This window comes from Rutidosis leptorrhynchoides, chromosome 4 (genome assembly GCF_046630445.1).
Source record: "Rutidosis leptorrhynchoides isolate AG116_Rl617_1_P2 chromosome 4, CSIRO_AGI_Rlap_v1, whole genome shotgun sequence".
Classification (NCBI taxonomy): domain Eukaryota; kingdom Viridiplantae; phylum Streptophyta; class Magnoliopsida; order Asterales; family Asteraceae; genus Rutidosis; species Rutidosis leptorrhynchoides.
In genome coordinates this window covers 247,368,154-247,512,332 of record NC_092336.1, presented here as the reverse complement: position 1 = coordinate 247,512,332, position 144,179 = coordinate 247,368,154, and positions in this window count along the sequence as shown.

The window sequence follows — 144,179 nt, the reverse complement described above, 5'->3', positions numbered from 1 at the left end:
ACTTCCACCCCTGTTCCCGCTATTCCTATTAGTTCTATCCCAGCATCCAGTTCTTCGGCTCCTCAGCCAAAACATAGGGAGACAGCCAGGATAAGCTTTAAGCGATTTCTTTGAACACAAATATTTTGGGTTAAATGATGCGCTGTTGTTTTAAACCATGGGATTGTATAACGTTTTGTATAATATTACTAGTGTGGTTTGCTTAATGTTTGATGTAAGATAAGCATATGTAAAATAGTGAAGTGTGAAATGCAATAATTTTCCATGGTGGAGTATTATTTGGATGGTAGTAATTGATTTCCGCACTAAGCTATTAAGTATGAACTTTAACGGGTAGGTACTACCCTAGATATAATTATAAAACGCTAATAAGAAGAAAAGGCTTTTATAATAATAACTGGTTCATATTATTAATAAGCTACGATGTACTGTAAATACACACTACATCTATAATATTCCATGTGAATAATTATTTTTTCATTCTTATTGAAGAATATGGCGCGAATGAACCGAATGACGGAACAAGAAATCGAGGAACTCATCAATCAGCGAGTAAACGACAGAATGTTATGGATCGAGGCTGCAAGAGGTGCTGCAGTTAACCCAAATCCTCGTGTGGGATGCACCTACAAAACTTTTCAAGGTTGCAAGCCCTCATCATTCAGTGGAACAGAAGGACCGATCGGTTTAACCCAGTGGATCGAAAAGATTGAGTCTGTGTTTAAAATCAGTGGTTGTATTGAGAAGGACATGACCAAGTATGCATCGTGCACCTTACAAGATAGTGCGCTCACATGGTGGAAAAACTATGTGAAGGCAGTAGGAGGAGATGTAGCTTATGATACTCCATGGGAAGAATTCAAAACAATGCTAATCAACGAGTATTGTCCAAGGAACGAGGTTAGGAAGTTGGAAGCTGAATTACGAAGCCTGAAAGTTGTTGGTACTGAACTCACCAACTACAATCAGTGATTCATGGAATTAGTTTTGCTATGTCCCGAATTGGTACCAACCGAAGAACGGAAGATAGAACTGTACAAAGATGGTTTGCCTAAAAATGTCAAGGCAAATGTTACAGCATCGAAACCCAAGACTATTCATGAAGCCATCACTATAGCAAACGAGTTGATGGACCAGATTATTCTGGATAAGAACACCGATGTCAAGACATCGGAAAACAAAAGAAAGTGGGAAGGTAATCAACAATCCAACAAGAAACAAGAAACCATGCAAGGTGTGGGTAGTGGTTCAAGCTCAGGTTACAAAGGAAGAAATCCTTTATGTAACAGATGCCACAAACATCACTCTGGTTATTGTAATGTGGTGTGCGATAATTGTAATCGAAGGGGTCATCTTGCTGAAGATTGTAGGATTCCTGTTATAAATACCAATGGCACCAAGACTCCTGCCACCAATGCAAATAGAACTGCCTTGGCCACTGTTACTTGTTATGGGTGTGGGAAACAGGGTCATTATAAGAGCCAGTGCCCAAATCCAGAGAAGAATAACGGATCTGCACGTGGAAGAGCATTTATTATTAATACTAGAGAGGCGTGTGAAGACCCGGAGCTTGTTACAGGTACGTTTACCATTAATAACTTATCAGCATCTATTATATTTGATACTGGTGCCGATAGAAGTTACGTGTGTAGAGACTTTTACGCTAAATTGAATTGCTCATCATTACCTCTAGATGCTAAGTACATGATTGAGTTAGCTAATGGTAAACTAATTAAAGCCGATAAAATTTGCCGTGATTGTAAAATAAATTTAGCCGGAGAAATGTTTAAAATTGATTTGATACCCGTAGAATTAGGAAGTTTTGATGTAATAGTCGGCATGGACTGGATGTCCAAAATAGGAGCTGAAGTTGTGTGTGCCAAGAAGGAAATTCGCATTCCTCGTACGGATAAAACGCCAGTAATGATTTATGAAGAGAAGGGTAACTCAAAGCTAAAACTCATTAGCTGTTCGAAAGCCTAAAAGTGCTTGAAGAAAGGGTGCTATGCTATCATAGCACATGTTAATAAAGCCGAAATGAAGGAAAAATAGAAGAGCATCAACGACGTTCCTGTAGAAAAAGATTTTCCTGATGTATTTCCGGAAGAGTTGTCGGGATTACCTCCATTTAGATCTGTAGAATTTCAAAGAGATCTAGTACCAAGGGCGGCACCAGTGGCTCGTGCTCCATACAGACTTGCACCATCTGAGATGAAAGAGTTACAAAGCCAGTTACAAGAATTACTGGACCGTGGTTTCATTCGACCGAGCACTTCACCGTGGGGAGCTCCAATTTTATTCGTCAAGAAGAAAGATGGATCCTTCCGAATGTGTATAGATTACCGTGAATTAAATAAGTTAACAATCAAGAATCGGTATCCACTACCGAGAATTGACGACTTATTTGATCAACTGCAAGGATCATGTGTTTATTCGAAAATCGACCTAAGATCGGGCTATCATCAACTACGTGTCAAAGAAGAAGATATTTCAAAAACAGCTTTCCGGACACGCTACGGTCATTACGAATTTTTGGTCATTCCGTTTGGATTGACGAATGCACCAGCTGTATTCATGGACCTCATGTAGTGACCCGAACTTTTCCATGTTTATATATATTAATTGAGATTGATATTTACATGATTAAATTGTTCCAACATGTTAAGCAATCAAACTTGTTAAGACTTGATTAATTGAAATATGTTTCATATAGACAATTGACCACCCAAGTTGACCGGCGATTCACGAACGTTAAAACTTGTAAAAATGACATGACGATATATATATGGATATACATATGATTAACATGAGATTATGATAAGTAATTATCTCCATAAGTATATTAACAATGAGTTATATACATATAAACAAGACTACTAACTTAAGGATTTCGAAACGAGACATATATGTAACGATTATCGTTGTAACGACATTTAAATGTATATATATCATATTAAGATATATTAATATATCATAATATCATGATAATATAATAATTTAACATCTCATTAGATATAATAAACAATGGGTTAACAACATTAATTGAGATCGTTAACTTAAAAGTTTCAAAACAACACTTACATGTAACGACTAACGATGACTTAACGACTCAGTTAAAATGTATATACATGTAGTGTATTTAGATGTATTAAAATACTTTTGGAAGACTTCAAGACATATATCAAAACACTCATACTTAACGAAAATGGTTACAGTTACTTTCCCATTCTTTTCTTTCATCAAGAATTCTAGTCGTATTCTTACCCGTATTATACACAGCTTCAAAACGTACTTACTATGGGTATATACCAATAGGAACTAGCATGGGATTGCACTCTTGATTATGTCATGTATGACTAATCAATTATAACTTCTACCATGAGCTAGTCAACTAACTAGAACTCCTTTTAACCCCACTCACCACTCACCAATTACCACTCATCATTCACTCCATTTCACTTCCAATTCTCTTTCTAATTCTCTCTCAACACACACACACACACTATTATGAATGTATTTTTCCAGTAGTTAATCATCATCTTCATCAAAAATTACTTCAAGAATCAAGCTATAATCATCATAGGAAGAACACTTCAAGAACACTTCAAAAATCCCTTCAAGTTTACTAATTTAATTCCAAGCTTTCTAATCCATTCCAAGTAATCATCTAAGATCAAGAAACCTTTGTTATATACAGTAGGTTATCTTTCTTATTCAAGGTAATATTCATATTCAAACTTTGATTCAATTTCTATAACTATAAACTATCTTAATTCGAGTAAAAATCTTACTTGAACTTGTTTTTGTGTCATGATCCTACTTCAAGAACTTTCAAGCCATCCAAGATCCTTTGAAGCTAGATCATTTCTTGTCACTTCCAGTAGGTTTACCTACTAAACTTGAGGTAGTAATGATGTTCATAACATTATTCGATTCATATATATAAGACTATCTTATTCGAAGGTTTAAACTCGTAATCACTAGAACATAGTTTAGTTAATTCTAAACTTGTTCGCAAACAAAAGTTAATCCTTCTAACTTGACTTTTAAAATTAACTAAACACATGTTCTATATCTATATGATATGCTAACTTAATGATTTAAAACCTGGAAACACGAAAAACACCGTAAAACCGGATTTACGCCGTCGTAGTAACACCGCGGGCTGTTTTGGGTTAGTTAATTAAAAACTATGATAAACTTTGATTTAAAAGTTGTTATTCTGAGAAAATGATTTTTATTATGAACATGAAACTATATCCAAAAATTATGGTTAAACTCAAAGTGGAAGTATGTTTTCTAAAATGGTCATCTAGACGTCGTTCTTTCGACTGAAATGACTACCTTTACAAAAATGACTTGTAACTTATTTTTCCGACTATAAACCTATACTTTTTCTGTTTAGATTCATAAAATAGAGTTCAATATGAAACCATAGCAATTTGATTCACTCAAAAAGGATTTAAAATGAAGAAGTTATGGGTAAAATAAGATTGGATAATTTTTCTCATTTTAGCTACGTGAAAATTGGTAACAAATCTATTCCAACCATAACTTAATCAACTTGTATTGTATATTATGTAATCTTGAGATACCATAGACACGTATACAATGTTTCGACCTATCATGTCGACACATCTATATATATTTTGGAACAACCATAGACACTCTATATGTGAATGTTGGAGTTAGCTATACAGGGTTGAGGTTGATTCCAAAATATGTATAGTTTGAGTTGTGATCAATACTGAGATACGTATACACTGGGTCGTGGATTGATTCAAGATAATATTTATCGATTTATTTCTGTATATCTAACTGTGGACAACTAGTTGTAGGTTACTAACGAGGACAACTGACTTAATAAACTTAAAACATCAAAATATATTAAAAGTGTTGTAAATATATTTTGAACATACTTTGATATATATGTATATATTGTTATAGGTTCGTAAATCAACCAGTGGCCAAGTCTTACTTCCCGACGAAGTAAAAATCTGTGAAAGTGAGTTATAGTCCCACTTTTAAAATCTAATATTTTTGGGATGAGAATACATGCAGGTTTTATAAATGATTTACAAAATAGACACAAGTACGTGAAACTATATTCTATGGTTGAATTATCGAAATCGAATATGCCCCTTTTTATTAAGTCTGGTAATATAAGAATTAGGGAACAGACACCCTAATTGACGTGAATCCTAAAGATAGATCTATTGGGCCTAACAAACCCCATCCAAAGTACCGGATGCTTTAGTACTTCGAAATTTATATCATATCCGAAGGGTGTCCCGGAATGATGGGGATATTCTTATATATGCATCTTGTTAATGTCGGTTACCAGGTGTTCACCATATGAATGATTTTTATCTCTATGTATGGGATGTGTATTGAAATATGAAATCTTGTGGTCTATTGTTACGATTTGATATATATAGGTTAAACCTATAACTCACCAACATTTTTGTTGACGTTTAAAGCATGTTTATTCTCAGGTGAATATTAAGAGCTTCTGCTGTTGCATACTAAAATAAGGACAAGATTTGGAGTCCATGTTTGTATGATATTGTGTAAAAACTGCATTCAAGAAACTGATTTCGATGTAACATATTTGTATTGTAAACCATTATGTAATGGTCATGTGTAAACAGGATATTTTAGATTATCATTATTTGATAATCTACGTAAAGCTTTTTAAACCTTTATTTATGAAATAAAGGTTATGGTTTGTTTTAAAAATGAATGCAGTCTTTGAAAAACGTCTCATATAGAGGTCAAAACCTCGCAACGAAATCAATTAATATGGAACGTTTTTAATCAATAAGAACGGGACATTTCAGTTGGTATCAGAGTGTTGGTCTTAGAGAACCAGAATTTTGCATTAGTGTGTCTTATCGAGTTTGTTAGGATGCATTAGTGAGTCTGAACTTCGACCGTGTTTACTTGAAAAATGATTGCTTAACAAATTTTGTTGGAAATTATATATTTTTAACATGTGAATATTATGTGATATATTAATCTCTTAACGCGTTTGATATTATGTGATAGATGTCTACCTCTAGAACAAGTCCCATTGACTCACCTAATAATAATGAAGAGTCAAATGTAAATTGGAATGATTCGTGGACTGATTCACAAGTTTCCGAAGAGGAACCGGAAGAAGAGTCGGAACCGGAAGAAGAATCGGAACCGGAAGAAGAATCGGAACCGGATGAAGAAATAGAACCGGTGGGGGAAATAATAAAACAGTTAAGTAAAAGAAAATTCTCAACCAACCGACCAAGGTTAATTATGGTCAATGGTGTTTCTGCTAAGGAAGCAAAATATTGGGAGGATTACCAATTCTCCGATGAATCGGATTCTGACGAGAATTTCGATGATGTTATAGAAATTACCCCAACTGAATTTAAAAAGGCAAAAGAAAATAATAAGGGAAAGGGCATAAAAATAGAGAAATCTAATTCCAACCCCGATGAACTTTATATGTATCGTCAACCCCCGAAGTCCTTAAGTTGTAACAATGACCCGGGAACCTCTAAACCACCAGGTTTTTCTAAACCAATGTGGAAAACGACGGCTCGTATTAGGGGAACATCATATATCCCTAGAAACTTGGCAAAACGAACCAAAACCGAAGAAGAAGAAACAAGCGAGTCGGAATAAGATAGTTGTATTCATGTGGTGTAATATATGTAATATAGTGTGCTTATGCTTTATGATATATGTAAAAATTGCTTGTATTAATAAGTATTTTTTTTATGAATCTAACTCTTGTCTATTTTACAGTATAAAAACACAAAATGGATAGACAACCCAATATTTTAAGAGACCTACCCGGAGACATGATTGATGAAATCTTGTCTAGAGTCGGTCAGAATTCTTCGGCACAACTATTTAAGGCGAGATCAGTTTGTAAGACATTCGAAGAACGTTCCAAGAATGCCTTGGTTTATAAAAGGCTTTCGTTCGAAAGATGGGGATATCACATTGGGAAATCCATAAGTTACGATGTGTTTACTTTGACGCATATATTGCGGGGAACCCAAATGCTATTTTACGCAATGGGTTAAGAAATTATTTTGACTCAATATATCCGAATATTGGACTTCGTGATTTAGAAAAAGTGGCTAACATGCAACATAAAGAAGCATGTTATGCTTATGGATTAGTAATGTTCGCTTCTCACCAAAGTGAGAACAAGAACATCGGCCTACAACTATTAAACAAAACGTTCCCACAAGTGACGGAGTCGGTAATTGGGGTAAGAAATGAGGTTTTTAGATTTTTATGGGACTGTTGGACATTACGTAACCCTCGTCCCTTTGACGACGTTACAACACACTGTCTTATCAACGGCCATAACGGTTATGTTCCACAAGACCAAGGATGGGAAGTAGTCCTAGTAAAAGCAGAATGCATGACTTGTTTCTGGACGTATGAATTACGTGTCTTTATTGCCTTTGCTGAACGACTTGTGTACTAGCTAGAATTATCTTCACAACTATCTTGTATCAAAGTTATTGTGTGCTATATTTCAGGCTTTATGTAAAATAAGCGGTATTGTAAGTTTGTAAAATATTGTATAAAAGTTTGAACGCGAAATATTATTATAATCAGTTTTTCATATAGAATTGTAGTAGTTGAATTGTATATTAGCTACTAAGTATGAACTTAACGGGTAGGTACTACCCGAATTCAAACTTATAAAATGCTAATATGAAGAAAAAGCTTTTATAAATGAGTTCATATTATGCTACGAAATACTATTAACTACTCTTAATATTCTGTATGATTAACTTGTTCCATTTGACTATTTTGAAGGAAATGGCACCGACTACTCGACACACCGTGAATATGAATGAAGAGGAATTCCGTACTTTTCTAGCTTCAAACATAGCCGCAGTACAGGCTGCGCTACATACCAACAATAACCTTGGATCTAGCAGTACAGGAAATTGTGTAGGATGCACCTACAAAGAATTCACTGCCTACAAACCTTTGGAATTTGATGGAACTGAAGGACCGATCGAATTGAAACGGTGGACCGAGAAGGTCGAATCGGTGTTTGCCATAAGTAAGTGTACTGAAGAGGACAAAGTAAAGTACGCTACGCATACCTTCACAGGTTCTGCGTTAACATGGTGGAATACCTATCTAGAGCAAGTGGGACAAGACGATGCGTACGCACTACCGTGGTCAGCATTCAAGCACTTGATGAACGAGAAGTACCGTCCCAGAACCGAGGTCAATAAGCTCAAGACAGAACTTAGAGGGTTACGAACCCAAGGATTTGATATTACCACGTACGAAAGACGATTCACAGAATTGTGCCTATTGTGTCCGGGAGCATTCGAAGATGTGGAAGAGAAGATCGACGTGTTTGTGAAAGGATTACCGGAAAGAATCCAAGAAGATATAAGTTCACACGAGCCTGCCTCCATACAACAGGCATGTAGAATGGCTCACAAACTAGTGAACCAAATTGAAGAAAGAATTAAAGAACAGACTGCTGAAGAGGCCAATGTGAAGCAAGTCAAAAGAAAGTGGGAGGAAAACGGTGATAAGAATCACCAATACAACAACAATAGCAATTACAACAATAATCACAACAATTATCCCAACAATCACAATATCAATCGCAACTACAACAAACGACCCAACAACAACAACAACAACAACAACAACAACAACAGCAGCAACTATAACAATTATTCCAACAACAATAATAACCACAACAACAACAACAATCAGAAGCAGCTATGCCAAAGGTGTGAAAAGTATCACTCGGGGTTCTGCACCAAATTTTGCAACAAGTGTAAAAGAAATGGTCATAGCGCGGCGAAGTGTGAGGTCTACGGACCAGGGGTTAATAGAACGAAAGGAACAAATGGTGTCGGAACGAGTAATGGCGGAGCAAGTAGTGTCGGAGCAAGTTATGCCAATGTAGTTTGTTATAAATGTGGTTAACTGGGCCACATTATTAGAAATTGCCCGAACCAGGAGAACACGAATGGACAAGGCCGCGGAAGAGTTTTCAATATTAATGCGGCAGAGGCACAGGAAGACCCAGAGCTTGTTACGGGTACGTTTCTTATTGACAATAAATCTTCTTACGTTTTATTTGATTCAGGTGCGGATAGAAGCTATATGAGTAGAGATTTTTGTGCTAAATTAAGTTTTCCATTGACGCCTTTGGATAGTAAATTTTTACTCGAATTAGCAAATGGTAAATTAATTTCAGCAGATAATATATGTCGGAATCGAGAAATTAAACTGGTTAGCGAAACATTTAAGATTGATTTGATACCAGTAGAGTTAGGGAGTTTTGATGTGATAATCGGTATGGACTGGTTGAAAGAAGTGAAAGCAGAGATCGTTTGTTACAAAAATGCAATTCGCATTATACGAGAAAAAGGAAAACCCTTAATGGTGTACGGAGAAAAGGGCAACACGAAGCTACATCTTATTAGTAATTTGAAGGCACAAAAATTAATAAGAAAAGGTTGCTATGCTGTTCTAGCACACGTCGAGAAAGTACAAACTAAAGAAAAGAGCATCAATGATGTTCCCGTCGCAAAAGAATTTCCCGATGTATTTCCGAAAGAATTACCGGGATTACCCCCACATCGATCCGTTGAATTTCAAATAGATCTTGTACCAGGAGCTGCACCAATAGCTCGTGCTCCTTACAGACTCGCACCCAGCGAGATGAAAGAACTGCAAAGCCAATTACAAGAACTTTTAGAGCGTGGTTTTATTCAACCAAGCACATCACCGTGGGGAGCTCCTATTTTGTTTGTCAAGAAGAAAGATGGTACATTTAGGTTGTGTATCGACTACCGAGAGTTGAACAAATTTACCATCAAGAACCGCTACCCACTACCGAGAATCGACGACTTATTTGATCAACTACAAGACTCGTCTGTTTATTCAAAGATTGACTTACGTTCCGGGTATCATCAAATGCGGGTGAAAGAAGATGATATTCCAAAGACTGCTTTCAGAACACGTTACGGTCATTACGAGTTTATGGTCATGCCGTTTGGTTTAACTAATGCACCAGCTGTGTTCATGGACCTTATGAACCGAGTGTGTGGACCATACCTTGACAAGTTTGTCATTGTTTTCATTGATGACATACTTATTTACTCAAAGAATGACCAAGAACACGGTGAACATTTGAGAAAGGTGTTAGAAGTATTGAGGAAGGAAGAATTGTACGCTAAGTTTTCAAAGTGTGCATTTTGGTTGGAAGAAGTTCAATTCCTCGGTCACATAGTGAACAAAGAAGGTATTAAGGTGGATCCGGCAAAGATAGAAACTGTTGAAAAGTGGGAAACCCCGAAAACTCCGAAACACATACGCCAGTTTTTAGGACTAGCTGGTTACTACAGAAGGTTCATCCAAGACTTTTCCAGAATAGCAAAACCCTTGACTGCATTAACGCATAAAGGGAAGAAATTTGAATGGAATGATGAACAAGAGAAAGCGTTTCAGTTATTGAAGAAAAAGCTAACTACGGCACCTATATTGTCATTCCCCGAAGGGAATGATGATTTTGTGATTTATTGTGATGCATCAAAGCAAGGTATCGGTTGTATATTAATGCAACGAACGAAGGTGATTGCTTATGCGTCTAGACAATTGAAGATTCACGAACAAAATTATACGACGCATGATTTAGAATTAGGCGCGGTTGTTTTTGCATTAAAGACTTGGAGGCACTACTTATATGGGGTCAAAAGTATTATATATACTGACCACAAAAGTCTTCAACACATATTTAATCAGAAACAACTGAATATGAGGCAGCGTAGGTGGATTGAATTATTGAATGATTACGACTTTGAGATTCGTTACCACTCGGGGAAGGCAAATGTGGTAGCCGATGCCTTGAGCAGGAAGGACAGAGAACCCATTCGAGTAAAATCTATGAATATAATGATTCATAATAACCTTACTACTCAAATAAAGGAGGCGCAACAAGGAGTTTTAAAAGAGGGAAATTTAAAGGATGAAATACCCAAGGGATCGGAGAAGCATCTTAATATTCGGGAAGACGGAACCCCGTATAGGGCTGAAAGGATTTGGGTACCAAAATTTGGAGATATGAGAGAAATGGTACTTAGAGAAGCTCATAAAACCAGATACTCAATACATCCTGGAACGGGGAAGATGTACAAGGATCTCAAGAAACATTTTTGGTGGCCGGGTATGAAAGCCGATGTTGCTAAATACGTAGGAGAATGTTTGACGTGTTCTAAGGTCAAAGCTGAGCATCAGAAACCATCAGGTCTACTTCAATAACCCGAAATCCCAGAATGGAAATGGGAAAACATTACCAAGGATTTCATCACTAAATTGCCAAGGACTGCAAGTGGTTTTGATACTATTTGGGTAATAGTTGATCGTCTCACCAAATCAGCACACTTCCTGCCAATAAGAGAAGATGACAAGATGGAGAAGTTAGCACGACTGTATTTGAAAGAAGTCGTCTCCAGACATGGAATACCAATCTCTATTATCTCTGATAGGGATGGCAGATTTATTTCAAGATTATGGCAGACATTACAGCAAGCATTAGGAACTCGTCTAGACATGAGTACTGCCTATCATCCACAAACTGATGGGCAGAGCGAAAGGACGATACAAACGCTTGAAGACATGCTACGAGCATGTGTTATTGATTTCAGAAATAGTTGGGATCGACATCTACCGTTAGCAGAATTTTCCTACAACAACAGCTACCATTCAAGCATTGAGATGGCGCCGTTTGAAGCACTTTATGGTAGAAAGTGCAGGTCTCCGATTTTTTGGAGTGAAGTGGGGGATAGACAGATTACGGGTCCGGAGATTATACAAGAAACTACCGAGAAGATTATCCAAATTCAACAACGGTTGAAAACCGCCCAAAGTCGACAAAAGAGCTACGCTGACATTAAAAGAAAAGATATAGAATTTGAAATTGGAGAGATGGTCATGCTTAAAGTTGCACCTTGGAAAGGCGTTGTTCGATTTGGTAAACGAGGGAAATTAAATCCAAAGTATATTGGACCATTCAAGATTATTGATCGTGTCGGACCAGTAGCTTACCGACTTGAGTTACCTCAACAACTCGCGGCTGTACATAACACTTTCCACGTCTCGAATTTGAAGAAATGTTTTGCTAAAGAAGATCTCACTATTCTGTTAGATGAAATCCAAATCAACGAAAAACTTCAATTCATCGAAGAACCCGTCGAAATAATGGATCGTAAGGTTAAAAGATTTAAGCAAAACAAGATACCAATTGTTAAGGTTCGATGGAATGCTCGTAGAGGACCCGAGTTCACCTGGGAGCGTGAAGATCAGATGAAGAAGAAATACCCGCATCTATTTCCAGAAGATTCGTCAACACCTTCAACAGCTTAAAATTTCGGGACGCAATTTATTTAACGGGTAGGTACTGTAGTGACCCGAACTTTTCCATGTTTATATATATTAATTGAGATTGATATTTACATGATTAAATGTTTCCAACATGTTAAGCAATCAAACTTGTTAAGACTTGATTAATTGAAATATGTTTCATATAGACAATTGACCACCCAAGTTGACCGGCGATTCACGAACGTTAAAACTTGTAAAAACGACATGATGATATATACATGGATATACATATGGTTAACATGAGATTATGATAAGTAAGTATCTCCATAAGTATATTAACAATGAGTTATATACATATAAACAAGACTACTAACTTAAGGATTTCGAAACGAGACATATATGTAACGATTATCGTTGTAATGACATTTAAATGTATATATATATATATATCATATTAAGATATATTAATATATCATAATATCATGATAATATAATAATTTAACATCTCATTAGATATAATATACAATGGGTTAACAACATTAATTGAGATCGTTAACTTAAAAGTTTCAAAACAACACTTACATGTAACGACTAACGATAACTTAACGACTCATTTAAAATGTATATACATGTAGTGTATTTAGATGTATTAAAATACTTTTGGAAGACTTCAAGACATATATCAAAACACTCATACTTAACAAAAATGGTTACAGTTACTTTGCCATTCTTTTCTTTCATCAAGAATTCTAGTCGTATTCTTACCCGTATTATACACAGCTTCAAAACGTACTTACTATGGGTATATACCAATAGGAACTAGCATGGGATTCCCCTCTTGATTATGTCATGTATGACTAATCAATTTTAACTTCTACCATGAGCTAGTCAACTAACTAGAACTCCTTTTAACCCCACTCACCACTCACCAATTACCACTCATCATTCGCTCCATTTCACTTCCAATTCTCTTTCTAATTCTCTCTCAACACACACACACTATTATGAACGTATTTTTCCAGTAGTTAATCATCATCTTCATCAAAAATCACTTCAAGAATCAAGCTATAATCATCATAGGAAGAACACTTCAAGAACACTTCAAAAATCCCTTCAAGTTTACTAATTTACTTCCAAGCTTTCTAATCCATTCCAAGTAATCATCTAAGATCAAGAAACCTTTGTTATATACAGTAGGTTATCTTTCTTATTCAAGGTAATATTCATATTCAAACTTTGATTCAATTTCTATAACTATAAACTATCTTAATTCGAGTAAAAATCTTACTTGAACTTGTTTTTGTGTCATGATCCTACTTCAAGAACTTTCAAGCCATCCAAGATCCTTTGAAGCTAGATCATTTCTTGTCACTTCCAGTAGGTTTACCTACTAAACTTGAGGTATTAATGATGTTCATAACATCATTCGATTCATATATATAAAACTATCTTATTCGAAGGTTTAAACTCGTAATCACTAGAACATAGTTTAGTTAATTCTAAACTTGTTCGCAAACAAAAGTTAATCCTTCTAACTTGACTTTTAAAATTAACTAAACACATGTTCTATATCTATATGATATGCTAACTTAATGATTTAAAACCTGGAAACACGAAAAACACCGTAAAACCGGATTTACGCCGTCGTAGTAACACCGCGAGCTGTTTTGGGTTAGTTAATTAAAAACTATGATAAACTTTAATTTAAAAGTTGTTATTCTGAGAAAATGATTTTTATTATGAACATGAAACTATATCCAAAAATTATGGTTAAACTCAAAGTGGAAGTATGTTTTCTAAAATGGTCATCTAGACGTCGTTCTTTCGACTGAAATGACTACCTTTACAAAAACGACTTGTAACTTATTTTTCCGACTATAAACATATACTTTTTCTATTTAGATTCATAAAATATAGCAATATGAAACCATAGCAATTTGATTCACTCAAAAAGGATTTAAAATGAAGAAGTTATGGGTAAAATAAGATTGGATAATTTTTCTCATTTTAGCTACGTGAAAATTGGTAACAAATCTATTCCAACCATAACTTAATCAACTTGTATTGTATATTATGTAATCTTGAGATACCATAGACACGTATACAATGTTTCGACCTATCATGTCGACACATCTATATATATTTCGGAACAACCATAGACACTCTATATGTGAATGTTGGAGTTAGCTATACAGGGTTGAGGTTGATTCCAAAATATGTATAGTTTGAGTTATGATCAATACTGAGATACGTATACACTGGGTCGTGGATTGATTCAAGATAATATTTATCGATTTATTTCTGTATATCTAACTGTGGACAACTAGTTGTAGGTTACTAACGAGGACAGCTGACTTAATAAACTTAAAACATCAAAATATATTAAAAGTGTTGTAAATATATTTTGAACATACTTTGATATATATGTATATATTGTTATAGGTTCATGAATCAACCAGTGGCCAAGTCTTACTTTCCGACGAAGTAAAAATCTGTGAAAGTGAGTTATAGTCCCACTTTTAAAATCTAATATTTTTGGGATGAGAATACATGCAGGTTTTATAAATGATTTACAAAATAGACACAAGTACGTGAAACTACATTCTATGGTTGAATTATCGAAATCGAATATGCCTCTTTTTATTAAGTCTGGTAATCTAAGAATTAGGGAACAGACACCCTAATTGACGCGAATCCTAAAGATAGATCTATTGGGCCTAACAAACCCCATCCAAAGTACCGGATGCTTTAGTACTTCGAAATTTATATCATATCCGAAGGGTGTCCCGGAATGATGGGGATATTCTTATATATGCATCTTGTTAATTTCGGTTACCAGGTGTTCACCATATGAATGATTTTTATCTCTATGTATGGGATGTGTATTGAAATATGAAATCTTGTGGTCTATTTTTACAATTTGATATATATAGGTTAAACCTATAACTCACCAACATTTTTGTTGACGTTTAAAGCATGTTTATTCTCAGGTGAATATTAAGAGCTTCCGCTGTTGCATACTAAAATAAGGACAAGATTTGGAGTCCATGTTTGTATGATATTGTGTAAAAACTGCATTCAAGAAACTGATTTCGATGTAACATATTTGTATTGTAAACCATTATGTAATGGTCATGTGTAAACAGGATATTTTAGATTATCATTATTTGATAATCTACGTAAAGCTTTTTAAACCTTTATTTATGAAATAAAGGTTATGGTTTGTTTTAAAAATGAATGCAGTCTTTGAAAAACGTCTCATATAGAGGTCAAAACCTCGCAACGAAATCAATTAATATGGAACGTTTTTAATCAATAAGAACGGGACATTTCACCTCATGAATCGAGTTTGTAGTCCGTATTTAGATAAGTTTGTTATCATTTTCATTGACGATATTCTCATCTATTCCAAAAATGAGCAAGAGCATGAGCAGCATTTAAGGTTGGTATTAGAATTGTTAAGAAAAGAACAGTTATACGCCAAATTTTCTAAGTGTGCATTTTGGTTGAAAGAAGTGCAATTTCTTGGTCACGTTGTTAGTAGCAAAGGAATTCAGGTTGATCCAGCTAAAATTGAGGCCATTGAAAAGTGGGAGACTCCTAGGACACCAACACAAATACGTCAATTTTTGGGTTTAGCCGATTATTATAGAAGATTTATTCAAGATTTTTCCCGAATAGCTAAACCATTAACAGCGTTAACGCAAAAAGGGAAGAAGTACGAATGGACTTCTGAGCAGGAGAGTGCATTTCAATTAATGAAGAAGAAGTTGACTACGACGCCTATTTTATCGTTACCTGAAGGGAACGATGATTTTGAGATATATTGTGATGCTTCGCGACAAGGTTTTGGTTGCGTCCTTTTGCAACGAAAGAAAGTTATTGCGTACGCATCCTGACAATTGAAGATTCACGAGCAAAATTTTACGACGCATGATCTAGAACTGAGAGCAGTAGTGTTTGCATTGAAGATATGGAGACACTACTTATATGGGTTAAATGCACTGTGTTTACCGATCATAAAAGCCTTCAACATATTTTCGATCAAAAATAGCTGAACATGAGGCAACGTAGGTGGGTCGAGCTGATAAACGACTATGATTGTGAGATTCGCTATCATCCCAGGAAAGCGAATGTAGTGGCCGACGCTCTAAGCAGAAAGGAACGAGAGCCAATTCGAGTACGAGCGATGAACATAAAAATTCGCATGAATCTCAACTCACAAATCAAAGAGGCTCAACGAGAAGCTCTTACTAAAGAAAACATAGTAAATGAAACAATGAAGAAGTATGAGAAGCAACTCATTATATGGGGAGATGGAATTCGATATTTTGCAAAACGTATATGGGTACCAAAGTTGGGTGGATTAAGGAAGTTGATATTGAACGAGGCACATAAGACAAGATACTCGATACATCCTGGAGTTGGAAAGATGTATCAAGATCTTAAGACGCATTATTGGTGGCCTAATTTAAAGACAGACGTTGCAACATATGTCGGTGAATGTTTAACTTGTTCCAAAGTCAAAGCAGAACACCAGAAGCCGTCAGGGTTACTTCAACAACTAGAAATCGCAGAATGGAAGTGGGACGGTATTACCATGGATTTTATCACGAAGTTACCCAAGACTGCATGGGGTTATGACACCATTTGGGTAATAGTTGATCGTCTCACCAAATTTGCACATTTCTTGCCTATAAAAGAAACGGATAGAATGGAGAAACTATTACGATTATACATAAAGGAAATTGTTTCAAGGCATGGAATACCTATTTCCATTATATCCGATCGTGGTAGTAGATTTACATCAAAGTTCTGGCAATCACTATAAGAGGCCCTGGGAACTCGTTTGGATATGAGCACAGCATATCAACCTCAAACTGACGGGCAGAGTGAAAGAACAATTCAGACTCTTGAAGACATGATCAGGGCATGTGTGATCGATTTTGGAAACGGATGGGATAAATATCTACCATTAGCAGAATTCTCGTATAATAATAGTTATCATGCGAGCATTAAAGCTGCACCATTTGAAGCACTGTATGGAAGGAAGTGTAGATCCCCTATCTGTTGGAATGAAGTAGGAGATCGACGATTAACTGGTCCCGAGATCATACACGAAACTACTGAGAAGATAGTACAAATCAAGGAGAGTTTGAAAACAGCCCGTAGTCGCCAAAAGAGCTATGCCGATGTCCGAAGGAAACCATTATAATTTTAGATTGGTGACATGGTTATGCTAAAGGTGTCACCTTGGAAAGGTGTAATACGTTTTGGCAAAAGGGGTAAACTGAACCCAAGGTATGTAGGCCCGTTCAAGATCATCGAACGCATTGGACCGGTAGCTTATCGACTCGAGTTATCACAACAACTCGCTGGAGTACATAATACGTTTCACATTTCAAACCTTAAGAAGTGTCTTGCAAAGGAAGACCTCACCATTCCCCTTGAAGAAATCCAAGTCGACGAGAAACTACAATTCATAGAAGAACCAGTCGAAATCATGGACCGTGAAGTTAAACAGCTCAAGTAGAGCAACATACCAATCGTTAAGGTTCGTTGGAATGCTCTAAGGGGTCCCGACTTTACTTAGGAATGAGAGGATCAGATGAAACAAAAGTACCCACATTTGTTTCCCGAGAACGCAAAATTGGTACAACTTTAAAATTTCGGGACGAAATTTTGTTTAATGGGTAGGTGCTGTAACGACCCGGATTTTTCCGATCGTTTTATACATATAAGATTAATATTTACATAAATTAAACATTACCAACATGATAAGTAATCCAAATTGTTGAGTCTTATGTTTTTGAAAAGAGTTTTACACAACGTTTGACCGTCCAATTTGACCGATGATATCACGAACTATATAATATACGATAATTATACGATTGTGTACATATACATATTTATACATATTTAACATGATCTAAGGATGGTTTAACATATCATTGTGTACTAATAACAATGAGTTATAAGTATACTTTGAGACTACTAACTTAAGTTTTCAAAACGGTAACTATACGTAACGTTCTTTGACATATATACCTATAATCTATAATGCTTATACAAGTATCGTATAAATACGTATTTAATCACTTTTAAAGGGCTTAAATACATAAAATAACATAAGTATATTCACAAAAGATAGTTATATTTGAATTCTCGTTCCATTTCCTCAAGATTTCTACACGTATACTTAGGGTATATGTACCCGTATTATACGCAGCTTCTAGATGTATTTACTATTGATAAATACCAATTATTAGACCTCAATTATCTGCTCTTAGCAGCCATTATTAGTCAACAACATGTGGGATCAATTAGGAAGACTTATGAGCTAAAAAACAAACTTAACGATATTTTTCTATATAACAAGTAAATTCGTTTTTATGATTTCACCCCATTTTTCCATTCCATTTTCTCATATTTACACTCCAAATTCTCTCTCAAAATACTCCTAACATCATACTTGATCATCTCCAAGCATTTTCACCATCTTTTAGCTTCATAATCAAGGTAAAACTATGTTTAAACTTTGATTCAATTCATGTAAGTTATTTATCTTAAATCAAGATATAAACTTACTTACAACCTTTGTTTCTTTTCATGATTTCACTTCTTAATCTTCCAAGTCATCAAGAACAAGTTCATATCTTGTTTATTCAGTAACTTTCTTCATCATACTTGAGGTATAACCTTTGTTCATCATCTTGTTCAATTATAACTATCTTATTAAGAATATACAAATCATAACAACAAGAACATAGTTTGAATGATTTCAAACTTGTTCGCAAACTAAATAGATCCTTCTAACTTGACTTTTAAAACACTTCAAGACCTGTAATATATCATAATGATATGCTAACTTAACAAGATACAACTTGATTTTATAAAGAACACCTTAAAACTGAATCTACATCGTTGGAGTGCAACCGGGGGCTGTTTTGGGTTGGATAATTAAAAACCATCTTAAACTTTGAATTGGAAGTTTATATTCTGGAAAAATGATATTTCTTATGAATATGTTAATATATAAAAATCTCATGGTGTAACTCAAAGTGTAAGTATTTTTGCAAAAATGATCATCTAGGTGTTGTTTTTACAACGGAAATGATCACTTTCATAAGATTCACCAAAGTTTGACCTATAACCTGTAATTTCGAATGAAAACTAAGATATTTACAGTTCATATTCATAAATAATGGCTCGATCCAAGGAAGTGGCAAGTTGAACCAACAAAAACGGAGTTGTATTGAAGAAACTGCGGCTAAAACAATATTGGGTATCCGAAGCTAGTTTAGCTACAAAATTAATTGGAGTAAAACTAAACTAATCATGTCTTTGTTAATTAATATGATATTTTATATATATTTACTTATGATTTGATTTTATATATTTCAGGACCACCCGTAAACAACACGAGAGGATTAATTATAAGACCTCATGATTGTACGCAACACGTCATTTGACAACACGGTACTTTATGTACGCAACACGTCATTTGACAACATGGTACCATGGGTCGAGATTAATTCCGATCAATACGAATACGATGGGGTCTTTATTTATTTTATTGAGCAACTAATTGTGGACCACTAACATCGGACTGCTAACTACGGACTAATAGATATTAAAAGTATTATAAGTATATATGAAACAATTATTTGAAAAGAAAATATGTTGATATATTATATATATGGTTAGGTTCGTGATATCTATCGGAGACCAAGTTGTGTTAAATATCTTCAAGGCAAAAGTGAGTATATAGTCCCACTTTTAAACTCTAAATATTTCGGGATGAGAATACATGCATTTTATGATTTACATTATGGACACAAGTGATAAAAAATATATATTCTACGTTGAGTTGTACCACTGGCATACTTCCCTGTAACTTGGTAACTACTATTTACATGCGGTATTGTAAACGTGAATCCTGTTGATAGATCTATCAGGCCTGACAACCCTAACCGGACTGGACGACCCGTATTCAACGGTTGCACAGTACTTCATTTCTGTAACTATACTTGGTACGGTGTAGTGAGATTTTATAATAAAGGGAATATGCGACGTTGATTAAATGTTAAGTATGGTTATCAAATGCTCAACCACTTAGAATATTTTTATTAAAACGTTTGTGTATATGAAATCTTGTGGTCTATATTTATAACGCTGCTAGCATTAAACCTATATCTCACCAACTTTATGTTGACGTTTTAAGCATGTTTATTCCAGGTGATAATTAAAAGCTTCCGCTGCATTATGCCGAATTTAAGCAAGATTTGGAGTATGCATATTTGTGTCAAAAATAAAACTGCATATCGGAAGATTTGTAATGTGAAATATGTTGGAAATCGTACTGTTATTATCAAATGTAAAGTTTGTAAGACTAAGATTATCTCTAAACGATAATCATTATTATGTTGTTTAAGTCTTTGGTTATAATAAAGTTTATGGTTTGTATCATAAAAACGTATGCAATTTTTTTTTAAAAAAATGTCACATATAGAGGTCAATACCTCGCAATGACACCAATGAATACATGACGTTTATATTCGATATGAACGGGACGTCTCAATTTGGTACCAATTTCATAGCTTGGGGTAAACTTTTCAAAAATCTCTAATTTTCATAAATTAGACCTTTAAACTTAAAGTGTGTTAGTTAGTGTCTATGGCTTAAGTCTAACATGAATATATTATTTATTTGCTCGATCTTGTTATTTTGCATAAACTAGCATGAACTTGAAAAAGGGTTTGTTTAATCTCGAGTTTTGGGTGATTTAACGTTGTTAAATTATAAAGCTTATGTGTTAAATGTGTTACTAACATCATTAGCTTCGTTTTGGTATGTAGGTTGATTTAGAAAAACTTCATTAACAAAATTGTTGAATTCATGATTTTTGATTACGGTTTAGTAACATTGAATATGAATTTTGATGTATTGAATGCTATGAAATGTTGTTAGTAAGTGTTTAGTTGCAATGTATGTTTAATTACCTTGAAAACGGCATATTATGTTTGTGTGTTAAGTTCCCGAATCATGAAATGCATTCTATGAACTTGAAACTTTAATAATGAACTTTTAACGATCATTCGACTAGAATTTTGTTGATGTAAATGATGAATTTTATTGATGAAATATGTCTAGTTGTTTTCCTAATCAAAATACCTTTCCAACGATATAAGATACGTGTTTTGAGTGTTCTCGGTTCATAGATTGTGTTTAAAAGTGTTTTGGTTCGAGACTTGTCAAATTTTAGCATTTTAGCATTTCAGTTGTTTTGGACGCCATCCCAATATTGGACGCCGTCTAGTCCTTCATTGCTGGACACCATTCAGCCATTCTGGATGCCGTCCAGATGAACTAAAAAGGGCTGTCCAAATTTGCGTTTTCACGTTTAATTCTAACTATGCTACGCACCTCCGATTAACATGAAACTTGGCCAACATGCTCATATATGATTATATAACATAGAAAAATAGTCGGATACTCGACCCAACCCCGATGACTTTGACTTTGACGTTGACCAAAGTGGACTTTTGTTTAAACTTAACCAAATACTTATGAAATCGTTCCAACTTGTTTATACGCTTGTATTTTGCATGAAACTTGACAACTTGACTCACATGCTATATAATCGAGTCTTAACGAGCCATAGGACTAAATGAACACATTTCGACCGACCTTGTGTCTTACCCGGTATTGATATAACTTACTTGTTTAGGTCAAGACTAAACAACTTTCATTGCATACGTTTAAAATGAAGTACTTTTGCGTGCAACTACGGTGAGATCATAGTCCCACCTTTTCAACAACTTTTACGCTTTAAAATATGGGATGAGAAACATATACATACCATACTTTTATGCTTTGAACACAAGTACGAAAACAAACAATCCACGTGGAGTTAGAACAAAAAGCCTCAATTCAATTATCATTAGTTACACTTGCAGGGTGTAAACGTGAACTTATGTTGTGTGATCACATGGACTTGACGAGCCCTCATTCGAATGGTTCGCTATCGTTAGCGGATGAAATATATTTTCGAGTATAGTGTATGTAACGACAAGTTAAAATCGCTATTGACTCGGTACGTTAATCATTGATTCCACAGTGAGGTTTTGACCTCTATATGATAATTTTTGATAAAATATTGCATTCATTAAAATAAGTGACTTTCTAAACATATAACGTTATAAACATGTGGGCGAGTGATTAAGTATAAGAAAATTCCAAAAATACATAAGTCTTTATTTTACAGGTTGACATCACAGTCAAATTATTTATTACACAACGTAGTTTTATTTCGAATGCAATAAACTTTATACGAAGCATGAGAGACTCCATACAGGCAACAAGCACATCACAGCGGAAGCAGTCTAAGAACTTGAGAATAAAACATGCTAAAAAGGTCAACACGAATGTTGGTGAGTTATAGTTTTAATTGATCGAGTCATAAGTATATAAAGATGGACCACAAGATTTCTTCAAAAGTTTATTAATAGATTCTACATAACCGAGCACCATGGTAACTAAACTTAATGCTATAATAACAATTACCCTATTCAAACCAATGTGTCGTAAAATCAAATAACATACGTCCGTTAAAAGGCTAGCGCTATTAGCTCGGACGGGGATGTCAAGCCCTATGGATCCATATACAATTTGTAGTGACCCGAACTTTTCCATGTTTATATATATTAATTGAGATTGATATTTACATGATTAAATGTTTCCAACATGTTAATCAATCAAACTTGTTAAGACTTGATTAATTGAAATATGTTTCATATAGACAATTGACCACCCAAGTTGATCGGTGATTCACGAACGTTAAAACTTGTAAAAACTATATGATGACATATATATGGTTATATATATAGTTAACATGTTTTTATTATAAGTATGTATCTCATTAGGTATTTTAACAATGAGTTATATACATAAAAATGAGACTATTAATTTAAGAAACTCGAAAACGATATATATAACGATTATCGTTATAACAACGTCTTACTAGGTACATATGAATCATATTAAGATATTGATACACTTGGTTAATTATGTTAAATGATAAGTAAATATATTATTAAGTGTATTAACAATGAAATACATATGTAAAAATAAGACTACTAACTTAATGATTTCGAAACGAGACATATATGTAACGATTATCGTTGTAACGACATTTAACTGTATATACATCATACTGAGATATATTATATATCATAATATCATGATAATATAAAACAACATTCAACAAGATCGTTAACCTAAAGGTTTCAAAACAACATTTACATGTAACGACTAACGATGACTTAACGACTCAGTTAAAATGTATATACATGTAGTGTTTTAATATGTATTCATACACTTTTGAAAGACTTCAAGACACTTATCAAAATACTTCTACTTAACAAAAATGCTTACAATTACATCCTCGTTCAGTTTCATCAACAATTCTACTCGTATGCACCCGTATTCGTACTCGTACAATACACAGCTTTTAGATGTATGTACTATTGGTATATACACTCCAATGATCAGCTCTTAGCAGCCCATGTGAGTCACCTAACACATGTGGGAACCATCATTTGGCAACTAGCATGAAATATCTCATAAAATTACAAAAATATGAGTAATCATTCATGACTTATTTACATGAAAATAAAATTACATATCCTTTATATCTAATCCATACACCAACGACCAAAAACACCTACAAACACTTTCATTCTTCAATTTTCTTCATCTAATTGATCTCTCTCAAGTTCTATCTTCAAGTTCTAAGTGTTCTTCATAAATTCCAAAAGTTCTAGTTTCATAAAATCAAGAATACTTTCAAGTTTGCTAGCTCACTTCCAATCTTGTAAGGTGATCATCCAACCTCAAGAAATCTTTGTTTCTTACAGTAGGTTATCATTATAATACAAGGTAATAATCATATTCAAACTTTGGTTCAATTTCTATAACTATAACAATCTTATTTCAAGTGATGATCTTACTTGAACTTGTTTTCGTGTCATGATTCTACTTCAAGAACTTTCAAGCCATCCAAGATCCTTTGAAGCTAGATCATTTCTTGTCACTTCCAGTAGGTTTACCTACTAAACTTGAGGTAGTAATGATGTTCATAACATCATTCGATTCATATATATAAAACTATCTTATTCGAAGATTTAAACTCGTAATCACTAGAACATAGTTTAGTTAATTCTAAACTTGTTCGCAAACAAAAGTTAATCCTTCTAACTTGACTTTTAAAATTAACTACACACATGTTCTATATCTATATGATATGCTAACTTAATGATTTAAAACCTGGAAACACGAAAAACACCATAAAACCGGATTTACGCCGTCGTAGTAACACCGCGGGCTGTTTTGGGTTAGTTAATTAAAAACTATGATAAACTTTGATTTAAAAGTTGTTATTCTGAGAAAATGATTTTTATTATGAACATGAAACTATATCCAAAAATTATGGTTAAACTCAAAGTGGAAGTATGTTTTCTAAAATGGTCATCTAGACGTCGTTCTTTCGACTGAAATGACTACCTTTACAAAAACGACTTGTAACTTATTTTTTCCAACTATAAACCTATACTTTTCTGTTTAGATTCATAAAATAGAGTTCAATATGAAACCATAGCAATTTGATTCACTCAAAACGGATTTAAAATGAAGAAGTTATGGGTAAAACAAGATTGGATAATTTTTCTCATTTTAGCTACGTGAAAATTGGTAACAAATCTATTCCAACCATAACTTAATCAACTTGTATTGTATATTATGTAATCTTGAGATACCATAGACACGTATACAATGTTTCGACCTATCATGTCGACACATCTATATATATTTCGGAACAACCATAGACACTCTATATGTGAATGTTGGAGTTAGCTATACAGGGTTGAGGTTGATTCCAAAATATATATAGTTTGAGTTGTGATCAATACTGAGATACGTATACACTGGGTCGTGGATTGATTCAAGATAATATTTATCGATTTATTTCTGTACATCTAACTGTGGACAACTAGTTATAGGTTACTAACGAGGACAACTGACTTAATAAACTTAAAACATCAAAATATATTAAAAGTGTTGTAAATATATTTTGAACATACTTTAATATATATGTATATATTGTTATAGGTTCGTGAATCAACAGTGGCCAAGTCTTACTTCCCGATGAAGTAAAAATCTGTGAAAGTGAGTTATAGTCCCACTTTTAAAATCTAATATTTTTGGGATGAGAATACATGCAGGTTTTATAAATGATTTACAAAATAGACACAAGTACGTGAAACTACATTCTATGGTTGAATTATCGAAATCGAATATGCCCCTTTTTATTAAGTCTGGTAATCTAAGAATTAGGGAACAGACACCCTAATTGACGCGAATCCTAAAGATAGATCTATTGGGCCTAACAAACCCCATCCAAAGTACCGGATGCTTTAGTACTTCGAAATTTATATCATATCCGAAGGGTGTCCCGGAATGATGGGGATATTCTTATATATGCATCTTGTTATTGTCGATTACCAGGTGTTCACCATATGAATGATTTTTATCTCTATGTATGGGATGTGTATTGAAATATGAAATCTTGTGGTCTATTGTTACGATTTGATATATATAGGTTAAACCTATAACTCACCAACATTTTTGTTGACGTTTAAAGCATGTTTATTCTCAGGTGAATATTAAGAGCTTCCGCTGTTGCATACTAAAATAAGGACAAGATTTGGAGTCCATGTTTGTATGATATTGTGTAAAAACTGCATTCAAGAAACTGATTTCGATGTAACATATTTGTATTGTAAACCATTATGTAATGGTCGTGTGTAAACAGGATATTTTAGATTATCATTATTTGATAATCTACGTAAAGCTTTTTAAACCTTTATTTATGAAATAAAGGTTATGGTTTGTTTTAAAAAGGAATGCAGTCTTTGAAAAACGTCTCATATAGAGGTCAAAACCTCGCAACGAAATCAATTAATATGGAACGTTTTTAATCAATAAGAACGGGACATTTCAGTTGGTATCCGAGCGTTGGTCTTAGAGAACCAGAATTTTGCATTAGTGTGTCTTATCGAGTTTGTTAGGATGCATTAGTGAGTCTGGACTTTGACCGTGTTTACTTGAAAAATGATTGCTTAACAAATTTTGTTGGAAACTATATATTTTTAACATGTGAATATTATGTGATATATTAATCTCTTAACGCGTTTGATATTATGTGATAGATGTCTACCTCTAGAACAAGTCCCATTGACTCACCTAATAATAATGAAGAGTCAAATGTAAATTGGAATGATTTGTGGACTGATTCACAAGTTCCCGAAGAGGAACCGGAAGAAGAGTCGGAACCGGAAGAAGAATCGGAACCGGAAGAAGAATCGGAACCGGAAGAAGAATCGGAACCGGTGGGGGAAATAATAAAACGGTTAAGTAAAAGAGAATCCTCAACCAACCGACCAAGGTTAATTATGGTCAATGGTGTTTCCGCCAAGGAAGCAAAATATTGGGAGGATTACCAATTCTCCGATGAATCGGATTCCCACGAGAATTCCGATGATGTTATAGAAATTACCCCAACTGAATTTAAAAAGGCAAAAGAAAATAATAAGGGAAAGGGCATAAAAATAGAGAAATCTAATTCCAACCCCGATGAACTTTATATGTATCGTCAACCCCCGAAGTCCTTAAGTTGTAACAATGACCCGGGAACCTCTAAACCACCAGGTTTTTCTAAACCAATGTGGATCACGACGGCTCGTATTAGGGGAACATCATATATCCCTAGAAACTTGGCAAAACGAACCAAAACCGAAGAAGAAGAAACGAGCGAGTCGGAATAAGATAGTTGTATTCGTGTGGTGTAATATATGTAATATAGTGTTCGTATGCTTTATGATATATGTAAAAATTGCTTGTATTAATAAGTATTTTTTTATGAATCTAACTCTTGTCTATTTTACAGTTTAAAAACACAAAATGGATAGACAACCCAATATTTTAAGAGACCTACCCGGAGACATGATTGATGAAATCTTGTCTAGAGTCGGCCAGAATTCCTCGGCACAACTATTTAAGGCGAGATCAGTTTGTAAGACATTCGAAGAACGTTCCAAGAATGTCTTGGCTTATAAGAGACTTTCATTTGAAAGATGGGGGATATCACATTGGGAAACCCATAAGTTACGATGTGTTTACTTTGACGCATATATTGCGGGGAACCCAAATGCTATTTTACACAACGGGTTAAGAAATTATTTTGACTCAATATATCCGAATATTGGACTTCGTGATTTAGAAAAAGCGGCTAACATGCAACATAAAGAAGCATGTTATGCTTACGGATTAGTAATGTTCGCTTCTCACCAAAGTGAGAACAAGAACATCGGGCTACAACTATTAAACAAAATGTTTCCAGAAGTGACGGAGTCGGTAATTGGGGTAAGAAATGAGGTTTTTAGATTATTACGGGACTGTTGGACATTACGTAACCCTCGTCCCTTTGACGACGCTACAACATGCTGTCTTATCAACGGCCATAACGGTTATGTTGCACAAGACCAAGGATGGGAAGTAGTCCTAGTAAAACCAGAATGCATGACTTGTTTCTGGACGTATGAATTACGTGTCTTTATTGCCTTTGCTGAACGACTTGTGTACTAGCTAGAATTATCTTCACAACTATCTTGTATCAAAGTTATTGTGTGCTATATTTCATGCTTTATGTAAAATAAGCGGTATTGTAAGTTTGTAAAATATTGTATAAAAGTTTGAACGCGAAATATTATTATAATCAGTTTTTCATATAGAATTGTAGTAGTTGAATTGTATATTAGCTACTAAGTATGAACTTAACGGGTAGGTACTACCCGAATTTAAACTTATAAAACGCTAATATGAAGAAAAAGCTTTTATAAATGAGTTCATATTATGCTATGAAATACTATTAACTACTCTTAATATTCTGTATGATTAACTTGTTCCATTTAACTATTTTGAAGGAAATGGCACCGACTACTCGACACACCGTGAATATGAATGAAGAGGAATTCCGTACTTTTCTAGCTTCAAACATAGCCGCAGTACAGGCTGCGCTACATACCAACAATAACCTTGGATCTAGCAGTACAGGAAATCGTGTAGGATGCACCTACAAAGAATTCACTGCCTGCAAACCTTTGGAATTTGATGGAACCGAAGGACCGATCGGATCGAAACGGTGGACCGAGAAGGTCGAATCGGTGTTTGCCATAAGTAAGTGTACTGAAGAGGACAAAGTAAAGTACGCTAAGCATACCTTCACAGGTTCTGCGTTAACATGGTGGAATACCTATCTAGAGCAAGTGGGACAAGATGATGCGTACGCACTACCGTGGTCAGCATTCAAGCACTTGATGAACGAGAAGTACCGTCCCAGAACCGAGGTCAATAAGCTCAAGACAGAACTTAGAGGGTTACGAACCCAAGGATTTGATATTACCACGTACGAAAGACGATTCACAGAATTGTGCCTATTGTGTCCGGGAGCGTTCGAAGATGAGGAAGAGAAGATCGACGCGTTTGTGAAAGGATTACCGGAAAGAATCCAAGAAGATATAAGTTCACACGAGCCCGCCTCCATACAACAGGCATGTAGAATGGCTCACAAACTCGTGAACCAAATTGAAGAAAGAATTAAAGAACAGACTGCTGAAGAGGCCAATGTGAAGCAAGTCAAAAGAAAGTGGGAGGAAAACGGTGATAAGAATCACCAATACAACAACAACAGCAATTCCAACAATAATCGCAACAATTATCCCAACAATCGCAACATCAATCGCAACTACAACAAACGGCCCAACAACAACAACAACAACAACAACAACAACAACAACAGCAACTACAACAATCATCCCAACAACAATAATAACCGCAACAACAACAACAATCAGAAGCAGCTATGCCAAAGGTGTGAAAAGTATCACTCGGGGTTCTGCACCAAATTTTGCAACAAGTGTAAAAGAAATGGTCATAGCGCGGCGAAGTGTGAAGTTTACGGACCAGGGGTTAATAGAACGAAAGGAACAAATGGTGTTGGAACGAGTAATGGCGGAGCAAGTAGTGTCGGAGCAAGTTATGCCAATGTAGTTTGTTATAAATGTGGAAAACCGGGCCACATTATTAGAAATTGCCCGAACCAGGAGAACACGAATGGACAAGGCCGCGGAAGAGTTTTCAATATTAATGCGGCAGAGGCACAGGAAGACCCGGAGCTTGTTACGGGTACGTTTCTTATTGACAATAAATCTGCTTACGTTTTATTTGATTCGGGTGCGGATAGAAGCTATATGAGTAGAGATTTTTGTGCTAAATTAAGTTGTCCATTGACGCCTTTGGATAGTAAATTTTTACTCGAATTAGCAAATGGTAAATTAATTTCAGCAGATAATATATGTCGGAATCGAGAAATTAAACTGGTTAGCGAAACATTTAAGATTGATTTGATACCAGTAGAGTTAGGGAGTTTTGATGTGATAATCGGTATGGACTGGTTGAAAGAAGTGAAAGCAGAGATCGTTTGTTACAAAAATGCAATTCGCATTATACGAGAAAAAGGAAAACCCTTAATGGTGTACGGAGAAAAGGGCAACACGAAGCTACATCTTATTAGTAATTTGAAAGCACAAAAACTAATAAGAAAAGGTTGCTATGCTGTTCTAGCACACGTCGAGAAAGTACAAACTGAAGAAAAGAGCATCAATGATGTTCCCGTCGCAAAAGAATTTCCTGATGTATTTCCGAAAGAATTACCGGGATTACCCCCACATCGATCCGTTGAATTTCAAATAGATCTTGTACCAGGAGCTGCACCAATAGCTCGTGCTCCTTACAGACTCGCACCCAGTGAGATGAAAGAACTGCAAAGCCAATTACAAGAACTTTTAGAGCGTGGTTTCATTCGACCAAGCACATCACCGTGGGGAGCTCCTGTTTTGTTTGTCAAGAAGAAAGATGGTACATTCAGGTTGTGTATCGACTACCGAGAGTTGAACAAACTTACCATCAAGAACCGCTACCCACTACCGAGAATCGACGACTTATTTGATCAACTACAAGGCTCGTCTGTTTATTCAAAGATTGACTTACGTTCCGGGTATCATCAAATGCGGGTGAAAGAAGATGATATTCCAAAGACTGCTTTCAGAACACGTTACGGTCATTACGAGTTTATGGTCATGCCGTTTGGTTTAACTAATGCACCAGCTGTGTTCATGGACCTTATGAACCGAGTGTGTGGACCATACCTTGACAAGTTTGTCATTGTTTTCATTGATGACATACTTATTTACTCAAAGAATGACCAAGAACACGGTGAACATTTGAGAAAGGTGTTAGAAGTATTGAGGAAGGAAGAATTGTACGCTAAGTTTTCAAAGTGTGCATTTTGGTTGGAAGAAGTTCAATTCCTCGGTCACATAGTGAACAAAGAAGGTATTAAGGTGGATCCGGCAAAGATAGAAACTGTTGAAAAGTGGGAAACCCCGAAAACTCCGAAACACATACGCCAGTTTTTAGGACTAGCTGGTTACTACAGAAGGTTCATCCAAGACTTTTCCAGAATAGCAAAACCCTTGACTGCATTAACGCATAAAGGGAAGAAATTTGAATGGAATGATGAACAAGAGAAAGCGTTTCAGTTATTGAAGAAAAAGTTAACTACGGCACCTATATTGTCATTGCCTGAAGGGAATGATGATTTTGTGATTTATTGTGACGCATCAAAGCAAGGTCTCGGTTGTGTATTAATGCAACGAACGAAGGTGATTGCTTATGCGTCTAGACAATTGAAGATTCACGAACAAAATTATACGACGCATGATTTGGAATTAGGCGCGGTTGTTTTTGCATTAAAGACTTGGAGGCACTACTTATATGGGGTCAAAAGTATTATATATACCGACCACAAAAGTCTTCAACACATATTTAATCAGAAACAACTGAATATGAGGCAGCGTAGGTGGATTGAATTATTGAATGATTACGATTTTGAGATTCGTTACCACCCGGGGAAGGCAAATGTGGTAGCCGATGCCTTGAGCAGGAAGGATAGAGAACCCATTCGAGTAAAATCTATGAATATAATGATTCATAATAACATTACTACTCAAATAAAGGAGGCGCAACAAGGAGTTTTAAAAGAGGGAAATTTAAAGGATGAAATACCCAAAGGATCGGAGAAGCATCTTAATATTCGGGAAGACGGAACCCGGTATAGGGCTGAAAGGATTTGGGTACCAAAATTTGGAGATATGAGAGAAATGGTACTTAGAGAAGCTCATAAAACCAGATACTCAATACATCCTGGAACGGGGAAGATGTACAAGGATCTCAAGAAACATTTTTGGTGGATAGGTATGAAAGCCGATGTTGCTAAATACGTAGGAGAATGTTTGACGTGTTCTAAGGTCAAAGCTGAGCATCAGAAACCATCAGGTCTACTTCAACAACCCGAAATCCCGGAATGGAAATGGGAAAACATTACCATGGATTTCATCACTAAATTGCCAAGGACTACAAGTGGTTTTGATACTATTTGGGTAATAGTTGATCGTGTCACCAAATCAGCACACTTCCTACCAATAAGAGAAGATGACAAGATGGAGAAGTTAGCACGACTGTATTTGAAGGAAGTCGTCTCCAGACATGGAATACCAATCTCTATTATCTCTGATAGGGATGGCAGATTTATTTCAAGATTCTGGCAGACATTACAGCAAGCATTAGGAAATCGTCTAGACATGAGTACTGCCTATCATCCACAAACTGATGGGCAGAGCGAAAGGACGATACAAACGCTTGAAGACATGCTACGAGCATGTGTTATTGATTTCGGAAACAGTTGGGATCGACATCTACCGTTAGCAGAATTTTCCTACAACAACAGCTACCATTCAAGCATTGAGATGGCGCCGTTTGAAGCACTTTATGGTAGAAAGTGCAGGTCTCCGATTTGTTGGAGTGAAGTGGGGGATAGACAGATTACGGGTCCGGAGATTATACAAGAAACTACCGAGAAGATCATCCAAATTCAACAACGGTTGAAAACCGCCCAAAGTCGACAAAAGAGCTACGCTGACATTAAAAGAAAAGATATAGAATTTGAAATTGGAGAGATGGTCATGCTTAAAGTTGCACCTTGGAAAGGCGTTGTTCGATTTGGTAAACGAGGGAAATTAAATCCAAGGTATATTGGACCATTCAAGATTATTGATCGTGTCGGACCAGTAGCTTACAGACTTGAGTTACCTCAACAACTCGCGGCTGTACATAACACTTTCCACGTCTCGAATTTGAAGAAATGTTTTGCTAAAGAAGATCTCACTATTCCGTTAGATGAAATCCAAATCAACGAAAAACTTCAATTCATCGAAGAACCCGTCGAAATAATGGATCGTGAGGTTAAAAGACTTAAGCAAAACAAGATACCAATTGTTAAGGTTCGATGGAATGCTCGTAGAGGACCCGAGTTCACCTGGGAGCGTGAAGATCAGATGAAGAAGAAATACCCGCATCTATTTCCAGAAGATTCGTCAACACCTTCAACAGCTTAAAATTTCGGGACGAAATTTATTTAACGGGTAGGTACTGTAGTGACCCGAACTTTTCCATGTTTATATATATTAATTGAGATTGATATTTACATGATTAAATGTTTCCAACATGTTAATCAATCAAACTTGTTAAGACTTGATTAATTGAAATATGTTTCATATAGACAATTGACCACCCAAGTTGATCGGTGATTCACGAACGTTAAAACTTGTAAAAACTATATGATGACATATATATGGTTATATATATAGTTAACATGTTTTTATTATAAGTATGTATCTCATTAGGTATTTTAACAATGAGTTATATACATAAAAATGAGACTATTAATTTAAGAAACTCGAAAACGATATATATAACGATTATCGTTATAACAACGTCTTACTAGGTACATATGAATCATATTAAGATATTGATACACTTGGTTAATTATGTTAAATGATAAGTAAATATATTATTAAGTGTATTAACAATGAAATACATATGTAAAAATAAGACTACTAACTTAATGATTTCGAAACGAGACATATATGTAACGATTATCGTTGTAACGACATTTAACTGTATATACATCATACTGAGATATATTATATATCATAATATCATGATAATATAAAACAACATTCAACAAGATCGTTAACCTAAAGGTTTCAAAACAACATTTACATGTAACGACTAACGATGACTTAACGACTCAGTTAAAATGTATATACATGTAGTGTTTTAATATGTATTCATACACTTTTGAAAGACTTCAAGACACTTATCAAAATACTTCTACTTAACAAAAATGCTTACAATTACATCCTCGTTCAGTTTCATCAACAATTCTACTCGTATGCACCCGTATTCGTACTCGTACAATACACAGCTTTTAGATGTATGTACTATTGGTATATACACTCCAATGATCAGCTCTTAGCAGCCCATGTGAGTCACCTAACACATGTGGGAACCATCATTTGGCAACTAGCATGAAATATCTCATAAAATTACAAAAATATGAGTAATCATTCATGACTTATTTACATGAAAATAAAATTACATATCCTTTATATCTAATCCATACACCAACGACCAAAAACACCTACAAACACTTTCATTCTTCAATTTTCTTCATCTAATTGATCTCTCTCAAGTTCTATCTTCAAGTTCTAAGTGTTCTTCATAAATTCCAAAAGTTCTAGTTTCATAAAATCAAGAATACTTTCAAGTTTGCTAGCTCACTTCCAATCTTGTAAGGTGATCATCCAACCTCAAGAAATCTTTGTTTCTTACAGTAGGTTATCATTATAATACAAGGTAATAATCATATTCAAACTTTGGTTCAATTTCTATAACTATAACAATCTTATTTCAAGTGATGATCTTACTTGAACTTGTTTTCGTGTCATGATTCTACTTCAAGAACTTTCAAGCCATCCAAGATCCTTTGAAGCTAGATCATTTCTTGTCACTTCCAGTAGGTTTACCTACTAAACTTGAGGTAGTAATGATGTTCATAACATCATTCGATTCATATATATAAAACTATCTTATTCGAAGATTTAAACTCGTAATCACTAGAACATAGTTTAGTTAATTCTAAACTTGTTCGCAAACAAAAGTTAATCCTTCTAACTTGACTTTTAAAATTAACTACACACATGTTCTATATCTATATGATATGCTAACTTAATGATTTAAAACCTGGAAACACGAAAAACACCGTAAAACCGGATTTACGCCGTCGTAGTAACACCGCGGGCTGTTTTGGGTTAGTTAATTAAAAACTATGATAAACTTTGATTTAAAAGTTGTTATTCTGAGAAAATGATTTTTATTATGAACATGAAACTATATCCAAAAATTATGGTTAAACTCAAAGTGAAAGTATGTTTTCTAAAATGGTCATCTAGACGTCGTTCTTTCGACTGAAATGACTACCTTTACAAAAACGACTTGTAACTTATTTTTTCCAACTATAAACCTATACTTTTCTGTTTAGATTCATAAAATAGAGTTCAATATGAAACCATAGCAATTTGATTCACTCAAAACGGATTTAAAATGAAGAAGTTATGGGTAAAACAAGATTGGATAATTTTTCTCATTTTAGCTACGTGAAAATTGGTAACAAATCTATTCCAACCATAACTTAATCAACTTGTATTGTATATTATGTAATCTTGAGATACCATAGACACGTATACAATGTTTCGACCTATCATGTCGACACATCTATATATATTTCGGAACAACCATAGACACTCTATATGTGAATGTTGGAGTTAGCTATACAGGGTTGAGGTTGATTCCAAAATATATATAGTTTGAGTTGTGATCAATACTGAGATACGTATACACTGGGTCGTGGATTGATTCAAGATAATATTTATCGATTTATTTCTGTACATCTAACTGTGGACAACTAGTTATAGGTTACTAACGAGGACAACTGACTTAATAAACTTAAAACATCAAAATATATTAAAAGTGTTGTAAATATATTTTGAACATACTTTAATATATATGTATATATTGTTATAGGTTCGTGAATCAACAGTGGCCAAGTCTTACTTCCCGATGAAGTAAAAATCTGTGAAAGTGAGTTATAGTCCCACTTTTAAAATCTAATATTTTTGGGATGAGAATACATGCAGGTTTTATAAATGATTTACAAAATAGACACAAGTACGTGAAACTACATTCTATGGTTGAATTATCGAAATCGAATATGCCCCTTTTTATTAAGTCTGGTAATCTAAGAATTAGGGAACAGACACCCTAATTGACGCGAATCCTAAAGATAGATCTATTGGGCCTAACAAACCCCATCCAAAGTACCGGATGCTTTAGTACTTCGAAATTTATATCATATCCGAAGGGTGTCCCGGAATGATGGGGATATTCTTATATATGCATCTTGTTATTGTCGATTACCAGGTGTTCACCATATGAATGATTTTTATCTCTATGTATGGGATGTGTATTGAAATATGAAATCTTGTGGTCTATTGTTACGATTTGATATATATAGGTTAAACCTATAACTCACCAACATTTTTGTTGACGTTTAAAGCATGTTTATTCTCAGGTGAATATTAAGAGCTTCCGCTGTTGCATACTAAAATAAGGACAAGATTTGGAGTCCATGTTTGTATGATATTGTGTAAAAACTGCATTCAAGAAACTGATTTCGATGTAACATATTTGTATTGTAAACCATTATGTAATGGTCGTGTGTAAACAGGATATTTTAGATTATCATTATTTGATAATCTACGTAAAGCTTTTTAAACCTTTATTTATGAAATAAAGGTTATGGTTTGTTTTAAAAAGGAATGCAGTCTTTGAAAAACGTCTCATATAGAGGTCAAAACCTCGCAACGAAATCAATTAATATGGAACGTTTTTAATCAATAAGAACGGGACATTTCACAATTATTCACGCCCACCAGTCCACATCTAATATACTGGCAGCTACTAGTTACCAAAGTTAATTGATTTTCGGTTTAACTCAGTGTAGAATTATGTATGTACTTATGACCATTGCGTTTAAAATAAATTGCATTTATTCTCAGCCCAAAAATATTTAAAGCATTTAAAAAAAGAGTCTATAAACTTACTGTTCAATATTGAGATTCAATATTGTAGGTAAAATGTTTAGACGTAACGATAGTGGATGATTGCATGGTTGGTCTTGGATTCACGAACAATACCCAATATTTTGATTAGTTTAAAATAGTTTGAAACATACAGCAAGGTGGTTATATGGGTTCTTGATTACTATATGATGAGGGTGTTGGATTATTTATATGCACCATATGTAAATATATATATATAGAGAAATGTGTCTAGTTTATTAAGTTCGTGATTCAAAAGTAATATGATGTGCATGTATGTGTAATATATGTGGGATCCAAAATAATTCCCATTTATGACTATGATGAAGTTTATTAAGTCCGTGATTCAAAAGTAATATGATGTGCATGCATGTGTAAAAGTAATATATGTGAGTTTGGTGTTGATTATAATATCACATAAATCTATCTATTATCTCTGTATATAAATAATTGTGCAATAATTGTGCAGATGCACTAAGAAATGTACAAAAGCAAATAGTACTCAATCAATTCAATCACAAATCACGAGTTCTTTAAGTTAATGCATATAGTTTATATTTTTATTTATTCATGTATATAGTTTAAGTTTATAATAATGTGTTCTTAATCAAATGATAGCAACACTTGGTTAACTGTCTACACACGAGACCCTAATCGTAAATAATAGGACAAAGTAAATGTTTTAAAAAAAATGTGACTGTTAGGTAATTTGGTACATAATATACTTGGTCCAAGTTGCACCAATTATTACTAATTCAATAAAAGTGAGTGGGTCAGTGAAGAAGTTAAATTGAATTTGTTGAGCAATTAGACAAAATAATTAGACTCCACTTTGCTTCCTTCTTCTCGTGAGAAGACAAATGGGATCCCGTTATTTTTATTTGACAATTTATTCTCTTATGTGTACTATGTTTATTTTACTATTGAGTCTCAACCCTCAATTGCGTATATCTCTATGTCTCATAAAATAATAGGTTAGTATATCTTTTATATAGAGGAACAATAGAGGGGAAATGTTAAAAAAAAAAATAAAGTTACTAATTAGATTTTAATGTCAATCGAGTATTACTAATTTCATAAGTTATAAAATGAGTAGGTTCGTTATAATAATAAAATGCCACTTAATAATCGTATAAGCAACTTGAAAATAAATAGCCACACTTAATTGTAACAAATGACACATTTCCAAGTGTTAGTCAACTTCATTCAAAATCCATTATATTTAATATAATATATATAAATACATTTTAGTAACAAGTATTATTATATCAAAATTTATTTTACATAATAACTAAATCATATAATAGTTTATTAACTTTTCAATTTATTATATATATATATATATATATATATATATATATATATATATATATATATATATATATATATATATATATATATATATATATATATATATATATATATATATATATATATATATATATATATATATATATATACACATATTTATTCACAAATAAATGTTCGTGAATCGTCGGGAATAGTCGAGGGTAAATGAATTAACGAAAACAGTTCAAAAATTTTTGAGACTTAATATATTAGGTTCGCTTATCGTGTCGAAAACATTTTATCCTGTAATTAATTTATTAATGCCATTTTTCTGGGTCATCACAGTGTAGGTTCTAACACTATGATAACGGGGTTCGTATACAGTTAAGTCTTGATAATTGGGTGCTCCACAAACATACAACATCTTTGGAATGCAAACGATTTGGATAATCAACTATACAAAATCTTGTGGTTTAAAAACAATGTTTATTAATACACCTATGGTTTCACCAATGTTTTTCGTTGACAGTTTTCTATATGTTTCTAAGGTTCATACTTGGCTACTTCATACATGTTTCCGCACACTTTGATTACTTGCTTGGGGTCAAGCATGCATGCATACGCTAGTTATAGCACCTTTGGATTCAAACTTAAAGCATATATACTTACGCTATTTATAGAAATCGTGATTTTCAACTTATATTATGTCGCAAGTTATTTCATTTATATTTCATAACTTTTGTAAACTTAAACTTATTGTCGAACCGTTTGGTAAACTAAACTTTGCAAGTCATACCCGTTTCAAATGAATGCGACATATTTTTGGTCAAACGCTTCTCATTTAGGGACTATGACCACGTAACGGGACCTAAGTTAACGGCGCCGTCAATGACGATTTTGGCGGATCGTTACAAAATTAATCATCTAATCCTCTGCCTCTTATATACGTACAAAATACAATGACATAACTTTGTTACTATTAGTATTTAGTATTTAGTATATTTAGTATTAGTATTAGTATCTGTATTAGTATATATAATTATAAAAAAAGATTTAAGATATTGTGAACATTGAAATCACTCACAGGTGACTATTGGCCAATTTTATCAACTGACCCGTTTGTAAAGTTGGAGAACATTTCAGTTAATTGGGAAAGAGGCATTTAGAGCCACATGATCCGTGCATCATATCATAAAAATCTTTTATAGTGAAGTAACAATGAAGGGGTTAAGTATTATACTAATTAAATACACCGTCATCAAACAATAAATATAGGAGCGCCTAAACATATGAATTAAACTAGGTGCATTGCCCGTGCGTTGCACGAACATGGTAAGCTTTGTTGCATCGCACTTGTAATGTTGGAACGTGAACCGATTTATGTCGACGGTTAACAATACGAATCTGGAATATTTGAATATAAACATACGTAAATCAATTTGTGTCATCTATTGTGAATATATATATATATATATATATATATATATATATATATATATATATATATATATATATATATATATATATATATATATATATATATATATATATATCACAACCAAATACTATATAGAAGATCAAACATCTTAAAAAATAATGATAAAAACGTGTATTTATATAACTCTATCAATTGTTTCATTTGAAAAGTGTCATTATTTCATTTGAAAAGTGTAGTGAGGTGAAAAATGAAAAATAGTATTTGAAGACCACAATGACTATCAATTTAATTAGGTACTATATATAAGGTATGTGAAAAGGTTAAAATTATTGTTATTACTTTTGACATAACATAAAGTTATTATGAATGTTTAGGAAAAATGAAAAGTTTAAAACTATTGTTATTATGCATAACATGCATCAATTTTAGTTATGATTAAAAATATTTAGGATCAAATGTATGATAATAACTTAATATCAATAATCAAACAGAAAGACTTTATACGCAACATTTTATTATTAATTTTTTAGTTCTAAATTGTCTTATACTAATTAATTAATCAACTATTTTTACCATCTATATATTTTTATTTTCTTAAACACATCTATTATGAGTAATAATTAAATAATTATACTTACATAAAAACTCAAATATTTGATACGTAGTAAGTATTCACTTAATATTTAATAATAAGCTGGTTAATATTAAACTTGATGTAGTAAAAGTAACAATTATATGCTAATTAAACTACTCCGTAATAGCTACTCGATCAAACATAACATATAATATGGTTGACTTATTCAATACATGTTAAATTATCTTTGTTATTCAAGAATCAATTTTTTTTTACCATCGTTAATTACATTAATAATCATTTTACTATAATTTTTCATAATAATAATGTTATATTGTTATTCATCATCATATGAAGTAAGTATTATTCATGTATAGAAGGCATGATTTTTTTATATCATATTATCTATCAAAGAAATCTATGATGTAAATGATTGCTAAAAGATTACGTTTAATAATAAAACATAAAAAATATTAAGAATCAAGATAAAAGTCAAATTAAACAAAACGTACATACAATTCAATAGAATAGTAAAAAAAATTTTCATTCTTTAATATTTGTAACCTACATCCATAACAAATATGATACAAAAAGAGTGCATAATTTCTTTATCCATTATCAAAGAACTATATGATGCAAATAATTGCTAAAGAAAATATTTAATAATACAATGTTAAAAGGAAATATTGAACATCAAGAGAAAAGCTAAATTAAATAAATCATACTTACAATCCAATACAAAAATGAAACAATTTGTGTTCTCTAATATATGTACATATTCGCAATAGGAAATACTCCGCAATGCTTTGTCCCTTAATGTTGTAACATCTGAAACTTGTCCGAGTAAGATGTTGACATCACTACATATTAACAATAAAAGAAACCTAAACAATAATAATAATAATAATAATAATAATAATAATAATAATAATAATAATAATAATAATAATAATAATAATAATAAATAATAAATAATAAAAAACACAACAAATACATTATTGACGAAGATCTATAATCGACGTAAAAGTAAAACCAAAGATAGTGTACAACAATAATATAAATCACATACAAATCTAATATATATATATATATATATATATATATATATATATATATATATATATATATATATATATATATATATATATATATATATATGAACTCTAAACAACTATCAAAAGGGATAAATTTCACATGATAATAGAAAAATACTCATGTTCACCAATAACTTGTTAATAAAGTCATACCGTAGCATAAGTCTAACGTTCGTGTGATAGATGAATATACAACATTACATGAGGAAATAATCTTACTAAATTGATGATGATGATGATTAAGAACTAACATATTGTAATGACCCAGATTTTTTGATCGTTTTATACTTATGAGATTAATATTTACATAAATTAAACCTTACCAACATGATAAGCAATCTAAATTGTTGAGATTTATGTTTTTGAAAAGAGTTTTACACAACGTTTGACGGTCCAATTTGACCGATGATATCATGAACTATATAACATACGATAATTATATGTTTGTGTATATATATGTATTTATATATATTTAACATGATCTAAGGATGTTTAACATCTCATTGTGTACTAATAACAATGAGTTGTAGGTATATTTTGAAACTACTAACTTAAGTTTTCAAAACGATAACTATACGTAACGTTCTTTGACATAAATACTTATAACCTATAATACTTATACATGCATCGTATAGATATGTATTTTATCACTTTTAAAGGGCTTATATACATAAAACAATATAAGTATATTTACAAAAGATAGCTATATTTGAATCCTCATTTCGTTTTCTCAAAGATTTCTATACGTACACCTAGGGTATAGGTACCCGTATCATACCCATCTTCTAGATGTATTTACTATTGGTATATACACATCAAATCAACCTTTTAATCAGCCATGTTATTGCCCTAAGTATAAGGTAATTAGAATTTGGAAGTTTGTTGACTAATTACATAAAATTACAACTTAAAAATCTTGTCTTTGTCCCCCTTGAAACACGTTTTTAAAGGAGTGTTAGGATCAACATTTTGATTCAAATTTTACTTCCATTTCTTAGCTAAAAACACACATCCTTATGAGCCTTAAACACCTTAACCATCTCAACCCACAACCATGAAGATCTAGCTTCAAAAACAACACTTAAACATCATAAGAAAACCTTTCCAAGAACACTTCAAAAATCCTTCCAAATTTACAGGTTTACTTCCAACCTTTGATCCAACTCCACCACTCTTTTGGTTCTAGGATTTTACTCATCTTTTACAGCAATCTTGTCCAAGTAACTTGAGGTAGTAACTTTGTTCATAATATTTTTCGATTCATATTTATATAGCTATCTTATTTTGTGATATAAAATATTAACAACAAGAACATAGTTTGAATGATTTCAAATTTGTTCGCAAACTAAATAGATCCTTCTAACTTAACTTTTAAAATACTTCAAGACTTGTAATATATCATAATGATATGCTAATTTAACAAGATACAACTTGTTTTTACAAAGAACACCTTAAAACTGAATCTATGTCGTCGGAGTGTAACCGGGGGCTGTTTTGGGTTGGATAATTAAAAACCATCTTGGACTTTGAATTAGAAGTTCATGTTCTGGAAAAATGATATTTCTTATGAATATGTTAACACATAAAAATTTCATGGTTTAATTCAAAGTATAAGTATTTTTAGAAAAATGACCATTAAATGTTGTTTTTATGACAAAAATGATTACTTTCATAAGATTCACCTGGAGTTTGGACTATAACCTGTGATTCCGAATGTAAACCAAGGTATTTACAGTTCATATTCTTAAAATTTGACTCGATCCAAGGAAGTGGCAAGTTGAATCAACAAAAACGGAGTTGTAACGAAGAAACTACGACTAAAATAAGATCGGGTATCCAAAGCTTGTTTAACAACGAAAATAATTGGAGAAAAATTAAATAAATCATATCTTTCCTAATTAATATGATATTTCATATATATTTACTCATGATTTAATTTTATATATTTCAGGACCACCCGTAAACAACACGAGAAGATTAATCATAAGACCTCATGTACGTACGCAACACGTCATTTGACAACACGGTACTTTATGTACGCAACACGTCATTTGACAACACGGTACCGTGGGTCAAGATTAATTCCGATCAACATGAATACGATGGGGTCTTTATTTTTTTTTTAAGCAACTAATTGTGGACCACTAACATCAGACTGCTAACTACGGACTAAGAAAATATTAAAAGTATTAAAAGTATATATATATGTAATGATTACTTAAAAAGAATATATGTTGATATATCATATATGGTTAGGTTCGTGATATCAATCGGAGACCAAGTCGTGTTATTATCTTCAAGACAAAAGTGAGTATATAGTCCCACTTTTAAACTCTAAATATTTCGGGATGAGAATACACGCATTTTATGATTTACGTTATGGACACAAGTGATTAAAAATATATATTCTACATTGAGTTGTACCACTGGTATACTTCCCTGTAACTTGGTAACTATTATTTACATGAGGTATTGTAAATGCGAATCCTATTGATAGATCTATCGGGCCTGACAACCCCAACCGGACTGGACGACCAGTATTCAACGGTTGCACAGTACTTCGTTTCGGTGACTACACTTGGTACGGTGTAGTAAGATTTCATAATAAAGGGAATATGCGACGTTGATTAAATGTTAAGTATGGTTATCAAGTGCTCAACAACTTAGAATATTTTTATTAAAACGTTTATATATGAAATCTTGTGGTCTATATTTATAACGCTGCCGGCATTAAACCTATATCTCACCAACTTTATGTTGACGTTTTAAGCATGTTTATTCTCAGGTGATAACTAAAAGCTTCCGCTGCAACATGTTGAATTTAAGCAAGATCTTGAGTATGCATATTTGTGTCAAAAATAAAACTGCATATCAGAGGATTTGTAATGTAAAATATGTTGGAGGTCGTATTGTTATTATCACATGTAAAGTTTGTAAGTCTAAGATTATTGCTAAACGATAATCATTATTAAGTTGTTTAAACCTTGTATTTGTAATAAAAGCTATAGTTTGTATTGTAAAAACGAATGCAGTTTTTGAAGAATGTCGCATATAGAGGTCAATACCTCGTGATGAAATCATATGGTATTGTATTCGTCCTTATGGTTAAGGTCGGGTTATGACATGTGATATCAGAGCGTTGGTCTTAGAGAACCAGAAAATTTGCATTAGTGTGTCTTATCGAGTTTGTTAGGATGCATTAGTGAGTCTGGACTTTGACCGTGTTTGATTTCGAAAACTATTGCTTATCCTTGTTTGTCATAACCCGTCCTTAACCATAAGAACGTGTTAGATAACGTATGATTTCATTGCGAGGTATTGACCTCTATATGCGACATTTTAAAAAAAAAGAAAACTGCATATATTATACATTACAAACCAAACCATTATTTTGTTACAAGCTTTAGACAATAAAAAGATGATTATCGTTTAGCGATAATCTTCGACTTACAAACTTTACAAATGATAATAACAACACGATTTCTAGCATATTTTACAACACACGTCCTCGGATATGCAGTTTTATTTTTGACACAAATATGAGTACGCATGATCCTGCTTAGATTCAACATAATGCAGCGGAAGCTTTAATTATCACCTGAGAATAAACATGTTTAAAAACGTCAACATAAAGTTGGTGAGATATAGGTTTAGTGCGCAGCAATATATATATATAGACCACAAGATTTCGTATATAAACATTTCAATAAAAATATTCTAAGTGGTTGAGCACTTGGTAACCATACTTAACATTTAATCACGTCGCATATTCCCTTTAATATGAAATCTTACTACACCGTACCAAGTGTAGTCACAAAACGAAGTACTGTGCAACCGTTGAATACTGGTCGTCCAGTCCGGTTGGGGTTGTCAGGCCCGATAGATCTATCAACAGGATTCGCGTTTACAATACCGCTGTAAATATTAGTTACCAAGCTACAGGGAAGTATGCCAGTGGTACAACTCAACGTAGAATATATTTTTCAGTTACTTGTGTCCATAGCGTAAAACATAAAATACATGTATTCTCATCCCGAAATATTTAGAGTTTAAAAGTGGGACTATATACTCACTCTTGTCTTGATGATATATATATTTTGACTCGGTCTTCCGGTTGATATCACGAACCTATCCATATATAATATATCAATATGTTTTCATTTTTTTAAACAAACGTTATAAATATATACTTGTTATACTTTTAATACTTTGAATAATTCCTTAGTCCGTAGTTAGCAGTTCGTTGTTAGTAATTCAATTTTAATGGTTCATTTTTAGATGTTTAATATACCCGCAATAAACAAAACCCCCAACGAAATAAATAAAACCCCATCGTATATGTATTGGTCGAGATTAATCTTGACCCATGGTACCGGTGTTGTCAAATGACGTGTTGCGTACATAAAGTACCGGTGTTGTCAAATGACGTGTTGCGTACAATCACGGGATCTTATGATTAATCTTCTCGTATTGTTTACGGGTGATCCTGAACCATATAAAATTGAATTATAAGTACATATATTTAAAATATCATGTTATCTTAGAAATATGTGATTTATATCATTTTTTTCCAATTGATCCCGTAGTTGAAATGATCTAGGATAACCAATTTTGTTTCGGTCATAGTTTCTTCGTTACAAATCCGTTTTCGTTGATTCAAATTGCCATCTTCTTGGATCGAGTTCTTCTTTAAGACTATGAACTGTAAATACCTTGGTTTGTATTCAAAATCATACGGCATAAGTGAAACATTAGTGAAACATATGAAGTTAAACATTTTTGTTACAACAAAATCATTTAATGACCATTTTTCTAAAAATACTTATACTTTGAAAAACCAAGTTTTACCTTGTTAAATTAGCATATACATAAGTTATATTACAGGTCTTGAAGTATTTTAAAAGTTAAGTTAGAAGGATCTATTTAGTTTGCAAACAAGTTTGAAAACATTCAAACTATGTTCTTGTTGTTAAACTTTTGTACCACAAAATAAGATAGCTATATATATATGAATCGAATAAGGTTATGAACATAGATTCTACCTCAAGTTCCTTGGATAAGTTTGCTGTAAAAGAGGAGTAAGAAGCTAGAATCAAAAGGGTGATAGAAGTGGATGAAAGATTGGAAGTAAGTTGGTGTTCTTGGAAGGTTTTCTTGAAGTGTTTTTGTATGGTTTTCTTATAGTGTTTTAGTATGGTTTTTGAAGCTAGATCTTTATGGAACTTTGCTGGATTGTTATGGAGTTTAGAGAGTAAGAAAGAGTGTGTGTTTTTAGTTAAGAGATTGAAGTAAAAATGAATCAAAAATGATGATACATATATACTCCTAAAAATGTGATCTTTAAGGATAACATGACAAAATTCTAGTTTGTATTTTTGTAATTAGTCTTGCAATGATTCAAAAGTAATTACCTAGCTCTAAGGGCATGAATAATGGCTGGTTAGGTGGTGATTTTGATGTGTATTTACTATTAGTAAATACGTATAGAAGCTTAGTATGATACGAGTACAAATACTCTAGGTATACGTATGGAAATTTTGTGAAAAATGGAATGAGGATTCAAATATAGCTATCTTTTGTGAATACACTTATATGATTTTATGTATTTAAGTTCTTAAAAGTGATTAAATACATTACTTATACAATATATGTATAAACATTATAGTCTTAAGTATTTAAGTCAAATAACGTTACGTATTGTTATCGTTTTGAAAACTTAAGTTAGTAGTTTCAAAATACACATATAACTTGTTGTTATTAATACAAAATGAGATATTAAAACATTCATTAATCATGTTAAATATGTATATATACATATATATACACAAACGTATAATTATCATATATTGTATAGTTCGTGATATCATCGGTCAAACTAGACGGTCAAACGTTGTGTAAAACTCTTTTCGGAAATATAAGTCTCGACAATTTGGATTGCTTATCATGTTGGCAAGGTTTAATTTATGTAAATATTAATCTTATAAGTATAGAATGATCGAAAAAGTGCGGGTCGTTACATTACCTCCCCGTTAAATAAATTTCGTCCCGAAATTTTAAAATTGTACCTATTTTGCGTCATCGAGAAACAAATGCGGATACTTTCGTTTCATCTGATCCTCTCGTTCCCAAGTAAACTCGGGACCTCTTCTAGCATTCCAACGAACCTTAACAATCGGTATATTGCTCTGTTTGAGCTGTTTAACTTCACGGTCCATGATTTCAATTGGTTCTTCGACGAATTGTAGTTTCTCGTCGACATGGATTTCTTCAAGAGGAATGGTAAGGTCTTCCTTTGCAAGACACTTCTTAAGGTTTGAGACGTGAAAGGTATTATGTACTCCGGCGAGTTGTTGCGGTAACTCGAGTCGATAAGCTACCGGTCCAATGCGTTCGATGATCTTGAACGGGCCTACGTACCTTGGGTTCAGTTTACCCCTTTTGCCGAAACGTATTACACCTTTCCAAGGTGACACCTTTAGCATAACCATGTCCCCGACCTGAAACTCTAATGGTTTCCTTCGGACATCGGCGTAGCTCTTTTGGCGACTACGGGCTGTTTTCAATCTCTCCTTGATTTGTACTATCTTCTCGGTCGTTTCGTGTATGATCTCGGGACCAGTTAAATGTCGATCTCCTACTTCATTCCAACAGATAGGAGATCTACACTTCCTTCCGTACAATGCTTCGAATGGCGCAGCTCCAATGCTCGCATGATAACTATTATTATACGAGAATTCTGCTAACGGTAGATATTTATCCCATCCGTTTCCAAAATCGATCACACATGCCCTGAGCATGTCTTCGAGAGTCTGAATCGTTCTCTCACTCTGTCCATCGGTTTGTGGATGATATGCGGTACTCATATCCAACCGAGTTGCTAGTGCCTCCTGTAGTGATTGCCAGAATTTTGAGGTAAATCTACTATCACGATCGGATATAATGGAAATAGGTATTCCATGCCTTGAAACTATTTCCTTTATATATAATCGTAATAATTTCTCCATTCTATCTGTTTCCTTTATAGGCAAGAAATGTGCAGATTTGGTAAGACGATCAACAATTACCCAAATGGTGTCGTATCCCCAGGCAGTCTTTGGTAACTTCGTGATGAAATCCATGGTAATACCATCCCATTTCCATTCTGGGATTTCTGGTTGTTGAAGTAACCCTGACGGCTTTTGGTGTTCTGCTTTGACTTTGGAACAAGTTAAACATTCCCCAACATATGTTGCAACGTCTGTCTTCAAATTAGGCCACCAATAATGCGTCTTAAGATCTTGGTACATCTTTCCAACTCCAGGATGTATCGAATATCTTGTCTTATGTGCCTCGTTCAATATCAACTTCCTTAATCCACCCAACTTCGGTACCCAAATACGATTTGCAAAATATCGAATTCCATCTTCCCGCATAACGAGTTGCTTCTCATACTTCTTCATTATTTCATTTCCTATATTTTCTTTAGTAAGTGCTTCTCGTTGAACTTCTTTGATTTGTGAGTTGAGATTCATGCGAATTTTTATGTTCATCGCTCGTACTCGAATTGGTTCTCGTTCCTTTCTGCTTAGAGCGTCGGCCACCACGTTCGCTTTCCCGGGATGATAACGAATTTCACAATCATAGTCATTTATTAACTCAACCCACCTACGTTGCCTCATGTTCAGCTGTTTTTGATCGAAAATATGTTGAAGGCTTTTATGATCAGTAAACACAGTGAATTTAACCCCATACAAGTAATGTCTCCACATCTTCAATGCAAACACGACTGCTCCCAGTTCTAGATCATGCGTCGTATAATTCCGCTCGTGAATCTTCAACTGTCGGGATGCAAATGCAATTACTTTCTTTCGTTGCATAAGAACACAACCAAAACCTTGTCGCGAAGCGTCACAATATATTTCAAAATCATCGTTCCCTTCTGGTAACGATAAAATAGGCGCCGTAGTTAACTTCTTCTTCAGTAATTGAAATGCGTTCTCCTGCTTCGAGGTCCATTCATATTTCTTCCCTTTTTGCGTTAACGCTGTCAACGGTTTAGCTATTCGGGAAAAATCTTGAATAAACCTTCTATAATAACCGGCTAAACCCAAAAATTGACGTATCTGCGTTGGTGTCTTAGGAGTCTCCCATTTTTCAATAGCTTCAGTTTTTGCTGGATCAACCTGAATTCCTTCGCTATTAACAACGTGACCAAGAAATTGCACTTCTTTCAACCAGAAAGCACACTTAGAAAATTTAGCATACAGTTGTTCTTTTCTCAACAACTCCAGTATCAACCTTAAATGCTCTTCATGCTCTTGCTCACTCTTGGAATAGATAAGAATATCATCAATGAAAACGATAACAAACTTATCTAAATACGGACTACAAACTCGATTCATGAGGTCCATGAATACAGCTGGCGCATTTGTCAATCCAAACGGCATAACCAAAAATTCGTAATGACCATAACGTGTCCGAAAAGCAGTTTTCGGAATGTCCTCTTCTTTGACGCGTAGTTGATGATAGCCCGATCTTAAGTCAATTTTCGAATAAACACATGATCCTTGCAATTGATCAAATAAGTCATCAATTCTCGGTAGTGGATACCGATTCTTGATAGTTAACTTATTTAATTCACGATAGTCTATACACATCCTAAAAGATCCATCTTTCTTCTTAACAAACAAAATTGGAGCTCCCCACGGTGAAGTACTCGGTCGTATGAATCCACGGTCCAGTAATTCTTTTAACTGACTTTGAAGTTCTTTTAACTCGGACGGTGCAAGTCTATATGGAGCACGAGCCACTGGTGCAGCTCCTGGTACTAAATCTATTTGAAATTCTACCGATCTAAATGGAGGTAATCCCGGCAATTCTTTCGGAAAAACTTCGGGAAAATCTCTTGCCACAGGCACGTCATTGATGCACTTCTCTTCCTTTTCGACTTTATTAACATGTGCTAAAATAGCGTAACATCCCTTTTCTAAACACTTTTTGGCTTTCAAACAGCTAATGAGTTTTAGCTTTGAATCACCCTTCTCTCCGTAAATCATCACCGGCATTTTATCCTTACCAGGAATACGAATTGCCTTCTTAGCACAAACAACTTCCGCTCCTATTTTGGACATCCAGTCCATGCCGACTATTACATCAAAACCTCCTAATTCTACGGGTATTAAGTCGATTTTAAACGTTTCTCCGGCTAGATTTATTTCACAATCACGACAAATTTTATCGGCTTTAATTAGTTTACCATTAGCTAACTCAATCAAGTACTTAGCATCTAGAGGTAATGATGAACAATTCAATTTAGTGTAAAAATTTCTACACACGTAACTTCTATCGGCGCCAGTATCAAATAAAATAGATGCTGATAAGTTATTAATGGTAAACGTACCCGTAACAAGTTCCGGGTCTTCACGTGCCTCTCTAGCATTAATAACAAACGCTCTTCCACGTGCAGGTTCGCCATTCTGATTCGGGCACTGGCTCTTATAGTGACCTTGTTTTCCACACCCAAAACAAGTAATGTTAGCCAAAGCAGTTCTATTTGCGTTGGTGGCAGGAGTCTTGTTGCCATTTGTAACGAGAGCCTTACAATCTTCCGCAAGATGACCTTGTCGATTACACTTGGTGCATAACACACTACAGTAACCAAAGTGATGTTTGTGGCAACGGTTGCATAAAGGATTTTGTCCTTTATAACCAAAGCTTAAACCACTACCCGCACCTTGCGTGTTTTCTTGTTTCTTAAAAGATTGTTGTTGGTTACCTCGATCATAATTTCCATTCCACTTTCTTTTGTTACCTGATACCTTCACATCAGTATTGGATACTTTCTTATCCATGATGACCTGATCCATTAGCTCGTTTGCCATGGTTATAGCTTCATGAATTGTCTTAGGTTTCGACGCCGTAACGTTTGCCTTGACCTTTTTGGGCAAACCACCTTTGTACATTTCAATCTTCCGTGCTTCGGTTGGAACCAATTCAGGACATAGCAAAACTAATTCCATGAATCGCTGGTTGTAGTTGGTGATTTCAGTACCAACCACCTTCAAACTTCGTAACTCATCTTCTAACTTAATAACCTCATTCCTTGGACAATACTCGGTGATTATCATTGCTTTGAATTCTTCCCATGGAGTATCATAAGCTACATCTCCTCCTACCGCCTTCACATAATTCTTCCACCATGTGAGTGCACTATCTTGTAAAGTGCACGATGCAAACTTGGTCATGTCTTTTTCATCACAACCGCTGATTTTGAACACCGTCTCCATCTTTTCTATCCATCGGGTTAAACCGATAGGTCCTTCCGTTCCACTGAATGATGATGGCTTGCAAGCTTGGAACGTCTTGTAGGAGCATCCTACACGAGGATTTGGATTAACTGCAGCAGCTCTTGCAGCCTCAACCCATAACATTCTGTCGTTCACTCGCTGGTTGATGAGTTCCTCGAGTTCTTGTTCCGTCATTCGATTCAATCGCGCCATTTCCTAATGAAAGAAAATAATTATTCACATGGATTATTATAGATGTAGTGTGTATTTATAGTACATTATAGCTTATTAATAATATGAACTAGGTATTATTATAAAAGCCTTTTCTTCTTATTAGCGTTTTATAATTATATCTTGGGTAGTACCTACCCGTTAATGTTCATACTTAATAGCTTAGTACAGAATCAATTACTACAATCTAAATAATACTTAACCATGGAAAATTATTGCATTTCATACTTCAATATTTTACATATGCTTATCTTACATCGAACATTAAGCAAACCACACTATTAATATTATACAAAACATTATTCGGTTCCATGGTTTGACACAGCAGCGCATCGTTTGATCTATTTTCTAGGACGTTTAGACACAAAGATTTGCTTAACGCTTATCCTAACTGTCTGCCTATATTTTGGCTGTGGGACTGAAGAACTGGATGCCGGGACAGAACGAATAGGAATAGCGGGGATAGGGGTGGTAGTGTTGAGTGGAATTGGTGCCACATCATTCTCATTAAACTCGGGATTTGGATTTTCTAATTCATTAGCCTTTCGTTTCTTTCCTAGTTCGAACTCGTCTTTTGTAATTTCCTGTATTTCTTCCTCGAGTTCACTTTCCTCCTCGGGTTCACTTTCCTCCTCGGGTTCACTTTCCTCCTCGGGTTCACTTTCCGGAATTTGTGAGTCTTCCCCAAGGATATCATTTTCGTCATCGGACAGGTTAATGACTGGAACGCCATCTGAAGATTCTGATTCGGAGTCGTTGATTGTGATAACAATTTTTGAGCTCGACATCTATCACACAACAACTAACCCATTAGTACTTATATAATATTTACATATAAATTTTAACCAACAGTGATAAGCAATGGTTTTTTTTTTTTTTTTTTAAATCAGACCCGGTCAAAGTCCAGACTTACTAATGTATCCTAACGGCTTCTCGGTTAGACACACTAATGCAGACCTGGTTCGCTAAGACCAACGCTCTGATACCACATGTCATAACCCGTCCTTAACCATAAGAACGTGTTAGATAACGTATGATTTCATTGCGAGGTATTGACCTCTATATGCGACATTTTAAAAAAAAAGAAAACTGCATATATTATACATTACAAACCAAACCATTATTTTGTTACAAGCTTTAGACAATAAAAAGATGATTATCGTTTAGCGATAATCTTCGACTTACAAACTTTACAAATGATAATAACAACACGATTTCTAGCATATTTTACAACACACGTCCTCGGATATGCAGTTTTATTTTTGACACAAATATGAGTACGCATGATCCTGCTTAGATTCAACATAATGCAGCGGAAGCTTTAATTATCACCTGAGAATAAACATGTTTAAAAACGTCAACATAAAGTTGGTGAGATATAGGTTTAGTGCGCAGCAATATATATATATAGACCACAAGATTTCGTATATAAACATTTCAATAAAAATATTCTAAGTGGTTGAGCACTTGGTAACCATACTTAACATTTAATCACGTCGCATATTCCCTTTAATATGAAATCTTACTACACCGTACCAAGTGTAGTCACAAAACGAAGTACTGTGCAACCGTTGAATACTGGTCGTCCAGTCCGGTTGGGGTTGTCAGGCCCGATAGATCTATCAACAGGATTCGCGTTTACAATACCGCTGTAAATATTAGTTACCAAGCTACAGGGAAGTATGCCAGTGGTACAACTCAACGTAGAATATATTTTTCAGTTACTTGTGTCCATAGCGTAAAACATAAAATACATGTATTCTCATCCCGAAATATTTAGAGTTTAAAAGTGGGACTATATACTCACTCTTGTCTTGATGATATATATATTTTGACTCGGTCTTCCGGTTGATATCACGAACCTATCCATATATAATATATCAATATGTTTTCATTTTTTTAAACAAACGTTATAAATATATACTTGTTATACTTTTAATACTTTGAATAATTCCTTAGTCCGTAGTTAGCAGTTCGTTGTTAGTAATTCAATTTTAATGGTTCATTTTTAGATGTTTAATATACCCGCAATAAACAAAACCCCCAACGAAATAAATAAAACCCCATCGTATATGTATTGGTCGAGATTAATCTTGACCCATGGTACCGGTGTTGTCAAATGACGTGTTGCGTACATAAAGTACCGGTGTTGTCAAATGACGTGTTGCGTACAATCACGGGATCTTATGATTAATCTTCTCGTATTGTTTACGGGTGATCCTGAACCATATAAAATTGAATTATAAGTACATATATTTAAAATATCATGTTATCTTAGAAATATGTGATTTATATCATTTTTTTCCAATTGATCCCGTAGTTGAAATGATCTAGGATAACCAATTTTGTTTCGGTCATAGTTTCTTCGTTACAAATCCGTTTTCGTTGATTCAAATTGCCATCTTCTTGGATCGAGTTCTTCTTTAAGACTATGAACTGTAAATACCTTGGTTTGTATTCAAAATCATACGGCATAAGTGAAACATTAGTGAAACATATGAAGTTAAACATTTTTGTTACAACAAAATCATTTAATGACCATTTTTCTAAAAATACTTATACTTTGAAAAACCAAGTTTTACCTTGTTAAATTAGCATATACATAAGTTATATTACAGGTCTTGAAGTATTTTAAAAGTTAAGTTAGAAGGATCTATTTAGTTTGCAAACAAGTTTGAAAACATTCAAACTATGTTCTTGTTGTTAAACTTTTGTACCACAAAATAAGATAGCTATATATATATGAATCGAATAAGGTTATGAACATAGATTCTACCTCAAGTTCCTTGGATAAGTTTGCTGTAAAAGAGGAGTAAGAAGCTAGAATCAAAAGGGTGATAGAAGTGGATGAAAGATTGGAAGTAAGTTGGTGTTCTTGGAAGGTTTTCTTGAAGTGTTTTTGTATGGTTTTCTTATAGTGTTTTAGTATGGTTTTTGAAGCTAGATCTTTATGGAACTTTGCTGGATTGTTATGGAGTTTAGAGAGTAAGAAAGAGTGTGTGTTTTTAGTTAAGAGATTGAAGTAAAAATGAATCAAAAATGATGATACATATATACTCCTAAAAATGTGATCTTTAAGGATAACATGACAAAATTCTAGTTTGTATTTTTGTAATTAGTCTTGCAATGATTCAAAAGTAATTACCTAGCTCTAAGGGCATGAATAATGGCTGGTTAGGTGGTGATTTTGATGTGTATTTACTATTAGTAAATACGTATAGAAGCTTAGTATGATACGAGTACAAATACTCTAGGTATACGTATGGAAATTTTGTGAAAAATGGAATGAGGATTCAAATATAGCTATCTTTTGTGAATACACTTATATGATTTTATGTATTTAAGTTCTTAAAAGTGATTAAATACATTACTTATACAATATATGTATAAACATTATAGTCTTAAGTATTTAAGTCAAATAACGTTACGTATTGTTATCGTTTTGAAAACTTAAGTTAGTAGTTTCAAAATACACATATAACTTGTTGTTATTAATACAAAATGAGATATTAAAACATTCATTAATCATGTTAAATATGTATATATACATATATATACACAAACGTATAATTATCATATATTGTATAGTTCGTGATATCATCGGTCAAACTAGACGGTCAAACGTTGTGTAAAACTCTTTTCGGAAATATAAGTCTCGACAATTTGGATTGCTTATCATGTTGGCAAGGTTTAATTTATGTAAATATTAATCTTATAAGTATAGAATGATCGAAAAAGTGCGGGTCGTTACATTGTTGGTTAAAAATTAATATGTAAATATTATGTGGTATTAACGTGCTAGTTGTTATGTGATAGATGTCTGGCTTAGAACTTATTATCACATTCAGTGACTCCGAACCAGAATCTTCAGATGGTGTTCCAGTCATTAACATATCCGATGATAAAAACGACACCTTTGGGGAAGACTCACAAGTTCCGGATGAATCAATTGAAGAGGAACCAGAAAGTGATCCTGAGGAGGAAGAAATACAGGAAATTATGAAAGACAAGTTCGAACGAGGAAAGAAACGAAAGGCTACTGAAATGGAAAATCCAAATCCCGAGTCTAGAGAGAATGTTGTCACACCAACTCCACCAGATACTTCCACACCTATTCCCGCTATTCCTATTAGTTCTATCCCGACATCCAGTTCTTCGGTTCCTCAGCCAAAACGCAGGGAGACAACCAGGATAACCTTTAAGTGATTTCTTTGAACACAAATGCTTTGGGTTAAATGATGCGCTGTTGTTTTAAACCATGGGATCATATAATGTTTTGTATAATATTACTAGTGTGGTTTGCTTAATGTTTGATGTAAGATAAGCATATGTAAAATAGTGAAGTGTGAAATGCAATAATTTTCCATGGTTAAGTATTATTTGGGTGGTAGTAATTGATTTTCGTACTAAGCTGTTAAGTATGAACTTTAACGGGTAGGTACTACCCTAGATATAATTATAAAACGCTAATAAGAAGAAAAGGCTTTTATAATAATAACTGGTTCATATTATTAATAAGCTACGATGTACTGTAAATACATACTACATCTATAATATTCCACGTGAATAATTATTTTATTTTTTCATTCTTGTTGAAGATTATGGTGCGATTGAACCGAATGACGGAACAAGAAATCCAGGAACTCATCAATCAGCGAGTGAATGACAGAATGTTATGGGTCGAGGCTGCAAGAGGTGCTGCAGTTAACCCAAATCCTCGTGTGGGGTGCACTTACAAAACTTTTCAAGGTTGCAAGCCCTCATCATTCAGTGGAACAGAAGGACCGGTTGGTGTAACGACCCGGCTTTTTCGACTTGCTTTTGTGCCTTGTGTTTTTGCGAAACTGCGTATTTGTGCGTACTGTGTTACTTTATACTCTGAAAACTTGATTTACATGGTTTACTTCCATTTATATGTTAAAACGTGCCTTAGAGTACGTAGGATACATAACTTGATCATTGGAAGCCTTTATAACCGTTAGTGTTATTTGACGTTTCGAATAAACCGCGAACTTGCGCGCACGTTTAACTTTTGTCATAATCGGAATATTATGACTGCGAAATATTAATTATTATTTTATAATAATAATTACCTGGGTTTTTGGATGCTTAATTACGCGTAGTAATTTAATTATGCACAATAGTTAGTCTTGTTGGACTTTCTACCTTGTTGGGCTCAAGCCCACCCTACTCTAGCTAGTGACCCAATTAATTAGCCCTTGTCCATGTCATCCATCCTTGTCAAATTCCTTACTTATAAATACTAGCCCTTGTCCATGTCATCAATCCTTGTCAAATTCCTTGCTTATAAATACTAGCCCTTGTCCATGTCATCAATCCTTGTCAAATTCCTTGCTTATAAATACTAGCCCTTGTCCATGTCATCAATCCTTATCAAATTCCTTGCTTATAAATACTAGCCATTTACCTCTCATTCAAATCACTTGCTCATTTGGTTTTCACACATACTTGTTCTTTCTTTCTTCCCTTTCTAGTATTGCTTGTTGACGACCTTTCGGACCGACTTACTACTTGCGTACTTTCATTACCGACTTTACCGCTTTTATCACTGTGAGTTATAGCATTCCCTTTTTACTTTAACTTATTTTGGGAACTGAGAATACATGCGGATTTTATGTTTTACATACTAGGCACGAGTACTTAAACTTATATATGTGTGGGTTATACAATGGCATAAATATTCCCTTTAGCTCGGTAACGTTTAATCATTAGTTTTTGAACCATGAATGTGAATCTTAGATATGGATCCAGAGGGTTTGACATCCCCACTCGGGCTAGTCGCGCTAGCATTTAACGAGTGTTTAATACTTTGTAGACATACGCACTTGGCAAGTGTACTTTCAGGGGGTATAAACGTTAAGTTAGTTACCGAGTGCCCACGGTTATACATATACTTTATCATACTGATTTGAATTACTGATTTGAAATGCTTGTTTGAAGCACTGAAATCTCGTGGCCTACATTACATTACTGAATACAAACAAACTATAGCTCACCAACATTCGTGTTGACTTTTTAAGCATGTATTTCTCAGGTGTTTAGACGTTGTTGCTTCTGCTGTTAGCCTTGCTGTTCTAGTCTCGGTGTATAGACTTGCTGTTACAGACTTGCTGTGTTAGACTTCCGCTGCATTACTTAGAGATGTCTCAAGCATGAAACTTTTACTTTGCATTCCCAACTTATGTTATTTTCAAAACAATAGCTTTGTAATGACCTTAGTATCATGTACTCATGTTAATGTTTCCTATTCATCTTTTGTAAAACGTTATCTGTTCATGAATGCAAAACTGGTTTTCAAACAGCATATAGTGTTTGACCTTGTAATGATCCTGTTGTTGATGTACCGTACATGATGATTTTGTAGGGGGCGTCACAGTTGGTATCAGAGCATTAGTTGTAGGGAATTAGGTTGCATTAGTGAGTCTAGGACCGACCCAAGTAGGATTCACTAATAGGACTAATCTACAACTTGCTAGTTTACTTGTTTTTACGGAACCTGCTGCATGCTACTGTGTTATATTACTACATGTTACTGCTTACTACTACTGCATGCCACTGCTTACTTTTACTACCGTATGAACTTACTGCATGCTACCGTTTCCTTTTACTGCTATGTAAACTCGCTGCATGCTTTTGCTTATTCTAGCTACTGCATGCTACTATCTGCTTTCGATTGCATGTTACTTCTGTTTAGTACTGTTAATATTGCCATGCTATATACTGCTGTAAACGAGCTAGGTTGCTGTAGTGCCTGATTACGTGCTTGCTTCATTCCTGCTATTCGCTGCACCGACTTGAAAAAACTTACCTTTCCTAGTTCAGATGTTCTTCTGAACCCATTTCCCACACGTCTAACCCTAAGGATTAGTATTGTAATCCACCTGTTACTACTGTTCCACCGTTCTAGAGATCGAAATGATTCTTCACGCAATCTAGGAGGAGTACCCCTCGGATTACACGCCCACTAAAGTCGATCCTGGGAGGAGGAGATATTGGAGGATTTGTCGGAGTAACCACACCCCGAGCTCACTCTAAATAGCCACGTACGACGTGTGAACATTCGAAGGTTGTTCAGTTCCTGCAAGATGGCTCGTATCTCGTACGCTTTCATGACCGTCACTTATATCTTTCGTTCTTCACCACTGCTCGACGATCTGGCGACATTTCTGGATTTAGTACCCTAACACTCTTAGGCATTAGGGAAGTCAGGAGGACATCTCCTTTCACAAGGTCAGAGTGCCTTCTACTAATGCTCAACCATACCCAAAGACTTGGGAGTCACCTCAAGACATATCATACTACTACTTGCTACACATACAACTCGAAGCGAGACCCAGATTGAATTTCTAGAAAGGAACCTAACGATGTTACCTGAACCTGAACATTTTGAAGAAATTTCAGGACATTTAGGCATTGGTGCATGACCTACGGAACTTACGCACCCACACCGAGAAACCGTGAGATTAATTATGTAGATTTTGTTTTGAGATAGCATAGATAAAGCACCGTTAGATGAAATTGAGTAGAACTGAAAGTGATCACGTTACATTGACCATATGGAGTGATATTGGAATGAACGTACGATTTAGTACAATATAATGACGCCAGGCCAGCGTAATTATATTGAAGTGAATTATGCAGAAGTCCCAATGTTACTACATAAGGAATATGAAGCGATTCAAAGGAAATTTTGGTAGGAACCACTTGAGTATACGCATTATGGTCTGATAAAGGCAGGAATAACCACTTAGTCTAGATACTGTACGAGAAGGGCCTGGACTGCAGAATTGATAACCCGAAAATTTGTTATAGATATAGACACCCTGGATACTTAAGGAAAAAGTTCTCAAATAGGAAAAAAAAAAAAAACTTTGGACTCACATACGATAGAGCAATCGTTATCTCAGCTATGGAGACTCGCATGGATCCTGATTTTAGTTAGGGTACGTTTCTTCACAACGATTTATCGTCTCGGAATTTTTTAATACTAGAGTGATAGAAACCTTATATCTAAGAATCCTAGTGTGATGACTAATAAGCCATTAATAATCATGAGAGTTAAGTATTCTATAGGACAAGCTAATGGTAAGTTGGCAGAGATAGAGGAGTAATTTAAGATAGTACCTTAAAAATTAACAGGTGGGTCATTTGGAGATGACCTCATGCCAACAAAACTTGGAAGTTTTATAGTAGTAGTTGGAAAGGATTAGTTACCTGCGCACAAGCAGATGTTATTTGAGAAGGTTGATAAAAATTTTTACGGCAGTATAATAAGATTTGGTTGGAATGGACCTTAAAATTAACCTAATACTCATCGAGTTAGAAAGCTTTGAGGAAATAGTTGGAAAGGACTGACTTTCAAGGACGAAAGCGAAAGTTATTTATAGTAAGAAGATTATTCGTATACCTCGCGAGAATGGTGAGCCAAAAGCCATCCGGATTACTTCAACAACCCGAGATCCCACAATGGAAATGGGAAGGGATGACGATGGATTTCATTCTGAAACTACCGAAAACAGTCGGCAGTTATGACACTATCGGGGTTATCGTTGATCACCTCACCAAATCTGCTCACTTTCTAGCCATGAAAGAAACCGATACAATGGACAACGATACATAAAGGAAATTATATCCCGTCACTTCAGCAATTCAAATACTATACTACCCAAGAATCGTATTTGATACTCATTCTTATGCGACACTGAATCCTAACTTATTCCGAGAGAATTCTTAATAAATGATAATCACACCATCACCCTTCTTACTTCGATATTAGTCATACCAGTTCGGAATTTCCAAAATCAATGGGTAGTTAATCCCCGTCCTCATACTCTCCCTTTCGTTTCTCACTTATAAGCAACAACTTTATACTTAAGCATTTTTGGTCGAAGGACTTATGCCCTACTAATAGTCATCAACCACATTAAAATTCAACAGTTTTCATTACCTCGTAACATTTTTGCTCAAATATCACCCAAGATTTTCAAAAGTCTTTTACTCGATTCTCATCAATCCTTTTTCAACTTGTAACTTCCGAAATATGAAAATTTTGTTTGCCAAAATTTTACTTGCACTATTTTACTGTGCGATCCTCTCAAAACTTAATAAAAATAAATTTATTTTATTTGCCATTCGTGCAAATTTTTGAAATCGTATACGTTATATAAAATAAAGTAAATAATTACTTCTTTTTGACAAATACATATGAAATTTTACTTTCACTTTTTCAAATCAAATCTTTTATTCAAAGGATATTTTACCTTGAATGGTACGTGTTGTACATAACCCTAGTTTGCTAAGAACTTAATTTCTTTTCTTACATCGTCACCTTAAATGAATTCTATAAAATTTTCGTTGCTTGTCAATATAAAATTTTTCGTTGCTTATTCGTATCCAAGTCATCATGAAGACAGACAGCTGTCGAAACTAAGAGATTCATGTGTGTGTATGTGATGAAGGCACTTACTACCACGTCATGCAGAGCCTTCGGGCATCCACAAACACTTAAACCATTCCAAATTACTGTGTTACCTCAGGGATCTTATTCTTCACATCTGTCGGAGCGATGCTCTATCTTACATAACTCAAAGTCCTGACCTATTCCAAGGAAATTCTCATCTAGCGATATTAACATCATTAGTATTCCGACTTTAATATTAGCCATAACCTGTGTGGCATTCTGCAAAGTCAAGAAGAGATTAACTTCTCATCCTCATGCTCTATCCTTCATACCTCACTTTTTAGCAACGGCTTCGGACGTAAACATTTTTGGGCCAAAGACTTAAGTTCGGATAATCATCAAAACTACATTTAATTCATTAGTTTTCATTACCTAGTAACATGTCAACCGATGATTCAAAGATTTTTCACTCGACCTTTTTCAACTCGTAACCTCTGAAATACGAAAAACTATGTTTATCAAAATTTTTACACGTTGATTTACACGTTGCTTATTTGTGCGGTCCTCACGAGATTTATGGACAAATGAAAGTACTAAAAACTTTTCTATCACTTACGCGATTTATAAAATCATATATGTATAAATTTACCCTTACTTATTTTGGGTTAGTACATACTAAGTTATACCTTCAAGATGATTAAAAATCGCTCCTTTATTGAGTTGTTTTAAGTCAAATAATTTTGTGCAAATGGTACTCGTTATACATACTTCTAAATTTACCAAGAACTTCGTTCCATTTATGTTGTCGCATCAAACGTTTAAAGGTTTTTCAAAACTTCCTCGGTTGATTTTATTAAAGGTTTCCGTATTAGACTACACCATGTAGGGATCACACTTCTTCTCTCCCTCCGTTAGGGATGAAGCTTACTATTAAAATCCTTGTTAAAAATGCTTGAGCCACTTTGGGTGGCAGATTTATAAAAAAAATTTGTTAGGAAGTCTTTGTACTCGAAAAATATTCCTTTTAAGGTTAAACATGGCAAAATTGCGGGCCGATAAATCAGTTTTCTGAGGTACACTCAATGGTCACCCCATTGTAGGAAGGGCACTAGGTGGGTTTCTATTCTCAATATTTCACGGCTAATCGCAACATCCTCGTAAAAATCATCTCTATGAATTAGTAGGTTGAGGTACAAGGAATCGTTTTGAGATTCTTTTCACTTAGAGTAAACCGTTCTTTACGACCAAGGGTCCATGTATCTTCTTGTCCGCGCATCTCCTTAAGTATAAGGATAAATTCAGAACAAACTGCTTGAAGAGTTCACCCTGGTTCAAATATCACACCTTTCGCGCGATTCTCTTTCAGAAATGTAAAGTAACATACTTTAGGAATCTATGAATCTTGTTATCCTCTTGGAAGGGACTGCTTAAAACATCTGTAATACGGATATGGTTACTCTACACATTCCTTTCTTCGTTGGTTGCAACTATATGTTGTTCTAGTTAATGTTAACCCTAACTTCAACATGTAACTGAAAGGATAAAGTTACATTATGGAACTGTTCTTTCATTCCATCTAAGGATAAGTTCACCTGCAGTATGGTAAACTGGGTGATATCCTTCATTGTTCGTTCAGACCGTCCTAAAGGCACTATAGATAATTATGGCTTGCATTGCATATAAGTCTGATTATTCACTTTCAGCAAAAGTTTCAATTCATATAGTTAAATGAAACGTTCTTAAATATTGAGTTCTTTATGCCTATGGTCTCTTTCCGAAATCAAGGGGTTAGTAAAATCCGTGGCTAACACTATCTAGACATCAAATCGCATGGTTATGATCACCATGTTTTCCATCCTACCTGTCAGCTTTGTATTGCGACATAAGCGCTCAATGTTTTAGATGAGTTTAGTAACATTCATGATGTATTTCATGCATCCAGCTTACTAAAGATGCCTGTAAGGCTAAAAACATCATCTTTTCTTTTGTGGATATATTCAGACAACATACTATTGTTAACCAGAAACGAAATCAATTTGTTGATCTCCTAAGAGACTTAATTAATAGCATATACCTATTCTTACTTTTATACGCCAGAGTACCTTTCAAGGTAAATAGCTCACTTTTTAGCCCACGAATCTTTCGGAACTTTGATACGCTACTTCTTATTTAAATACGGTACCATTTTTTTTGTCACTCCTCAAATTTCGGGACAAAATTTCCATTAACAGGTGGGTAATGTAACGACCCGGCTTTTTCGACTTGCTTTTGTGCCTTGTGTTTTTGCGAAACTGCGTATTTGTGCGTACTGTGTTACTTTATACTCTGGAAACTTGATTTACGTGGTTTACTTCCATTTATATGTTAAAACGTGCCTTAGAGTACGTAGGATACATAACTTGATCATTGGAAGCCTTTATAACCGTTAGTGTTATTTGACGTTTCGAATAAACCGCGAACTTGCGCGCACGTTTAACTTTTGTCATAATCGGAATATTATGACTGCGAAATATTAATTATTATTTTATAATAATAATTACCTGGGTTTTTGGATGCTTAATTACGCGTAGTAATTTAATTATGCACAATAGTTAGTCTTGTTGGACTTTCTACCTTGTTGGGCTCAAGCCCACCCTACTCTAGCTAGTGACCCAATTAATTAGCCCTTGTCCATGTCATCCATCCTTGTCAAATTCCTTACTTATAAATACTAGCCCTTTTCCATGTCATCAATCCTTGTCAAATTCCTTGCTTATAAATACTAGCCCTTGTTCATGTCATCAATCCTTGTCAAATTCCTTGCTTATAAATACTAGCCCTTGTCCATGTCATCAATCCTTATCAAATTCCTTGCTTATAAATACTAGCCATTTACCTCTCATTCAAATCACTTACTCATTTGGTTTTCACACATACTTGTTCTTTCTTTCTTCCCTTTCTAGTATTGCTTGTTGACTACCTTTCGGACCGACTTACTACTTGCGTACTTTCATTACCGACTTTACCGCTTTTATCACTGTGAGTTATAGCATTCCCTTTTTACTTTAACTTATTTTGGGAACTGAGAATACATGCGGATTTTATGTTTTACATACTAGGCACGAGTACTTAAACTTATATATGTGTGGGTTATACAATGGCATAAACATTCCCTTTAGCTCGGTAACGTTTAATCATTGGTTTTTGAACCATGAACGCGAATCTTAGATATGGATCCATAGGGTTTGACATCCCCACTCGGGCTAGTCGCGCTAGCATTTAACGAGTGTTTAATACTTCGTAGACATACGCACTTGCCAAGTGTACTTTCAGGGGGTATAAACGTTAAGTTAGTTACCGAGTGCCCACAGTTATACATATACTTTATCATACTGATTTGAATTACTGATTTGAAATGCTTGTTTGAAGCACTAAAATCTCGTGGCCTACATTACATTACTGAATACAAACAAACTATAGCTCACCAACATTCGTGTTGACTTTTTAAGCATGTATTTCTCAGGTGTTTAGACGTTGTTGCTTCTGCTGTTAGCCTTGCTGTTCTAGTCTCGGTGTATAGACTTGCTGTTACAGACTTGCTGTGTTAGACTTCCGCTGCATTACTTAGAGATGTCTCAAGCATGAAACTTTTACTTTGCATTCCTAACTTATGTTATTTTCAAAACAATAGCTTTGTAATGACCTTAGTATCATGTACTCATGTTAATGTTTCCTATTCATCTTTTGTAAAACGTTATCTGTTCATGAATGCAAAACAGGTTTTTAAACAGCATATAGTGTTTGACCTTGTAATGATCCTGTTGTTGATGTACCGTACACGATGATTTTGTACGGGGCGTCACAGTTGGTTTAACCCGGTGGATCGAAAAGATTGAGTCTGTGTTTAAAATCAGTGGTTGTATTGAGAAGGACATGACCAAGTATGCATCGTGCACCCTACAAGATAGTGCACTCACGTGGTGGAAAAACTATGTGAAGGCCGTAGGAGGAGATGTAGCTTATGATACTCCTTGGGAAGAATTCAAAACAATGCTAATCAACGAATATTGTCCAAGGAACGAGGTTAGGAAGTTGGAAGCTGAATTACGAAGCCTGAAAGTTGTTGGTACTGAACTCACCAACTACAATCAGCGATTCATGGAATTAGCTTTGCTATGTCCCGAATTGGTACCAACCGAAGAACGGAAGATTGAACTGTACAAAGACGGTTTGCCTAAAAAGGTCAAGGCAAATGTTACAGCATCCAAACCCAAGACTATTCATGAAGCTATCACCATGGCGAACGAGTTGATGGACCAGATTATTCTGGATAAGAACACCGATGTCAAGACATCGGGAAATAAAAGAAAGTGGGAAGGTAATCATCAACAATCCAACAAGAAACAAGAAACCATGCAAGGTGCGGGAAGCGGTTCAAACTCAGGTTACAAAGGACGAAATCCTTTATGTAACAGATGCCACAAACATCACTCTGGTTATTGTAATGTGGTGTGCAACAATTGTAATCGAAAAGGTCATCTTGCTGAAGATTGTAGGGTTCCCGCTACAAATACAAACGGTACCAAGACTCCTGCCACCAATGCAAATAGAACTGCCTTGGCCACTGTTACTTGTTATGGGTGTGGGAAACAGGGTCATTATAAGAGTCAGTGCCCGAATCCAGAGAATAATAACGGATATGCACGTGGAAGAGCATTTGTTATTAATGCTAGAGAGGCAACCCGGAGCTTGTTACGGGTACGTTTACCATTAATAACTTATCTGCATCTATTATAATTGATACTGGTGCCGATAAAAGTTACGTGTGTAGAGACTTTCATGCTAAATTGAATTGTTCATCATTACCTCTAGATGCTAAGTACATGATTGAGTTAGCTAATGGTAAACTAATTAAAGCCGATAAAATTTGCCGTGATTGTAAAATAAATTTAGCCGGAGAAACATTTAAGATTGATTTGATACCCGTAGAATTAGGAAGTTTTGATGTAATAGTCGGCATGGACTGGATGTCCAAAATAGGAGCTGAAGTTGTGTGTGCCAAGAAGGCAATTCGCATTCCTCGTAAGGATAGAACGCCATTAATGATTTATGGAGAGAAGGGTAACTCAAAGCTAAAACTCATTAGTTGTTTGAAAGCTCAAAAGTGCTTGAAGAAAGGGTGCTATGCTATCCTAGCACATGTTAATAAAGTCGAAACGAAGGAAAAAGTGAAGAGCATCAACGACGTGCCTGTGGCAAGAGATTTTCCTGAAGTATTTCCGGAAGAGTTGCCGGGATTACCTCCATTTAGATCTGTAGAATTTCAAATAGATCTAGCACCAGGAGCTGCACCAGTGGCTCGTGCTCCATATAGACTTGCACCATCTGAGATGAAAGAGTTACAAAGCCAGTTACAAGAATTACTAGACCGTGGTTTCATTCGACCGAGCACTTCACCGTGGGGAGCTCCGATTTTATTCGTCAAAAAGAAAGATGGATCTTTCCGAATGTGTATAGATTATCGTGAATTAAATAAGTTAACTATCAAGAATCGGTATCCACTACCGAGAATTGATGACTTATTTGATCAATTGCAAGGATCATGTGTTTACTCGAAAATCGACCTAAGGTCGGGCTATCATCAACTACGCGTCAAAGAAGAAGATATTCTGAAAATTGCTTTTTGGACACGCTACGGTCATTATGAATTTTTGGTCATGCCGTTTGGGTTGACTAATGCGCCAGCTGTATTCATGGACCTCATGAATCGAGTTTGTAGTCCGTATTTAGATAAGTTTGTTATCGTTTTCATTGACGATATTCTTATCTATTCCAAGAGTGAGCAAGAGCATGAGCAGCATTTAAGGTTGGTATTAGAATTGTTAAGAAAAGAACAGTTATACGCCAAATTTTCTAAGTGTGCATTTTGGTTGAAAGAAGTGCAATTTCTTGGCCACGTTGTTAGTAGCAAAGGAATTCAGGTTTATCCAGCTAAAATTGAGGCCATTGAAAAATGGGAGACTCCTAAGACACCAACGCAGATACGCCAATTTTTGGGTTTAGCTGGTTATTATATAAGGTTTATTTAAGATTTTTCCCGAATAGCTAAACCATTAACAGTGTTAATGCAAAAAGGGAAGAAGTACGAATGGACTTCTGAGCAAGAGAGTGCATTTCAATTACTGAAGAAGAAGTTGACTACAGCACGTATTTTATCGTTACCTGAAGGGAACGATGATTTTGAGATATATTGTGACGCTTTGCGACAAGGTTTTGGTTGCGTCCTTATGCAACGGAAGAAAGTTATAGCATACACATCCCGACAATTGAAGATTCACGAGCGGAATTATACGACGCATGATTTAGAATTGGGAGCAGTAGTGTTTGCATTGAAGATATGAAGACACTATTTATATGGGGTTAAATGCACTGTGTTTACTGATCATAAAAGCCTTCAACATATTTTTGATCAGAAACAGCTGAACATGAGGCAACATAGGTGGGTTGAACTGATAAACGACTATGATTGTGAAATTCGCTATCATCCCGGGAAGGCGAACGTGGTGGCCGACGCTTTAAGCAGAAAGGAACGGGAACCAATTCGAGTACGAGCGATGAACATAAAAATTCGCATGAATCTCAACTCACAAATCAAAGAGGCTCAACGAGAAGCTCTTACTAAAGAAAACATAGGAAATGAAATAATGAAGAAGTATGAGAAGCAACTCGTTATACGGGAAGACGGAATTCGATATTTCGCAAACCGTATTTTGGTACCGAAGTTGGGTGGATTAAGAAAGTTGATATTGAACGAGGCACATAAGACAAGATACTCGATACATCCTGGAGTTGGAAAGATGTATCAAGATCTTAAGACGCATTATTGGTGGCCTAATTTAAAGACAGATGTTGCAACATATGTTGGGGAATGTTTAACTTGTTCCAAAGTCAAAGCAGAACACCAGAAGCCGTCAGGGTTACTTCAACAACCAGAAATCCCAGAATGGAAATGGGATGGTATTACCATGGATTTCATCACAAAGTTACCTAAGACTGCCTGGGGTTATGACACCATTTGGGTAATAGTTGATCGTCTCACCAAATCTGCACATTTCTTACCTATAAAGGAAACGGATAGAATGGAGAAACTATTACGATTATACATAAAGGAAATTGTTTCAATGCATGGAATACCTATTTCCATTATATCCGATCGTGATAGTAGATTTACATCAAAGTTTTGGCAATCACTACAGGAGGCCCTGGGAACCTGTTTGGATATGAGCACCGCATATCATCCGCAAACTGACGGGCAGAGTGAAAGAACAATTCAGACTCTTGAAGATATGCTCAGGGCATGTGTGATCGATTTTGGAAACGGATGGGATAAATATCTACCATTAGCAGAATTCTCGTATAATAATAGTTATCATGCAAGCATTAAAGCTGCACCATTCAAAGCACTGTATGGAAGGAAGTGTAGATCCCCTATCTGTTGGAATGAAGTAGGAGATCGACAATTAACTGGTCCCGAGATCATCCATGAAACTACTGAGAAGATAGTGCAAATCAAGGAGAGATTGAAAACAGCCCGTAGTCGCCAAAAGAGCTACGCCGATGTCCGAAGGAAACCATTAGAGTTTCAGATCAGTGACATGGTTATGCTAAAGGTGTCACCTTGGAAAGGTGTAATACGTTTTGGAAAAAGGGGTAAACTGAACCCAAGGTATGTAGGCCCGTTCAAGATCATCGAACGCATCGGACCGGTAGCTTATCGACTCGAGTTACCACAACAACTCGCCGGGGTACATAATTCATTTCACATCTCAAACCTCAAGAAATGTCTTGCAAAGGAAGATCTCACCATTCCTCTTGAAGAAATCCAAGTCGACGAGAAACTACAATTCATAGAAGAACCAATCGAAATCATGGACCGTGAAGTTAAACAACTCAAGCAGAGCAACATACCAATCGTCAAGGTTCGTTGGAATGCTCGAAGGGGTCCCGAGTTTACTTGGGAACGAGAGGATCAGATGAAACAAAAGTATCCACATTTGTTTCCCGACAACGCAAAATAGGTACAACTTTAAAATTTCGGGACGAAATTTATTTAACGGGTAGGTATTGTAACGACCCGGATTTTTCGATCGTTTTATACTTATGAGATTAATATTTACATAAATTAAACCTTACCAACATGATAAGAAATCTAAATTGTTGAGATTTATGTTTTTGAAAAGAGTTTTACACAACGTTTGACGGTCCAATTTGACCGATGATATCATGAACTATATAACATACGATAATTATATGTTTGTGTATATATATGTATTTATATATATTTAACATGATCTAAGGATGTTTAACATCTCATTGTGTACTAATAACAATGAGTTGTAGGTATATTTTGAAACTACTAACTTAAGTTTTCAAAACGATAACTATACGTAACGTTCTTTGACATAAATACTTATAACCTATAATACTTATACATGCATCGTATAGATATGTATTTTATCACTTTTAAAGGGCTTACATACATAAAACAATATAAGTATATTTACAAAAGATAGCTATATTTGAATCCTCGTTTCGTTTTCTCAAAGATTTCTATACGTACACCTAGGGTATAGGTACCCGTATCATACCCATCTTCTAGATGTATTTACTATTGGTATATACACATCAAATCAACCTTTTAATCAGCCATGTTATTGCCCTAAGTATAAGGTAATTAGAATTTGGAAGTTTGTTGACTAATTACATAAAATTACAACTTAAAAATCTTGTCTTTGTCCCCCTTGAAACACGTTTTTAAAGGAGTGTTAGGATCATCATTTTGATTCAAATTTTACTTCCATTTCTTAGCTAAAAACACACATCCTTATGAGCCTTAAACACCTTAACCATCTCAGCCCACAACCATGAAGATCTAGCTTCAAAAACAACACTTAAACATCATAAGAAAACCTTTCCAAGAACACTTCAAAAATCCTTCCAAATTTACAAGTTTACTTCCAACATTTGATCCAACTCCACCACTCTTTTGGTTCTAGGATTTTACTCATCTTTTACAGCAATCTTGTCCAAGTAACTTGAGGTAGTAACTTTGTTTATAATCTTTTTCGATTCATATTTATATAGCTATCTTATTTTGTGATATAAAATTTTAACAACAAGAACATAGTTTGAATGATTTCAAATTTGTTCGCAAACTAAATAGATCCTTCTAAATTAACTTTTAAAATACTTCAAGACTTGTAATATATCATAATGATATTCTAATTTAACAAGATACAACTTGTTTTTACAAAGAACACCTTAAAACTGAATCTATGTCGTCGGAGTGTAACCGGGGACTGTTTTGGGTTGGATAATTAAAAACCATCTTGAACTTTGAATTAGAAGTTCATGTTCTGGAAAAATGATATTTCTTATGAATATATTAACACATAAAAATTTCATGGTTTAATTCAAAGTATAAGTATTTTTAGAAAAATGACCATTAAATGTTGTTTTTATGACAGAAATGATTACTTTCATAAGATTCACCTAGAGTTTGGACTATAACCTGTGATTCCGAATGTAAACCAAGGTATTTACAGTTCATATTCTTAAAATTTGACTCGATCCAAGAAAGTGGCAAGTTGAATCAACAAAAACGGAGTTGTAACGAAGAAACTACGACTAAAATAAGATCGGGTATCCAAAGCTTGTTTAACAACGAAAATAATTGGAGAAAAATTAAATAAATCATATCTTTCCTAATTAATATGATATTTCATATATATTTACTCATGATTTAATTTTATATATTTCAGGACCACCCGTAAACAACACGAGAAGATTAATCATAAGACCTCATGTACGTACGCAACACGTCATTTGACAACACGGTACTTTATGTACGCAACACGTCATTTGACAACACGGTACCGTGGGTCAAGATTAATTCCGATCAACATGAATACGATGGGGTCTTTATTTTTTTTTTAAGCAACTAATTGTGGACCACTAACATCAGACTGCTAACTACGGACTAAGAAAATATTAAAAGTATTAAAAGTATATATATATATGTAATGATTACTTAAAAAGAAAATATGTTGATATATCATATATATGGTTAGGTTCGTGATATCACTCGAAGACCAAGTTGTGTTATTATCTTCAAGACAAAAGTGAGTATATAGTCCCACTTTTAAACTCTAAATATTTTGGGATGAGAATACACGCATTTTATGATTTACGTTATGGACACAAGTGATATAAAAATATATATTCTACGTTGAGTTGTACCACTGGCATACTTCCCTGTAACTTGGTAACTATTATTTACATGAGGTATTGTAAACGCGAATCCTGTTGATAGATCTATCGGGCCTGACAACCCCAACCAGACTGGACGACCAGTATTCAACGGTTGCACAGTACTTCGTTTCGGTGACTACACTTGGTACGGTGTAGTAAGATTTCATAATAAAGGGAATATGCGACGTTGATTAAATGATAAGTATGGTTATCAAGTGCTCAACAACTTAGAATATTTTTATTAAAACGTTTATATATGAAATCTTGTGGTCTATATTTATAACGCTGCCGGCATTAAACCTATATCTCACCAACTTTATGTTGACGTTTTAAGCATGTTTATTCTCAGGTGATAACTAAAAGCTTCCGCTGCAACATGTTGAATTTAAGCAAGATCTTGAGTATGCATATTTGTGTCAAAAATAAAACTGCATATCGGAGGATTTGTAATGTAAAATATGTTGGAGGTCGTATTGTTATTATCACATGTAAAGTTTGTAAGTCTAAGATTATCGCTAAACGATAATCATTATTAAGTTGTTTAAACCTTGTATTTGTAATAAAAGCTATGGTTTGTATTGTAAAAATGAATACAGTTTTTGAAGAATGTCGCATATAGAGGTCAATACCTCGCGATGAAATCATATGTTATTGTATTCGTCCTTCTGGTTAAGGTCGGGTTATGACACATATTTAAAACTCTATCAATTATTAGTTAGTATTTGTAATGTATGTGGTGAAATGAAAAATGTGTATTGTGAAAATGAATAATGAGTATTTATAGGCAACATTATAATAACTTATTTAATATAAGGAAAATGAAAAGGTTAAAACTTATTTATTTATTATAAGAATAATGAAAGGATTGATATTAATCAATTTAATACATGGAAAATGAAAGGATTAAAACTTAGATATTATTATTAATGAATTTTCTAATTCTTTTATTTTTTAATTATTACCTTATTATAAAATTAAGTAGGAAATAAGGAAAAATGTTTTTTTTACTTGTAAATGATTAAATTAAGAGGTTTTAGTGCCCTCATTTATGACTCAAGGAGTCACTTTTATATTATATATAGATACGCTCACTTGATCTTAATAATCATTCAGACATAAAGTAACAACGCTTTTTAATCCCACCAAAAATATTCACAATTTCATTTACAGCCAGCACTAAAAGCAAATTATTAGCATACTTATGCACAATAGCATAACTTTCATATGCTAAGATCACTTGTATCAGTGTTAGGAAATGCCACTTTGTGGTGAGGTGGAAAAAAGAAATGCCTGAGTTTATCCGTATTGAGGTGTTTCTTTGAGGCGTTTATGTGGCGTCAGTTGCAATTCAACACCAAAAGAAACACACGTTTTTTTTTTAAATATTATTTCCATCCCCTTTTAATACTTAACCCAATTATATTTTAACACATCATCACATTACTACTAACCAACACCAAAAACCAACACCACCACTACTCCACCCAAAAAACAAACATGTACTAGTCACCAAAAAAGTACAAAAAGCAAGAAACACGAGTAAGAAACGCCACTCACCACTACAAGTGGTCTAATAATAAATGGTATCATACTTAACCACTTTGTTGTTCTTTTGATAACTAAACTATAAGACCACTCTCAACAATGACATACTTCCTCACTGCCACCTATTCGTCACATTAGCTTTCTCTCTCCACTTCCTCACCACTTTCTCCCATGACATTCATATAACACATCATTAACAACCATGACATAATTCCTCATATTTTATTATTTATTATTATTATTATTATTATTATTATTATTATTATTATTATTATTATTATTATTATTATTAATATTATTATTATTATTATTATTATTATTATTATTAATTAGTATTATTATCATTATTATTGTTATTATTAATTATTAGTATTATTATCATTATTATTATTATTATTATTATTATTATTATTATTTGATTAATATTAAATTAAATTATTAATAATATTAGATACTACTCTGTACTACTTTACAATGAATAAAAAGAAAATTCTCTTCTTTTGTAACACCCCGTCAGAACACACTAACGGAATATTAACTCTTGGTCCCACAGTTAACGGTCACGCCCTCTATATGAGACGTTTTACGAAAAGCAATCGCAATTTTTTCAAAAGCATTGTCATTAAAGTAAAATAATTAAAAAGATTTAACGTAATGACAATAGTAATCAATCCACAAGTTATTAAAAGAAACAGTTTTAAATGCGGTCGTAAATATTCTTGACATAAAACCCATGCTGGACTCCAATCTAATGTATGCACCACGTAAGCACATAAACATCAAAGCATGCGGAAGCAAAATACCTTTAAGAACATGAGATAAAACATGAAAACCGTCAACAAAATTGTTGAGTGAATCTACAGGTTTAATAAATCAGTTATCATTTGTTAGACTACGAGATTTAGTTCAAAGCAGTAAAATTTATACATCTGTTAGTATACGCTGATCAAGCATATGGTTACGAAGTAATAAGAACCCGTTCGTTGAGTGAGGTTTGTCAAACCTACGGATCCGTTCTTATAGTTCGAGCCTTACGTATGTAATAAATAGCATGGGATCGTAGACTCACCTTGAGTACACTTGATAATTCACAAGCAAAGTGTAGTCGAATTACTACGACCAAGTAATGTAACCTAAATGTACCAATATATAGTTACATACGTTTGTTTCAAGTGTAAAAGTTTGATCCCTTTGGATCCTTGTCTATGATGGCTTTTTGATTAATAGAACTGGAAGAGCAGTAAAAGAAATAGCTATTGATGACCATCTATTTTAGGTGATCATTACGTAGAATCTAATTCTTTTTTTTTTCTTTTTGGCATTGAAAGGCCTTAAAATATGAAGTTTTACATTATCAAGTTTAACTACAATTAACAAGAACAAAATCTAGCTAAACCTAAATAGGTTTATAATATCGTAATAACTTGGATGCGTGTGTGTAGGTTGTCTGAAAACTAAAGCAAAGTGGTTCCATTTAAAAGAGTCTAAGATCCAAATTGTAGTTGTATTATTTATCTGATAAAACCAAAATTGTATTTGATGAAGTAGACTTAGATTTGAGTGTTTGATTTGTAGAAAAGGATGAATCGAATGTTTTATCTCCAATAACTGGGCAAATCTCGATTTAAAATCAGGATTTTAAGGGCGTAAAACAAACGATGGTAGTAATCTTACTCAATTGAAATTGAATAAATTAATATCTTTAGAGCAAAAGTTAACTCCAATATCGACTGGAATCTCTATCGGAGTTGTATTTTGTAACGACCCAACCCGTTATCCAACCGAAAACACTTAAAACATTTTTTTTAAGTAAAAAAACATTCCAGTTCAGCTATTGGAGCGGCGCGCCCCAGGGTGGCGCGCGCGCTCCAAAGTGGCCTGCCCACTTCTTCCTTTTTTTGGCAAAAAGATCTCCCACTTCCCGACACTTTTAGACGAAACAGTTTTCATAACACATTACAATAAGTAAAACTAAGAGATTCCCAAAATAAAATGAGTTTTACAACACCGGGCCCACATCGTCCTGAATTACGAGTTTCGTACAAAATACAAGTTTCGATCACAAAATTTTAATTTCTAAACGACACTTCGAGCATGGTGTTTGGGGCTTAAACTACCCAAATATTGGTCAAACTTCAAAAGCTATTAACCACAAATGACGTTAGGGAAAACCTCTAGTCCCCTAGCTTACCCTTGCCCTTCTCCGCACCTGAAACTAAAAAGATAAACAATGAGAGGGTAAGCAAAACGCTTAGTGAATGCAATAATTATACATAAACATATATAATCTACTTACTTGCAAAACTTACACAACTACCGAATACATGCTAGCAATCTAATTAGCATAGCATCGCAAAGTATAAAGCTAAAAGTCTCCATTACCGCAAGCTAGCCCGATCAATAGCATATAACTAATACAATAAAATATGCTAATAATAATACAACACATAACCATGGTTAACCATTATCACATACATGAGAACGGTACTCGCACAATGAGCGTTGGTACTCGCACATTGACCGTTAGTATAAACTAACCCCCAAAGTGGACGTCCGCACTTACCGAACCACCCTTCACGCACATGATTAACCATCGACAGACACACAAGGGAACGGTACTCGCACAATGACCGCTGGTACTCGCATAATGACCGTTAGTGAACACTAACCCCCTAGGTGGACGTTCGCACTTACCGAACCACCCTTCACGTTCATGTGGTCTCCATCGCATAAAAGAGTAGTGAATCCACACGCCTGGATAACACTATAGTGAATCCACACGCCCGGATAACACTAACTGCAATCCCGCAAGCAAATAAACTATATACGCATATATATAATTATTCCACTCACCTCGATTACTTGAAGAGCCAATCTCGCTTGAGCTCCTAATCGTCCAAAAGTAAATCACCTAAGAGATTCACAATAAATAAGCTTTACACCTAAGCTTATACTCAAATCACCATAAGTGCAATTTCGATCATTTACACATGCACTAACTTTGACTAAGTCAAAACTCACCCGAACTTCTCATAATCACAATCAACTTATGATTATATTCCAATAACATATTTTACAAAAGGTTTGATCAACCAATCCCTCATTTGGACGCACGACCCGCTGAAATTGCCATAAAGTGCAATTTACACCTTTTTGCACTTTTAACGATATCCGAAGGTACAAAAATAACGAGACCAATTTCCGCATTCTTGAAATACCTAAATATACCCATTTTAGCTTTTAAACGCATACTAGCACGAATTTTGCACAAAAATTCATTTTGACCTAAAATCAAGTCAAAACACCAAAATTGCAAGCTTACACTTCTAATCACTCTTAACACAAGTTAACTAGTGATTTAAACACTTGAACATGGTTATTAACTAACCAATTTCATCATCCAACCCAAAACCCACCAATAATGGTCTTCCATACCATTTACTAGTTTAATCATCCATTTAACAACTAGTGGGGTTTACTCAAGAACACACAAATCAAAACCCCAATCATGAACAATAATCATAACAATGAATTTCAGAGTTAGAACTTACCAATACAACCACAACGTAGCCATGAACGAGATGAACAACTTTCATACTTGTGACTTGACCCAAATCACCCTTCTTCTTCCTCAAATCTCCAATTCTCTCTCTAGAAACCCTCCCTCTCTCTCTAGGGTTTGATAAGTGTGAGTGTGAAGGAGAAGGAAGAAAATGAGTTAGGATAAGGTTTTGGATCAGTTTTGAGGTCCCCAAACCGTCCATATGCGAAAGGACTATAATACTCCTCATTTAAACCCTTTAAAAATGCTAAAAATGCATCAGAAGCCATCGGAGCACAGCTCCAAAGGGTGGAGTGCTGCACCAACCTACCAGAATGAGTGGCAGAGCAAAACAGGTTTCAACAACTTGTTTTGGCCATAACTTTTCGACCGTAACTTCGTTTTTGATGAATCTAATATTGTTGGAAACGTAATAAGATATTTTTTTTCCAATGGTAAGGCTTTGAAACATCAACTCAAACTTTATTCAGGGTTGAAAAATTTCGTTACACACCTTGTAACTCAAACAACATCAAGAATAACGTGTAACAGAAAAATGGGGTGTTACATATTTTCAGCTGGAGAATGCTACAGTAAGAAATTTGGGCAGAGTAACATTAATGCATCCAGTGGTGTGTAATGAATTACCTCGTACGTGTGTTTATAGGTGTTATAAGGGAATGGTGACGTGTGACATGTCCCTTTCATGGTTATAACAAACTTCACCAGATTTGAGGGTTGACGTGGTACTTGTCCCTTTCATTGGTATAACAAACAGATTCTAACAAACTTTCCTAGATATGCGGGATGATGCGGCGTACACCATATTTGTGTGTTTGTTCCAGGACTGTAATGACCCGACTTTTTTGACTTGCTTTTGTGCTTTGTGTTTTCACGAAACTGCGTTTTTGTGCGTACAATGCTTTATATTATACTCTGGGATCTTACTACATGTTGATTACTTTTGTTTATATGTTAAAAAGTGCCTTTAAGTACGTAGGTTACTTAAATTGATCCCCGAAAGCCTTTATGACCGTTAGTGTCACTTGACATTTGGAACAAACTGCGTACTGTGTACACGTTTAACTTTTGTCGTAATCGGAATATTATGACTACGAAATACTAATTGTTATTTTATAATAACAATTACTTGGGTTTTTGGGTGCTTAATTACGCTTAGTAATTTACTAGAGCACACTAGTTAGTCTTGTTGGACTTTCTACCTTGTTGGACTTTAGCCCACCCTACACTAGCTAGTGGACTATTTAATTAGCCCAATTATTAATGACTAGTGACCCAATAATAAGTAAGACAAATGCCCATTTATTAGAGGGAACATACTAGCAATTTTGTTTACCATTATCCTTAATGTTGCATGGGATCTTAATATAAGCACCAACTTTAGACAACCAATAACCAAAAAGTAAAAAGGTATCCCCCTTGTCCCCCACCAAAACCCAAGGCCACCACCACCCTCCCATCACCTCACCACCTATAAATACAAGCCTTATTTCACCCATTTTACACTTGATCTCATTTGCAATTTGCACACACACTTGCTCTCTTATCTTCTCTCTAGTCTTTCTCACTCTAAAAAGTGTAAGTTTTTTATTTTTCTTCTTCTTTTCCCTTCATCATTCATGACTTCATCATCATCATCATCATCATCAAGGGTCTAGCTTTTTAGCTTTTGATCTTGATTACATCTTGTAGATTCAAACATAGATTTGAATCCTTCAAGAACATGGAAGATTCAAGCTTTCTAACTTTGAATCTTCACTTATTTTGTAGATCTAAATCTTTTTAGTTTTAATCTTGTTATTTTGTTGTAAAGATTCAAATTTGTGTTTGTAATCTTCATGTAACTTAAAGATCCAAGCTTTATGCTTCAAGATCTTTAAGAACAACCAAGATTCAAGCTTTCTAGCTTTGAATCTTCATTTCTTATGTTGGATCTAAGTTTTCTAACTTATGATCTCATTATTTTGTTATAAAGATCAAAACTTGTGTTTATGATCTTCATGTAACTTGAAGATCTAAGCTTTATGCTTCAAGGTCTTCAAGGACACCAAAGATTCAAGCTTTCTAGCTTTGCAATCTCATAACTTGTGTAAAAAGGATCCAAGCTCTCTAGCTTAGGATTCTATTTCTTTATTTGATCAAGATTATGTTCATACTTGTTTGATTGAATGAAAGTTTGTAGCTTTAGTTGTAAATAGAACTTGTATTTGTGTTAAGAGTAAGTTTATGATGTAACATTGGTTCATCATCCTTCTAAAACTCTTAAGTGAGTTGTATTCTTACTTGGTCTTAACATATTGTGTGTTGATGGTTGAATCTTGGTCAAAGTGATGCTAACACATCAATGAGTTGTACACTTGAAGCTTACAAGCATCAAGGATGAGAACCGTGATGAGCGTCAAGCACCAAGAACCCCACCGGAGCACTTGTTTACTGTTTTCAGGATCTGATCAGATTCCTGGACTTCTGGAAAATTGATTTTCAGTTAGTTCGTTTTGAGTAGATGACTTTTTGTTTAGCCTTCCTAAAGTCACTACGTCTTTGTAACGTTGTGCTGAAATTTTTGACCTACTCGCACTTAAACCATCGTCACGGTCAAACAAAGACGAGTTAGGTTCTAAAAATTGGTCAGCGGTTAGAGGACTCATATACGGATGCATAGCCACTGACTACGCGTCTTTTCGTTTCGTATAGAGGTCGTAGCAGCTGACCGAAGTCAGCCTATTGTTTCGAACTCTACTTTTGTCAAACATACTTTATCTTTTACGAACGATGATGATGACGATGATGACACTTAAACGTAATTTATGCACTTTTAAACCTTTTGGGACAACATACTAACTTAGTGACCTTTGAATTAGGTTGACGACCTTTCGGACCGACTTACTACTTGCATACTTTCATCATCGACTTTACCGCATTTATCACTGTGAGTCATAGCTTCCCCTTTTCTACTTTACTATTTTTGGGACTGAGAATACATGCGCTTTTTATGTTTTACTTACTTGACACGAGTACTTAAACTTTACATATGTGTGGGTTATACAACGGCATAAAATTTCCCCTTAGCACGGTAACGTTTAACTATTGGTTTTTGAACTGGTAGACGCGAATCTTAGATATGGATCCATAGGGTTTGACATCCCCACTCGGGCTAGTCGTGCTAGCATTCAACGGGTGTTTAATACTTCGAGGACAAACGCACTCGCCAAGTGCACTTTTTGGGGGTGATATACATACGTTAAGTCTAGTTACCGGGTGCCCACGGATAAGCATATACTTTTCATACTGATTTAAACCACTGGTTGAAGCACGAAATACTCGTGGTCTGCATTACATTACTAAATACAAACTATAGCTCACCAACATTCGTGTTGACTTTTTACACGTTTATTTCTCGGGTGCTTAGAATATGTTGCTTCCACTGTTAGACTTGCTGTCTTGGTGTTATAGACTTGCTATTATGAACATGCTGTGTTAGATTTCCGCTGCATTACTTATAGATGTCTTAATCATGAAACTTTTATTTTGCATTCGTAACTTATGTTATTTTTAATCAATGGCTTTGTAATGACCTTTGGGTCACGCACTTATGTTAACGCTTCTATTATAGGAATCACGTTGTCTTTTGTAAAATATTATCTTTTTATGAAAGAAAAACTGGTTTTTAAATAACATATAGTGTTTGACCTTGTAAAGATCATGTTGTTGATGAACCGTGCATGATGGTTTTGTATGGGGCATCACATTTGTAATCAGAGCAATGGTTGTAGGGAATTAGATTGCATTAGTGAGTCTAGACCTGACCAAGTAGGATTCACTAATAGGACTAATCTAAAACTTGCTCGTTTACTTGCTACTACTTACTACTGCTGCATGTTACTGCTCACTTATACTACCGTATGATCTTGCTGCATGCTACTGCTTACCCTTACTGCTATGTGAACTTACTGTATGCTATTGCTTATCCTCGTTACTGCACGCTACTATCTGCTTTTGATTGCATGTTACAATTGCCATGCTATGTACTGCTAGGATGCTGTAGTGCCTGATTACGTGCTTGCTATATGTCTTACTGACATGGAAAAAGTTATTTTTCCTTATTCAGATGTCGGACATGCCGCCCATGACCTTTGCCTTCGAGAGTGACTCAGATATGCCTACCACCTTGCCTACTATTGTTGCTGATTCACCGCTACCCTCCGACGACTCTGGCGATTCTTCATCTGGAGATAGTGGACACGGGCTTGACCTGATGGATGTCTTAGATAGAGACGAGGATCCAGAGGAGATTCCAGCTCCACCCAGCCCTGGACTCCCGGAGCCACAACACCATTCCAGTGATGCTGTGATTTCTGGGGGAAATGGGGATGGTCCTTTCCGTAATGAGCATGGACATTGGGTTAGACGCATTGCTGGTGGACGTGTCGTGCCGATTCCACCTTGCAGATATCAACTTATGACCATCGGCCAGGCACATCCACCCAAAGATGACGAACCTGCATTACCTTTCGACGATTCAGACGATTCGTCATCCAACGACTCAAGCGAGGAGGATCCAGAGGAGGATTCTGAGGAGGAACCTGAGGAGGAGCCCGTGCAACCACCCTCTACTTCGCCGAAGAAAGGGTGCAAACCAAAGCCCCACATCGGTCATGGGACAAAACAAATGTATGTATATAAGTCTAAGGGGAAGTCCCTCTATCACCAATTGGTTTTAGAAAAGGATGGACTCTTGGGATTATATTGCAGGACATTGTATTTGGGCTATTCAATCATTACAACTGGTATCAGAGCTAGGCTATAGCCCTGATGTAGTGGACGGCGCAGTAGGGCGCACCCCTGAGCGCACGGTGTGACGTGGCGCACCCCTCAGTTTTGTTAGCGATGAGTGGACCCAGTTATTGTTTGACGGGACCCTGGCATGATGAGTTGATCCTGGAAGCCTTCTATCGAAATCTCCCTACCCTCCCACCAGGTTGAGAGTTCCGAGTTGGCGGCGGTAAAGGTTGGATTCGGACAATAGTTAGAGTGGAGGCCTAGATGGACTTGGGTTTGAGGGGAGGTTTGTAAGGGTTCAAACCAAAGTCCCACATCGGTCATGGGACAAAACATATGTATGTATATAAGTCTAAGGGGAAGTCCCTCTATCACCAATTGGTTTTAGAAAAGGATGGACTCTTAGGCTTATATTGCATGACATTGTGTTTGGGCTATTCGATCATTAAACTGTTATTCCAGGGATTAACGGAGGTAGAACGTTCGTGGACGCACATGGACAGTTGGTTAGGGTCACAGCCCATAAATGGGTCGTACCGTATTCTGCCGATCCATTCGTGCGTAAGGTCGCTCGTTATGCGCCATCTACTTCTGGTGCACCATCTGCATCCCCGGCACCATCTACACCACCTGCACCGCCTGCCCCACCAGCATCTCCCACCTTCGAGGAACTGAAGAGGGAAGTGCATACCCTCCGTGCTCGGGCAACTGAGCTCGAGGATCAGATGTCCCACCTGATGGACATCATTTACCCACCTTCGCCCTAGGACTATTGTATTAGATTTCCTTGTGTATTTCGTTTGTAGTTTCTGTTTTCCGTTAATGTAATGTACGAACCTCATGCCATTGTACGTAACTTTCTTATGATGAATGGAATTATTGTTGCTTAATTGTTGTACGGCATTTACTTTAAGTTATCACATGCTGGCTTCTATGCTATTTGCCGCTGTTTACGATGTTTAGTTATCGTGTACTGTGTTGTTCCGTGTTGTTTGCCTTGTGCTATGATGCTCTCGCTTATTGATTGATGGATTTTGACTTAAGTCGAACTATTGTTTGGAAGATCGATGGCTAACAGAAGAGGTCCGCGAGAAATCCCCACCGCAGCTTAGATCGAGGAGATGATAGCTACTCGAGTAGCCGCGGCTATGGCGAATTCCAACCCTGCAAGCCCCACAATTTAAGTGGTACTGAAGGACCAGTTGGGCTGACGAGATGGTTTGAGAAGTTGAAATCCGTGATCCGTGTGAGTAACTGCTCTGAAGGGAATACGACTAAGTTCGCATCTTGCACTTTGTCGGATGGCGCTTTGACTTGGTGGAATACGCTCGCCCAGGCGCAAGGTATTGATGAAGCTTACGCTACACCATGGGAGGAGTTTAAGAAGGTTATGATCGAGGAATACTGTCCCCGAACCGAGATTCAGAAGATGGAAGCGGAGTTCTGGGAACTGAAGGTTGTCAGAACTGAACTTGATGGCTATAACCGAAAGTACCTGGAATTGGCGTTGATGTGCCCCACAATGGTTACGCCGGAGTTCAAGCGAATGGAGAGGTATCTGTGGGGACTCCTCAAGGACATTCAAGGAAATGTCACTTCATCGAAATCATCGAATGTCCCGGAAGCTATGCGCATGGCGCACACCCTGATGAATCAAATTACTCGCCAAGAGCTAGAGAAGGCGAAATCAGAATCGGGAGCTAGTAATGGGAAGCGTAAGTGGGACGGCAATAAGGGAAAAGGTTTTGACCAGAACCCAGCTAAGAGGTATGAGAATATCAAAGGGAACAACGACTGGAGGAACCCGAACCCAAACCCTAGCTCCAACCCTAACTATAAAGGTACCCTTCTTTAGTGTAAGAGATGCTACAAGCATCACACAAGATACTGCAACGTAGTGTGTGAGAAGTGCAAAAGGACTGGACATGTCGGCAGAGATTGTAAGATCACCACCCCAGCTGTGAGGACAAACCCAAATGGGCCAAGGAAGTGTTTTGAATGCGGCCAGCAGGGCCACTTCAAGAATGAATGTCCCAACAAGAAGAAGGATGGCGGGCCAGCACGTGGAAGAGTCTTCAACATGAACGCCCGAGATGCCCGTGAAGATTCTGACTTGGTCACAAGTACATTCACTATCAATAACCTATTAGCTTATGTCTTGTTTGATACTGGTGCCGATAGGAGTTATGTGTGTAGACACTTTTGTTCTAAGATGGATTGGTTGTTAGTACCCTTAGACGAGAGTATGCTTGTTGAGGTAGCCAATGGAAAACTTGATAAAGTTGACCACGTTGGCCGAGGAGGTATTATTAACCTAGCCGGAGTAGATTTTGAGATCGATTTAATACCCATTAAGTTGGGAAGCTTTGATGTAATCATCGGTATGGACTGGTTATCCAAGGTAAGAGCCGAAGTAATCTGTGGAGATAAGATTCTTCGGATACCTCGCAAAGAAGGAGAGCCACTGATTGTTCACGAAGAGAGATGTAGCCCGAAGATAAACCTTATTAGTTGCTTGAAGGCACAAAAGGTTATGAAGAAAGGGCGTTTTGCTATTTTAGCACACGTGAAGAAGTTAGAAACTGAGAAGAAGAGCGTGGATGATGTACGCATTGTGAACGAATTTCGCGACGTCTTTCCAGAAGAGTTACCTGGATTACCACCGCCGAGAGCATTGGAGTTCCAGATTGATTTAGTGTCGGGAGCTGCACCCGTAGCTCGCGCACCTTATCGACAAGCACCTTCCAAACTGCGGGAGTTGCAGAGTCAACTGTAGGAATTGCTAGACCGTAGATTTATCCAACCGAGTTCATCGCCTTAGGGTGCACCTATTTTGTTCGTAAAGAAGAAGGACAGATCTTTTCGCATGTGTATCGATTATCATGAACTGAACAAGTTGATGATTAAGAATCAGTATCCCCTTCCTAGAATTGATGATCTTTTCGATCATCTGCAAGGATCCAACATTTACTCCAAGATCGATTTACGATCAGGTTATCACCAGTTGAGGGTGAAGGAGAGCGATGTGATGAAGACTGCGTTCAGAACCCGTTATGGTCATTATGAGTTTCTCGTGATGCCATTCGGTTTAACCAACGCACTTGCCGTGTTTATGGATCTCATGAATCATGTATGCAAGCCATACCTGGACAAGTTCGTTATCATCTTCATAGATGATATCCTCATCTATTCCAGAAGTGAAAAAGAACATGAGTAACATCTTCGACTAGTGTTGGAACTTTTGAGACAAGAGCAGCTCTATGCCAAATTCTCCAAGTGTGAATTTTAGTTGAAGGAAGTTCAATTTCTTGGTCATATCGTGAGCGATCAGGGTATCAAAGTTGATCCCGCGAAGATAGAAGCTATCAGTAAGTGGGAAACCCCCACTATTCCTACTCATATCCGCCAATTTTTAGGCCCCGCCGGTTATTACCGTAGATTCATCGAAGGTTTCTCTCTGATTGCGCGTCCTTTGACTGCGTTAACTCATAAGGGAAAGAAGTTCATTTGGGAACCCGAGCAAGAGTCGACATTCCAAACTCTGAAGCAGAAGTTAACCAACGCTCCTATTCTGTCCCTTACCGAAGGCAGTGATGACTTCGTTATGTATTGCGATGCCTCCCTACAAGGTTTTGGGTGTGTGTTGATGCAACAGAAGAAGGTTATCGCTTACGCCTCCCGACAACTGAAGATTCACGAGCGAAACTACACAACTCATGATCTCGAACTTGGAGATGTCGTCTTTGCACTCAAACTGTGGAGACACTATCTGTGTGGAACTAAGAGTACTATCTTCACTAACCACAAAAGCCTCCAACACATATTTGACCAGAAGCAGCTGAATATGAGACAGCGTCGATGGATTGAGACATTGAATGACTATGATTGTGAACTTCGTTACCATCCTGGCAAGGCAAATTTGGTAGCTGATGCCTTGAGCCGAAAGGAGAGAACGGTACCTCTTCATGTCCGCGCCCTGAATATCACCATTCAGATGAATCTCAATAGCCAAATCTGCGTAGCTCAAGATGAGGCTCTCAAGGAGGAGAATATTTCTCATGAGCACTTAAACATTCTCGTTTCTCGATTCGAGGTCAAGGAGACTAGACTTCGATACTTTGCTGGGAGAATTTGGGTACCTAAATATGGAGATTTACGGAGCCTAATTCTAGAAGAAGCCCATAAGTCAAGGTATTCGATTCATCCAGTAGCTGGTAAGATATACCACAACCTAAAGGTTCAGTATTGGTGGCCGAATCTTAAGAAGGATGTTGCGACTTACGTTGGAAAGTGTTTAACTTGTTCCAAGATCAAAGCCGAACATCAGAAGCAGTCCGGATTACTTTAGCAGCCCAAAATCCCGCAGTGGAAGTGGGAATGAATAACTATGGACTTCATCACGAAGCTACCGAAGACAGTAGGAGGTTATGATACCATCTGGGTTATCGTTGACCGTCTTACCAAATCTGCACACTTCTTAGCCATGAAGGAAACTGATACGATGGAGAGACTGGTGCAGCTATACATAAAGGAAGTTGTATCTCACCATGGTATACCCATGTCGATTATTTCAGACCGAGACGCTCGTTTCGCTTCAAGATTTTGGTGTTCCTTGCAAGAAGTGTTGGGAACACGTTTAGATATGAGTACGGCGTATCACCCGCAAACCGACACACAGAGCGAGCGCACGATCTAAAACCTGAAGGACATGTTGCGTGCCTGTGTAATTGATTTTGAAAAGGCTTGGTAGAAGCACTTGCCGTTAGCCGAATTCTCTTACAACAACAGTTATCACGCAAGCATTAAGGCCGCACCATTTGAAGCATTGTATGGCCGTAAATGTCGTTCTCCTATCTGTTGGGCCGAAGTAGGTGAAAAGAAACTCACCGATCCCAAACTCGTCCATGAAACAACCAAGAAGATTGTCTAAATTCAAGCGAGGCTCAAGACGGCCCGTGATCGCCAAAAGAGCTATGCCTACCTTAAACGCGGAGATCGCGAATCCCAAATCGGCGATCTCGTTATCTTGAAAGTCGCACCTTGGAAAGGTGTAATCCGTTTCGGAAAGCGTGGGAAGCTCAATCCGCGATATATTGGTCCTTTTGAAGTTTTGGAGAGTGTTGGACCCGTTGCTTACCGTTTGGATCTTCCGACTCAATTGAGCTCAGTTCATCCCACTTTCCACGTGTCGAACCTGAAGAAATGTCTTGCCAAACTAGAACTCGTCATACCTCTCGAGGAGCTTACGATTGATGACAAACTTCACTTCATGGAGGAACCTGTTGAAATTATAGACCGTGAGGTCAAGACCTTAAAACGCAACAAGATTTCGATCGTTCGAGTCCGATGGAATGCCAAACGAGGACCTGAGTTTACTTGGGAGTGAGAGGATCAGATGAAACAGAAATATCCTCAACTCTTCACAACTCTACCGCCTACCTCAGCTTGAAATTTCGGGACGAAATTTTCATTAACATGTGGGTAATGTAACGACCCGACTTTTTTGACTTGCTTTTGTGCTTTGTGTTTTGACGAAACTGCGTTTTTGTGCATACTATGCTTTATATTATACTCTGGGATCTTACTACATGTTGATTACTTTCGTTTATATGTTAAAACGTGCCTTTAAGTACGTAGGCCACTTAACTTGATCCCCGGAAGCCTTTATGATCGTTAGTGTCACTTGACGTTTGGAACGAACTGCGTACTGTGTACACGTTTAACTTTTGTCGTAATCGGAATATTATGACTACAAAATACTAATTGTTATTTTATAATAACAATTACTTGGGTTTTTGGATGATTGATTACGCTTAGTAATTTACTAGAGCACATTAGTTAGTCTTGTTGGACTTTCTACCTTGTTGGATTTAGCTCACCCTACACTAGCTAGTGGACTATTTAATTAGCCCAATTATTAATGACTAGTGACCCAATAATAAGTAAGACAAATGCCCATTTATTAGAGGGAACATACTAGCATTTTTGTTTACCATTATCCTTAATGTTGCATGGGATCCTAACATAAGCACCAACTTTAGACAACCATTAACCAAAAAGTAAAAAGGTGTCCCCCTTGTCCCCTACCAAAACCCACGGCCACCACCACCACCCTCCCATCACCTCACCACCTATAAATACAAGCCTTATTTCACCCATTTTACACTTGATCTCATTTGCAATTTACACACACTTACTCTCTTATCTTCTCTCTAGTCTTTCTCACTCTAAAAAGTGTAAGTTTTTGATTTTTCTTCTTCTTCTCCCTTCATCATTCACGACTTCATCATCATCATCATCAAGGGTCTAGCTTTTTAGCTTTTGATATTGATTACATCTTGTAGGTTCAAACATAGATTTGAATCCTTCAAGAACATGGAAGATTCAAGCTTTCTAGCTTTGAATCTTGACTTATTTTGTAGATCTAAATCTTTTTTAGCTTAAATCTTGTTATTTTGTTGAAAATATTCAAACTTGTGTTTGTAATCTTCATGTAACTTAAAGATCCAAGCTTTATGCTTCAACATCTTCAAGAACAACCAAGATTCAAGCTTTCTAGCTTTGAATTTTCATTTCTTATGTTGGATCTAAGTTTTCTAAGTTATGATCTCATTATTTTGTTATAAAGATCAAAACTTGTGTTTATGATCTTCATGTAACTTGAAGATCTAAGCTTTATGCTTCAAGGTCTTCAAGGACACCAAAGATTCAAGCTTTCTAGCTTTGCAATCTCATAACTTGTGTAAAAAGGATCCAAGCTCTCTAGCTTAGGGTTCCATTACTTTATTTGATCAAGATTGTGTTCATACTTTTTTGATTGAATGAAAGTTTGCAGCTTTAGTTGTAAATAGCACTTGTATTTGTGTTAAGACTAAGATTATGATGTAACCTTGGTTCATCATCCTTCTAAAACTCTTAAGTGAGTTGTATTCTTACTTGGTCTTAACATATTGTGTGTTGATAGTTGAATCTTGGTCAAAGTGATGCTAACCCATCAATGAGTTGTACACTTGAAGCTTATTAGCATCAAGGATGAGAACCGTGATGTGCGTCAAGCACCAAGAACCCCACCGGAGCACTTGTTTACCATTTTTCGGGATCTGATCAGATTCCTGGACTTCTGAAAATTGATTTTCAGTTAGTTCTTTTCGATTAGATAAATTTTCGTTTAGCCCTCGCCTAAATCCGATATACGGTTTAGGATTTATAGCCTTCCGAAAGTTACTACACCTTTGTAACGTTGTGCTGAAATTTCTGACCTACTCACACTTAAACCGTCGCCACGGTCAAATGAAGAGGAGTAATGTTCTAAAAATTGGTCAGTGGTTAAAGGACTCATATACGGAACCATAGCCACTGACTACGCGTCTTTTCGTTTTGTATAGAGGTCGTAGCAGCTGACCGAAGTCAGCTTATTGTTTCGAACTCTACTTTTGTCAAACTTACTTTATCTTTTACGAATGATGATGATGACGATGATGACACTTAAATGTAATTTATGCACTTTTAAACCTTTTGGGACAACATACTGACTTAGTGACCTTTGACTTAGGTTGACGACCTTTCGGACTGATTTACTACTTGCATACTTTCATCATCGACTTTACCGCATTTATCACTGTGAGTTATAGCTTCCCTTTTTCTACTTTACTATTTTTGGGACTGAGAATACATGCGCTTTTTATGTTTTACTTACTTGACACGAGTAATTAAACTTTACATATGTGTGGGTTATACAATGGCATAAACTTTCCCCTTAGCACGGTAACGTTTAACTATTGGTTTTTGAACTGGTAGACGAGAATCTTAGATATGGATCCATAGGGTTTGACATCCCCACTCGGGCTAGTCGTGCTAGCATTCAACGGGTGTTTAATACTTCGAGGACAAACGCACTCGCCAAGTGCACTTTTAGGGGGTGATATACATACGTTAAGTCTAGTTACCGGGTGCCCACGGATAAGCATATACTTTTCATACTGATTTAAACCGCTGGTTGAAGCACTAAAAACTCGTGGTCTACATTACATTACTGAATACAAACTATAGCTCACAAGATTCGTGTTGACTTTTTAAGCGTGTATTTCTCAGGTGCTTAGACGATGTTGCTTCCGCTGTTAGACTTGCTGTCTTGGTGTTATAGACTTGCTGTTATGGACCTGCTGTGTTATATTTCTGCTGCATTACTTAGAGATGTCTCAATCATGAAACTTTTATTTTGCATTCGTAACTTATGTTATTTTCAATCAATGGCTTTGTAAAGACCTTTGGGTCACGCATTTATATTAACGCTTCTATTTATAGGAAGCACGTTGTCTATTGTAAAACGCTATCTTTTTATGAATGCAAAACTGATTTTCAAACAACATATAGTGTTTGACCTTGTAAAGATCCTGTTGTTGATGAACCGTACATGATGGTTTTGTACGGGGAGTCACAGGGACCATGTGCTTGTTTTAGGACTGTATGCTTGTTCCGGGACCAAATGTTTTGTTCGCCGGGACTAAACGCTTACCCTGGAATGGCACAGTTATTCCGAGATGGTGTAGTGGATCCGTCTATAGTGTGACGGAAGAATGTCTTGCTCTTAGGCAAAAGGACTTTACTTGATGTTTATTCCAAGTGCTTATGCGCGGTATTCTCTTGACCGGGTAATATTGCAACCGGTTCACATTTCCATTTGTAATGATCTTGTAAAGATTGTCAGGTGACCGTTGTGTTTAGCTAAGTAGGGCTTGATGTAAAAATATGGTTCATAATCCTCTCGGTGTTTTGTACCCGAGTGAGTGGTACCGGTGGCCCGCACACTTATTCGGGTAGGATGGGCTTATGTGAAGTCACGACTGGCTTTTATCCGGGACATTTCTTCCCAGATGTGCACATGAATAATCTTCTGGCTGGTTTTCTTAAGTGGGGCCGGGAGAAGATATTTCATTCTGGACCGTTCATACAGGTTATGTTCCAGACGGAACGTTGTCAACATTATGAAAGAATGTGCGTTATTGATACGAATCATTATGCGTATCATCACTATTTATTAAATTAAGAGCTATTGATCTTGTTTGGTGTTAAACCCAGAGAGTATCCATAAATTAACTCAATTTTTGAAATCATATTTCCTGTAAGTTATTTAATGATTAACTTAATTCTTTCTAAAATGTATTTATTTAATCTTTTATTTTAATATTTTATTTGCATCTTTAATTTTTTTTTTTTTTGCCAACTTTTTTATTGGTTTTGGTCGCTATCTTGCTAAGGGTGGGGTTTAGCTAAATCTTTTTAGCTAATGTTTGTCCATCTTCTTTTATTCCAACCTTTTTTAACTAACAACATACGATTGCAGCCTTCTGTGGACTAATGTGAAAAATTGTTTTGATGTCAGCTTGTGATTCCATGGGAAGTCATTGTAGCAGCGTGTGACGGGTTTCTATTACCCAAAACAAGTGAACGCTCAAAAGGGTATAATGGGTAAATTGTCACATGTTCTATAGCTGGTCCCAGTTATTATATTAATACCTGGAAAACGGGACAGGTTGGGTAAATGGGTCGTGTGTCAAATGAGTTCAAATGGGTCAGGTTGGGTAACGGGTCGAAATGGGTCATGGGTCAAATCGGTCAAAAAAATATTTAAGATTTTAATATTTATTATTAATATTCATTTATAGAAAATATTAATTAATGTACATTATAAATGATATAACAACGATTGTTTTTATAAATGTTTGACATATGAGACTTATTATGACCTTTATGCTTGACCCGTTTGACCTATTCAAAAAACCCATTAGACCCCTATCTCTATTTATTAAGTTTTAGAAATTGATATCCATTAGACCTGTTTCTTCGTATTTTATATAGAACCCAATAGGTTGGAGGGAAACCCACTGGTGTTTTTTTTAAGGTTTGGGGTTTGCATTGTCACATTTTTTTCAAGACCCCAGTTGACCCAAATTTTAGAGTATGCGTCTAAAATGCCTGGTATAATTATAATTATTATTATTATATTATTATTATTATTATTATTATTATTATTATTATTATTATTATTATTATTATTATTATTATTATTATATCTGTTTATATGATTATATAATTTTGGAATCAGATTTTCTTCCATCAGCTTGTGTTGGAGTGGTAGCAAAAGTAGTTGAAGCACGAAAGTCTTTAGGAGATATTCCGGCGATGATAGAAAGGACAACCGCTGTGCATCCTGGCGGTAGTGGTGGTGCTATACTTAATTCAGATGGTCACATGATCAGTCGGGTTACAAGGTAAAGAAATATGCATTTGTAGCAAAACAAAACCATAGTTTTTCTAATAAATCTTTTTATAATACATTAAAATCTTAAATAGATAGATTGATGCTTGTTTTGATTAACTTTTTTCTTGAAATAGTCGATTCATATAGTCCTGTATATACATATATAAGTTGTCTTACATTTGGTGGTTTGAGTGTATCCAAGTACCACACCTTAACTTTTTCAAAAGTCAAACATGGACTCTTATTCTTTCACAAATGGAGTAGTATAATAAAATAATGGTCAACGCTGCTAATTTGACTTTTGTTTCAGCAATGCTAGACATGGTCGGGGGACAGTTATTCCCTATTTGAACTTCAGCATTCCATGTGCAGCGTTGAAGCCTGTTCTAATCTTCTCTAAAGGTTCTTCTTATTCATGTTGTATGATATAATATTATCATGAGCATTTGATTATAGTTTTACTTGTTTGGCCCAGTAATCTCATATCAATTATTCTAATATTCTTATGAATCAGTAACCTGTCTAATCTTTACAAAGTATAAAACATATCCCCTTTTCTAGTTTATGTAGTGACCCAAACTTTTCCATGTTTATATTAAATGAATACTATATTTACATGATTAAATGTTTCCAACATATTAAGCAATCAAACTTGTTAAGACTTGATTAATTGAAATGAGTTTTTGTAGATAATTGACCACCCAGTTTGTCCGGCGATTCACGAACGTTAAAACTTGTAAAAGCTACATGATAATATCTAGATGGATATATATATATATATATATATATATATATATATATATATATATAGTTAATGAAATGTCCCGTTCTTATTGATTAAAAACGTTCCATATTAATTGATTTCGTTGCGAGGTTTTGACCTCTATATGAGACGTTTTTCAAATACTGCATTCATTTTTAAAACAAACCATAACCTTTATTTCATAAATAAAGGTTTAAAAAGCTTTACGTAGATTATCAAATAATGATAATCTAAAATATCCTGTTTACACATGACCATTACATAATGGTTTACAATACAAATATGTTACATCGAAATCAGTTTTTGAATGCAGTTTTTACACAATATCATACAAACATGGACTCCAAATCTTGTCCTTATTTTAGTATGCAACAGCAGAAGCTCTTAGTATTCACCTGAGAATAAACATGCTTTAAACGTCAACAAAAATGTTGGTGAGTTATAGGTTTAACCTATATATATCAAATCGTAACAATAGACCACAAGATTTCATATTTCAATACACATCCCATACATAAAGATAAAAATCATTCATATGGTGAACACCTGGTAACCGACATTAACAAGATGCATATATAAGAATATCCCCATCATTCCAGGACACCCTTCGGATATGATATAAATTTCGAAGTACTAAAGCATCCGGTACTTTGGATGGGGTTTGTTAGGCCCAATAGATCTATCTTTAGGATTCGCGTCAATTAGGGTGTCTGTTCCCTAATTCTTAGATTACCAGACTTTAATAAAAAGGGCATATTCGATTAGATAATCCAACCATAGAATGTAGTTTCGATTACTTGTGTCTATTTTGTAAATCATTTATAAAACCTGCATGTATTCTCATCCCAAAAATATTAGATTTTAAAAGTGGGACTATAACTCACTTTCGCAGATTTTTACTTCGTCGGGAAGTAAGACTTGGCCACTGGTTGATTCACGAACCTATAACAATATATACACATATATCAAAGTATGTTCAAAATATATTTACAATACTTTTAATATATTTTGATGTTTTAAGTTTATTAAGTCAGCTGTCCTCGTTAGTAACCTACAACTAGTTGTCCACAGTTAGATGTACAGAAATAAATCAATAAATATTATCTTGAATCAATCCACGACCCAGTGTATACGTATCTCAGTATTGATCACAACTCAAACTATATATATTTTGGAATCAACCTCAACCCTGTATAGCTAACTCCAACATTCACATATAGAGTGTCTATGGTTGTTCCGAAATATATATAGATGTGTCGACATGATAGGTCAAAACATTGTATACGTGTCTATGGTATCTCAAGATTACATAGTATACAATACAAGTTGATTAAGTTATGGTTGGAATAGATTTTTGTTACCAATTTTCACGTAGCTAAAATGAGAAAAATTATCCAATCTTGTTTTACCCATAACTTCTTCATTTTAAATCCGTTTTGAGTGAATCAAATTGCTATGGTTTCATATTGAAATCTATTTATGAATCTAAACAGAAAAAGTATAGGTTTATAGTCGGAAAAATAAGTTACAAGTCATTTTTGTAAAGGTAGTCATTTCAGTCGAAAGAACGACGTCTAGATGACCATTTTAGAAAACATATTTCCACTTTGAGTTTAACCATAATTTTTGGATATAGTTTCATGTTCATAATAAAAATCATTTTCCCAGAATAAAAACTTTTAAATCAAAGTTTATCATAGTTTTTAATTAACTAACCCAAAACAGCCCGCGGTGTTACTACGACGGCGTAAATCCGATTTTACGGTGTTTTTCGTGTTTCTAGGTTTTAAATCATTAAGTTAGCATATCATATAGATATAGAACATGTGTTTAGTTGATTTTAAAAGTCAAGTTAGAAAGATTAACTTTTATTTGCGAACAAGTTTAGAATTAACTAAACTATGTTCTAGTGATTACAAGTGTAAACCTTCGAATAAGATAGCTTTATATGTATGAATTGAATGATGTTATGAACATCATTACTACCTCAAGTTCCTTGGATAAACCTACTGGAAATGAGAAAAATAGATCTAGCTTCAAAGGATCCTTGGATGGCTTGAAAGTTCTTGAAGCAGAATCATGACACGAAAACAATTTCAAGTAAGATTTCCACTCGAAATAAGATTGTTATAGTTATAGAAATTGAACTAAAGTTTAAATATGATTATTACCTTGTATTAGAAAGATAACCTACTATAAGTAACAAAGGTTTCTTGATCTTGGATGATTACTTAGAATGGATTTAGAAAACTTGGAAGTAAACTTGCAATCTTGGAAGTATTCTTGATTTTATGAAACTAGAACTTTTGGAATTTATGAAGAGCACTTAGAACTTGAAGATAGAACTTGAGAGAGATCAATTAGATGAAGAAAATTGAAGAATGAAAGTGTTTATAGGTGTTTTTGGTCGTTGGTGTATGGATTAGATATAAAGGATATGTAATTTTGTTTTCATGTAAATAAGTCATGAATGATTAATCATATTTTTGTAATTTTATGAGATATTTCATGCTAGTTGCCAAATTATGGTTCCCACATGTGTTAGGTGACTCACATGGGCTGATAATAGCTGATAATTGGAGTGTATATACCAATAGTACATACATCTAAAAGCTGTGTATTGTACGAGTACGAATACGGGTGCATACGAGTAGAATTGTTGATGAAACTGAACGAGGATGTAATTGTAAGCATTTTTGTTAAGTAGAAGTATTTTGATAAGTGTATTGAAGTCTTTCAAAAGTGTATGAATACATATTAAAACACTACATGTATATACATTTTAACTGAGTCGTTAAGTCATCGTTAGTCTTTACATGTAAATGTTGTTTTGAAACCTTTAGGTTAACGATCTTGTTGAATGTTGTTAACCCATTGTTTATTATAACAAATGAGATGTTAAATTGTTATATTATCATGATATTATGATATATAATATATCTTAGTATGATATATATACAGTTAAATGTCGTTACAACGATAATCGTTACATATATGTCTCGTTTCGAAATCATTAAGTTAGTAGTCTTATTTTTACATATGTATTTCATTGTTAATACACTTAATAATATATTTACTTATCATAATATCATGTTAACTATATATATATATATATATATCCATATATATGTCATCATATAGTTTTTACAAGTTTTAACATTCGTGAATCACTGGTCAACTTGGGTGGTCAATTGTCTATATGAAACCTATTTCAATTAATCAAGTCTTAACAAGTTTGATTGCTTATCATGTTGGAAACATTTAATCATGTAAATATCAATCTCAATTAATATATATAAACATGGAAAAGTTCAGGTCACTACAGTACCTACCCGTTAAATAAATTTCGTCCCAAAATTTTAAGCTGTTGAAGGTGTTGACGAATCTTCTGGAAATAAATTCGGGTATTTCTTCTTCATCTAATCTTCACACTCCCAGGTGAACTCGGGTCCTCTACGAGCATTCCATCGAACCTTAATAATTAGTATCTTGTTTTGCTTAAGTCTTTTAACCTCACGATCCATTATTTCGACGGGTTCTTCGATGAATTGAAGTTTTTCGTTGATTTGGATTTTATATAACGGAATAGTGAGATCTTCTTTAGCAAAACATTTCTTAAAATTCGAGATGTGGAAAGTGTTATGTACAGCCACGAGTTGTTGAGGTAACTCAAGTCGGTAAGCTACTGGTCCGACACGATCAATAATCTTGAATGGTCCAATATACCTTGGATTTAATTTCCCTCATTTACCAAATCGAACAACGCCTTTCCAAGGTGCAACTTTAAGCATGACCATCTCTCCAATTTCTAATTCTATATCTTTTCTTTTAATGTCAGCGTAGCTCTTTTGTCGACTTTGGGTGTTTTTCAACCGTTGTTGAATTTGGATGATCTTCTCGGTAGTTTCTTGTATTATCTCCGGACCCGTAATCTGTCTATCCCCCACTTCACTCCAACAAATCGGAGACCTGCACTTTCTACCATAAAGTGCTTCAAACGGCACCATCTCAATGCTTGAATGGTAGCTGTTGTTGTAGGAAAATTCTGCTAACGGTAGATGTCGATCCCAACTGTTTCTGAAATCAATAACACATGCATGTAGCATGTCTTCAAGCGTTTGTATCGTCCTTTCACTCTGCCCATCAATTGGTAGATGATAGGCAGTACTCATGTCTAGACGAGTTCCTAATGCTTGCTGTAATGTCTGCCAGAATGTTGAAATAAATCTGCCATCCCTATCAGAGATAATAGAGATTGGTATTCAATGTCTGGAGACGACTTCCTTCAAATACAGTCGTGCTAACTTCTCCATCTTGTCATCTTCTCTTATTGGCAGGAAGTGTGCTGATTTGGTGAGACGATCAACTATTACCCAAATAGTATCAAAACCACTTGCAGTCCTTGGCAATTTAGTGATGAAATCCATGGTAATGTTTTCCCATTTCCATTCCGGGATTTCGGGTTGTTGAAGTAGACCTGATGGTTTCTGATGCTCAGCTTTGACCTTAGAACACGTCAAACATTCTTCTACGTATTTAGCAACATCGACTTTCATACCCGGCCACCAAAAATGTTTCTTGAGATCCTTGTACATCTTCCCCGTTCCAGGATGTATTGAGTATCTAGTTTTATGAGCTTCTCTAAGTATCATTTCTCTCATATCTCTAAATTTTGGTACCCAAATCCTTTCAGCCCTATACCGGGTTCCGTCTTCCTGAATATTAAGATGCTTCTCAGATCATTTGGGTATTTCATCCTTTAAATTTCCCTCTTTTAAAACTCCTTGTTGCGCCTCCTTTATTTGAGTAGTAAGGTTAGTGTGAATCATTATATTCATAGATTTTACTCGAATGGGTTCTCTGTCCTTTCTGCTCAAGGCGTCGGCTACCACATTTGCCTTCCCCGGGTGGTAACGAATCTCAAAGTCGTAATCATTCAACAATTCAATCCACCTACGCTGCCTCATATTCAGTTGTTTCTGATTAAATATGTGTTGAAGACTTTTGTGGTCGGTATATATAATACTTTTGACCCCATATAAGTAGTGCCTCCAAGTCTTTAATGCAAAAACAACCGCGCCTAATTCCAAATCATGCGTCATATAATTTTGCTCGTGAATCTTCAATTGTCTAGACGCATAAGCAATCACCTTCGTCCGTTGCATTAATACACAACCGAGACCTTGCTTTGATGAGTCACAATAAATCACAAAATCATCATTCCCTTTAGGCAATGACAATATAGGTGCCGTAGTTAGCTTTTTCTTCAATAATTGAAACGCCTTCTCTTGTTCATCCTTCCATTCAAATTTCTTCCCTTTATGCGTTAATGCAGTCAAGGGTTTTGCTATTTTGGAGAAATCTTGGATGAATCTTCTGTAGTAACCATCCAATCCTAAAAATTGACGTATATGCTTCGGAGTTTTTGGGGTTTCCCACTTTTCAACGGTTTCGATCTTTGCCGGGTCCACCTGGATACCTTCTTTGTTCACTATGTGACCGAGGAATTGAACTTCTTCACACTTTGAAAACTTAGCGTACAGTTTTTCTTTCCTCAATACTTCTAGCACTTTTCTCAAATGTTCTTCATGCTCTTGATCATTCTTTGAGTAAATAAGTATGTCATCGATGAAAACAATGACAAACTTTTCAAGATATGGCCCACACACTCGGTTCATAAGGTCCATGAACACAGCTGGTGCGTTAGTCAATCCAAACGGTATAACCATAAACTCGTAATGACCATAACGCGTCCTAAAAGCAGTTTTTGAAATATCATCCTCCTTTACTCGCATTTGATGATATCCAGAACGTAAATCGATCTTCGAATAAACCGACGAGCCTTGTAGTTGATCAAATAAGTCGTCAATTCTCAGCAGTGGATAACGGTTTTTGATGGTAAGTTTGTTCAACTCTCTGTAGTCAATACACAACCTAAATGTACCATCCTTCTTCTTGACAAACAAAACAGGAGCTCCCCATGGTGATGTGCTTGGTCGAATGAAACCACGCTCTAAAAGTTCTTGTAATTGGCTTTGCAGTTCTTTCATCTCGCTGGGTGCGAGTCTGTAAGGAGCACGAGCTATTGGTGCAGCTCCTGGTACAAGATCTATTTGAAATTCAACAGATCGATGTGGGGGTAATCCCGGTAATTCTTTCGGAAATACATCGGGAAATTCTTTTGCAACGGGAACATTATTGATGCTCTTTTCTTTAGTTTGTACTTTCTCGACGTGTGCTAGAACATCATAGTAACCTTTTCTTATTAGTTTTTGTGCCTTCAAATTACTAATAAGATGTAGCTTCGTGTTGCCCTTTTCTCCGTACACCATTAAGGGTTTTCCTTTTTCTCGTATAATGCGAATTGCATTTTTGTAACAAACGATCTCTGCTTTCACTTCTTTCAACCAGTCCATTCCGATTATCACATCAAAACTCCCTAACTCTACTGGTATCAAATCAATCTTAAATGTTTCGATAACCAGTTTAATTTCTCGATTCCGACATATATTATCTGCTGAAATTAATTTACCGTTTGCTAATTCGAGTAAAAATTTACTATCCAACGGCGTCAATGGACAACTTAATTTAGCACAAAAATCTCTACTCATATAGCTTCTATCCGCACCCGAATCAAATAAAACGTAAGCAGATTTATTGTCAATAAGAAACGTACCCGTAACAAGCTCCGGGTCTTCCTGTGCCTCTGCCGCATTAATATTGAAAACTCTTCCGCGGCCTTGTCCATTCGTGTTCTCCTGGTTCGGGCAATTTCTAATAATGTGGCCCGGTTTTCCACATTTATAACAAACTACATTGGCATAACTTGCTCCGACACTACTTGCTCCGCCATTACTCGTTCCGACACCATTTGTTCCTTTCGTTCTGTTAACCCCTGGTCCGTAGACCTCACACTTCGCCACGCTATGACCATTTCTTTTACACTTTTTGCAAAATTTGGTGCAGAACCCCGAGTGATACTTTTCACACCTTTGGCATAGCTGCTTCTGATTGTTGTTGTTGTTGTTGTTGTTGCGGTTGTTATTGTTGTTGGGATGATTGTTGTAGTTGCTGTTGTTGTTGTTGTTGTTGTTGTTGGGCCGATTGTTGTAGTTGCGATTGATGTTGCGATTGTTGGGATAATTGTTGCGATTATTATTGTAATTGCTATTGTTGTTGTATTGGTGATTCTTATCACCGTTTTCCTCCCACTTTCTTTTGACTTGCTTCACATTGGCCTCTTTAGCCATCTGTTCTTTAATTCTTTCCTCAATCTGGTTCACTAGTTTGTGAGCCATTCTAGATGCCTGTTGTATGGAGGCGGGCTCGTGTGAACTTATATCTTCTTGGATTCTTTCCGGTAATCCTTTCACAAACGCGTCGATCTTCTCTTCCTCATCTTCGTCTTTCGTACGTGGTAATATCAAATCCTTGGGTTCGTAACCCTCTAAGTTCTGTCTTGAGCTTATTGACCTCGGTTCTGGGACGGTACTTCTTGTTCATCAAGTGCTTGAATGCTGACCATGGTAGTGCGTACGCATCATCTTGTCCCACTTGCTCTAGATAGGTATTCCACCATGTTAACGCAGAACCTGTGAAGGTATGCGTAGCGTACTTCACTTTGTCCTCTTCAGTACACTTACTTATGGCAAACACCGATTCGACCTTCTCGGTCCACCATTTCAATCCGATCGGTCCTTCGGTTCCATCAAATTCCAAAGGTTTGCAGGCAGTGAATTCTTTGTAGGTGCATCCTACATTTTTTCCTGTACTGCTAGATCCAAGGTTATTGTTGGTATGTAGCGCAGCCTGTACTGCGGCTATGTTTGAAGCTAGAAAAGTACGGAATTCCTCTTCATTCATATTCACGGTGTGTCGAGTAGTCGGTGCCATTTCCTTCAAAATAGTCAAATGGAACAAGTTAATCATACAGAATATTAAGAGTAGTTAATAGTATTTCGTAGCATAATATGAACTCATTTATAAAAGCTTTTTCTTCATATTAGCGTTTTATAAGTTTAAATTCGGGTAGTACCTACCCGTTAAGTTCATACTTAGTAGCTAATATACAATTCAACTACTACAATTCTATATGAAAAACTGATTATAATAATATTTCGCGTTCAAACTTTTATACAATATTTTACAAACTTATAATACCGCTTATTTTACATAAAGCATGAAATATAGCACACAATAACTTTGATACAAGATAGTTGTGAAGATAATTCTAGCTAGTACACAAGTCGTTCAGCAAAGGCAATAAAAACACGTAATTCATACGTCCAGAAACAAGTCATGCATTCTGGTTTTACTAGGACTACTTCCTATCCTTGGTCTTGTGGAACATAACCGTTATGGCCGTTGATAAGGCAGCGTGTTGTAACGTCGTCAAAGGGACGAGGGTTACGTAATGTCCAACAGTCCCGTAACAATCTAAATACCTCATTTCTTACCCCAATTACCGACTCCGTCACTTGTGGGAATGTTTTATTTAATAGTTGTAGCCCGATGTTCTTTTTCTCACTTTGGTAAGAAGCGAACATTACTAACCCGTAAGCATAGCATGCTTCTTTATGTTGCATGTTAGCCACTTTTTCTAAATCATGAAGTCCTATATTCGGATACATTGAGTCAAAATAATTTCTTAACTCGTTGCGTAAAATAGCATTTGGGTTCCCCGCAATATATGCGTCAAAGTAAACACTCGTAACTTATGGGTTTCCCAATGTGATATCCCCCATCTTTCAAACGAAAGTCTCTTATAAACCAAGACATTCTTGGAACGTTCTTCGAATGTCTTACAAACTGATTTCGCCGTAAATAGTTGTGCCGAAGAATTCTGACCGACTCTAGACAAGATTTCATCAATCATGTCTCCGGGTAGGTCTCTTAAAATATTGGGTTGTCTATCCATTTTGTGTTTTTATACTGTAAAATAGACAAGAGTTAGATTCATAAATAAAAAAAAATACATATTAATACAAGCAATTTTTACATATATCATAAAGCATAAGCACACTATATTACATATATTACACCACACGAATACAACTATCTTATTCCGACTCGCTCGTTTCTTCTTCTTCGGTTTTGGTTCGTTTTGCCAAGTTTCTAGGGATATATGATGTTCCCCTAATACGAGCTGTCGTTTTCCACAACGGTTTAGAAAAACCTGGTGGTTTAGAGGTTCCCGGGTCATTGTTACAACTTAAGGGCTTCGGGGGTTGACGATACATATAAAGTTCATCGGGGTTGGAATTAGATTTCTCTATTTTTATGCCCTTTCCCTTATTATTTTCTTTTGCCTTTTTAAATTCAGTTGGGGTAATTTCTATAACATCATCGGAATTCTCGTCGGAATCCGATTCATCGGAGAATTGGTAATCCTCCCAATATTTTGCTTCCTTGGCGGAAACACCATTGACCATAATTAACCTTGGTCGGTTGGTTGAGGATTTTCTTTTACTTAACCGTTTTATTATTTCCCCCACCGGTTCCGATTCTTCTTCCGGTTCCGATTCTTCTTCCGGTTCCGATTCTTCTTCCGGTTCCGACTCTTCTTCCGGTTCCGACTCTTCTTCCGGTTCCTCTTCGGGAACTTGTGAATCAGTCCATGAATCATTCCAATTTACATTTGACTCTTCATTATTATTAGGTGAGTTAATGGGACTTGTTCTAGAGGTAGACATCTATCACATAATATCAAACGCGTTAAGAGATTAATATATCACATAATATTCACATGTTAAAAATATATAGTTTCCAACAAAATTTGTTAAGCAATCATTTTTCAAGTAAACACGGTCGAAGTCCAGACTCACTAATGCATCCTAACAAACTCGATAAGACACACTAATGCAAAATTCTGGTTCTCTAAGACCAACGCTCGGATACCAACTGAAATGTCCCGTTCTTATTGATTAAAAACGTTCCATATTAATTGATTTCGTTGCGAGGTTTTGACCTCTATATGAGACGTTTTTCAAAGACTGCATTCATTTTTAAAACAAACCATAACCTTTATTTCATAAATAAAGGTTTAAAAAGCTTTACGTAGATTATCAAATAATGATAATCTAAAATATCTTGTTTACATACGACCATTACATAATGGTTTACAATACAAATATGTTACATCGAAATCAGTTTCTTGAATGCAGTTTTTACACAATATCCTACAAACATGGACTCCAAATCTTGTCCTTATTTTAGTATGCAACAGCGGAAGCTCTTAGTATTCACCTGAGAATAAAAATGCTTTAAACGTCAACAAAAATGTTGGTGAGTTATAGGTTTAACCTATATATATCAAATCGTAACAATAGACCACAAGATTTCATATTTCAATACACATCCCATACATAGAGATAAAAATCATTCATATGGTAAACACCTGGTAACCGACATTAACAAGATGCATATATAAGAATATCCCCATCATTCCGGGACACCCTTCGGATATGATATAAATTTCGAAGTACTAAAGCATCCGGTACTTTGGATGGGGTTTGTTAGGCCCAATAGATCTATCTTTAGGATTCGCGTCAATTAGGGTGTCTGTTCCCTAATTCTTAGATTACCAGACTTTAATAAAAAGGGCATATTCGATTAGATAATCCAACCATAGAATGTAGTTTCGATTACTTGTATCTATTTTGTAAATCATTTATAAAACCTGCATGTATTCTCATCCCAAAAATATTAGATTTTAAAAGTGGGACTATAACTCACTTTCACAGATTTTTTACTTCGTCAGGAAGTAAGACTTGGCCACTGGTTGATTCACGAACCTATAACAATATATACATATATATCAAAGTATGTTCAAAATATATTTACAACACTTTTAATATATTTTGATGTTTTAAGTTTATTAAGTCAGCTGTCCTCGTTAGTAACCTACAACTAGTTGTCCACAGTTAGATGTACAGAAATAAATCGATAAATATTATCTTGAATCAATCCACGACCCAGTGTATACGTATCTCAGTATTGATCACAACTCAAACTATATATATTTTGGAATCAACCTCAACCCTGTATAGCTAACTCCAACATTCACATATAGAGTGTCTATGGTTGTTCCGAAATATATATAGATGTGTCGACATGATAGGTCAAAACATTATATACGTGTCTATGGTATCTCAAGATTACATAATATACAATACAAGTTGATTAAGTTATGGTTGAAATAGATTTGTTACCAATTTTTACGTAGCTAAAATGAGAAAAATTATCCAATCTTGTTTTACCCATAACTTCTTCATTTTAAATCCGTTTTGAGTGAATCAAATTGCTATGGTTTAATATTGAACTCTATTTTATGAATCTAAACAGGAAAAGTATAGGTTTATAGTCGGAAAAAGAAGTTACAAGTCATTTTTGTAAAGGTAGTCATTTCAGTCGAAAGAACGACGTCTAGATGACCATTTTAGAAAACATACTTCCACTTTGAGTTTAACCATAATTTTTGGATATAATTTCATGTTCATAATAAAAATAATTTTCCCAGAATAACACCTTTTAAATCAAAGTTTATCATAGTTTTTAATTAACTAACCCAAAACAGCCCGCGGTGTTACTACGACGGCGTAAATCCGGTTTTACGGTGTTTTTTGTGTTTCCAGGTTTTAAATCATTAAGTTAGCATATCATATAGATATAGAACATTTGTTTAGTTGATTTTAAAAGTCAAGTTAGAAGGATTAACTTTTATTTGCGAACAAGTTTAGAATTAACTAAACTATGTTCTAGTGATTACAAGTTTAAACCTTCGAATAAGATAGCTTTATATGTATGAATTGAATGATGTTATGAACATTATTACTACCTCAAGTTCCTTGGATAAACCTACTAGAAATGAGAAAAATAGATCTAGCTTCAAAGGATCCTTGGATGGTTTGAAAGTTCTTGAAGCAGAATCATGACACGAAAACAATTTCAAGTAAGATTTCCACTCGAAATAAGATTGTTATAGTTATAGAAATTGAATTAAAGTTTGAATATGATTATTACCTTGTATTAGAAAGATAACCTACTGTAAGTAACAAAGGTTTCTTGATCTTGGATGATTACTTAGAATGGATTTAGAAAACTTGGAAGTAAACTTGCAATCTTGGAACACTTAGAACTTGAAGATAGAACTTGAGAGAGATCAATTAGATGAAGAAAATTGAAGAATGAAAGTGTTTGTAGGTGTTTTTGGTCGTTGGTGTATGGATTAGATATAAAGGATATGTAATTTTGTTTTCATGTAAATAAGTCATGAATGATTAATCATATTTTTGTAATTTTATGAGATATTTCATGCTAGTTGCCAAATGATGGTTCCCAAATGTGTTAGGTGACTCACATAGGCTGCTAAGAGCTGATCATTGGAGTGTATATACCAATAGTACATACATCTAAAAGCTGTGTATTGTACGAGTACGAATACGGGTGCATACGAGTAGAATTGTTGATGAAACTGAACGAGGATGTAACTGTAAGCATTTTTGTTAAGTAGAAGTATTTTGATAAGTGTCTTGAAGTCTTTCAAAAGTGTATGAATACATATTAAAACACTACATGTATATACATTTTAACTGAGTCGTTAAGTCATCGTTAGTCGTTACATGTAAATGTTGTTTTGAAACCTTTAGGTTAACGATCTTAGTATGATATATATACAGTTAAATGTCGTTACAACGATAATCGTTACATATATGTCTCGTTTCGAAATCATTAAGTTAGTAGTCTTATTTTTACATATGTATTTCATTGTTAATACACTTAATAATATATTTACTTATCATAATATCATATTAACTATATATATATCCATATATATGTCATCATATAGTTTTTACAAGTTTTAACGTTCGTGAATCACTGGTCAACTTGGGTGGTCAATTGTCTATATGAAACCTATTTAAATTAATCAAGTCTTAACAAGTTTGATTGCTTATCATGTTGGAAACATTTAATCATGTAAATATCAATCTCAATTAATATATATAAACATGGAAAAGTTCGGGTCACTACAGTTAACATGAGATTATGATAAGTAAGTATCTCACTTAGTATATTAACAATGAGTTATATACGTAAAAATGAGACTATTGAATTAAGAAACTCGAAACGATATATATAACGATTATCGTTATAACAACGTCTTACTAAATACATATGAATCATACTAAGATATTGATACACTATGTTTAACATGATAAAATGATAATTAAATATATCATTAAGTGTGTTAACAATGAACTACATATTTAAACAAGACTACTAACTTAAGAGTTTCGAAACGAGTTATATATGTAACGATTATCGTTGTAACGACGTTTTAATATATATATATATATATATATATATATATATATATATATATATATATATATATATATATATATATATTGTATTAAGATATATTCATACACCATGTTACCATGATAATATGATAATTTAACATTTAATTAGATATAATAAACAATGGATTAACAACATTAAATGAGATCGTTAACTCAAAGGTTTCAAAACAACACTTACATGTAACGACTAACGGTGACTTAACGACTCCGTTAAAATGTATATACATGTAGTGTATTAAAATGTATTAGTACACTTTTGAAAGACTTCAAGACACATATCAAAGTACTTCTACTTAGCAAAAATGCTCACAATTACATTCTCATTCGTTTTCATCAACAATTCTACTCGTTTTCATCTGTATTCGTACTCGTACAATACAAAACTTCTAGATGTATTTACTTTTGGTATATACACTCCAATGATCAGCTCTTAGCAGCCTTAATGAGTCACCTAAACATGTAGGAACCATCATTTGTCAACTAACATGAAATATCTAATAAAACAACAAACTAATGGAGCCTATATGGACTCCATACATTCACGTGAACCTTCATACTCCACAAACACATTTTGATTCCAACTTTCATGCATCAAACTACTCTCTCTCAAGTTCTCTCATATTGTGCTAAGTGTTCTTCATAATTTTCTTCATAATCTAGCTCAATCTAGCTCAATCTAGCTAACCTAGATCAACTTACAAAACAACTACTCAAGAACACTTTCAAGTTTACTAGCTCACTTCCAATCTTGCAAATCCATTTCAAGTGATCATCCAACCTCAAGAAATCTTTGTTATTTATAGTAGGATATCTTTCTAACTCAAGGTAATACTCATATTCCACCTTTGATTCAATTTCTATAACTATAACAATCTTAATTCGAGTAGAAATCTTACTTGAACTTGTTTTCGTGTCATGATTCTACTTCAAGAAATTTCAAGCCATCTAAGGATCCTTTGAAGCTAGATCATTTATTGTCACTTCCAGTAGGTTTACCTACTAAACTTGAGGTAGTAATGTTGTTCATAGCATCATTCGATTCATATATATATAACTATCTTATTCGAAGATTTAAACTTGTAATTACTAGAACATAGTTTAGTTAATTCTAAACTTGTTCGCAAATGATCAAGCATATTTTCACCTAATGCTAGAGATACGCTTGAGTGCAATAGAGGAGGGTTTGTTATGTACAGCGGCTTTAACCTCCGGTCCAGTTATCGTGATAACCTAGCCGAGATGATGATTTCGGGAGGGTGGTTATGGCTGTTTGGCCACCATCGAGGCGTGTCGATTGGCGGCTAGGGAAAAACCCTACACGGTGGTGTAGGTAAAACCCTAGAGGGAGAAGGAGCGTTTGAGCTTCCAAGATGTGTGTGTGTATTTAGGGTAGAAGTCCTGCCCTTTATTTATAGAGGCAATATTAGGGTTTCTAGGGAAAAGGCGAATGGGCCGCTAACGGGCCAGACTTAAAGACAAGACCAATTATTAGCCCGATGCGCTATGCGTATCATTAAGTCCCCCAAGTTCGGTATGATATATAGCAAATATATCATATCAAATTTATTATATATGCTACCGCATGTAACTTGAAAGAACTGTCACGTTTAATAAAGTTGCAATAAGCATTTGATGCGCATCTTGTGCGCCAAGTAATGATGCGTAATGAGCATCTATTGCGCCAAGCGACACCGTGATCATGACAGCTCCAATGTCGAACACCTATACTTATGAATGATATAATTTAGGTGTGATTTAGGCAATTATGTCTATGCGGGACAATTACGAAACATAAAACCCATATAACAATGCCGTAAAAAGTATACTAATAGTATATTAGTATATCGTTACTCCCCCAGTTCAATATAACTAAAGTATTTAGGTGTGTTGAACTATGATAATGACCATGAGCATTTCGCGATCATGGATTTTCAAAGTACTGCCATGCGTCCATGGTCTTACGCATAACGGCCAAGGGCATTTTGCAACCAAGTACTTCCGAAGGTGTGCCATGGACGCGCTTTACGCTACCAAGGACTTTAGCAAAGAGTAGGCCATAGCACAAAGTCATGGTCTACTCATAAAATGTTTTATCGTAAAGTAAGGCTTTCCTGAAGCAAACATTGTTCGGAATTTTCGTTTGCGTTCAAGACATCTCGCTAGTGACTTTGAGTTCCGAATCTCAAGGCCACATCGAGGCTTCTCCAGCTATTTGCATAGGAGCCTTCTTGATGCAACAATGCGATAAATTGGAGATCAATGTTGCATTCAAGACATCTCTGAATTGCAAGCTCCGTACTCAGTCATTTTGAGGCATCCCAACCAAAAGGTGAGGGGTATTTAATTATGATGGTAATTCAATGCGGCAATTTGCGTATATTTACGCAGGCAAACTAGTGCCTTTTTTTTTATTTCTGATAGTATTTTTATACGCGCGTCGTTATTCTGCATTTAGTGTTTATTCTGGCATATGCTCGAGCAAAGAAACAACTTAGTTCCTAAATTTTTGCAAAATAGCAATTTAAAAAGCCAGTTTTCATTATTTGCACAATAACGTAGAATAAATGTTATGCTGCATAACGGGAACGACCCCTCTATGTCTGACATAATCTTTTTATTCTTGCGGCAACAATCCAATGTTGTCCGCAGAGAGAGCAAGCCAATGCTCTAAATATTATACTCTTGACTTTTATACAGTTTTTTATAAGTATTTTACGCATGGACAAACCAATGTCACTATCCATATATAAGCAAACCAATGCTTATTCAAGAGTCTTCCGGCCAAACCAGTGCCCGGGTATTTGGACAAGTAAACCAATACTTGTATTTTATAGTCGTGACTTTGCAGATCTCCGTCCTGCGCGGTGTACAAGCGTTTGAAACAAACCAATGTTTTACTACTGTCACCATTATTTATAGTTTTAGTAACCAAAATAAACTATGCACTTGGGATTCGGAGCGTTCCCTGTGCAGCGGTGCGTGCAATCAACATACATAATGTTTATAATGTTTCAGACGCACTAAATAAGAAACACTGATTTTGCAGAGGGTGGATCAGTTCCCTCGATAAGTGTGTTTTCTTTACGGGCTTAACCGCGAAAATAAAATAATATATGTGATGTGTATGCGAGTCTATCCTACTTGTTTAAAGGATTTTTGGGATGCAACTGTTAATCACTGAAAGGAAAATAATCCTTTCTAATAGTTATGCTCATATCATGGTAGCCCCCATTTCAATAGTACTAAAGTACTTAGTGATGTTGAAATCTAGAATGAAACTTAAACCACTTTTAGATAGGAAGTGCAGAAAGCACGTATGCGACCATGAGCAATTAAATTGATCTCATGGACTTATGCAATGCTGTCATGAGATTATAATTTGTGTCCATGGTTTTACGCGACACGGCCATGGACATAATGCATGTACCACGGACGCGCGTAACGCAACCTTGGTCTAATAATAATTTTCCATGGTCTTACGTTTTGCAGCCATGGAGTTAATAAATATGCCATGGGCCCGCATACACGACCATGGTCTTTAAACAATTGTCCATGGTCTTACGCGTTTTCGCCATGGACTTACGCGTTTTCGCCATGGACTTAATAAATATACCATGGGCGCGCGTACGCGACCATGGTCTTTAAACAATTGTCCATGGTCTTACGCGTTTCCGCCATGGACTTAATAAATATGCCATGGCTGCGGGTACGCGACCATGATCTTTAAACAATTGTCCATGGTCTTACGCATTTCCGCCATGGACTTAATAAATATGCCATGGGCGCGCGTACGCGACCATGGTCTTTAAACAATTGTCCATGGTCTTACGCGTTTCCGCCATGGACTTAATAAATATTCCATGGGCGCGCGTACGCGACCATGGTCTTTAAACAATTGTCCATTGTCTTACGCGTTTCCGCCATGGACTTAATAAATATGCCATGGGCGCGCTTACGCGGCCATGGTCTTTAAACAATTGTCCATGGTCTTACGCGTTTCCGCCATGGACTTAATAAATATGCCATGGGCGCGCGTACGCGGCCATGGTCTTTAAACAATTGTCCATGGTCTTTCGCGTTTCCGCCATGGACTTAATAAATATGCCATGGGCGTGCGTACGCGACCATGGTCTTTAAACAATTGTCCATGGTCTTACGCGCTTCCGCCGTGGACTTAATAAATATGCCATGGGCGCTCGTACGCGACCATGGTCTTTAAACAATTGTCCATGGTCTTACGCATTTCCACCATGGACTTAATAAATATGCCATGGGCGCGCGTACGCGACCATGGTCTTTAAACAATTGTCCATGGTCTTACGCGTTTCCGCCATGGACTTAATAAATATGCCATGGGCGCGCGTACGCGGCCATGGTCTTTAAACAATTGTCCATGGTCTTACGCGTTGCCGCCATGGACTTAATAAATATGCCATGGGCGCGCTTACGCGACCATGGTCTTTAAACAATTGTTCATGGTCTTACGGGTTTCCGCCATGGACTTAATAAATATGCCATGGGCGAGCGTACGCGACCATGGTCTTTAAACAATTGTCCATGGTCTTACGCGTTTCCGCCATGGACTTAATAAATATTCCATGGGCGCGCGTACGCGACCATGGTCTTTAAACAATTGTCCATTGTCTTACGCGTTTCCGCCATGGACTTAATAAATATGCCATGGGTGCGCTTACGCGGCCATGGTCTTTAAACAATTGTCCATGGTCTTACGCGTTTCCGCCATGGACTTAATAAATATGCCATGGGCGCGCGTACGCGGCCATGGTCTTTAAACAATTGTCCATGGTCTTTCGCGTTTCCGCCATGGACTATTTTGTACAAATAGTGCGAAATGTGATATTGCATGATTAGCAACGCAAGGGGATTATGGAGCGGCATCGCGGACTAGTATTGCGGAACATGGGCATCATGATGCCCATCTCCAAAAGGAGACACTTTCCAACCTTCCAAGAGGTTTTAGGTGTACTACCGTCACCGATAAAGGAAACGTTTCTTTTTCCGCTAGTTATAGTATATACTATGCCAGCTCCATTTCAATACAACTAAAATGTTTAGTTGCATTGAAATTCTCTCTATTCATTTTTCACCAAGGGATTGCGCTAGATATGCTGGCTATGCGCAAATGAAACTTCGCATATTAAAATTCGCGTAGGGTATCGTAATAAGCTTCGTGAATTAATTGTTACCCCAATAACAACTGAATATTTTAGTAAATGATGGAGTTGCATATTTCGAATCCACACATCAAATAAATTAGTCAGATGCTACAATTTAGAAACTCGATCAGTAATATATGGTATGAATTAATTGAATTTCAATTAATTAATAAATAAGGAAACCAATAATAGTCGCAAATATGTGTATCGTATGACTTGTAAAAATAAATAAATACGACATCTGTGTGATTTCCTTGCTAACAAGTAAATATCAATGCAAGAATATGCGAGCCTTGCGAGGTGACGAGAATTGTCAAAAACATCACTGCATTGGTATCGTTTACTTCGAAGCGGTAATCTCGTAAATATATTTGTTCATTATTATACCAAATATGTACATATCTTGTTTTCTGTTAATCTTGTAAACTCGCAAATTGTTTGATTAATTAAAACCAAATAATTTTAAATACATATAACCATTGCTCAATTATGTATATTTCATAGTAAGAACACGTTATTGCGTACTTATTTATAACGTTAGTGTACTTATTCGTACTCCTACATATAGCCATATAATTTTCACAAATAGCTGTATCGTTATGCACAAAGAAAGAATTCAAGTGAGAACAAGTTATATCAACTTTTTCTTTCGATTGAAGATAAGAACGCGAGCAACGGGACTCTAGCGTTTTGAGTTGTACCAATGCTTTGAATGCTTGTGCTTTTCCCTATTTCTTGCAAATAATGGAAAGAGCAAGGATCTCGCAAGCACGAAAGATTAGTAATTTTGTTCCAATTTCAATATATGTCAACTAAATATAGTAAAAATATATATCTCTACTAAAAATAATAGATCGCGTCTTTCGTCTAAAACACGTTTTGTGTGACGTACCTTACGGATTCATTGTTGTAAATTTGATAACTAACATCTCAATAAGAGGAAGACGTTAAAATATGGCAAGTTAATATTGTACGTGAAAGTTAATATAAATTCCATATTTCGATAACGAAATCAATCCGGATCCAAATTAATGGATAGAAGTTACCGAGTCCAAGTATCTAGATCAAAGATATCCCTATCTTTTTGCATCTTCCACGTATATCAAAAACAAACATAACTTATAGATATGTATCATTAAAACATATATATTACGTTGATCTATTTCGTTAAATAGAGAATAAATCTGACAAAAAGCTAATCGAGTGGATGTATTTTAATCGCCATATATTGACATGCAGACCGAACGTATGCTGCTTTTCGTTAACTCGATTCATAAACACATTATCAGTTGCATTAAGTAATCGTTATTTGTGGAACTATTTAACCAAACATATCAAAAATATGTATATTCACGTTATAAATATTGACATTAATTCTATGGCGGCAGAAAGCTTTGACTATAAAGTTACTTTGTAAATCAAACACGTGTAGCAGTGGATATAGATCCAATACTTCTAAATAATTTATTAGATTCGACAAAATCCTTTACGATCACATCCACAAATAATCCGTTCAGTTACTTCGAATAAAATAAATAACAGAAACTTACAGACTTGCCGAGGAGCTGAACCATTTTTAATCGTGTGCGATCGTGCTGGTAATCGTCTCAGATCCCAATGATTTGTGCCGAAACAATACATGAAGTTCAGAGGATTAATGCAAAACATAAATATTAGAAGAACCTGAGTTTCTAGATTACCAATATTGAGGGTCTTGCATATTTTACGAATTAGCTTAACGCATGAATAACTGTTTAGTAAAACTTCAAAGTTTATGAAGCAATATATATCCATGATATATTATTACATGATATATTATGTATATGAATTTAATGAAACACTTACAGATCTATGAATTTAATGGAACACTTACAGATCTGAGAATCACTTGTGCTTCATAAATAAACTGTGAATAGTGTGACAGATTCGACTTACGTGTAGGAGCAGAATTCTAACGAACCATTGTTGCTCAATGGTGAGAACACGTACAAGGTTTATTCTAGCATATTTCCACGTACAAGGTTTATGCTAGAACACGTGGTCGTGGGTTCGAGTCCCACGGATGGCGCCAAATGATCAACCATATTTCCACCTAATGCTAGAGATACGATTGAGTGCAATAGAGGAGGGTTTGTTATGTACAGAGGCTTTAACCTCCGGTTCGGTTACTGTGATAACCCTAGCCGAGATGATGATTTCGGGAGGGTGGTTATGGCTGTTTGGCCACCAACGAGGCGTGTCGATTGGCGGCTAGGGAAAAACCCTACACGGTGGTGAGGTAAAACCCGAGAGGGAGAATGAGCGTTTGAGCTTCCAAGATGCGTGTGTGTATTTAAGGTAGAAGTCATGCCCTTTATTTATAGAGGCAATATTAGGGTTTCTAGGGAAAAGGCTAATGGGCCGCTAACGGGCCAGACTTAAAGACAAGACCAATTATTAGCCCGATGCGCTATGCGTATCATTAGCAAACAAAGTTAATCCTTCTAATTTAACTTTTAAAATCAATTAAATACATGTTCTATATTTATATGATATGCTAACTTAATGATTTAAAAACTGGAAACACGAAGAACACCGTAAAATCGGAGATACGCCGTTGTAGTAAAACCGAGGGCTGTTTTGGGTTAGATAATTAAAAACTATGATAAAATTTGATTTAAAAGTTATTCTTCTGTGAAAATTATTTTTCTTATGAACATGAAACTATATTCAAAAATCATGGTTAAACTCAAAGTGAAAGTATGTTTTTCAAAATGGTCATCTAGACGTCGTTCTTTCGACTGAAATGACTACCTTTTACAAAAATGACTTGAAACCTGTAAATCCGACTATAAACCATCACTTTTTTTATTTAGTTTCATAAAGTCAAGGTCAATACGAAACCATAGCAACTGGATTTACTCAAAACGGATTTAAAACGAAGAAATGATGGGTAAAACAAAATTGGTAAAAATTACTAGTTTTAGCTACGTGAAACTTTGTAACAAATCTGTACTAACCATAACTTAACTAACTTATATTGTATTGTACATGTATTCTAAAATATATTATGTAATCTTGATAGACCATAGACACGTATAAAATGTTTTGACATATCATATCGACGTCATCTATATATATTATTTGGAACAACCATAGACACTCTATATGCGGTAATAATCGAGTTAGCTATACAGGGTTGAGGTTGATTCCAAAATAATATATATTCTTTGAGTTGTGATCGAGTCTGAGACTTGTATACACTGGGTTGTGGATTGATTCGAGATATTATATTGATTTATTTATGTACTACTAACTGTGGACTACTAACGTTGGACTGCTAATTTAACAACTTAAACCATCAACGCGTAGTAAAAAATGCTATGAATGTATTTCAATCATACTTTGATATGTATGTATATATTTGTTATAGGTTCGTGAATCGACCAGTGGCCAAGTGTTATTTTTCGACGAAGAAAAAATCTGTGAAAGTGAGTTATTGTCCCACTTTTAAAATCTAATATATTTTTGGGATGAGAATATATGCAGTTTTATAAATGTTTTACAAAATAGACACAAGTACGTGAAACTACATTCTATGGTTGAATGATCGAAGCCAAATATGCCCCTTTTTGCTTGGTAGCCTAAGAATTGGTGAACCAGTCCACTAATTGACGCGAATCCTAAAGATAGATCTATTGGGCCCAACAAGACACATCCGTTGTTGCGGATGCTTTAGTACTTCAAAATTATCATGTCCTAAGGATGTCCCGGAATGATGGGGATATTCTATATGCATCTTGTTAAAGTCGGTTACCAGGTGTTCACCATATGAATGATTTTTTTATGCAGATTGCTATTATGCATGCATGTTGATTATGAGAAATGGAAATATGAAATCTTGTGGTCTATTAATATGATTTGATAAATATATAGGTTAAACCTATAACTCACCAACATTTTGTTGACGTTTTAAGCATGTTTATTCTCAGGTGATTGTTAAGAGCTTCCGCTGTTGCATATTAAATTAAGGATAAGATTTGGAGTCCATGCTTGTATGATATTGTTTAAAAACTGCATTCAAGAACTTATTTTGATGTAACATATTATTATTGTAAAACATTATGTAATGGTCGTGTGTAAACGATATATTGTAGATTATCACTACTTGATAATCTACGTAATGCTTTTTAAACCTTTATTGATAAAATAAAGGTTATGATTTGTTTTAAAATCGAATGCAGTCTTTGAAAAATGTCTCATATAGAGGTCAAATCCTCGCAAAGAAACCAATTAATATGAAGCGTTTATAATCGATATGAACGGGACATTTCAGTTGGTATCCGAGCGTTGATCTTAGAGAACCAGAAATTTTCATTAGTGTGTCTAACCGAGTTTGTTAGGATGCATTAGTGAGTCTGGACTTCGACCGTGTTTTCTTTAAAAACGATTGCTTAACACTTTTTGTTGGAAACTATATATTTTTACATGTAAATATTATGTGATATATTACTAATGTGTTAGTTAATGTGTGATAGATGTCTACCTCCAGTACCTAATAACAATTAAGAGTCGAATATATTTTGGAAAGACTCACAAATTCCCGAAGAGGAACCAGAAGAAGAGGAACCGGAAGAAGAGGAACCCGAAGAAGAGGAACCAGAAGAAGAAGAACCGGAAGAAGAGGAACTGGAAGAAGAAGAATTTTGGGGAGGATATAATAAAAACTACAGAAAAACGGTTAAATAAAAGAAAATCAACAACAAATGGACCCAAGTTAAAAATGGTTTGTGGTGTCTCCACGGAGGAGGAAAAATATTGGGAAAATTATCAATTTTCTGAAGAATCGGATCCCAACGAGGATTCCGATGATATTATAGAAATCAACCAGACTCAATTTAATAAGGCAAAAGAAAACAATAAGGAAAAAGGCATCAAAATAAAGAAACCTGATTCCAACCCCGATGAACTTTATGTGTATCGTAAACGCCCGTATTTCTTAAATTTTAACTATAACCCGGGAACATCTAAGCCACCAGGTTTTTCTAAACCAATTGTGAAAACGACGACTCGTATTAGAGGAGCACCATATACCCCTAGGAAGTTAGCAAAATGAACCAAGTCCGAGGAGGAAGAAACAAGTGAGTCGGAATAAAGAGTTGTAATCATGTTGTGTAATATATGTATTGTAGTGTGCTTGTACTTTTATTTATATATAAAAATTGCTTGTATTGTTTGTTAATTATCTTTTACGAATCTAATCCTCATCTATTTTACAGTTTAAAAATACAAAATGGATGTTAAGGATAGGTGACCAAATATTTTAGAAGACCTACCAGGGGATATGATTGATGAAATCATGTCTAAAGTTGGTCAGAATTCATCGGTACAATTATTTACGGTGAGATTAGTCTGTAGAACATTTGAAAGGTGTCCCAAGCATGCCTTAGTTTATAAAAGGATTTCCTTCGATAGATGGTGTATATCACATTAGGGAGACCCTAAGTTACGGGTGTTTTCTTTAAGGCATTGAGTTCGGGAAACCCAAATGCAATTTTACGCTACTGGTTGAGAGCCTATTTTGACTCCACATATCCCAACATAGGACTTCGTGCATTAGAAAGAGCCTCAAACATGCAATTTAAAGAAGCATGTTATGCTTACGGATTAGTAATGTTCGCTTCTCACCAAATTGAGAAAAAGAACATCGGGTTGCAACTTCTGAATAAAACATTCCCACAGGTGACTGATTCAGTAGTTGGGGTGAGAAATAAGATTTTTAGATTGTTACGGGACTGTTGGGCATTACGTAACCCCCGTCCTTTTGACAACGTTATAACATGCTGCCTAGCCAATGGCCACAACGGTTATTTTCCACAAGACCATGGATGGAAAATAATATTAGTAAAACCCGAATGCATGACTTGTTTCTGGACCTATGAATTACGTGTCTTTATTGCCTTTGCTGAACGACTTGCGCTTAACTAGAATTGTCTACACAACTGCCTTGTATCAAAGTTACTATGTACTGTATTTTATGCTATATGTAAAATAGCGGTATTGTAAGTTTGTAAAATATTGTATAAAAGTTTGAACGCGAAAATTTATTGTAATCAGTTTTTCATATAGAATTGTAGTAGTTGAACTGTATATTAGCTACTAAGTATGAACTTAACAGGTAGGTACTACCCGCATTCAAACTTATAAAACGCTAATATAAAGAAAAAGCTTTTACAAATGAGTTCATATTATGCTACGAAATACTATTGACTACTCTTAATATTCTATATGATTAACTTAATTCTTTTGGCTATTTTTGAAGGAAATGGCACCGACTACTCGTCAGAATTTGAACATGAACGAGGAAGACTTCCGGGTTTTCCTTGCAGCAAACATAGCCACAGTACAGGCTGCGATGCAAAACAACAATAATACTGAATCCCGGAATGGAAATAACGCCCCCAGAAATCGTGTAGGATGCTTCTACAAAGAATTCACTGCCTGCAAACCTTTGGAATTTGATGGAACCAAAGCACCAATCGGATTGAAACGGTGGACCGAGAAGGTCGAATCGGTGTTTACCATAAGCAAATGTACCGAAGAATATAGGGTGAAGTACACTACGCATACCTTCATAGGTACTGCGTTAACATGGTGGAACACCTATCTCGAGTAGGTGGGACAAGATATTGCTTACGTACTACCGTGGTCAGCATTCAAACACATGATGACTGAGCAGTACCGTCCCAGAAACGAGGTCAATAAGCTCAAGGTAGAGCTTAGAGAATTACGAACGAAAGGATTCGATATTACCACGTACGAACGACGATTCACAGAGTTGTGCCTATTGTGTCCAAGAGTGTTCGAAGATGAAGAAGAGAAGATCGACACATTTATAAAAGGGTTACCTGGAAGGATTCAGGAAGATGTGAGTTCAAACGAGACCACTTCCATACAAAAGGTAACTCGATTGGCTCACAAACTCGTAAACCAAATTGAGTGGAGAGTTAAAGAGCAGGCGGCCGAGGAAGCCAAAATGAAACAAGTCAAGAGAAAGTGGGAAGAAAACAGTGACAAGAATCATCAATACAACAACAACAACCGCAACATTAATCGCAATAACAACAATCGCATTCCCAACAACAAGTACAATACACGTCCCAACAACAACAACTACAACAATCGTCCTAACAACAATAACAACCACAACAACAACAATTCCTATAACAACAAGAATCATAAACAACCATGCCAAAGGTGTGAAGAGTACCACCAGAATGGGTTCTGCACGACATTTTGCACCAAGTGTAAAAGAAATGACCATGGTGCGACGATGTGTGAGGTCTACGGCCCAATGAATAACAGAAATAAAAGAACAGATAATGTCGGAACAAAAAATGCCGCCGTAGTTTGTTTTGGATGCGGAAAACCGGGCCACTTTAGTAGAAATTGCCCGAATCAGGGGAATGCTAATGGGCAGGGCCGTGGAAGATTTTTCAATATTAATATGACAGAAGCGCAGGAAGACCCGGAGCTTGTTACGGGTACGTTTCTTATGGACAATAAATCTGCTTATGTTTTATTTGATTCGGGGGCGGATAGAAGCTATATGAGTAGAGATTTTTGTGCTAAATTAAGTTTTCCACTGACGCCTTTGAATAATAAATTTTTACTCGAATTAGCAAACGGTAAATTAATTACAGCAGATAAAATATGTCGGAATCGAGAAATTAAACTGGTTACCGAAATATTTAAGATTGATTTGATACCAGTAGAGTTAGGAAGTTTTGATGTGATAAGCGGCATGGACTGGTTGAAAGAGATGAAAGCAGAAATCGTTTGTTACAAAAATGCGATTCGCATTATGCGCGAAAAGAGAAAACCCTTAATGGTGTACGGAGAGAAGAGCAACGCGAAGCTAAATCTTATTAGTAATTTGAAGGTGCAAAAGCTAATAAGAAAAGGTTGCTATGCCGTTCTAGCACACTTTGAGAAAGTATATACTGAAGAAAAGAGCATCAATGATGTTCCCGCCGCAAAAGAATTTCTCGATGTATTTCTGAAAGAATTACCGGGACTACCACCACACTGATCCGTTGAATTTTAAATAGACCTTGTACTAGGAGCTGCACACATAGCTCGAGCACCATACAGAATCGCACCCAGTGAAATGAAGGAATTACAAAGTTAATTACAAGAACTTTTAGAGCGTGGTTTCATTCGACCAAGCACATCACCGTGGGGAGCTCCTGTTTTGTTTGTCAAAAAGAAGGATGGTACATTCAGGTTGTGTATCGACTACTGAGAGTTGAACCAACTTACCATCAAGAACCGTTATCCACTACCGAGAATTGATGACTTATTCGATCAACTACAAGGCTCGTAAGTTTATTTGAAGATCGATTTATGTTCAGGGTATCATCAAATGCGGGTGAAGGAGGATGATATTCCAAAAACTGCTTTTAGGATGCGTTACGGTCATTACGAGTTTATGGTTATGCCGTTTGGATTGACTAACGCACCAGCTGTGTTTAAGGACCGCATGAACCGAGTGTGTGGGCCATATCTTGACAAGTTTGTCATTGTTTTAATCCATGACAAACTTATTTACTCAAAGAATGATCAAGAGCAAAAAGAACATTTGAGAAAAGTACTAGAATTGTTGAGGAAGGAAAAACTGTACGCTAAGTTTTCAAAGTGTGCATTTTAGTTGGAAGAAGTTCAATTCCTCGGTCACATAGTGAACAAAGAAGGTATTCATGTTGATCCGACAAAGATTGAAACCGTCGAAAACTGGGAAACCCCAAAAACTCCGAAGCATATACGCCAATTTTTAGGATTGGCTGGTTACTACAGAAGATTCATCCAAGATTTTTTCAAAATAGCAAAACCCTTGACTGCATTAACGCATAAAGGGAAGAAATTTGAATGGAAGGATGAACAAGAGAAAGTGTTTCAATTGTTGAAGAAAAAGTTAACTACGACACCTATATTTTCATTGCCTGAAGGGAATGATGATTTTGTGATATATTGTGACACCTCAAAGCAAGGCCTCGGTTGTGTATTAATGCAACGAACGAAGGTAATTGCTTATGCGTCTAGACAATTGAAGATTCACGAGCAAAATTATACGACTCACGATTTGGAATTGGGTGCTGCTGTTTTTGCATTAAAGACTTGAAGGCACTACTTATATGGGGTCAAAAGTATTATATATACCAACCACAAAAGTATCCAACATATATTTGATCTGAAACAACTGAACATGAGGCAGCGTAGGTGGATTGAATTGTTGAATGATTACGATTTTGAGATTCGTTACCACCCGGGGAAGACGAATGTGGTAGCCGATGCTTTGAGTAGAAAGGACAGAGAACCTATACGGGTAAAAGCTATGAATATAATTATTCGTACTAATCTTACTACTCAAATAAAGAAGGCGCAATAGGGAGTTGTAAAAGAAGGAAATTTGAAGAATGAAATACCCAAAGGATTTGAGAAACATCTTAATATTCGGAAAGACGGAACCCGGTATAGGGCTGACAGAATTTGGGTACCAAAGTTTGGAGATGTGAAAGAAATGGTACTTGGGGAAGCACATAAAACCCGATACTCAATACATCCCGGAGCGGGAAAGATGTCCCGAGATCTCAAGAAACATTTTTGGTGGCCGGGTATGAAAGCTGATATCGCTAAATACGTAGGAGAATGTTTGACGTGTTCCAAGGTCAAAGCTGAACATCAGAAACCATCAGGACTACTTCAACAACCTGAAATCCCAGAATAGAAATGAGAAAACATTACCATGGATTTCATTACTAAAGTGCCAAGGACTGCAAGTGGTTATGATACTATTTGGGTAATAGTCGATCATCTCATCAAGTAGGCACACTTTCTACCAATGAGAGAAGATGACAAAATGGAGAAGTTAGCATGACTATACTTGAAGGAAGTCGTCTCCAGACATGGAATACCAGTCTCTATTATCTCTGTTAGAGATGGCAGATTTGTTTCAAGATTCTTGCAGACGTTGCAACAAGCATTGGGGACTCGTCTAGATATGAGTACTGCCCATCATCCACAAACTGATGGGCAGAGTGAAAGGACGATACATACACTTGAAGACATGCTACGTGCATGTGTTATTGATTTTGGAAACAGTTGGGATCGATATTGTAGTGACCCGAAAAATTTTGACTAATATTAAACCAAACTCTCGATACGATTTAATATTTTTGACACGATAAGCAAAGTCTGTTATGTTGAGTCTCAAAATCTTTGAACTGTTGTCATACATGCAATTGACCTTCGACTATTTCCGACGATTCACGAACAAGTAATTGTAAATAGATATGTGTGTATGTATATGTAAATAATAATTTGAAATATAACTTGAAGTATTATATGTTGTTGTTATTAAAATTAATAAAATAAAAATGAGATATTATAATAATTATTATTTAAAGCATAACTATATATAAATAAGGTATATTGAAAATAAATATTAAATGATTGTAATACTTGTTGGACGTTTCGATTATTATTTAGAGAAGTTAATTCAAACTTATGTGATTTTAAAATAAACGATGATTCGAAAATGAGTTTTATAAATTTTAGACTTATTAATAATATATTTAGAAGTTGTTTGTCAAATTTTAAAACTTTTTATATTTTACTTGGAGGTTGAAAGTGAATAATTAATGTAATTTTTACTTAATAGTTAATGATCGAATTTTATACCATAATGACCAAAATAAATAAATATAGTTAATCTAAAAATTTGGAATTTTTCCAAAGACTTTTTATCCGCCACTGATTAACAACGGAAAACGAAATCCACTCCGTGAATGGTGATGGCTAATATATTATCACATGTTTTATTTTAATAATATTATAATTGTTATTGTTACTATATTAATATTCGATTACGGTATGTGATTGCATATATCACTAACCAAACCACTAACCATAAAACATTATTTTTACTTTTCTTCTTCCGTTGATTGAACTTGTAACCATAAAAAGGAATGAAGAATCAAATTAGTAATTGTGAAACCGTGCTTAATTGGTACTATGATCAATTAAACTGTGCAAATTATTGAGTGACTATTTTGTTTTCTTTTCCTATCTATTTAAGTATTATATATATATATATATATATATATATATATATATATATATATATATATATATATATATATATGCATATATCGTGCTCAATCACCAACATATACAAACCACTCACTTTATAATTTAATATCTATGTTTATGTTATCCATCTCTATCAATCCATCTTTTATACTTATAAATTATATATATATACATATGCATCGACATACACTCATCACACTTTAACTTTCATAGTTTTTTTTTTTTTATTATTTCTTCCTTCTTTACAAAGACCCACACCAAAGGAGTTAAACACTTTATATTTTTTTCTTTCACCGAGACATGCATGCATTAGTTAACCCACTTGGAAAAACTACTACTATTAGTTACTGTTTTGATTCTTGTTTAATCTACAACCCGACACCACACATTTATATATTTCCTTCTTCTTTTATTATACTCTATCTTTTCTGCTTATATCCTTGTTTGATCAAGGGAACCACACCTTCGAATTTGTTTCTGTTTCATGTGCAACACCATAGACCAACACCTTCAACAAACAAACACACCTTCGAGCTACTACTCCCATTCTGTTTTAGTCCAGTTTTGCTCAAATACCACCAAACCCGTGGTTAATATTTCTTTTCTTTCTTGCTTCTCGCGGTTGTGTGATCAAAGAAACCCACAGCTATCTTCAACCATAAACCACCATAACCATCGGGACACCACTCCACCATCTCCATTGAACTACATCTTCATTGATCACCTAAACCGCCACCCTACTCAACCCACTAAACAACCACCACCACCTATCTATCTCTTCTTTCTCTTTCTCTTCTTCTTGAAAGTGAACCCAAACCCACACTCCATCACCTTCTACAACTAAACCACCACAACCATAACCATCGAACACCACCCTCAATGACCTGCGACCATCACTGTTTTTGATCGTTTCTCTTGTAACTACTTTCTGCCCGGTTACTTTCATCACCCATCACCGTAAGCTGCAACATGATTGAAACCCACTTGTGTTACGTGTTGCTATCAACAAACAAGATCCCATTTCCTGTTTCTGTTTCGGTCAAAGACAACCCAAGTTTGCTGCTACTATTCCGGGTTCGATCAATCTAAAGCAACCCTTGCATATTTTTTTTTATACAACAAACTAAAAATATTTTATGATGAGTGATGTTAAATTATGGTTGATGATGATTGTAACGAAAACCATGATGATGGATGATGATGTGGGTAAATGATGACATAATGATGATAAATTTAGAATGGTGATGATGCGTTTACAGAAGACCCCACTCCCACTCCCACTAATCTTCCATTCAATTCAAAATAACATGTTATTGGGCCGTTAAATATCTAGACTTCTACGTTGGGCCAAAATTGTAAACTGTTGGGCCATTAGTTGCTAGATGGACCGAGTTATATTATTGTTGGGTTGCCGTTCTACTTGGGCTGAAATAAACTGGTTAAATATATATGGTATACGATTTTAATTAGAAAAGCAAAGACAGAAGGATGGTTAAGGGGTGTTATTGAGTGAACGAGAGGTCATGGGTTCGAGTCCCGTCCCAGGCAGTTATCTCTTTTTGTTTCTAAGGTATAACTTGATATTTATTATTATTATTATTAATACTAATTATCATTAATATTATTATTATTATTGTTATTGCCATAATAAGTAGTGTTGATTATAATGATATTGTTGTGTTAGTATCACTAATATTAATGTTATAAGTATTATTAACATTAACATAACTAATATTATTATTATTATTATTATATCATTATGACAAATAAAAATTTTGTATATAAAAATTTACTCATACTAAAATTATACTAACATTACCTATAATTTTATATTAAAAATATTAACATTGCTATTATGTATATACAAAATAAATATTTATATAATATGAAATTTAAGATATGAATATATTAGAGTTTAATACAAATTATATATGAACTACAACATTAAATATACAATTACTATATAATTAATAGATGGAATTATTTGATTTTCGTTATATATTATAATATATATATACAAATGATATAGGTTCGTGAATCCGAGGCCAACCCTGCATTGTTCAATGTCGTCATATGTATTTTTACTACAAAATACATTATTGTGAGTTTCATTATTCCCTTTTTATATATATTTTTGGGCTGAGAATACATGAAATGTTTTAATAACTATTTTACAGTATTTATATGCGTGAGTTTCATTTGCTCCCCTTTTTAAATGCTTTTGCAATATATATTTTTGGGACTGAGAATACATGCGTTGCTTTTATAAATGTTTTACGAAATAGACACAAGTACGTGAAACTACATTCTATGGTTGAATTATCGAAATCGAATATGCCCTATTAAGTCTGGTAATCTAAGAATTAGGGAACAGACACCCTAATTGACGCGAATCCTAAAGATAGATCTATCGGGCCCAACAAGCCCCATCCAAAGTACCGGATGCTTTAGTACTTCAAAATTTATATCATGTCCGAAGGAGGATCCCGGAATGATGGAGATATTCTATATGCATCTTGTTAAGGTCGGTTACCAGGTGTTCAATCCATATGAATGATTATTTTGTCTCTATGCATGGGACGTATATTTATGAGAATTGGAAATGAAATCTTGTGGTCTATTAAAATATTGAAATGATTGTTATGATAAACTAATGAACTCACCAACCTTTTGGTTGACACTTTAAAGCATGTTTATTCTCAGGTATGAAAGAAATCTTCCGCTGTGCATTTGCTCGTATTAAAGATATTACTTGGAGTCATTCATGACATATTTCAAAAGACGTTGCATTCGAGTCGTTAAGTTCATCAAGATTATTATTAAGTCAATCATAGTTGGATATATTATGAAATGATATGCATGCCGTAAATTTTCGATGTAAAGCAAGTTTGTCTTTTAAAAACGAATGCAATTGTTTGTAAAATGTATCATATAGAGGTCAAGTACCTCGCGAAGAAATCAACTATTGTGAATCGTTTGTAATCGATATGGACTTCGTCCAGATGGATTAGGATGGGTCGTTTCAGTTTGTATCAGAGCGGTGGTCTTAGTGAACCGGGTCTGCATTAGTGTGTCTAACTGATAAGTCGTTAGGATGCATTAGTGAGTCTGGACTTCGACCGTGTCTACATGTCAAAAGTTTTGCTTATCATTTTTGTCAGAAATCATTTGCTTATCATCCTTAGTAAATTACCTGCTTATTATTCTTAGTCTAAACACATCTTATTGCATTGACTGCATGAATAGTGTATAGACAAAATTCATATCTTAGTGTATCTGCTAATTTATATCTTAGCCTATCTGTTATTGTTACCTTTGCCTGAAAGCTTCCGTAGATTTCTCCGTAACTTATGGGATTTTAGTATTATATATGCATATGTAAATTATGTATCGCAGGGTACTAATCTACATCCTATAATCTATTTCTTATCGAAAATCCTTCATCTGATTGTACGGGATGAATCCCTCAACTAGTTCGAGTCCTTCAGATTTCGATAGCTATTCCGATAGTTATTCCGACAACTATTCCGACATGAATATTCACCTAAGCTTCGAAAGCAGTGTCACCAGAATGAATCAACCAATCAGCCATCCCCAATTCATCTGATGGGTTCGTAGCCTACTTAATCATTGGAGATAAGAAGAAGATCCCTTTCATCCACCACAGTTCCCTCTTGGTGAAGAATCTGAAGTACTTACCGACGAACCTATCCGAAACACCATTTTCACACTCATTTCCAGAATAGCTCGACACGATTATATTCTATCCACAATTCTAAACCTTATTCATTCGCTCGTTTCGACCGACAATCATCCCGGAATAATAGAAGAAATCAACGAACTTCGCGCTCGAGAAATAAATTTGGAAAATATGGTGCAAAATTTACCAGCTTCAGCAACATCATCGGTACCAACAGTACCATCAGCAACAGCACCAGTATCATCAACAATCCATGCATCAACATATCATTCTGTACCTCGAGTATAATCATCATTCTATATGAAATTCTCCATCATTTATCTTCGTTAGACATAGCGATTATGTAATCTCTAATGTTTTAGAGATTATATATTCTTTTTCTAACGGTAAATAAAATGAGTTTAATATCATATTAACTCATTAAGTCTATGATTACATCTGAAGAAAATATATAAGTATATATGTTTTCATAAAGATTGTAAATTCTTTTGTACAAACTATTAATGGTGAAAATATTTTAACGGTAGGTAATACCCGAGGAATATTTGATTTCACATTAATAAGTTACATTGTACGTTCTTCGAATCTGATTCAACGATCATTTCTTATCCTACTTACACCCATAGATATACGTATTCGTTCACCACAGAATAACCCTTTTCATTCAATTTCATATTTGGATTTTGATCTATCAGAATCCAGCAAGTGGCATAATGAAGAAAACATTGGACAAAATAAAATTTATTAGAAACAAACAAATTAACTATGAGAAAATTTGTTAAGAATCCACGCTAACTGTTCCTAGCTAACTGTTAATTCCGTATTACCTTTTATTTATCGCAATTTATTTATCGCATTTTATTTATCGTAATTTTAATTCTCGCAATTTTATTTATCGTCATTTAATTTCTTTTATTTATTTTACGCACTTTAAATGTCGGGACACGTATACAAGGTTTTGACATATCATATCGACGCATCTATATATATTATTTGGAATAACCATAGACACTCTATATGCAGTAATGCGGGAGTTAGCTATACAGGGTTGAGTTTGATTCTCAAATAATGTAAATAATTTGAGTTGTGATCGAGTCTGAGACATATACGGGTCACAATACATATTAATTAATTCAGATATATATATATATATATATATATATATATATATATATATATATATATATATATATATATATATATATATGAATTATTGAATTGTTAACTGTGGACTATCGACCGAGGACCAACATTGAACAATTAAAATGAATTAAAATATTGATTATAACATATGAAACTAAACAATTCTTCAAGTTTGCCACTTGATTTCATCTTAAACATTATTTGTATCTTCACGATCACATTCTGTGTTCAAACCTTTCATGATTCTTGAAAACACCTCAATCGAGAGGATGAACCAACGACACTTCATCTACAGAAGGAAAGATTTATGCATATAGTTATGCACCTGAGAAACTCTTAGCAACTGAGTAAAAGTTTAACACGTAGCCGCGTCAGATCCTTTGGCATTTATTAGCAAAAAATAACTTTGCGATCCCTTTTCAAAGTAGCCAATTTTGTCACAGCTCCAGCAAGTTAACTTCGACTTTTCATTTGAAGTAGTCTTACTATAATCCTGATATATACGATTACCCTTTTGATACCGGAGAATTCTTTTATATTCCACTATATTACCAGCAGACGTACCAACAAACTCGATGCTTCTTGGCTTAAATCTCTCTGATAAATCATTATATTTATTCATTGAAACCCTGTCATATACTCATCCGCATCTTGTAACGGGAACTGCCATACCAATTACCGGGAATCAGCAATCAGTATTCTAAAAACTCACAGCATATCTACCTTAACAGTTATATGTATGACACTTATCTCTTAGAATTATGATCTTTCATTCTGAAATTCTGAAAAGCACCCAGTCTGTAAATTAATGCTCTGAATTTTGAAAAGCTGATGGAACCAGCAAAAACTATAAAACACATTAGCAATCGAAAGTTTGATGATAAAGAATGGAGTATTGGAAACACTCAATAGAAAATTTAGTACCGAAAAGCGGATTATGCAAAACTATGAAGGAAGCCGTGGACAAATCACAAAGAATAAGTTTGACTTCAAAGAATCCAAATGATTCAATGCCTGCTGAAGTCATTAACGAATACCTTGCTTTTGACTCCAAACTCTTGCGGACAAATTTTCTTCACCATCCTTCGATATTAGAAATTCCAAGATATCATCGTATCTTTCATTATAAATATCCTCCATATTTCTGAAGATATTTTCATAATTATTCTTATCTGAAATCATTAATCTCTTCGTGTTATCAGTGTTACATCATATAGAAACTGCTAGTTTCTATATTTTGTAAACTTTCGAGCTTAAAATATGAATGTTATTGAAGTAATGTTGGGAACTGATGCATGCGTTAGTATAATATAATGACACTTGATCAATGTGATTATATTACAGTAAGCCACGCTGAGTTTCTAATGAAACGTGATGATTCACAGACTCTAACGTCATCATGTGCCATGTTACACGACCCTTGTATTCTATTTAAACCTCTAAAATATCAAGAAAATATTCCTTGATGATTCGGTCTTTTCCAGAGTATTCTGGTAATTTAACAAATCAAGATCGTGCCATTACCATTCCTTTCTTAGAACATTAACAATATTCATTCTGAAACTTATATCCGCGAATTGTGGACCATTACAAGAGATGCCCAATCGCAAGAAGAAGAAACCTCCGAAATAGAAAGTGGAGTATAAATCGCAGCAAATAGGAGGGAGTATTAACTGTGGATAACAGTGATTATAGGAAATAGAAATAGGGACATTGAAATATAAAGGAGAATATAAAGCCCAATAACAACACAGAAATTACAAACTGTGTATATCAATGCATATAGCAATATAAAGACACGGGAGAATTAGGAATATTATAACCCCAAGATAATAGTTGAAGTAAATAGATTCCTCCGGTGGTAGATGAAAAAGGAGAATGATTGATATGAAAGTCAGAATTATATCCAGAATTAGAACTGGATTAAGCATATTTCACAATCATAGAAAGTATGAATCGAGAAAGAAAGTATTGGAGTGGTGAAAATAATGGAACGGAAGAAGTTCATTTATAGTGAAAATACCACACAAAGCAATCGAGACAGATAATCGCATTTAATTATAGAGATCTTAATTTCCATAAATCCCGAAGAATCAGATATTATAGATTTTCAAGATTTTCTTTTAAATCCCTTGAATTCCGAAATTCAAACGTGACTACGTCAAAAGCTAAGGCGAATCTTTATTTTCTCATTTCACTCTTTTGTGACAGCTTCACTCGTACGCTTCACGTAATTGAATCGTTTTATCTTTATTACTCAATAATGATGAAACTCTTTTTATCAACTCAAATTTGTCGTGAAAACATTTTTATTGTTAGCCATGACGACCTCGATCAAATTTCGGGACGAAATTTCTTTAACGGGTAGGTACTGTAGTGACCCGGAAAATTTCGACTAATATTAAATCAAACTCTCGATACGATTTAATATTTTTGACACGATAAGCAAAGTCTATTATGTTGAGTCTCAAAATCTTTGAACTGTTGTCATACATGCAATTGACCTTCGACTATTCCCGACGATTTACGAACAACTAATTGTAAATAGATATGTGTGTATGTATATGTAAATAATAATTTGAAATATAACTTGAAGTATTTTATGTTGTTGTTATTAAAATTAATAAAATAAAAATGAGATATTATAATAATTATTATTTAAAGCATAACTATATATAAATAAGGCATATTGAAAATAAATATTAAATGATTGTAATACTTATTGGACGTTTCGATTATTATTTAGAGAAGTTAATTCAAACTTATGTGATTTTAAAATAAACGATGATTCGAAAATGAGTTTTATAAATTTTAGACTTATTAATAATATATTTAGAAGTTGTTTGTCAAATTTTAAAACTTTTTATATTTTACTTGGAGGTTGGAAGTGAATAATTAATGTAATTTTTACTTAATAGTTAATGATCGAATTTTATACCATAATGACCAAAATAAATAAATATAGTTAATCTAAAAATTTGGAATTTTTCCAAAGACTTTTTATCCGCCACTGATTAACAACGGAAAACGAAATCCACTCCGTGAATGGTGATGGCTAATATATTATCACATGTTTTATTTTAATAATATTATATAATTGTTATTGTTACTATATTAATATTCGATTACGGTATGTGATTGCATATATCACTAACCAAACCACTAACCATAAAACATTATTTTTACTTTTCTTCTTCCGTTGATTGAACTTGTAACCATAAAAGGGAATGAAGAATCAAATTAGTAATTGTGAAACTGTGCTTAATTGGTACTATGATCAATTAAACTGTGCAAATTATTGAGTGACTATTTTGTTTTCTTTTCCTATCTATTTAAGTATTATATATATACATGCATATATCGTGCTCAATCACCAACATATACAAACCACTCACTTTATAATTTAATATCTATGTTTATGTTATCCATCTCTATCAATCTATCTTTACTACTTATATATTATATATATATATACATATGACTCATCACACTTTAACTTTCATAGTTTTGTTTTTTTTTTTTTTATTTCTTCCTTCTTTACAAAGACCCACACCAAAGGAGTTAAACACTTTATATTTTTTTCTTCCACCGAGACATTCATGCATTAGTTAACCCACTTGGAAAAACTACTACTATTAGTTACCGTTTTGCTTCTTGTTTAATCTACAACCCGACACCATACATTTATATATTTCCTTCTTCTTTTATTATACTCTATCTTTTCTGCTTATATCCTTGTTTGATCAAGGGAACCACACCTTCGAATTTGTTTCTGTTTCGTGTGCAACACCATAGACCAACACCTTCAACAAACAAACACACCTTCGAGCTACTACTCCCATTCTGTTTTAGTCCAGTTTTGCTCAAATACCACCAAACCCGTGGTTAATATTTCTTTTCTTTCTTGCTTCTCGCGGTTGTGTGATCAAAGAAACCCACAGCTATCTTCAACCATAAACCACCATAACCATCGGGACACCACTCCACCATCTCCGTTGAACTACATCTTCATCGATCACCTAAACTGCCACCCTACTCAACCCACTAAACAACCACCACCACCTATCTATCTCTTCTTTCTCTTTCTCTTCTTCTTGAACGTGAACCCAAACCCACACTCCATCACCTTCTACAACTAAACCACCACAACCATAACCATCGAACACCACCCTCAATTACCTGCGACCATCACTGTTTTTGATCGTTTCTCTTGTAACTACTTTCTGCCCGGTTACTTTCATCACCCATCACCGTAAGCTGCAACATGATTGAAACCCACTTGTGTTGCGTGTTGCTATCAACAAACAAGAACCCATTTCCTGTTTCTGTTTCGGTCAAAGACAACCCAAGTTTGCTGCTACTATTTCGGGTTCGATCAATCTAAAGCAACCCTTGCATATTTTTTTTTGATACAACAAACTAAAAATATTTTATGATGAGTGATGTTAAATTATGGTTGATGATGATTGTAACGAAAACCATGATGATGGATGATGATGTGGGTAAATGATGACATAATGATGATAAATTTAGAATGGTGATGATGCGTTTACAGAAGACCCCACTCCCACTCCCACTAATCTTCCATTCAATTCAAAATAACATGTTATTGGGCCGTTAAATATCTAGACTTCTATGTTGGGCCGAAATTGTAAACTGTTGGGCCATTAGTTGCTAGATGGACCGAGTTATATTATTATTGGGTAGTCGTTCTACTTGGGCCGAAATAAACTGGTTAAATATATATGGTATACGATTTTAATTAGAAAAGCAAAGACAGAAGGATGGCTAAGGGGTGTTATTGAGTGAACGAGAGGTCATGGGTTCGAGTCTCGTCCCAGGCAGTTATCTCTTTTTGTTTCTAAGGTATAACTTGATATTTATTATTATTATTAATACTAATTATCATTAATATTATTATTATTATTATTTTTATTGCCATAATAAGTAGTGTTGATTATAGTGATATTGTTGTGTTAGTATCACTAATATTAATGTTATAAGTATTATTAACATAACTAATATTATTATTATTATTATTATTATATCATTATGACAAATAAAAATTTTGTATATAACAATTTACTCATACTAAAGTTATACTAACATTACCTATAATTTTATATTAAAAATATTAACATTGCTATTATGTACATACAAAATAAATATTTATATAATATGAAATTTAAGATATGAATATATTAGAGTTTAATACAAATTATATATGAACTACAACATTAAATATACAATTACTATATAATTAATAGATGGAATTATTTGATTTTCGTTATATATTTTAATATATATATATACAAATGATATAGGTTCGTGAATCCGAGGCCAACCCTGCATTGTTCAATGTCGTCATATGTATTTTTACTACAAAATACATTATTGTGAGTTTCATTATTCCCTTTTTATATATATTTTTGGGCTGAGAATACATGCAATGTTTTAATAACTATTTTACAATATTTATATGCGTGAGTTTCATTTGCTCCCCTTTTTAAATGCTTTTGCAATATATATTTTTGGGACTGAGAATACATGCGTTGCTTTTATAAATGTTTTACGAAATAGACACAAGTACGTGAAACTACATTCTATGGTTGAATTATCGAAATCGAATATGCCCTTTTTATTAAGTCTGGTAATCTAAGAATTAGGGAACAGACACCCTAATTGACGCGAATCCTAAAGATAGATCTATCGGGCCCAACAAGCCCCATCCAAAGTACCGGATGCTTTAGTACTTCGAAATTTATATCATGTCCGAAGGAGGATCCCGGAATGATGGAGATATTCTATATGCATCTTGTTAAGGTCGGTTACCAGGTGTTCAATCCATATGAATGATTATTTTGTCTCTATGCATGGGATGTATATTTATGAGAATTGGAAATGAAATCTTGTGGTCTATTAAAATATTGAAATGATTGTTATGATAAACTAATGAACTCACCAACCTTTTGGTTGACACTTTAAAGCATGTTTATTCTCAGGTATGAAAGAAATCTTCCGCTGTGCATTTGCTCGTATTAAAGATATTACTTGGAGTCATTCATGACATATTTCAAAAGACGTTGCATTCGAGTCGTCAAGTTCATCAAGATTATTATTAAGTAAATCATAGTTGGATATATTATGAAATGATATGCATGCCGTAAATTTTTGATGTAAAGCAAGTTTGTCTTTTAAAAACGAATGCAATTGTTTGTAAAATGTATCATATAGAGGTCAAGTACCTCGCGAAGAAATCAACTATTGTGAATCGTTTGTAATCGATATGGACTTCGTCCAGATGGATTAGGACGGGTCGTTTCAGATATCTACCATTAGCAGAATTTTGCTATAATAACGGTTACCACTCGAGTATCGAAATGGCAACGAAGCACTTTATGGTAGAAAGTGCAGGTCTTCGATTTGTTAGAGTGAAGTGGGGGATAGACAGATTACGGATCCGGAGATAATCCAAGAAACTACCAAGAAAATCATTCAGATCCAACAATTTGAAATCGGTGACATGGTCATGCTTAAGGTATCACCTTGGAAAGGTGTTGTTCATTTTGGAAAATGAGGAAAACTAAACCCGAGATACATTGGACCATTCAAGATTATTGATCGTGTCGGACCGGTAGCTTATCGACTTGAACTACCTCAACAATTAGCCGGCGTACATAATACCTTTCACGTCTCGAATCTAAAGAAATGCTTAGCCAATGAAGATCTCACTATTCCTTTAGACGAAATTAAAATCAACGAAAAACTACAATTCATTGAAGAACCCGTCGAGATAATGGATCGTGAGGTTAAAAGACTCAAGCAAATCAAGATACTGATTGTTAAAGTTCGATGGAATGCTCGTAGAGGACCCGAGTTCACCTGGGAACGTGAAGATCAGAAAAAGAAAAAAATACCCACACTTATTTCCAGAAGATGCGTCAACACCTTCAACAGCCTAAAATTTCAGGACGAGATTTATTTAACGGGTAGGTACTGTAGTGACCCGAACTTTTTCTTGTTTATATTAAATGAAAACTATATTTAGATGATTAAATGTTTCTAACATGTTAAACAATCAAACTTGTTAAGACTTGATTAATTGAAATGAGTTTTTGTAGACAATTGACCACCCAGTTTGTCCGGCGATTCACGAACGTTAAAACTTGTAAAAACTACATGTTAATATATAGATGTATATATATATATATAGATAACATGAGATTATGATAAGTAAGTATCTCACTAAGTATATTAACAATGAGTTATATACGTAAAAATGACACTATTGAATTAAGAAACTCGAAACGATATATATAACGATTATCGTTATAACAACGTCTTACTAAATACATATGAATCATATTAAGATATTGATACACTATGTTTAACATGATAAAATGATAATTAAATATATCATTAAGTGTGTTAACAATGAACTACATATGTAAAACAAGACTACTAACTAAAGAGTTTCGAAACGAGTTATATATGTAACGATTATCGTTGTAACGACGTTTTAATATATATATATATATATATATATATATATATATATATATATATATATATATATATATATATATATATATATATATATATATATATATTGTATTAACATATATTCATACACCATGTTACCATGATAATATGATAATTTAACATTTCATTAGATATAATAAACAATGGATTAACAACATTAGATATGATAATTAGTACACTTTTGAAAGACTTCAAGACACATATCAAAGTACTTCTACTTAGTAAAAATGCTCATAATTACATTCTCATTCGTTTTCATCAACAATTCTACTCGTTTTCATCTGTATTCTTACTCGTACAATACACAGCTTCTAGATGTATTTACTATTGGTATATACACTCCAATGATCAGCTCTTAGTAGCCTTAATGAGTCACCTAAACATGTGGGAACTATCATTTGGCAACTAGCATGAAATATCTAACAAAACAACAAACTAATGGAGCCTATATGGACTCCATACATTCACGCGAACCTTCATACTCCACAAACACATTTTGATTCCAACTTTTATGCATCAAACTACTCTCTCTCAAGTTCTCTCATATTGTTCTAAGTGTTCTTCATCATTTTCTTCATAATCTAGCTCAATCTAGCTAACCTAGATCAACTTACAAAACAACTACTCAAGAACACACCAAGAACACTTTCAAGTTTGTTAGCTCATTTCCAATCTTGTAAATCCATTTCAAGTGATCATACAACCTCAAGAAATCTTTCTTATTTACAGTTGGATATCTTTCTAATTCAAGGTAATACTCATATTCCAACTTTAATTCAATTTCTAAAACTATAACAATCTTAATTAGAGTAGAAATCTTAGTTGAACTTGTTTTCGTGTCATGATTCTACTTCAAGAAATTTCAAGCCATCCAAGGATCCTTTGAAGCTAGATCATTTCTTGTCACTTCCAGTAGGTTTACCTACTAAACTTGAGGTAGTAATGATGTTCATAACATCATTCGATTCATATATATATAACTATCTTATTCAAAGATTTAAACACATGTTCTATATCTATATGATATGCTAACTTAATGATTTAAAACCTGGAAACACGAAAAATACCGTAAAACCGGACATACGCCGTTGTAGTAAAACTGGGGCTGTTTTGGGTTAGATAATTAAAGACTATGATAAACTTTGATTTAAAAGTTATTCCTCTGGAAAAAATGATTTTTCTTATGAACATGAAACTATATCCAAAAATCATGGTTAAACTCAAAGTGGAAGTATGTTTTTCAAAATGGTCATCTAGACGTCGTTCTTTCGACTGAAATGACTACCTTTTACAAAAATAACTTGTAACCTGTAACTCCGACTATAAACCATCACTTTTTCTGTTTAGTTTCATAAAGTCAAGGTTAATATGAAACCATAGCAATTGGATTCACTCAAAACGGATTTAAAACGAAAAAATTATGGGTAAAACAAAATTGGTAAAAATTACTAGTTTTAGCTACGTGAAACTTTGTAACAAATCTATAATAACTATAACTTAACTAACTTATATTGTATTGTACATGTATTCTAAGATATATTATGTAATCTTGATAGATCATAGACACGTATACAATGTTTTGACATATCATATCGACGTCATCTATATATATTATTTGGAACAACTATAGACACTCTATATGCGGTAATTATCGAGTTAGCTATACAGGGTTGAGGGTGATTCCAAAATAATATATATATATATACTTTGAGTTGTGATCGATTCTGAGACTTGTATACACTGGGTCGTGGATTGATTCGAGATATTATATTTATTTATTTATGTACTACTAACTGTGGACTACTAATTGTGGACTACTAACGTTGGACTGCTAATTTAACAACTTAAACCATCAACTCGTAATAAAAAATGCTATGAATATATTTTAATCATACTTTGATATGTATGTATATATTTGTTATAGGTTCATGAATCGACCAGTGGCCAAGTGTTATTTTCCGACGAAGGAAAAATCTGTGAAAGTGAGTTATAGTCCCACTTTTAAAATGTAATATATTTTTGGGATGAGAATACATGTAGTTTTATAAATGTTTTACAAAATAGACACAAGTACGTGAAACTATATTCTATGGTTGAATTATCGAAGCCGAATATGCCCCTTTTTGCTTGGTAGCCTAAGAATTAGTGAACCAGTCCACTAATTGACGCGAATCCTAAAGATAGATCTATTGAGCCCAACAAGCCCCATCCGTTGTTGCGGATGCTTTAGTACTTTAAAATTATCATGTCTGAAAGATGTCCCGGAATGATGGGGATATTCTATATGCATCTTGTTAATGTCGGTTACCAGGTGTTCACCATATGAATGATTTTTTTATACAGATTGCTATTATGCATGCATGTTGATTATGAGAAATGGAAATATGAAATCTTGTGGTCTATTAATATGATTTGATAAATATATAGGTTAAACCTATAACTCACCAATATTTTTTTGACGTTTTAAGCATGTTTATTCTCAGGTGATTGTTAAGAGCTTCCGCTGTTGCATATTAAATTAAGGACAAGATTTGAAGTCCATGTTTCATGACCCGTCCTAATCCATCTCGACGAATACATTACATTTGGTTACATCGCGAGGTACTTGACCTCTATATGATACATTTTACAAACATTGCATTCGTTTTTAAAAGACAAACTTTCATTACATCGAAAGTTGACGGCATGCATACCATTTCATAATATATCCAACTATAATTGATTAATAATAATCTTGATGAACTCGAATACTCGAATGCAACGTCTTTTGAAATATGTCATGAATGACTCCAAGTAATATCTATAAAATGAGCAAATGCACAGCGAAAGATTTCTTTAATACCTGAGAATAAACATGCTTTCAAGTCTCAACCAAAAGGTTGGTGAGTTCATTAGTTTATCATAAACATTCATTTCCATCATTTTAATAGAGCACAAGATTTCATATTTTCATAAACATCATTCATATATCAGGCATTTCGCAAACTGCATAGAGATAAAAATCATTCATATGGTGAACACCTGGTAACCGACCTTAACAAGATGCATATAGAATATCCCCATCATTCTGGGACTCCCTTCAGACATGATAAATTCGAAGTACTAAAGCATCCGGTACTTTGGATGGGGCTTGTTGAGCCCAATAAATCTATCTTTAGGATTCGCGTCAATTAGGGTGTCTGTTCCCTAATTCTTAGATTACCAGACTAAAAAGGGGCATATTGGGTTTAATAATTCAACCATAGAATGTAGTTTTAAGTACTTGTGTCTATTTCGTCAAACATTTATAAAAGCAACACATGTATTCTCAGTCCCAAAAATATATATTGCAAAAGTATTTAAAAAGAGAGTAAATGAAACTCACTATCTAATATTTTGTAGTAAAAATATTCATGCGATGGAACTGAACAATGCAAGGTTGGCCTTGGATTCACGAACCTATATCATTTGTATATACATTAAAACGTATCCTTGTAATCGAACAATTATATTATTTTTAATGATATGATTTTTATATTAGTAACTTATGTATTTCATTATTAATATATATTCATTTTTATATATAAAAATATAGATTTTGTTATGTTACATATATTAAATATTTTATATATACTTTATTTATATGTATTTTATCTTAAATTTTATATTATATATCTATTTTATATGTATACATATAAAATAATTTTTATATTCATTTTGTTATATTAATATATCTATAAATATATGTTTAGTATTTCATTTAAAACCGATAGTTTGTTATATGTAAATATTTTTATAATTAATGTTCATAATAATAATACTAACCTAAATGAAATTTTTAATATATATATAATAACTTTAATAAAACAATGTTAATTTTTGATAAAAGATAGTTTTAATAAAAATAGTAGTAATAATCTTATTAATAACAATAATGATAATATTGATAATATTACTTATGATAATAATAATAATATTAATGATAATAACTTAATACTAATACTAATACTAATGAAAATAATAATAACTTATATTATTTTCATAATAATAATAATAACCCTAATCATAATAATATTAATACATATATAATAGCTATAATACCTAAATGATAACATTTAACAATAATCAATATAGTAATAATACTTATAGCAATAATAATGATTATGATATTTATAATTAGGATAATATTAATAATAATGATAATTATAATACTAACCCTAAAAACAATTATAATACTTATAAATATAAATGTGATAATAATTATAATCATAATACTAATACTAATAATAATAATAATAATCATAATAATAATAATAATAATGAAATTGAAAATAATAATAATAATAATAATAATAATAATAATAATAATAATATAATAATAATAATAATAATAATAATAATAATAATAATAATAATAATAATAATAATAATAATAATAATAATAATAATTTTGTTATTAAAAACCACCTTAGAAGTCCTTTAAAAATAATAGTTGCACCTAGCAAGGATCGAAGCCGAGACCTCTCGAAACCAGACAACACCTCTTAACCACTCAGCTGTCATACTATTTCTGGTTTAATTCGTATCATAAATATTTTTAAACCGTATGTGTTTACTTTCTTCTTCTTCCCTCAATTAATCGACTGAAGTAAAACCATACATAACAACGATTTACCAGTTTGATTTGGGCCCTGTTAATAAAATGAAATCGATCCTCTGCAGTATTTTGATCAATCAGATAACATGAAAAAAAAAATTCAAATAGAAGTAATAGTGTTGATGAACACTTATGAACTCCATGATTGATTTCGATTCTTATAACGTTTTAGAAAAAGTTTACAACATGAATTGTGTTTCAATTCTCCCCTAAAAACTTTCGCAGCCATCAATTTAATAGGAAACATCAAAACGATTAAGAATTTTATGATGAACAAAAGGTTGACTTTTTTTGAAATTAACTTTGAGTCCAAAATTAATTATCAATTTGATAAATTGTATCGTGCCACTTTCCAGATAGTTTTAGCAAAAGATTCTTAACAAAACCACATTATAACATTTTAGGATTTCATTCGAATTCGAAGTTTAGAAAAAAAAAAAAGAAGAACAGAGGTCGTGCAGCTTTTTTTTATATAATTTGTTTTGTTTTAATTAACGAATTGCAGTACGTAGTATATATAATGTGTTTGTATATATGATTTAACAGATACCTTGAATCCTAATTGATCATGAAATCAACTGCTAACAGATTAGAGACAAGAATTATTCGAACGTACAGAAAAAATATAAAGAATAAAATCTGATTAATATGGCTAACTGATTTTGGATGCTTCTGTGATTGAATTCCACTTTACAACAAGATCAAAGACAAGAATCAGAATTAAATACAGTTAGATAGCGAGATTTTAACATATTCGAGTGGTATATATCAGCTTTTATAATTTATTTATACTATTAATATTTAATAAATATAGACATATTAATAATAATATTGTTATTAATAATAATAACTAATAATATAATAATAGTATTAATAATAATAATAATAATAATAATAATAATAATAATAATAATAATAATAATAATAATATTAATGATAATAATAATAATAATAATAATAATAATAATAATAATAATAATAATAATAATAATAATAATAATAATAATAATAATAATTTTGATAAAGATGATACTAATAATATGATAGTAACAATAATGATAAATAAAATGATAAGTTTACTAATGGTAACAAATTTAGAAATAATGATAATAATAATAATATGATGATATTAATAATAATACATTCAATAATACTAATGATGCTAATAATTTTAGTAGTAATACTAATATTAATAGTAATAATAATTAATAATAATTATAATAATAATCATACAATGATATTGATAATCTTATTATTGGTATTAACATTGATTTTTAATGATAGTAATGTCTAATGAAAATACAAGTAATAATTAAAATATAATAAGTTCATGTGTCAAATTTCATATATATATATATATATATATATATATATATATATATATATATATATATATATATATATATATATATATATATATATATATATATATATATATATATATATATATATATTCTTTTAAAATAGTATCATTCATAATACTGATATTAATGTTAATATTAATATCTATTTTAATAATAATCATGAAAGTAATAACAATTTATACATCTTGAATTTCATATTTATATGTTTTATAATTAAAATAATAATATTAATACTACTAGCATTGTTATTAATATTAATAGTAATAGTATTAATGACAGTAACTATAACAATTATATTTTTAATCTATAATCAAACTGATTAATATTACCTATTATTAATTTTGTAATATGTAATAACATATATTGAATATTTATTATTCATACATTACAATATAATTGTACATTGAAATCATATAGATATTCATTTCAATTACAACTTATTTCATTTATATATTATTTTTACATTCATAATTCCAATTGGTTAAAGTGTATTTTATTAATTCAAAATATTATATATACACTTGTTTATGTTTATTTATATATATATATATATGTATATATAAAGATTTATATACTTATATATATACACACTTATTCATATATCTATATATTTATTTGTAACCAATTGTTCGTATCGTTGAGAATGGTCAAAGGTCAAATGCATTCATGAAAAATAGTTCAAACGTTTTGGAACTTAGTTTAATAGACTTTGCTTATCGTATCGGAATTTTATAAGGATTAAAGTTTAAATTTGGTCGGAAATTTCCGGGTCGTCACAGTACCTACCCGTTAAATAAATTTCGTCCCGAAATTTGATCGAGGTCGTCATGGCTAACTATAAAAATGTTTTCATGACGATTATGAGTTGATAACTAGAGTTTTATCATCATTGAGTAATTATAGATAAAACAATTCGATTTCACGAAGAGTATAAGTGAAGCTATCACAAAAGAATGAAATGAGTAAATGCAGATTTGTTTTAACCAGTGATGTAGTCACGGTTGATTTCCAGAATTTAAGGGATTTTTAGAGGAAATCTTTGTAATAAGATTTGATTTTTCGGTAATTAAGGAAATAGGATATTCTTCGGTTAAGTGCGATAATCTGTTTTGATTGCTCTGGCGGATATTTCACTATAAATCCACTCTCTTCATTTCCTTTATATTTTGAAGTTCCATACTTTTGTTTTCTCTTTCCGACTTTAAGTCAAACGAATAGTGGTCCATAATTCGTAGGTAAGAAGTTTCGAATTAACATGACTAATGTTCTAAGAGAGAGATTGTAATAGCACGATCTTGATTGGTTAAATTACCAAAATTCAAGAGAAAAGATAGAACTTATCAGAAAGACATGTTCTTGATATATTTGGAGATTAGGTCAAATGTAAGAGTCGTGTAAAATGGCACAAGATGACGGTATGATCTGTGAATCATCACGTTTCATTTAGAAACTCAGCATGACTTACTGTAATATAATCACGTTGATCAAGTGTCATTATATTATACTAACCCATGCTTCAGTTCCCAACACTACTTCAATAACATTCATATTTTAAATTCAAATTTTCAGAATTTTAGAAACTGAAACAGTTTCTTTTATGATGTAATACAGATAGCGCGGAGAGATAAATAATTTCAGACGAGAATATTTATGAAAATATCTTCAGAAATATCGAAGATATTTATGATGATATTTTGGGATTTCCAAGTTCGAAAGTTGATGAAAAATTTTTTTTGCAAGATTTTTAACATGACTTCGGAGCAAGATATTCTCTAAAGATTTCATCGGATCCAGAATTACCTGGATTCTTTGCATATAGGGTTTGGTCCTTGTATTTGTCCTTGGTCTCCTTCATGGTTAGCTCAATCCATTTTTTAATACCAAATTTTCTATCGAGCGTTCCCAACATTCCATTCTTTATTATTAAACTTTTGGCCGTTTAGACCATCTACCATTTTGCTGTTTCCTCTGCATTTAATACTACCATATCTGAATCACCGGTTATCAATTTGAGGTGGGTTCAAGAGAATTGTGTTTTTAGATGATTAAACGTTGATGGTAAATTGGTGGCATATAAAAGGTTCTCCGGTAATAATAAAAGAGCACGAATATAAATCAAGGTTATAGTAAGGTTATTTCGAACGAAAAGTCGAAGTTGACTTGCTGAAGCTGTGACAAAACTAGCTAATTTGGATAAGGATTGTAAAGTTATTTTCGGTAATAACAATGCCAAAGGAGCTAACACAGATATATGTTAAATGTTTACTCAGGTTCCGAGTGTTTTCAGGTGCATAACTATATGCATCAATTTTTTCTTCCGTAGATGAAGTGTGGTCGGTTCATCCTCTCAATTGAGGTGTTTTCAAGAATCCTAAAAGATTTGAACGCGGATTGTAATCGTCAAGACACAAACTAGGTTTTAGATGAAATCAAGTGGCAAACTTGAAGAAATGTTTAGTTTCATATGTTATGATCAATATTTTAATTCATTTTAATTGTCCAATGTTAGTAGTCCACAGTTAACAGTCAACAATTTGTAGTTCAACAATTCATATATAATTTTATCTAATATTCGAATTAATTAATACGTGTCGTGACCCGTTATATACATGTCTCAGACTCGATCACAACTCAAAGTATATATATTATTGTAGAATCAACCTCAACCCTGTATAGCTAACTCAAGCATTACTGCATATAGAGTGTCTATGGTTATTCCAAATAATATATATAGATGCGTCGATATGATATGTCAAAACCTTGTATACGTGTCCCGATATTTAAAGTGCGTAAAATAAATAACATAAATTAAATGACGATAAATAAAATTGCGAGAATTAAAATTGCGATAATAAATTGCGATAATTAAATGTAATAAGTTAGCTAGGAACAGTTAGCGTGGATTCTTAACAAAATTCTTCTCATAGTTAAATTGTTTGTTTCTAACAAATTTTATTTTGTCCAATGTTTTCTTCATTATGCCACTTGTTGGATTCTGATAGGTTAAAATCCAAACATGAAATTGAATGAAAATGGTTATTCTGTGGTGAACGGATTCGTATATCTGTGGATGTAAGTAGGATAGTAAATGACCGTTGAATCAGATTCGAAGAATATACAGTGTAGCTTGTTAATGTGAAATCTAAATATTCCTCGGGTATTACCTACCCGTTAAAATATTTTCACCATTAACAGTTCGTACAAAAGAATTTTTAATTACAATCTTTATGAAAACATATATACATATATATTTTCTTCAGATGTAATCATGGATTTAATGAGTTAATATAATATTAATCTCATTTGATTTACCGTTAGAACTAGAATACATAATCTCTAAAACATTAGAGAATACATACTCGTCATGTAGAACGAAGATAATTGATGTAGAACGATACGTAGAACGATGATTATACTCGAGGTACAGAATGAGATGTTGAGGCATGGATTGTTGATAGTACTGGTACTGTTATTGATGGTACTGTTGGTGCCGATGATGTTGTTGAAGCTGGTAAATTTTGCACCTTATTCTCCAAATTGATTACTCGAGCGCGAAGTTCGTTGACTTCTTCTATTATTCCGGGATGATTTTCGGTCGGAACGAGCGGATGAATAAGGGTTAAAAATGGTGGATATTATGTAATCGTTGCGAGCTATTATAGAATTGAGGCTGAAAATGGTGTTTTGGATAGGTTCGCCGGTAAGTGCTTCAGGTTCTTTATCGAGAGGTGAATTCGGTTGGTGGAAAGGATCGCCTTCTTCGCGTCTCCATTGATTAAGTCAACTACGAACCAATCAGATAAATTAGGATGGATGATTGGTTGATTCATTCTGGTGACACTGCTTTCGGAGCTTAGGTGAACATCCATGTCGGAATAGCTGTCGGGTTCCGAAGAACTTGAACTAGTGACGAGTTCCATTTCGTACTTTCGAATAAAGGATTTTTAGATATGAAATGATTTTCAGCTATCGGATGGTATTCTAATTACATAGAATATCTATATATAT